The following is a 144,179-nucleotide window of genomic DNA, read 5'->3' on the forward strand; positions in this document are numbered from 1 at the left end:
AAACCGCTAACTAAGATCATGCAACAGTTTCTTGACACAGGGGTTGTACTGACAGACTGGAAAATTGCAAATGTAACACCAATCCACAAAAAGGGAAACAAAACCGAACCAGGTAACTACAGACCAATAAGCCTGACTTCTATTATATGCAAACTTATGGAAACTATAATAAGATCCAAAATGGAAAATTACCTATATGGTAACAGAATCCTGGGAGACAGTCAACATGGTTTTAGGAAAGTGAGATTGTGTCTAACTAACTTGCTTGATTTTTTTGAGGATGCAACATTGAAGCATGTGACATGGTTTATTTAGATTTCCAGAAAGCTTTTGACAAAGTCCCGCATAAAAGATTAATTCTCAGACTGAACGCAGTAGGGATTCAAGGAAATGCATGTACATGGATTACGGAGTGGTTAACATGTAGAAAACAGAAAGTACTGATTAGAGGAGAAACCTCAGAATGGAGTGAGGTAACAAGTGGAGTACCACAGGGATCAATATTAGGTCCTCTGCTATTCCTAATCTACATTCATGATTTAGATTCTGGTATAGTAAGCAAACTTGTTACATTCGTAGACAACACAAAAATAGGAGGAGTGGCAAACACTGTTGCAGCAGCAAAGGTCATTCAAAATAATCTAGACAAGATTCAGAACTGGGCAGACACATGGCAAATGACATTTAATAGAGAAAAGTGTAAGGTATTGCACGCAGGAAATAAAGATGTGCATTATAAATATCATATGGGAGATACTGAAATTAAGAAGGAATCTATGAAAAAGACCTAGGAGTTTTTGTTGACTCAGAAATGTCTTCATCTAGACAATGTGGGGAAGCTACAAAAAAGGCCAACAAGATGCTCAGATTCATTGTGAAAAGTGTTGAATTTAAATCAAGGGAAGTCATGTTAAAACTGTACAATGCACTAGTAAGGCCTCATCTTGAATATTGTGTTCAGTTCTGGTCACCTCTCTACAAAAAGGATATTGCTACTCTAGAAAGAGTGCAAAGAAGAGCGACCAGAATTATTCTGGGTTTAAAAGGCATGTCATATGCAGACAGGCTAAAAGAATTGAATCTATTCAGTCTTGAACAAAGAAGACTATGCGGCAACCTAATTCAAGCATTCAAAATATTAAAACGTATTGACAATGTCGACCCAAGGGACTTTTTCGACCTGAAAAAAGAAACAAGGACCAGGGGTCACAAATGGAGATTAGACAAAGGGGCTAAAATAATGAAATCTGTTCAGTCTTGAATAAAGAAGACTACAAAATTCTGCTTGATGAGATTCTGGGATCAATAAGCTACTAACAACCAAACGAGCAAGATGGGCTAAATGGCCTCCTCTTGTTTGTAAACTTTATTGTGTTCTTATGTTCTTATGGAAACAATTGCAAGATTTATTTCAGGACTGTCAGCCTTAAGAACTTTAAGAAAAGGCATGGCATTCACCCCAAGCAGCTGTTAGTCCAATAGCTTGAATGGATAGATAAACACACCTGAAAGTGGTTTGCGTGTAAAAAGATCCAGCTCATTTCAACCCTTCTGGCTACGATCCAGCTGCCCTGGCTTGAGTGTTTGCTTTGTATGAATTCAGATCCTGTGCTGGTTCAGAGTGAGCTGGGGCGGTTCTTCTGGTCAGTGTTTGCTTTGTATGAATTCGGATCTGTGCTGATTCAGAGTGAGCTGGGGCGGTTCTTCTGGTCAGTGTTTGCTTGTATGAATTCGGATCCTGTGCTGGTTCAGAGTGAGCTGGGGCGGTTCTTCTGGTCAGTGTTTGCTTTGTATGAATTCGGATCTGTGCTGGTTCAGAGTGAGCTGGGGCGGTTCTTCTGGTCAGTGTTTGCTTTGTATGGATCTCTGCCTTGTCAAATATTATTGGGGGTTTTTATTTCGGGGTTGCATGGAAGCAGCAGACTTGTGGGTGTTCTGTATGGACAGGAGGAGGGTATTTAAGGGTGAGATGCTCTGTGGGTATTCTTTAAGCTCTGTTGGAATATTCCAGTTCATACTTTGCACATTAAATATACATTAAGAAAATGTTCTGACTATACACTATACTAAGATAAACAAATATTCTAGCTATGGTTGTAATATTAGACTGTCTGCAGCAGCCAGATAGATTGCATTTCTACCAAGCTGGCTCCCTGTTATTAATCCAGGAGCACTTATATGGTATGTACAAGAAAAAAGAACATAAATTATCAAACACATTGAAAACCAGGGGGAATAAGAAAAACAAAGAAAAAAGTAAAAAGAAAACAACTTTAGAAAGAAAATAAGAGACAAAAGCTGATAATAGATGTGTTTCAGACAAAGATGATGACTGCAGAGATTCACCTTTTCTGGTCTTTCCTTGCGTTACAATACCCATCCTCTCTGGAAGATGTCTTGTTTAGATCCCTCTCCTCCTCCACTCACCCAAGGAGACCTCGTAGAGCCCCTCCACCCTATTAGAGCTCACCACCTCCTTTCCTCCACTGCAGTCCCCCACTCACACACAGCCTCCCCTTTCATCCAGTCAGCTGACCCGAGCCTGGATCCTCACAATGAAGCAATATTTTCTTCTTTTTTCATCTCCAGGAAAGGCGAGAGAAGAGGAAAAGGCGCGCAGTGACAGTCAAGTGCATTCTGTCAGCTGTAAGTGAAACCCGGTATCTTGTAATCTGTCAGTCTCCGCTCCGGGAAGCCTGTGTTCCTGTGTCAAGTCTTGTTCCTGGCTGTCACTGGCTCCCCGAGACACACCAGCTCCGCTCCCCCTCCCTCTCGCTCCTGTCTTCTCCCACTGTCTCTTCTTGTTTCTCTGACTTCTCCACAGTCTCCAATCAGGTTGTTTTCAATGATTCCTCCCTTTCTCTTTTCTCAGTAGATTTATTTCACTATCCATCCCCACTCTCTCTCTCTCTCTCTCTCTCTCTCTCTCTCTCTCTCTCTCTCTCTCTCTCTCTCTCTCTCTCTCTCTCTCTCTCTCTCTCTCTATATATATATATATATATTAAAATGATTGGTAACACTTTGAGAGTCCTAATCACTGTATATTTACACTGCAGTTACTTAGTAAATAATTGTGTACTTATAATTACAATGTTATTAGTCAGTTACCATGTACTTAATGTGTAATTTTATACAGCATGACCTTCACCCAAACCATATCCTTAGCCCTAACCCTAACTGTAAATCTAGCTCTAACCCAACCCTAACCCTAATCCTAACCCTAACTGTAAATCTAGCCTTAACCATAACTCTAAATGTAAATCTAGCTCTAACCCTAACTGTAAATCTAGCCCTAACCCTAACCCTAACCTTTTTTTGATACAATTGAGCACTTACATAGATCAAGCAAAAACATGCACACATTAAGTACAGTACATTGTAACTATGCATGATAACATTGTGATTATGTGTAAGTACACCTGCATTTACTAAGTAATTACAATGTAAATACACAGTAATTAGAGACACATTGCATGATGCTCCCGGAGTGTTTGAGAGGGTTTATATTGCATGATGCTCCCGGAGTGTTTGCGAGGGTTTGTATTGCATGATGCTCCCGGAGTGTTTGAGAGGGTTTGTATTGCAGGATGCTCCCGGAGTGTTTGAGAGGGTTTGTATTGCAGGATGCTCCCGGAGTGTTTGAGAGGGTTTGTATTGCAGGATGCTCCCGGAGTGTTTGAGAGGGTTTGTATTGCAGGATGCTCCCGGAGTGTTTGAGAGGGTTTGTATTGCAGGATGCTCCCGGAGTGTTTGAGCGGGTTTGTATTGCAGTATGCTCCCGGAGTGTTTGAGAGGGTTTGTATTGCAGGATGCTCCCGGAGTGTTTGCGAGGGTTTGTATTGCAGGATGCTCCCGGAGTGTTTGAGAGGGTTTGTATTGCAGGATGCTCCCGGAGTGTTTGAGAGGGTTTGTATTGCAGGATGCTCCCGGAGTGTTTGAGAGGGTTTGTATTGCAGGATGCTCCCGGAGTGTTTGAGAGGGTTTGTATTGCAGGATGCTCCCGGAGTGTTTGAGAGGGTTTGTATTGCAGGATGCTCCCGGAGTGTTTGCGAGGGTTTGTATTGCAGGATGCTCCCGGAGTGTTTGAGAGGGTTTGTATTGCAGGATGCTCCCGGAGTGTTTGAGAGGGTTTGTATTGCAGGATGCTCCCGGAGTGTTTGAGAGGGTTTGTATTGCAGGATGCTCCCGGAGTGTTTGAGAGGGTTTGTATTGCAGGATGCTCCCGGAGTGTTTGCGAGGGTTTGTATTGCAGGATGCTCCCGGAGTGTTTGAGAGGGTTTGTATTGCAGGATGCTCCCGGAGTGTTTGAGAGGGTTTGTATTGCAGGATGCTCCCGGAGTGTTTGAGAGGGTTTGTATTGCAGGATGCTCCCGGAGTGTTTGAGAGGGTTTGTATTGCAGGATGCTCCCGGAGTGTTTGAGAGGGTTTGTATTGCAGGATGCTCCCGGAGTGTTTGAGAGGGTTTGTATTGCAGGATGCTCCCGGAGTGTTTGAGAGGGTTTGTATTGCAGGATGCTCCCGGAGTGTTTGAGAGGGTTTGTATTGCAGGATGCTCCCGGAGTGTTTGAGAGGGTTTGTATTGCAGGATGCTCCCGGAGTGTTTGAGAGGGTTTGTATTGCAGGATGCTCCCGGAGTGTTTGAGAGGGTTTGTATTGCAGGATGCTCCCGGAGTGTTTGAGAGGGTTTGTATTGCAGGATGCTCCCGGAGTGTTTGAGAGGGTTTGTATTGCAGGATGCTCCCGGAGTGTTTGAGAGGGTTTGTATTGCAGGATGCTCCCGGAGTGTTTGAGAGGGTTTGTATTGCAGGATGCTCCCGGAGTGTTTGAGAGGGTTTGTATTGCAGGATGCTCCCGGAGTGTTTGAGAGGGTTTGTATTGCAGGATGCTCCCGGAGTGTTTGAGAGGGTTTGTATTGCAGGATGCTCCCGGAGTGTTTGAGAGGGTTTGTATTGCAGGATGCTCCCGGAGTGTTTGAGAGGGTTTGTATTGCAGGATGCTCCCGGAGTGTTTGAGAGGGTTTGTATTGCAGGATGCTCCCGGAGTGTTTGCGAGGGTTTGTATTGCAGGATGCTCCCGGAGTGTTTGAGAGGGTTTGTATTGCAGGATGCTCCCGGAGTGTTTGAGAGGGTTTGTATTGCAGGATGCTCCCGGAGTGTTTGAGAGGGTTTGTATTGCAGGATGCTCCCGGAGTGTTTGCGAGGGTTTGTATTGCAGGATGCTCCCGGAGTGTTTGAGAGGGTTTGTATTGCAGGATGCTCCCGGAGTGTTTGAGAGGGTTTGTATTGCAGGATGCTCCCGGAGTGTTTGAGAGGGTTTGTATTGCAGGATGCTCCCGGAGTGTTTGCGAGGGTTTGTATTGCAGGATGCTCCCGGAGTGTTTGAGAGGGTTTGTATTGCAGGATGCTCCCGGAGTGTTTGCGAGGGTTTGTATTGCAGGATGCTCCCGGAGTGTTTGAGAGGGTTTGTATTGCAGGATGCTCCCGGAGTGTTTGAGAGGGTTTGTATTGCAGGATGCTCCCGGAGTGTTTGAGAGGGTTTGTATTGCAGGATGCTCCCGGAGTGTTTGAGAGGGTTTGTATTGCAGGATGCTCCCGGAGTGTTTGAGAGGGTTTGTATTGCAGGATGCTCCCGGAGTGTTTGAGAGGGTTTGTATTGCAGGATGCTCCCGGAGTGTTTGCGAGGGTTTGTATTGCAGGATGCTCCCGGAGTGTTTGAGAGGGTTTGTATTGCAGGATGTTCCCGGAGTGTTTGCGAGGGTTTGTATTGCAGGATGCTCCCGGAGTGTTTACAAGGGTTTGTATTGCAGGAAGCTCCCGGAGTGTTTGCGAGGGTTTGTATTGCAGGATGCTCCCGGAGTGTTTGAGAGGGTTTGTATTGCAGGATGCTCCCGGAGTGTTTGAGAGGGTTTGTATTGCAGGATGCTCCCGGAGTGTTTGAGAGGGTTTGTATTGCAGGATGCTCCCGGAGTGTTTGAGAGGGTTTGTATTGCAGGATGCTCCCGGAGTGTTTGCGAGTGTTTGTATTGCAGGATGCTCCCGGAGTGTTTGAGAGGGTTTGTATTGTAGGATGCTCCCGGGGTGTTACAGAGGGTTTGTATTGTAGGATGCTCCCGGAGTGTTTGAGAGGGTTTGCATTGTAATAGAATCAGCTCTGATTCTGTGCTGTTTGCACATACACACCAACACACACACACACACACACACACACACACACACACACACACACTCACACACATACACATGCACACTCACACTACACGCACACACGCACACACGCACACACACGCACACACGCACACACGTGCATATGCACTGCGATACGATACAAACAACATATGCAATGACGCACACACATTAGATAAATCAGTCTGCATTTCATCACATTTAGTGTTACAAAGCTTTGTTAAAAATAAAATCCTCACAGACGTATTTTACATTCTTTCTTCCTGCCCTGTAGTACAAATGTACAACTGACACTGTGTTCTAAGTTGTCAGTTCTAATTGTGTTTCTGATCTGTTTGGAAACTTGTATATACACAGATCAGACTGACAGAGCTGGGGAGCCTTGTATACACACAGATCAGACTGACAGAGTTGGGGAGCCTTGTATACACACAGATCAGACTGACAGAGCTGGGGAGCCTTGTATACACACAGATCAGACTGACAGAGCTGGGGAGCCTTGTATATACACAGATCAGACTGACAGAGCTTGGGAGCCTTGTATATACACAGATCAGACTGACAGAGCTTGGGAGCCTTGTATATACACAGATCAGACTGACAGAGCTTGGGAGCCTTGTATATACACAGATCAGACTGACAGAGCTGGGGAGCCTTGTATACACACAGATCAGACTGACAGAGCTGGGGAGCCTTGTATACACACAGATCAGACTGACAGAGCTGGGGAGCCTTGTATATACACAGATCAGACTGACAGAGCTGGGGAGCCTTGTATATACACAGATCAGACTGACAGAGCTGGGGAGCCTTGTATATACACAGATCAGACTGACAGAGCTGGGGAGCCTTGTATATACACAGATCAGACTGACAGAGCTGGGGAGCCTTGTATATACACAGATCAGACTGACAGAGCTGGGGAGCCTTGTATATACACAGATCAGACTGACAGAGCTGGGGAGCCTTGTATATACACAGATCAGACTGACAGAGCTGGGGAGCCTTGTATATACACAGATCAGACTGACAGAGCTGGGGAGACTTGTATATACACAGATCAGACTGACAGAGCTGGGGAGCCTTGTATATACACAGATCAGACTGACAGAGCTGGGGAGCCTTGTATATACACAGATCAGACTGACAGAGCTGGGGAGCCTTGTATATACACAGATCAGACTGACAGAGCTGGGGAGCCTTGTATATACACAGATCAGACTGACAGAGCTGGGGAGCCTTGTATGTACACAGATCAGACTGACAGAGCTGGGGAGCCTTGTATATACACAGATCAGACAGTATAGAAACGGGTTACAAAACCATACCTGGAAACCTCTGCTCAGAATGGTTTACGCTGTTACTTAATATTAAAAACTGAGTCTGGTTAGCCAAAAGGAAATAAATATTAGTACTGTCAAAATGCGGGCCAAAAACAATGAAGTATTGCATCTAATAACAGTCTCTGTGAGCTAACCCTAACCCTGGCATCCCTGCTCCACGGTCAGACAGCATCGCTGCGCGAGGAAGCCAACGTTTTCCAACAAGACAGAAATGCGGAAATGGCAGATAAAGTTTAGACCCATTGCTCAGTCAATCTGTAATGGTTTCCTCACTTAAACTCTAGGTCCCAAGACGTACATTTAAAATTGAAAAGATTTCTCTGGTCTGCGCACAGGACATTAACTTCCACTCCCCCAAATACAAAGCCTGGGCTTTGTCCAGGAAACTCTTTTCCATTTATGTACTGAGCTGAGTATTCTGTCTCCAGAGAGAACAGAGACTGGTTTTAGCTGGTAGCCGTACTGATGCTATTAACACGATGGCTGTGCTACATGTAAACACATGGGAAATCTTTAATGCATGTACCCATCTACTAATAATCGCCTTGCTTGTCATGTGTTAAAACAACAATACGCCTTCTTCTATTGGTCCACTGAGTTATGTAAAGGCACATCTGACTGCTCCAAAAACATAGCATCTCTTTTAGCATTGCAGACAGGCAGTTTGCCTGAATATAGTGACTCTAAATGGAAGCTTCATCTTTGGTCAATGGTTTTGGGATGGGGGATGGGGAAAGTTGCACAGTACTGATTTGTCTTTTTTATTTCTTTAATGATGAATAAATATTTACAAACTCTCAGCAAGATCTTCGTCAGGCTGCTAATTTCAAAACAATCTCCTTCGTTTTACTGTGATTCATTCTCCTTAGAGAGGTTTACAATGAGAATTGTGCACCATAACTTTATAACAGTACGGAAAATACTTGACACACTCACTGATTCAGGGGAAAGAAGTTACCGGTGCACACGCCTAGTCGTCAGTTTTGTCGTTTTTGTAGAAATTTCAGCTGACTATGTTGAAGACACAATATAAACCCTGTGTTGACAAAAACACTCCTGATTTTAATGGCTGAATTTGCTGAGCTTCAGGCAGAGGCCCAAATGGGTAGGAAATCGATGTTTAGGGTTTTACACTAGTTCTGGTATTTATAGAAGGAACATGCCAACATCAACAGAAGAGAGAGAGATGAAGTGAGAGAGAGAGAGAAAGAGAGAGAGAGAGAGAGAGAGAGAGAGAGAGAGAGAGAGAGAGAGAGAGAGAGAGAGAGAGAGTTGGGGAAAGGTTAGGGTCAGAGCAAGAGAGAGAGAGTTGGGGAAAGGTTAGGGTCACAGCGAGAGCGAGAGAGAGAGAGAGTTGGGGAAAGGTTAGGGTCAGAGCGAGAGAGAGAGAGAGTTGGGGAAAGGTTAGGGTCAGAGAGCGAGAGAGAGAGAGTTGGGGAAAGGTTAGGGTCACAGCGAGAGCGAGAGAGAGAGAGAGAGTTGGGGAAAGGTTAGGGTCAGAGCGAGAGAGAGAGAGAGTTGGGGAAAGGTTAGGGTCAGAGCGAGAGAGAGAGAGAGTTGGGGAAAGGTTAGGGTCAGAGCGAGAGAGAGAGAGAGTTGGGGAAAGGTTAGGGTCAGAGCGAGAGAGAGAGAGAGTTGGGGAAAGGTTAGGGTCACAGCGAGAGAGAGAGAGAGTTGGGGAAAGGTTAGAGTCAGAGTGAGAGAGAGAGAGAGTTGGGGAAAGGTTAGGGTCACAGCGAGAGAGAGAGAGAGTTGGGGAAAGGTTAGCGTCAGAGCGAGAGAGAGAGAGAGTTGGGGAAAGGTTAGGGTCACAGCGAGAGAGAGAGAGAGAGTTGGGGAAAGGTTAGGGTCAGCGCGAGAGAGAGAGTTGGGGAAAGGTTAGGGTCAGAGCGAGAGAGAGAGAGAGTTGGGGAAAGGTTAGGGTCAGAGCGAGAGAGAACCAGGCTGTTGCTGCTACTACATAACAACACAACCTCTTTAAATAGCAGCATGTGAGCTAGTGGGCCAACAGGAGAGCAATGCAGGGCTCACAGCTATTTACACAGGTAGCTCTTATTGCACACAGCCCATTGTTTTTATTTCAGCAGCAGGGGGCAGCATTAACTAGAACAAAAGTGAGTCAACGAAAGGCAAACTTACAATACAGTCAGCTCCAGGCAGCTTCTCTTGATAATCTACTGCAAATTCTTCTGTAAACTTTCAGCAACTTGGATAAATGTCACTTTAGGAAAACAAAGAACAGAACATTTGCTTCCTTTTAAAAGCCCTGTCTTTATCAGTGGATGTTTACTGTGTTTCTGGGTGGCCCTGTGTATGGTACAATTCACTTTTAAATAAGCATATCTTATTCACATATATCGTGCAATCATTTGTTATATCAAGATATAACTTTAAGACAATGTTGTTGTTGTTTTATTAGAATTACTGTCTATCATGTATAGGGTACCATAGATCAGCTGCATCTGACAAACTGCAAAACCTAACCCCAACCCTATCCCCAAACCCAACCATCACCCCAAACCCAACCCAAACCCTCACTCTAACCCCAACCCTATCCCCAACCCCAACCCCAACCCCAACACTAACCCCAACCCAAACCCCAACCCCAACCCTAAACCCCAACCCCAAACCCAACCCCAACCCCAACCCCCACCCCCAACCAAAACCCAACCCCTAACCCTAAACCCAACCCCAACCCCAACCCCAAACCCTAACCCTAACCCCAACCCCAACCCAAACCCTAACCCTAACCCCAACCCCAACCCCAAACCCCAACCCCAACCCCTACCCTAACCCCAACCCTACCCCTAACCCCAATCCTAGCCCAACCCCAACCCCTTTGCAAGTCTTTGCAAGCCTCATACCTTCACAGGAATGGAAACCAACACGTCAGTGCCTGGTTAAACTGAGTGACAGTTGGTTACTGAGTCACTCCCAAGGTATTTAGCAGAGACGGACGACACATCTAATTATAGTTTAAGAGTATCTGGGATCATTTGATTACATAGCCAGCTTTTATGCATTTCAGCACCACAAAGTCTGTGCTGAATCTGGCGAGGTGCCCATCAGTTAAGGTGCCGTGGATTTCATTGCCCACTTGCTGACAATCATGTGTCCTGTTGTACAGAGCAATGCCACACACACTCTGCACCCCTCTCTCTACACTGCATCAGTAAGCCAGCTTGGAAAGGCCTGTGGTGCACATCCTGGGTTGCATCATGTTTTCTCTGGTTACAGCATTAATGTCTAGTTACTGTGCATCAATAGTAGATTTTTTTTTCTCCTTTTATAGGGATGCTTTTGTGTTGGTAATGTTTTCCCATATGAAATATAAATGTCTCTGAAATGCAAAGCAAATCTAACGATTCTACTTCATTTTGTTTGTATACCTGCCATATATGAACTATGAGGTCTTCTCTGCAGTTGTCACCAAGCAGAAGAATGTGGCCTCAGAACTGCAAAATGAAGTCTGCAGCGTTACTCTCCAGTGAATTTAAATGTTCATGTATAATCCAGTATCATTTTCTAACCTTAGCTATGCTGGTTGTTTTAGGTCAAGGGACCTAAAATAATGTAAACTGCCCTAATACATGAATTAAATTGGTTTAGTTCCGTACATTAGTTAAAGTACGGCTACAACAAAATTAGATTAAATTTATAGAACTAACAGGTTTAAACGCACAATTCATTAACTGGTTGATGTAAACCGAAGCTCGTCGCGCCCCCTTGTGGTAATGTATTATATATTTTAAAGTGCTTGCTCCGAGTTTATGAGAAGTTTTGGATTCTCACAAGTTGTCAAGCAGGATGTGTACCCGCCTTCCTCTGCCTGCCTGCCTGTTCAAACAACAATCATGAAATCCCATCTCAAACACACAGACCCCCCCCCCCCAGCTCTCTCTCTCTCTCTCTCTCTCTCTCTCTCTCTCTCTCTCTCTCTCTCTCTCTCTCTCTCTCTCTCCCCTTCTTCATCTTGTTTTAAAAAAAAATTCCCACGTACTCTCCTGTAAACAGAAAAACATAACTTCATTCCGCTACAGCAAGAGTGGGAGACCAAGTCAGCACCGAGCAGCATGGCGGAGATTCGGGCAAAGCTCGTCAATTCTGACCAGACAACTTAATGTAACTGAGCAGGGCTACAGGAGCCTCGGATAACACGTGTAGATTGTTTTAGTTGTTTTATAGAGATTAATATAAAAAATCAGAAACAACAACATACACACACGCCTAGCTGCCGGCTATACCTTCACCTTTTACAAAGCGGAGATGCGTTGCTACGCTGCCTTCAGCTGCCTGCTTGTGAGTGTGATTCTACAAAACGTTACACCCAAGAACCACAGCCAGCCCTGGCAATGCGAGCGCCCGAAGTCGGTAAGTTTACCTGACTGACTGTCAAACTTTTCAGGGCTCTGCGCAGTGCACAGGCTGTACAATACAGGAGTAGAGATAGCGGCACGGGCAGTGTTCGGATTAGTTATGGGGTGTTGCTAGTTATCCATGCTATTTATTTATTTATTTATTTTTCTCGTATGTTAACCGATGACATGTTAAACTTTGCTGTAGTCAGTGTGAGTGACATGCTCATACTTTCTCTTGACAAATTTCTGTATAGTCCAGCTTTCTTTCAGTTCTTCAGAAATAAAAAAAAAGCACCTTTTAAATGTGTCTTCAGTCAGTCGGTTGGAATAGATTGTGTACAGATATGGTCAAAAGTTTCGCATCCCTTTGACTTTTTAGGATTGAGACATAATTAAAACAAACAAACAAACAAACAAACAAACAAACAAACAAATAACTATATGAGCATAATTTTAATATTTTATTTAATATTGTGTAATCAAAGAAACTACACAATTATATCGCAAAAGCCTACCGGAATTGACAGTATTTCATGTTAGCGTTTAAAAAGGCACATTTTTCTATTGTTATGAATATGGAAAACAGAAAAGGCGGTATGTAAAGTCAACATAACATTATTGAGCAGGTTTAATTAAACTATGAAGCACAATTAGTTCATCTAATAGGGTGATGCTAAACTTTTGGCGATAGCTCTTTCTATGTATGCATGTATGTATATATGTATCTATCTATATCCATATCTATCTGTCTATCTATCTATCGATCTCTCTTTCTTTATATATAAAGTAGGCCTACAGTTATGGCCAACATATTAATATTATTAATGCGCACGGCTTTCCACATTCCCTGTCCTCGCTGTTCTGTTACTGTACACACACAGCACTAGATCCGTGCAACGCTTATATGCCAGCGAATTACCGCATGTGCAATTATTTCAATAATGGGGGTTTACATTTATTTTATTCCAAATATTTGTATTTTGTGCAGGCTGTCATCTTTCTTTCTTTCTTTCTTTCTTTCTTTCTTTTTTTCTTTCTTTCTTTCTTTCTTGCTTTCCCCCGCACACGGTTATAAAAAGCCCACGAGGCAGTGTTAGTGTTAGGTATATGATAACGATTACAATCTTGTATTTCTTTATAAGCTATCAGCTTTGTGGGTGCTGGTGAATGTTAATAAACTCCTGTCCCTGCTTGTTATGTGTCTATTATTATTATTATTATTATTTGTATTATTATTATTATTATTATTATTATTATTATTATTATTATTATTATTATTATTAGGTTAAAATGTCCATACTGCTTGATTCACACACACACGCAAGGGGCATCACCAATCGCACACCTTGTGAATGCACCTGGTTCAGATTGTGTACCTTTGACCCGGGTGTGCGGGCTGCGGTAACTGTAATGCGCGTTTAATTTACTGTTACACAAGATTGTAGTTAATTCATGGTTTAGGAGTAACCCATGTTTTCTTTGTATCCAGTGGCACCGCTATCAGCAGGTTAGATGTTTTTATTATAACTGTTCATTCTCCAAATAAATGAAGCCTAACTGCAGAGATTAATTTCCAATGATTTATCTTATATTTACGTAACACATTACACACATTGCGATCTCTCTCTATCTATATATACAACCCGTGTAAAAGTATTTTCTATACTGTGCGCTTTCGTTACATTTTACTTTAAACATGAGACTGCGAGGTTCAATATTGCACGTCCTGGGCGTGCTGTGATCGCTGTTTGAATTCCTAATCATCTGTCAGTTAAAAGAGTTAAGTCTGCTTTTTTTGTTGGTTTTTTTAAAATTAAGTAATTCAATTATTTATTAAAAACACATTCATAGATTTAAATAGAAATTGTGCTTCTTTTAATTCTTATAAAATAACTTCATTAAAAGTTATGATCACTCGAATTTTGTTTATTTTAAACATATTGTTTTCCTAAAATATTATGAAGTATCAATATGTCAGAATAAGTTTCAAGCAGAATATTAAACAACTGACTTCTGTGTGTAACTAAATTGCTTTTGGGCGGTACGGTAGGTTCCATTTGACTGGCAAAAATTGTATACAGACTAATAATAATAATAATAATAATAATAATAATAATAAATAATATGTAATAATATATTATTACCTTATATATGTCGTTGGAAATTATATTTTTGGTTACCATGTAACCCCCCCGCCCGGTCCCCCACACCCCCCATTAAGCTCTGCAGAAATGGAAGAAAGTGAATGCAAGAGAAAGATGTAACAATCAGAGAAAACATTAGCAGAGTATAGAAGGCTGGTCTGGGTAATAGGGATAGCTGTGCAGACACAATATAGGGTTTTGTCTATGAGAAGGGGTGCTGGTGATTGTCACTATTATTTTAGACCAGTAAGGAAAATGACACGATGATATTGCATTTGAATACAATGTATTATTATTATTATTATTATTATTATTATTATTATTATTATTATTATTATTATTATTAGTTGTAGTAGTAGTAGTATTAGAAGTAGTAGTAGTATTACAAAAATTATAATTATAATTAATATAACCCTAATCTCATTTTAATTTTGACCATTTTAAGTTACCAGGTATTATACACTAATGTGTTTGAGAGAGAACTAGAACAGGGTTTCCCAGAAAAAAAGGTGTCAGTAGTTTGAGCTAAAGCCCTTTTTTCTGTTCCTTGAATATCCTCTTCCCTTCCAGTTCCTCAGCCTGTACAAACCAACTCAATCAAACCCTCGCCCTCTAAATTGCTGCTTTTGTTTTCCGACTCAACAGCCAAGTCACATGAACTCGTTTCTGTGGACGATCAAGAGAGACCCCCCGTCCTACCTGTTCGGGACGATCCACGTCCCCTACACCCGCGTCTGGGACTTCATCCCTGAGAACTCCAAGAAGGCCTTTCAGCTGAGCAGCAACGTGTTCTTCGAGCTGGATCTCACTGACCCCTACACCATCACGGCTCTCACCAGCTGCCAGCTGCTGCCCCGGGGAGAGAGCCTGCAGAAGCTGCTGCCCCGGGAGCTATATCGTCGGCTCAAGAGCCACCTGGACTACGTCAAGCACATGATGCCTCACTGGATGACCCCCGACCAGCGGGGCAAGGGGCTGTACGCCGATTACCTCTTCAATGCCATCGCCGGCAACTGGGAGCGCAAGCGGCCTGTCTGGGTCATGCTGATGGTCAACTCCTTGACCGAGGCAGACATCCGCTCCAGGGGGGTCCCCGTGCTGGACCTGTACCTGGCTCAGGAGGCGGAGAGGCTGGGGAAGAGGACAGGGGCCGTGGAGAGGGTGGAGGAGCAGTGCCACCCGCTCAACGGGCTCAACTTCTCACAGGTAAGGGAGGCGTCGCCCTGGAAGAGACAAGGGAGAGAATGAATGGGTGAACAGGGAAGTGTTCGGCGTGACTACTTAGAGCCTGAACACATCCCAGCAGGGATGAAACTAACACTCCTGTTAAACCATTCCAGGTTTTACTCCGAGCTTGACGGAAATATTGCATAGCAGTTTCACCCATTCCAGGTATAAATATGTACTTCATTAGCCCAATGTTATAGGTAACAAGCACAGGTGTGTCTTTATTAAAGTCTAGGTCCAAGGGCATGATGTACTTATGTTGGGCTGTGTTCCTCCTGTGGCTCTATAGTGCTTGGTAAGCACAGTGAACTGGTACCTGGCTGTGGCACTACAGTGGCAGTGCTGGGTTGCAATATTAAGCGTTTGATTTGAAGATGCAGCGGTGGTTCAGCATGTGCTTAGTCTAAAGAGAGAAGCACATGGGCAGCCTTGAAGAGCAAGCTGCTTAGAGACAAAGCACCAGTCTGGAGGGCTGCCTGCCGGCCGACCGGCAGCACAGAGGGAACTGTTCAGTCATCTCTGCTGCTGGGTTGCAGTTTCTGGAGGCTCATAGAAACTGTAGAGCATGTGAGGTCACTGCTTCTGCTGCTGAGTATAATAAATCAACAGAAAGAGAGACAGGGTGCGTCACACTGCAGCCTTTAGGAATCCACAGAGGCACAGTTAGTAACTTCATTAGCAGATGATATAATACTAGTTGGAAACAAACGTTCTTTAGAAGTGTCAGGTCAACCTCTGTAGATTTCAAGCGCCCTTAATTACAGCATAGTGTTCAGTTGAGCCCCAGTTTTCTAATTTGCCTGAAACCCGCTGCTATTGAAAGCTATTCTATTGTCCTCCTGAGCGGCCCATTCTCCTAGTGGAGCCTGGATCCCAACGAATCTGAATTTCGTGTTCTTTACTTTTTATAATGCTCTTTGTGGCAGCACCTGCCTCTGCAGCATGTTCATTATTGTACCAATAAACACATTACTGCTGGTCTGATTAAAATCTATTTCCAAAAGTCAGTTGTTAAGTGCTGGGGTAGTTAATTCATATCAGCAACAAACCATAAGTCAACCCAGAAACCCAGCAAGCCTCCACCATGCCGTCCAGACCTCCTCTTCTCGGCTTACCGGTGAGGCACATGTCAGCAGGCTGCTAACTGACAGGGCTGCCTGGCGTTCTATTTTAGCACAAGCTCCATCAGCTCCTCCGATAGGTTTGTGTCTGTGTGTGTTGGAATGGGTGGCTCAGATCTCTCGGACACACAAGCATAGCCACATGCACAGCAATGGTCAAGTTTTGCACTTACACACCGCTTTGTAGTTTTCCATATACTGGCAAAAATGGAAAAATGTGACATTTCAAAATCTAACACGAAATACTGTACTACTATGATGGCTTTTTAAATGATGTCTCAATCCTAAAATTATAGGTGATGCGAAACTGTTAGAAACATAAGAAACATAAAACACATAAGAGAGGTTACAAACGAGAGGAGGCCATTTGGCCCATCTTGCTTGTTTGGTTGTCAGCAGCTTATTGATCCCAGAATCTCATCAAGCAGCTTCTTGAAGGATCCCAGGGTGTCAGCTTCAACAGCATTACTGGGGAGTTGGTTCCAGACCTTCACAATTCTCTGTGTAAAAAAGTGCCTCCTATTTTCTGTTCTGAATGCCCCTTTGTCTAAACTCCATTTGTGATTGAAAAAGTCCTCTGGGTCGACATTGTCAATACCTTTTAGAATTTTGTAGTCTTCTTTATTCAAGACTGAATAGATTCGATTCTTTTAGCCTGTCTGCATATGACATGCAGACAGGTCTTATTAATGCATTGTACGGTTTTAACATTACTTCCCTTGATTTAAATTCAACACTTTTCACTATATATCTGAGCATCTTGTTGACCTTTTTTTTTTATAGCTTTCCCACATTGTCTAGATGAAGACATTTCTGAGTCAGCATAAACTCCTAGGTCTTTTTCATAGATTCCTTCTTCAATTTCAGTATCTTCCATATGATATTTATAATATTTATTTCCTGCATGCAGTACCTAACAAACTTCTGTATTAAATGTCAATTTTCATGTGTCTGCCCAGTTCTGAATCTTGTCTAGATCATTTTGAATGACCTTTGCTGCTGCAACAGTGTTTGCCACTCCTCCTATTTTTGTGTCATCTGCAAATTTAACAAGTTTGCTTACTATACCAGAATCTAAGTCATTAATGTAGATTAGGAATAGCAGAGGACCTAATACTGATCCCTATGGTACACCACTGGTCACCTCGCTCCATTTCAAGATTTCTCCTCTAATCAGTACTTTCTGTTTTCTACATGTTAACCACTCCCTAATCCATGTACATGCATTTCCTTGAATCCATACTGCATTCAGTTTGAGAATTAATCTTTTATGTGGGAATTTGTCAAAAGCTTTCTGGAAATCTAAATAAACCATGTCGTATGCTTTGCAATTATCATATTGATGCAAATTATCAAATATCATTGTTGATGCATCCTCAAAAAAATCAAGTAGGTTAGTTAGACATAATCTCCCTTTCTTAAAACCAAGTTGACTGTCTCTGAGGATACTGTTACCATATGGGTAATTTTCCATTTTGGCTCTTATTATAGTTTCCAGAAGATTACATATAATAGAAGTCAGGCTTATTGGTCTTTAATTACCGGGTTCGGTTTTGTTTCCCTTTTTGTGGATCGGTATTACGTTTGCAATTGATCATAGCTGTACATACGCACACATGCATGCTGATGTGTGCAAACCCCAGCACTCAAATGTACATCCCCCGCAGGCACAAACATACTTGACATGCTGCTGTGTACATGCAAACAGATACTAACATGCATACCTTGCACGGCTGTAATTGAATCTGTCAGTCACAGGCTCCCTGCTGCTCAGGTCAGCGTCGTGCTAATTTGAGAGGTTCTCCTCGCTAAGCTGGCTCTCTCTTCAGCAACACTGTCAAGACAGGCTTGTCACATTCCTACAATCGTTAGAGGATACGACAAGCTGGTTCTGTCGTAAAGCATTCCTGCATCCAGAAACAGTGCTCAAGTAAAACCTCTAATAAAGTTGCATCACTGTTGCTTTACTGCGTACTCCTTGAAAACGATCTGAGCATGTTTTACCATAGCTTTCCCTGACAGTTTTACCACTGTCTTTATTGTTTCAGATGCAAGGTAATATTTTATTGTACCTGGTGGCAGGGGCACCCCGTAAGGAGATTTCTTCTATCTGTCTGGTGTGCAGTACTAGTGTACGCATAATGGACTTGATACTCACAGATATTTACACTGATGTTAGTCATCCACCATAATCAAGTGAGACATTCGATCGAGGGACTTTATAGGTAGTTTATTATTCTTCTTTAGAATTGTTTTAGGTGTTCTCTACTTCTCTGTCTATATATACTTATTCCTCTTACAGGACTCTATGTTAACTTCCTCCCCATCTTTCCACACACAGCATCCCCAGTAGCCTGGGCTGTGTGTCTAATCTGCAGTCTGCAAGTCCTCAGGTTTTGTTGCGTTCTCTGTGTTGAATTTCTCTGGCTCCGAGTTCTCCACCACTGGCTTGTGTATATTGGGCTTGGCTGGCACTGCTGTCCAGTGCAGAGCTCTTCATTCTGCCGTCACTGGCACTGAGCTGTTAGCACAGAGTTCTCTTTATTGAAATGCTGAGTGGGTTTCCTGTACGGTACTGGCTAACTTGCAGTGCAATACCTTCATGCTTCAAATTTAATTCACAGTTTTTTTGGATGCTGGTATCACGTTGCTCAGGAATTTGCTATATCTATATCTATATCTATATCTATATCTATCTATCTATCTATCTATATCTATCTATCTATCTATATATCTATATATCTATATATATCTCTATCTATCTATCTATCTATCTATCTATCTATCTATCTATCTCTATCTAATCTATCTATATATATATATATATATTGAAATTGCTGGCTCAGACATCCTAACTGTACTCTGTTTTCAGTGTACTTTCTTATAGAACCCCAGTTCTGTTACCCCTGTTACCCCAGTTACATTTATTTTCCTCTAATATATATATGTTTGTATCGAATTGCTGTCTATAGCATCCCAAGCATCCCAAGGTGGTGTTTTTGGGATTGAATTTGCTGGCTTGTGTGATCAAGTGAATGAATTCTCCAGAGAGAGAGAGAGAGAGAGAGAGAGAGAGAGAGAGAGAGAGAGAGGTATTTTGTCAAGTTTTTTATTGTATTTTGTATGCCTAGATATCCCTTTAAATTCCTTTTCAAATGGAACACTCATTATCATCTTCTCTGACAGTGAGGTGTCACAAAAACATTGAGTGGGGGTCAATATTTTGCACATGTTTTTTTTTTTTAATTTTTAAACGTGTCTTTTAGAAATAATGGAAATCATTATAAAGTCTCTGCTCATAGTCCATTTTACAAAAGCAAAGCAGCACACAACTCTGCTTGGGAGACACCCTGGACCGGATGGCTTGGGGGTCCTGTGTCAGGTGCATTGACATGAGATTCAAGGGGAAACTTTCAACACACAGTCTACCCACCGTACAGTTCCATCACCTTCTCATTGCACAGTCTACCCACACTATAGTCCCATCACCTTCTCATTGCACAGTCTCATCACCTTCTCATTGCACAGTCTACCCACCTCATCACCTTCTCATTGCACAGTCTACAGTCTCATCACCTTCTCATTGCACAGTCTACCCACACTATAGTCCCATCACCTTCTCATTGCACAGTCTACAGTCTCATCACCTTCTCATTGCACAGTCTACCCACACTATAGTCCCATCACCTTCTCATTGCACAGTCTACAGTCTCATCACCTTCTCATTGCACAGTCTACCCACACTAGTCCCATCACCTTCTCTACAGTCTACAGTCTCATCACCTTCTCATTGCACAGTCTACAGTCTCATCACCTTCTCATTGCACAGTCTACCTTCTCATTGCACAGTCTACTCATCACCTTCTCATTGCACAGTACCCATCACCTTCTCATTGCACAGTCTACAGTCTCATCACCTTCTCATTGCACAGTCTACAGTCTCATCACCTTCTCATTGCACAGTCTACAGTCTCATCACCTTCTCATTGCACAGTCACTATAGTCCCATCACCTTCTCATTGCACAGTCTCTCACCTTCCCACACTACTAGTCCCATCACCTTCTCATTGCACAGTCTACAGTCTCATCACCTTCTATTGCACAGTCTACCTACAATACAGTCCCATCACCTTCTCATTGCACAGTCTACAGTCTCATCACCTTCTCATTGCACATCACCTTCTTCATTGCACAGTCTACAGTCTCATCACCTTCTCATTGCACAGTCTACAGTCTATCACCTTCTCATTGCACAGTACCTCATCACCTTCTCATTGCACAGTCTACAGTCTCATCACCTTCTCATTGCACAGTCTACAGTCTCATCACCTTCTCATTGCACAGTCTCTACAGTCCCATCACCTTCTCATTGCACAGTCTACAGTCTCATCACCTTCTCATTGCACAGTCTACCCACATTATAGTCCCATCACCTTCTCATTGCACAGTCTACAGTCTCATCACCTTCTCATTGCACTGTCTACCTACAATACAGTCCCATCACCTTCTCATTGCACAGTCTACAGTCTCATCACCTTCTCATTGCACTGTCTACCTACAATACAGTCCCATCACCTTCTCATTGCACAGTCTACTCACTCTACAGACCCGTCAACTTCTCATTGCACAAAATTAAATAAAAAAGAGATGCACAAACACCAATAACAATGAACAGCAGATTCTGAGTGAGGTTTCATCAGTGTGGTTGTTATTCTGAGTGAGGTTTCATCAGTGTGGTTGTTATTCTGAGTGAGGTTTCATCAGTGTGGTTGTTATTCTGAGTGAGGTTTCATCAGTGTGGTTGTTATTCTGAGTGAGGTTTCATCAGTGGAGGAGTTATTCTGAGTGAGGTTTCATCAGTGCGGGAGTTATCACACCTTTCTTTACAGTTAGAAACACATAAAACAGCGGTAAAGCTTTACCCCAATACTAGTTCTCAATGGCACTGTGACTGTGCCAGAGACTGTTAGCAGGCAGGTTCCATTGCTCTAACTCAAGAGCCAGTCTGCTGTTTGGCTTTGGACTGACTGACACTCTTCTGCTCATTTCAGATTTGCAGGGAAGATTTACTGTGTGACTGCAGTTTTAAAACTTGCATTTTTGGGATTAGTGGACTTTAATTTAAAAAATATTTTCTAGTCGAATGGTTTATTTTTAGAATCATACAATTTCCTTTGTTAATAACACAATATATTAAAAAAGAATAGACCACATTTAGACTGTACTGCAATTGAAACAAGGCATACTTTTTAAGAGACTGCACTCCATCTGGGGTCCATTATATGTACATATGGAACTTTATAATGTTACAGTACCTGTTGCAGTTTGCCAAAGTATTTTGCGTTGTTTCATTTATTTTATTTCATTAGTTGTCCCCAGTTCTGCATACCTGTCAACCCCTATAGCTAAACCCTAAGACGGGAGAATGTAGTACATTTATTTTTGTTAAAAATTATGTTTGACTTATTTCTTTCTGCCCTGTTAGCTGCGTATCACTTGACTTTATTCTAGACTGTCCCCAGCCAGACATTCATTACAAAGAGCTCCAGCAGTAGTAGTTGATGTTGGCAGACGTGTTGGCTAGTTCGATCAGATTCAAGGCGCTTCTTATATAATGGAAAAATAAGACTTTGAGCTGAGATCCAGTGCGTTCCAAGAGCTGTAGCCATGATCATATGGCCTCATGGGGGGAAAACATTTAGAATCAGGAGGCTCCATGATGAAGGTGAATGAAAATTAAAGAGGGGGGAGAACAGGGTGTTGAAAGAACAGCCTGTATGGGGAATTTCATGCTACGCTCTTGTTAGCGATATTAATTATGACTAATATTATTCCAATGATTATTATTAATAATAATAATAATAATAATAATAATAATAATAATAATAATAATAATAATAATAATAATAATAATCCTTTCAAATCTCTTTCTGTGATTTGCACACATTTTGATTTATTAAGATAGACCGTTGCAAAAGTTTCAACATGAAAACTGTGATGCTTGCATTGGTCGTTGAAATTACAACTTTTCCATTCCAAGGCTGGATTGTGAAGATGGGAATTTGGCTGGTTTCTGGTCTCTAACCAGCATTGCCAGCCAGCCAGCTCATTTGGAGTAACAGGTCCTTAACTCTGCCACAAACAGCAGATCTAACTGTTACTACCTTGGCCAGCTCAATAATGGGTACAAGTAAAAATAGGAGGCTAATTTTATGGTGTTTTACAACCTACTGTGGACTTAATTCTATGCAAAATATTTAAATCTGGCTATGGTAGCGTTTGTTTTAAATCGAAGCCCTTCTCCCTTCTCTAATGTTTTTAAATCCAGACAGAAAAACCTGCTAGTTCGCAAACTACAAAACACGAAAAACTTCTGTTTCAACCGCCATAAAATTTCAATCCTGAAATAACAGCATATCATCTGTTTGGTGTGTGCTTGTGATGCTATTGCATCAATCACGTCCTTCATATACAAAAAATAAACTTTGTCCAGCAGAACCACAACCTTCTCAACCAATTCCTCCCACCATCTCAAATTACAAACACAAAAATAAATCCAGATTTCATAATCGCCCAAGAGCACCCGTACTCTACAGTAACTTTTATATTCTACCACCAACAGGCAGCGTTATTCACAAATATTCATTTCAACAGGATGAGTCCCATAAGTTTCACATCTCGCATGCCTGTAGCAAGTACACGGAGTGGTTCATAGCAAATACAACATTATTAGAATAAGCAACGCTGGTCTCCTTAATTGAATGAAGAACATTCTTAGATCTGTTTTGTATTTTTATTTTTTTGTACAAGCGGTACTGTAGCTTTAGAAAGTGTCTACTTTCGTCTTCTTCCTGGCATACCACCGCTGCAGGTATTCGCTCTGCCAGAAGACTGTGTACAATTCAGATAATGGGAAGGATTGATTTTGAATGAGTTTCTACACAGCTTGGGGTTCTGGATCTCCAAGCTGCTATTGATTTTAAAAAACCAAAACACTTGCTTTCAGTGAATTTGCATAACAACACAAAGTGTATTGGGAAATGGTACAAGTTGGATTGTAATTATGCATTTTGATCATCAGCAATGACTTTCTGTGTCTAAGAAGTTTTTGTAAAACATCCATTCATGATGGTCTACTAAGAATGAAAGACACCAGGGGAACAGTAGCAGTAAACGAGGGATGCATTTCGACAGGTGGAAAGTTACAATGCGTACAGGCTGTAGACTGCAATACACTGCGAAACCTATTTAGAACAGTCCTCCTCTAGGAATAATTTGCCTGTGAGATATTAAATATGAAATAATTTGCACTGTTAGTCATTGTTACAGGCTTGGCCACAAAATGTGGTTATAATAATGCAAAAAAACCCAAACAAAATAATAAAAGTTTCCAAAGGAAATAAAAATAAGTTTCCATTATTTTTCTCACTGGCCCCTTTATACAGAAGCTCTCAGGTTATTCTATTTTAACAAAATTGTTACCATCTGGAGTTAGTACCTCCTCACTGCTGTATGAGGTTCACAAGTGTGTCTCCTGGATATTCGTACTAGAGAGAAATGTATTTTAATATCTGAGTCTGTAATGTTTCCCCTTGGAAAAAACATACCTGTCAGTAAGTAGGTCTCAAATGTGTAGTACTGAAAGAAACCCCTATGAGTTGAGTTGAGTTTATTCCCTTTCTGCCCACAGGCCCAGCACAGGTAGACGTTTTCTTGGTCATTTCAACTGGATAATTAAATTGCCCCTAACCCTTTCAACACCTCATTTCCTGTTATTAACTAACCAGGTGCTTCCCCCGATGACTGACTGGCTACAGCACCAATGAGGTGGAATGCTCACATGACTTTCTTTAACCTATGAAAATACATGTTCGCTATAATATGTTCTCCTTGAAAAACGGAACATTTGATGTAGCGAATGGAAGGGATCAAAAGGTAATATGGTAAAAGGTACTCAGTGTGACAAAGAGTATCACATCTAAGTGCTTTGCCATAATGACCCTCCTTTCAAACAGTCATAAAAAGCCACAGCGGAATATACAAGAAGCCCCCGCACTTCACAAGAAGCCCCCACTCTTCACAAGAAGCCCTCACACTTCACAAGAAGCCTCCACACTTCACAAGAAGCCCTCACACTTCACAAGAAGCCTCCGCACTTCACAAGAAGCCCCCGCACTTCACAAGAAGCCCCCACACTTCACAAGAAGCCCTCACACTTCACAAGAAGCCCCCACACTTCACAAGAAGCCCCCACACTTCACAAGAAGCCCCCACACTTCACAAGAAGCCCCCACACTTCACAAGAAGCCCCCAGACTTCACAGGAAGCCTCCACACTTCACAAGAAGTCCCCACACTTCACAAGAAGCCCTCACACTTCACGAGAAGCCCCCACACTTCACAAGAAGCCTCCACACTTCACGAGAAGCCCCCACACTTCACGAGAAGCCCCCACACTTCACAAGAAGCCTCCACACTTCACAAGAAGCCCCCGCACTTCACTTGATAAACACCAGCATGTCATGGGAATAGTTGCACTTTCTTTTTGATCAATATCTGTAGGTCTTGAGATTGAGATCTATAGTACACCTAGAATGTTAATATTTCAACTTGTTTATACTATGCATTTACTATGATAACCACATTTTGCTTGTTTATTTTAGCATGCAAGCTATGCTTTACTGCACTTTGCTATGCTTTCTTCATGATATACAGTTAATGCGGTTCATTTCTGGATCATACTGGCACGGCTCCTATTCTTGTTTCTGCGTGTATTGTAAGTGCAGTAGGATTAGTGGGCTTTGTTAAACTCATTTCTTTCTGAGTGTTTTGTCTAGGGGGTGGAATTTTATTAGTACAGGTGTAGTGTACCTGTTGGTTCCTTTCATTTCACAGCTGAGACGTTTTGTTTTCGGTTGGCGAGCTGGCACAGTTGGTTTTAAATCTCTTTGTTTATGACGCGAATGGGTTGAGTCCACCACTTGTATGATATTCTTAATGCCATATCAATGCCAATCAGTTTATTTTAGCTGTGACGCACAACGGAGTTCTTAAACTCCTGCTGAATATTGTTTTGGTTCATTTGTAGACGTGTTAATTTGCAGACTCACACGCAAACTGTACTGCAGAATCAGGTTTCATGAGATTCTAGCTGTAATCTGAGGACACCGTTGAAAATGTGGAGATTGGATTTAGGAAAGAGGGAAGGAGACATTACTTCTTATAGAGCGTGATGAGGGAATGGAAAAGGTTTCCTAGTCATGTGTGTTGAGGCAGGATCACCTGGGTCTTTTAAGACCAAATCTGACAACGCTTTGAGATTAATATAGCAACTAGGAACTAGACAACCTAACCCTAAACCTAACCTTAACCCTACCCTCTCTCCTACCCCTGACCCTAACCGTACCCCAACACCTACCCCTACCCCTGCCCCTAACCTGAACCCTCCCTATCACATTTATAACTGAATAGTGCTCCGCATGCATTAACTCCATTGCAAGCCAAGTACTTTTTATCTACATTTCTTTAATGAAAAAAAAAAAGTTTAACTTACTTGCCATATTTTGAAGCAATGTAAGCTTGTTTTGATTGGCTTTTTACAGTTTCTGTTTTCTGTAGGTGCTTGCTACTTAGGGTGGCACTTTGCAAATAGTTTCAATGTTCATAGACTTGTATTATTGATTTCTCTCGGCAAGAGATGGAACAGGACAAATTACAACCCAGTAAAGCCCGTTTCTTGCCTATGATAAGAAGGACTAAGCCTTTTCTTTTGTCCTGTACTCCTCATTCAGTGAAGTGCAGCTTTTCCTTCAGTGTTTTGATTGCAAGCCCATTCCCGGATTACGAGAGATGCTGGTGTAGATTTAGAAAGGGTTGAAAACTGATCTCAAAACAACAGCTCAGTCTTGAATGAGGAGATTAAATTGTAAAGACCCACACAATGTGGCAGGCCCAGTCATAATAATTGTTTAATTTTGTTAAAGCTCTTTCTAATCTCCCAGGGATAAACCGATTTCCTTGTTGAATATCCGATCCTGTGCTCTGTGTTTTTAGGAATTAGCTTTTCCCCAGCTAAATCCTCCCCCTGTTTATTTACAAAATTCCAGGGACGGACAGCCAGTTTGGGTGCCAGCCTTTAGGACAGCATCCCAGAATCCCTGGGAGTGCCTGGGAAATTGTATAAGGACAGTGTGTGTACGTGCTTCCTCTGAAAAGCTGTCTCGAAGTGGGTGAGGCGGCACAGTGGGGTCAATGCACTGAAAATCATACCTTCGCCTCTTTGACCTTGGTGGGATTGGTTTGGTGGTCTCAGACTAGGATTACATTGACTAACATTGAAACTAAACTGAAACACATTTCAACTGAAACACATCTCAGACAAACTTGTCTGATCCTTTCACTTAACGAGTTTACTCAACCATGTCTTGACCTTCAGGGTTCACTTGCTGAGGTAAAATATTTGAGTTTCACCAGCACTGAGGAGTAGATTAAAAGGTTTGTGACTCAGTCGAATGCCTCTAGCAAATGATACTGTGCTTGAAGTTTATTGGACTGGCACTTTGATTGTACAGTGCTGTGCTACAGCATGGTTTAATACTTCTTAAGTAACCAGGTAACACCTACCAGAAAGAGAGATCTGTCTTCGGCCTGACCCCTTACCCTTCATGTTTACAATCTCCTGCAGGAGAGACAAAGACAAACTTCACAGCTTGACAGCCTAAAGGTCATGAAACCCAAGAGATGGTGCAATCCCAGTGGGGAAGAAAATATGGCTTTGGTTGGAAATCACAGAGGTTTTGTTTTTTTCTGTTTCCTTGAGGTAGTCTGTTTCACCTGCAGATTAAATATAATCAAACATGGGAGCGGTTTGGAAGCAAAACAAGTTAAACAAAGCAAGCAGCAATCCTGCAACAAGCTGAGAAATATTTCTCTTCTGCCTGGAGAGGAAAGCTAGTGTTTTTGTACATCATATTTAATACACTTTGTCAGATCTTTGAATAAATTCTAAATATATATAGAAATAATTCTTTCAAATTCTCCCTGCTTTTGTGAATGAAATCAATGTACATTTAAAAAACAGGACACACAGTCACACTTTTAAAATTAAAGTTGAAATTGGGTATCTGGGTCCTCCTTTTTAGAAACAGTCCGATCAATTCAGAAGTTCTTACCTTCTCCCTGCCTCCCTCTGCGGCCCCGTGTCAGGTCAGGAAGGGATTTCCTTTTCCCTGCCTCCCACTGCGGCCCCGTGTTGGGTCAGGAAGGGATTGCCTTCTCCCTGCCTCCCACTGCGGCCCCGTGTTGGGTCAGGAAGGGATTGCCTTCTCCCTGCCTCCCTCTGCGGCCCCGTGTCGGGTCAGGAAGGGATTTCCTTCTCCCTGCCTCCCTCTGCGGCCCTGTGTCGGGTCAGGAAGGGATTTCAAAAGCAGTGCACACCCGTTAACAGGCAGTTGTTTGATGGCCTGCCTTTCATTTGCACTTTGACCCTGTGATGTTTATACTAGTTATGCTATTAGCCCTTGAACTCCTGTGTTCAACAGGTGGTCATATATGTTTTGGTACAGTAGTAAAGTCTAACTGAATGCATGGTTATCTAGCCATGTGTTAAATTGGCCATTCTCCTGTTTGGAAGGCTCTTACTAATCTTACTTAATTAAGCCTCTTGATTAATGGTGGCTTGTCTAGTTTTGCTTCCTTTTTGTCATTTTAATCAATTGCATATTTCAGTACGGTAGTATTTTCCTTGATTCGTTATTCCTTTATGGAGAATACCTCCAAAGTTGAATATCTTAACTAAAATGGTTTCTCGTATTAGTGGTAATAGCGTGCCTGTAAACTGAGAGAATGCTGCTTTCTCTCTTAAATTGAGAGCCTGTCTGTGCTGGGCTTGAAGACACCTCCCTCCAGGCTGTTGGTGGTCTGCATATCCTGGTACCAAGCAGTGATGATGAGAACAGTAACAGAGAGGCAGACTGGTTGCGATTAGCATACCGGGGTGCCGATCCAACATTCCTGCTACAGCACCTCCTCACCGCACACACACACACCCACATGGCCCTTGGTAAGAGAGTGTGAAACTAGGCCTTTTTGAAAACAGAGCACTTTCGGATATGAAAATTTAGCTTGGCTCAGTCAGCCTTTATGTAAGCAGAAGGTTTAATTGGTTTCTGCTGCCTTGGGTGGGACTTTGCCAGTCACTGAGCCCTGGTGTTGGGAGAGCTTTGCACGGAACTCTAGCTTAGACCACCCCCTAACCTTCTCCCCCACCCTGCCCACGCAGGGTCCGGAGAACCGCAACTGTGTTCGAAGCAATGATTCACATGTGAAGTTTTCAGGGATAAATACAGTTTCATCTGGCTGTTTTTACTTTATCACTGTGATTTTTTTAGTAATCCAATGAAAAGAAAGTTCATTTAGGTAAAAAAAAAAAAAAAAATGACCGAAGCTGTTTTTGGTTGAATGAAAAACTGAGAGCACGGTGAACTGGGGGTCCAATACCTGTTAGCAAAGGGGTCTTTGAGGGAATGAGACAACAAGGATCTATCCTATTAAATAAAACCAGACACATCATTTGTAAGACAGGAAATTCTTGGTTGTTCACCCATTGGCTATGCCTCTGTCATTGTTTATGTAAATTCCTGTATTGTTCACCCATTGGCTCCAGTACATGTGCAATTCAATAACACGCTATCAAACTCCAGTGCATGAACAATTCAATAACACGCTATCAAACTCCCGTACATGTACAATTCAATAACACGCTATCAAACTCCCGTACATGTACAATTCAATAACACGCTATCAAACTCCCGTACATGTACAATTCAATAACACGCTATCAAACTCCCGTACATGTACAATTCAATAACACTCTATCAAACTCCTGTGCATGAACAATTCAATAACACGCTATCAAACTCCTGTACATGTACAATTCAATAACACTCTATCAAACTCCTGTGCATGAACAATTCAATAACACGCTATCAAACTCCCGTACATGTACAATTCAATAACACGCTATCAAACTCCCGTACATGAACAATTCAATAAAACGCTATCAAACTCCCGTACATGTACAATTCAATAACACGCTATCAAACTATAATTGTAACCATAATGAAATGAAAGGTTAAATTGTACAAAGATAATTCACCAGCAATTCAAATCAGCAAGCAACTACTGTACTGAATGTAAACCACTGCATAATACTTGAACTCAAACAGATTAGAAGTGATCAGAGGCTTTGTGATCTAGTAACAACCCATCTCTCCTAATACACCCTGGAACCATGGACGTTCAATCATTCTCTGTAAAATAATTGCATTTTTAAAGAATTAATAATTCCTATTTCTTACAAAGGCACGTCCGGATCTGTAATACATTCCAGATGCGCTGATGTCTGGTTTAAGGGAGTGAAAGCCAAGCTCAGCAGGGGAATGAGATATTAAAACACACAACACAGGAGCCAGGGCTCCAGTGACTAACACATGGGGCGCAGCATAGAGCAACAGAATGTACTGTCCGCTAATGGAACTGGTGTTAGGACTGCATATATATTATCATGTAGGAGCCTAAGCAGATACAACAGGCGAACGATTCAAAGAGGTTAAGGTAAACTGAAGTGCTGAAATGCGACTACTGGAGCCTGACTCTCAGTGTGGCCGTTATTTCCAATGGTGGCAGATCTCGATTCCGCACCATTGAAAACCATTGAAAACCATTGAAAAGCATTCCAACAAGTGGCTGTTGTGCACCAGGGTTAAGAAAACCAACGTCGCTCACAGTGCCTGTGATTCTCTTTAATGTATTTTGTCTGTAAAAGCAATCCTTCTGCAACTCTGCTGCCCTGAAAACATCTGCAGCTGCAAAATGAAGCGTTATAGCTGTAAACAGCTGTTTCAGTGCAGGGTCTTTTTCAGTGATTCTGGTTCAATTTGAGATCTTTAAAAAATGTAACAAGTTGTTTGGTTCATTTTCTGAAACGGCATACAGCTGATCTCCTAACTAGGGAGCTATGATTAACCTGAACTGACTGAGAACCTTTGATGAGCATGCTTCGTTTTCAATGGCAAGGTTTTTTCATTGAGTAAAAACAACACAGACTTGCAATGCAACCAGGGATGAAAATAGGACTCCCATTGCATAGCAGTTTCACCCATTCCAGTTTTTATTAAATAAAACATTGTACTTGATTAGCTGCTGTGCATAGGTAACAAGCTCAGGTATGTTTTGTTAAACTCCTAGTTCAAACTGCTATGCAATGGCAGTCTTATCTTCATTCCTGCATGCTGTGTAACCCAGACAGACAGAAGAACGGATCGGTATTTTATAGTGAAACTGGAAAAAAAGGCCGCCCCTTTAAGATCAGAAGAGAAATAAAGTCTATCACTCACACATGAAGCTCTCCCTTCAGTAATAAACAGATGTACCAGTCACAGTCTCGACTTCATTTTCTCTTGTTGGAAAGTGACACTTATCAGGAGCCCAGGATGCCCACTGTCTTTCTCGCTACACAGGGCTGTTTCTGAAATGCCTTGAGTAACAGACCTTGAATTAACAGAAAAACAATGAAAAACTACCATCTCTGCATGGAATCAAAAGAAAGCATCCTTATTATTATTATTATTAGTATTATTATTATCATCATTATTATTATTATTATTATTATTATTATTATTATTATTATTATTATTATTATTATTATTATTATTATTAGTAGTAGTATTATTATTATCATCATTATTATTTTTAATATTATTAGTAGTAGTAGTAGTAGCAGTATTGTGGTTTAAAGAAAAAGAGACAAAAAATAAGAATATAAAACAAATTGAACTCTTTCTGCATCTCCCCCTTCATGTCACCATCTCCCTCTGTCGAGAAAATAAAATACAAAAACAAACAACAATTTGAAATCAAATACAACTTTGGACTGTAGATGTACAAACTATACTGGGGGTCATCCTCACTTTAAACTAGCCTTTGAACTTGTGACTCGAGGCGAATAGCCCCAGACACCCTGGTCTGTGTGCACGAGACCTTCCCCTGCCAGTGCAGGGAGAGTCAGTGCAGGGAGAGTCAGTGCACTGCGGTACGGTCGGGTCTCGTTCCTGCAGGGGGTAACGCTGGCTGCAGCCCCGCAGTGCAGGGGAGGGTCAGTGCACAGCAGTACAGTCGGGTCTCGTTCCTGCAGGGGGTAACGCTGGCTGCAGCCCCGCAGTGCAGGGAGAGTCAGTGCACAGCGGTACAGTCGGGTCTCGTTCCTGCAGGGGGTAACGCTGGCTGCAGCCCCGCAGTGCAGGGAGAGTCAGTGCACAGCAGTACAGTCGGGTCTCGTTCCTGCAGGGGGTAACGCTGGCTGCAGCCCCGCAGTGCAGGGAGAGTCAGTGCACAGCGGTACAGTCGGGTCTCGTTCCTGCAGGGGGTAACGCTGGCTGCAGCCCCGCAGTGCAGGGAGAGTCAGTGCACAGCGGTACAGTCGGGTCTCGTTCCTGCAGGGGGTAACGCTGGCTGCAGCCCCGCAGTGCAGGGAGAGTCAGTGCACAGCAGTACAGTCGGGTCTCGTTCCTGCAGGGGGTAACGCTGGCTGCAGCCCCGCAGTGCAGGGAGAGTCAGTGCACAGCGGTACAGTCGGGTCTCGTTCCTGCAGGGGGAAAACATAATTATTGAATAACATTAAAATGTGTTGGAACTGGAAGTTGCAATCCTAATTTTTTAATAATTTAGGTGTCTGTAATAACTGAGCATTTACATTGTAGTTACTTAGTAAATACATGTGTACTTAAATACTTACATATAATTACAATGCTATTATGCAGATTTAGAACATACTTAATGTGTAAATCTTTTTGCACGATATATGTAAGTACATCATTGGTGTCAGGATTAGCGATAGGGTTAGGGTTAAGGTAAGGGTTAGAGTAAGGGTTAGGATTAGCGATAGGGTTAGGGTTAGCGAATTAAAACTTCTTATCTGATGCAAGATAACCCTTACGGTTACTCTAGATACAGCACAGAAATACAACCTCAAAGCTGAGATCACGGCTGTATCGTTTTTGTGCATCACCTTTGAGTGCAGCCTCCTGTATGCTGTGAATGTGGGGGGGGGGGGGTTTACCTTTCCCCTCCTCATAGTGGTGATTACTGAAAGTCATAACATATGACATATACCAAGGGCAATTTGCATTGCGCACACAGTCTGACTCAGCTAACTGTCTTGTTTGAGAAGTGGGCAGGTTTCCATAAGTCTGTGTGCCAGGGTGATTGGTTTTGTACCTGTGTCCATTGCAATGGTTATTAATATGAAGAGATAAAGTACAGGGCGCTGCTCCTCTAGATGAATGAACAGGTATGAGGCATGTTTGTGGGGGTTGGGTTTCTGGTAACGGTTGCAATGGGAGGCCATTATTTGTGTACTTATCCCAGCAATGTGTGTGCACCAGCGGTCTGTTTGGACCCATCAGTCTCATTTTGTTATTGGGATGGATGAGTTCAATGGAGACATGGTCTTGTATGGAGTTATGAAACCCTCATACTCATTTTTTAATTTGTAACCATTTATACTTCAGGCCACATATTTCTGGTACCGACTCATTTTGGGAAGGGGGCTGTTTTTTCAGCCCAGGGCTCAGCATGAGTCAAGAACGATTTTAAAGCAATTAAAGCAATTACTGGATCAGTTGGGGGATTCTCTCTAATCCCATGTCATCTCCAATATGATGCTAAACACTCTTCAGCCCGTTCAGGGTAGCGATCCACACTGAGTCGCTGTGTCTGTGCCTGTGTTCTCTCTCTGTCGGGACACAGAGACTCTCTCATTGTGAGGGAGCGAAGGAGGGAGGGAGGGCAAAGCCTTTTGACGATGACCCAAATAGCCGAGGCCAATTATGTGTAATTATCAGGTCTTTCTGTTTTGACACTCGAAAGCCTCGTCTGATGAGCGCCTGGAATCAAAGCCGCCGTGTGGGAATGAGTGAGGCTCCCTCCAGGTGCCTCTGTGAAGAGGGGCTGGCTCGGAGCTCAGGGCTCGGACTGGGGGCTTGCGGGGGGGTGGGGTGATGGGGGGATTCCATCACCGGCTGACAGGTGGTTTCTGTTGTTTATTCAAATATTTGGGTGATGAGTTTTGGCAAACTAGATTCCAGTCCACGTTATTAAAACAACTGCAGATGTTTGCTCTGGCATCCGAAACTAGATCTTTCAGTATCAAGCAGCAGATAGTTCATAACAGAACATTTAATGTTAACAATAACAATAGAGCAGCTTTACCGCCCAAGCACCTGGCAGGCGATTTCAATTGGCATCTACTCCACAAACACTGTATCAGACCACTGCTTTCAGTGATATGAGCTGTATAATAAACACGAGAGAATGACTCACGCTTTCCCCGTGGTTATGCTGGGTGTTTGCCAGAGGTTGCCATGTTTTTAACTTTACCATAACTCTCTGTGCTTTACAATGCTTACCTGTTATGTGTATTTGGATTGTATATTCTAGATCTTTTACTGAATCTTCCAGTTGTTGACGGTTCCCTTTACAGGATAATAAAGTTGCAAAAAGGGTTTAAAACTTTGGCCCTCAGGCCTCTTAGCTAAATGTGAAGTTACTGCACGTGGTCTGTGCTGCCTCCCTGAATAATCGCTAACAACCTGGTGCTGTTAGGCTAGGCTGCTCATTTTAAATGACTTGTTTACACAGACATTAAGCCTCGGAACCCGGTCGATTGCTGTTTCGTGTCATTTTTCATTAGCAGCTCTTTTCGAGGTGAGGAAAGGCTTGTTCCTTCCTTGCACTATGCCGTCATGTACAGTTTGCTACCACATGTTTGCAGAACTGCAGTCAGCAGCTACATCAAAATAATTAAATAAATAAATAAACATGACATTAGCAGACAAGGTCTATGCGCTTGTGTGTTTGTGTGTGCTTCTTTCTCTTTTGGTCTAAACATTGCAGCCAATAAAAACTGATTAAGTGCAATTGCTTTAGTGAAGGACTGGATTTTGGCTGATAAGTAGTGTAACTGCTAAACACTTTTTGAATTCATACATGAATAATAAAAATAGACATAAATAAATACCTAATAATAAGTAATAAACTTGTGCATATCAAATCTGCGCGTGTGAGTTACTGCTGTACAGTTAGGAGAGCGGCTTAATTCCATGTCTCTCTGTTGTCGTAGATCAGTAGAGGACAGTGATCCTGACACACACTGACGCAGAGAAATGTTTGCAGAGAGAATGATGTGACAGAGAGGAGCTGCTAATATTGATGTGACAGAGAGGAGCTGTTAATATTGATGTGACAGAGAGGAGCTGCTAATATTGATGTGACAGAGAGGAGCTGCTAATGTTGATGTGACAGAGAGGAGCTGCTAATATTGATGTGACAGAGAGGAGCTGCTAATGTTGATGTGACAGAGAGGAGCTGCTAATATTGATGTGACAGAGAGGAGCTGCTAATATTGATGATACAGGAGCATCTCCTACTGCCTTCTATTTGTAACAAGCACTCCAGCAGCCACACCAGCCTCATTCTCTCTCTCAGTGGCTGCCAGACTGTGAGTAATACTAACTCAGCACTCACTCACGCCCTGCAAAAATACCTTCATACACTGAGATGCTGTAAAGCATTAGAAATTAAGTGGACACCCCCCATTCTCTCTCTCTGTGCACTTTCACTGTCCTGCCTTTCAGAATCACTCTGAGACCAGTCGCCCAACTTTTTTTGGATGAGAGTGTATCCTTTAACACAAGAGCACCCAGTTGAGCTTTCTGCCAGAAAAAGAGATTTCAAGAGGGGCACCTCATTTCCACAACTGATAAGGAATTGTTCCCTCCAAGAATAATATAATCATCACCTGGACCGTTAAGGTCTATTGAAAACCGTGCAGCTTGGCTTGGATGCAGCTGGCAACAAACACTCGTAAATCCATAACACATTGAGGATGCTGACAACTTAGAAGAAAAACTGAAAGGAAAAAAAAGAAAATCAGAAAGTACAGAGTCCCAGGGCTCACTCCTCAGTTCTGTGTTCGTGTTGAAAATGACGAGGCACCGTAGCAACACCTGCTTGCAAAGATTTATTTTGAAATGGCTCCCAGTGAAATCTAAAGGATAATGAAAGGATGCAGCAGGTAGCCTGTGCAATTGAATCCGTGCTGTCCTGGCCTGGTTGAATCAGCACAGGGGAAGTTCTGTCTCAGTATCAATTGAATCCATGCTGTCCTGGCCTTGATGAATCAGCACAGGGAAGTTTTGTCTCAGAATAAATTGGTTTTTATAAGCAAACAGCTCCTAGTGTTCTTCAGACCACACCAGGTCAGGGGGCAGAATTCAAAAGCTTTCTGGAAAGAATATGCAGCTACTGTACTGCATCTTCTTGTATCACAATGAGTTGAGGTTACTTGCACGGCATGCTTTTGTTCCCTGATTGTGTTAAAAAAAAAGATATCACAAACAGCAAAGAATGTGTTCTGACTCTATCGGGTGAGCTGAGGAGAAAGTGCACACTTGGCAGAAACAATCACTCACGTCCCCTTCGCTTTGATGTAACAGCCTTAAATTCTTTAATTTGATACAATATATATTATAAGTTAATCTTGATAAGTAAACAGATCTGACCTGTTGGTGGTTTGTGTTCAGTTTTACCATGAGATTAGAAATGCCCATGGTAAATAATTTGATACTGGCACCAAAAGAGTGGAAAATAAATAAATACATATTTTATTTATTTTGCATCTAATATTAGCCTAGAATCATGCCCTGCTAACCTATACACCTGCTGCAATCACATAGAAACATGTTGTACATTCATATATACCCAGCACTACAATTAGAGGCCAGAGTCCCTGAAGAGACTGGCCACATAGCAATCGTTAGTGTTACTGGATCGACCACAAATCACTCAAGCCAAGAATTCTACCCCTACCACAGAGCGTACAGACAGAAATCTGTTTCTGTGACACAAACACAACTGTTCAACCAAACCACCAATGCAAACATATTCTTCCCAAACCTCAATCAACATAGAAGTGATTGTGATGTTTTGCAGTGCAGCATTAATACAGTTAGCCTTTAATATTTGATTTAAAGTAGCACAAAATGTGTTCAGGAGCTGAATGTTTATCGATGGAAAGAACAGCGATACTTAAACATGGGGATTCTTCACATGCATTTATAAATGTAACAAACGGAGAAGGGTAATCAAACAATACAAACACAATGCAAGCAAGCCATCGAAAATGCAACCCCACAAAACTCAAATATTTTAGTTATTTTAGTTGCAGGCACGTGCATATTGCAATATGTCACAATCAATGAATGAGTTTAGTGTTGAGAACCCTTGTAATGCTTTTTAAAGTGTTCATCAGACACCTGTTGCACAGACTGCCCTGCTCTCTGACTTGCACAAGACAGAAGATCCTGCTATGTGCATCACTGACCTATGAGGGGGGTGGACATGTGACATTAAGAATGACAGTCACACCTCTAAGGGGAAAACCCTCCTTACTCCTCACTCCTGCATCTGTTTTTAACTCATCCAAACTGTTGGTTGCTGTCCGATACAAACTGAGGAGAGTGGCTCTCTACCCGTGAGGGTTTTTTTTTTTAATACATATACTTTACGTACATTAACAATATTCTCCCAGTGTTCCAGTTGAGATGCAGTATCTTGGGCTCCTTTTCACCCAGAATCCATGAGATCTCTGCAAAAACTAAGCAAGGGAGTGGCCTTGTAGGTAGGGCAGAATAAATCTGCAGCTGCAAATATTTTCCAACAAAAGAAACAGCCCTTTTGGGAATTTCTCAGCGTATTTGATCCAGCAAGAGAAGAGAGCCAAAGTGCTGTGAAACTGCAGTTTCTCCTGTGTTGCTGTAGGGATTATTGAGGGATTATTGAGGGATTATGGATGTGTTGATAGCAGGAAATCTTACATGGGGATCAGGACCTTCGCACGCAGATGTTGCCCCTGGGTGTAGCTAAAGCCTTGCCTAAGTCTTAGGAACCATGAGCACCGTGAAATTGACCATTTTGTGTGATTTGCCACGAAATTGCCTGTTTTTATATGATTACCAGTGTTGTTGTTTTTTATAACTCTGAATGCACTTTGCCAGTGGCAATGAAAAAAATCCTTGACAGCACAGTATAGTTTGCTTTAGCAGTCCAGAACCTTGCAATCTACTGGTTCGTTTAGTTAGCCAATAAGAGGTCTTATACAGAATTGTAGGAGTTTTAATCTTGACAGTTTTGTGGTGCCGTTTATCTGTTGTTGCTTTTATTAGCTCATGTGAAATCCAGTCTTATAGGAAATGGAATTGTAGTAAAAATTGGAATGGATTTAAAGCATGTGTTGTTTAATAGTTAATCTCTAACTGATTAAAAGCCCCAATTTGCATTGCCAGGAAACTAATCTTACGCACTCAGGATACAGTTGTACTTGCGGGGCAGGATTGAAGATGATAGGATTTTATATGCAGTGACGCGATGCCCCACGCAGCCCATTCCAGACGATTGCCATGCTGAGGCGCTAGAGAGACTGCACTGGTGGATCCTGGGAGCCAGCATCAGCACCGCTGTGTGTGCTGATTGCCCAGGGAGGCCTCAAACAGGCTGATCCCTGGAGAACAGCATTACACTTCAGCCATCAACACTGGGCCAATTGGAAATCCCTGTTACCTGGCAGAGGAAAAGTGTTGAAAGCTCGTATATTACAATGAAGCTACGTCTTGGCTGGTCCCCACCAATACTATCCCATTTTATCTTGGAGAAAGCAGAGTCCAATATCAGCATGAAGTAAATATCAGCGACTCTCCTGTAATGACAATTAGCCAGCAAGACAGCAAGGGATCTGAGTGGTGTTACATTGGCAATCCTGTGTAACCTATCCTTAACCTTACCTGGAAACCCATGGGGTCATATCCATAATCACCTCAATGTACCCAAACAGCTTGGGATCTAAACAAAATAAACATATATATATATATATATATATATATATATATATATATATATATATATATATATATATATATATATATATATATATATATATATATATATATATATATATGTGTGTGTGTGTGTGTGTGTTTCAACTCTCAAGACTCACCTGATCTCTCTTGCTTTCCATGCCCTTTAAGCCTGATATCTGTTAATAGCTGTTATGTCGTTGCTACTTTTTTAATGCATCCACAATGTTTTAGAATTTGCTTTTCATATCCTAGCCTTGTATTTAATGTATTATGCATTGTTCCTCACAATCTTGTAAAGTGCTTCGTGATGGTGGTCTGCTATGAAAGGCTCTATATAAAATAAAGGTTTATATGTACAACATTATTCTGAAGATTAATAAATTCAGAGATTGTTTTGTAAGGCCTTACCGCGTTGACAGCTCAGAGCAGAAACTCACACAGGAAATCATTTGGAACAGAAAGCCACCAAACGCCATCCCCAATCGCCAAATACATCCGTCTGTTTGGATCCAGGTCCAGGGGGGCGGGATATTAGTATCATATCACTGTCTGAGCGGGACATCCAAGCAGCCAATCAGCACGCAGGAAATTGATGGTGACAGCGTTCAGCACAGAGAGGCCGGTGAACCCACTTGTAAGGCTCCCCTGCGCTGTTTGATTCGGGGCTAAGGTTCCCCGCTCTCGATCGCTTGAAGAGATTGATTATAACAAACAAATCAGTGCGAGAGGCCCAGGCTGTGCTTCGTTCCAGCTCCCCTGGCAACGAGCCACTGCTGGGGGAGTAATGAGCTTGAATAGAGCCATTCCATGGCATGTGCTGTAACGAGGCTTCCCTCACTAACTGGAAACACATGGACGCCTCGGCCAGGCTGCACCTCACACTCAAGCTGTCTCTTCAGCTCTCTGTCTAGAAGGACCAGAAATCAAGAAAGAGAAGAAAAGGAAAGCGTGCTCCAGAAAGCTGCAGAAAGCTCCAGGAAGATCAAAACTCGCTGTGACCGTTAAGCGATACGTGTTCAGCTTGTTGCTTGTTACCTTGCACATGCATTAAACAGAGGAGCCCAGGAAAGCCATTGCCAACTCCATTACAATGTACATTACAATAAAATGCAGTACAATACACATTTAAACTTTGCGCCCTTCATCTCATGCAAACCAAAGCTCTGTACATAGGCAGTGTTGCTTCTGCTAAGCGATGCTAAACCATCTCGTTTGGTAATTGGGGTTTTCTGCCTTAGAGCCCAAATCACCACAGGAGGCTCCCTGGTTCAGAGGGGCTGCCTGACTCATTAGCAGTCTCAGCCAGCTCAGCCCTGACTGCCTCTTTTCACAAACCCGGGGGCATTGGACCTGCCAGCACCTTGCATTGCTGATACCAATCTGGGCACTGTGGAGCGACATAACTGTAAATCATTTCCGTCTCCAAATAACTGCATTTTTAAAAGCTTACCACTTATGAACTAACATGTTGGTCCAGACTCCCAGCACACAGCAGGTGCTCATGCGCTTGGTGGATTGGCCCAGTCAGTGCTGTTAAATGATTATTGATAGCAAAGTCTGTATGGCTTTTTACATTATTTAGTTTTATTATTTTTTCAGAAATAAGGGGTTTAGAAAAAGAAAGGATCCCCTCCACTTGATGTCTAATTGCCCCCTGGTCCTGCTTTCTATTTTGCAGTTACAGTATGGGCTAGGGGTGACTTTAGTTTAATAATAGACTATCCTTTTTCTTTAAAATCCCAGATACTTGTTCTTTAAACTCATCATCCACTATTATACGAGCGGTGAAAAATATCTCACTACAGATACGTTTAGGGACTTCTTGCAGACCCTCCAGCCGGTTCATTCTTCAAACACAGATGCTGCCAGAGTCAAGGAGCATTATTTTCCTCTTTGTGTCCCACAGACCCAGGCAAATATTGATCCACTCTGTGCAGAGCTATGGAGTGTTCACGAGGGCTGCCCTGCTTGGAGAGTGCTGGGGGCTGCGCTCACAAATGTCCTGTTTCCCAGCAGCGTCTTGTTTGCTGACGACTGTGAGCGCTCGTTGCCCGTTATTCATTTTGCTAAGGGGAGGATCAGGGGTTATAGGGGTCCTGCTTGAACAGATTTCTAATTAAGAGCCAGCACAGCTGTGCGGGTTGTTTGACCAGCTTGAAATTTTGGGAAATAGGGTGGATTTGGCCCATGCTGTGCTGGACAGAGAAGCTCTGGCTTCGACGAGGCCCTCTTGTTGCGATTGGGATTGAAATATCCCAGCAGTAATACTTGCATTCTCTCTGCACTTGGATTTGTCTATTGAAGATATAGCAGGTCCCTGTTTGGGTGTTAATCCCCAGATTTCCTGTGCTCTGGGGAACTAAGGGATGCCTCTGCCTAGTGTGCAGTTTTCCAAAGCTGATGGCTTTGAGAGCTGGTGCTGTCAGAGGGCTGCCCCATCTATGTGATTATTAAATCCAGTACAGGTCAATGAAATCACAGCTGATTTAATTATTAAACAAAGCTTCAGTACCTCAATCCGGGAGCTGGGCTTCCCTGGGAATGAGAAGTTCAATCTCAGTGGATCTTTCCAGCTTTAATATCTTGTATTCATGAACCATTTCCTGAAATGTTTCTGTGCAAATAATTAAATTCCCAGTATACACAGATGCATCCCATTCTTATTTATGTGTGTCTTCCTATTTAGCCTGAATTTAAACCTTTGTTTAATGGTAAATGCAGATTTGATACAACCCTTAGTGCAGTAATTGTAATGGCACCTGCCCTAAAAAAAGGTGCTTATGTGAATAGTTGATATAATAAATACAGCGACAGAGGATTTAGAAACCCTAACCTTGTAGATAATTGTAACAGTCTCTCTGAGGAGCTACGCGTGTTGTCTGAGTAGCCAGGCCTGCTATCAAACAGACGAACACTGTTGTGGCCCTCAAAGAGGTGGCTGGAGCAGATGTTTGGGGAGAGTCCTGCAGCCCCCGTGGTTAACGAAGGGCCTGAGCAGTGTGGTTTGAGGACCCCCGCACTGCAGGACACCGGGATTCCGTGTGGTCCTCCTGGAACCCCACAGCCACAGCAGCCCTGGCGAATAAATCAGCCCTTGACTAGCAAGCAACTGGAGTCTGTGAAACAGGAGAGCACACCCTGCTATCTGCCCCCCCCCCCCTCCACTACTGCAGGGGTATTAGATAACCTCAGCAGGTCCAGGACTCTGTTCCAACCATGTCCCTAATTATTGAATTAAACCAATGCTTCAAAATTGAACCCCTGGATCATCTAAATCTGCCCCACAGTATATTTAGAATTCAATGTTGCTTTCGTTGAATGTGTGTGTCGGTTATTCTATTCTTCGATAGTTTAAAGCTCTGTAATCTAAACTTCAGCTTGTTTACTTTCACCAAAGTTAGACTTAGCCGCTTGCTGCTTTTGCATTCTAAAGTCAAACACTGCATTTCCACATAATTTAAATCAATGAAACAAACCATTGCGAAGATGAAGGATATCGTGGGTTTGTGGGTTTTTGGTTAGCGGTATTGAGATCCTCCAATGTTCACATCATTCAAATATTTTGTGATGTTTTTGTGTCTTTAACGATGTTAACATTAGACAGGAAATACCAAAAGCTCTCATATTCTTTAACGTTTTATAAACCATGTGGGGCATTCCTCCTTGTTGTTGTTTATCTTTAGTTTTGGGACTTTTGCATCACACATCATTTCTTTCAAAGTTGAATGTGGATGTTCTGCACAATGTCTGTCAGTTTGTTGATGACAGTCTATTTTAAATGTCATCTATCTATATCTGTGAGTAATGCATTCAAAGCCTGGAAGGCTGGATCGGAAGGTCTGCTTGATTTCACTGTGAGACGGGTCTCCAGCTGTGCCCCAGATGTTGCTGCAGTTCTCCAGAGCCATGCACCCTCGTGGCCTGGGGCTGGAACACAGGGACACTGGGTTATTTGCAGCCCATCCATAAACCTGTGACACGTTCCTCTCACTTTCATCGTCTTCCTGAGCGCCGTAGTGCAGCCCAGCAGGGAGTGAGGGATTACATGAGGTCAAAGGGCATTGCCTTCACCCCCCCAATGTATTGACCTCCAAGTAGAAGAATGTCAAAGAACAAATGAGGCAGCAAGAGAGACCATTCCTGATAAGCCCATCATCACTACCCATTGTTCTTTTGTGTGCTAATAGGACAGAAAAGAGCTGGTTTATCTGTTAGACAACAAAGTTAAACTTTCTGAATCATAAATCATATAGAGACTTTTCTTATTATCTGCTATATTTTTCTGAATACTGCACCTCTGTATTATAAACCTTGACTGTCAGAGTACTGAATTCTTGAATGAGCTGGATCTCTTCTTCACCCAATAAATCTGTTTGAACACATTTTTTTTTTTTGTTTTTATAAAAATCTAAACTCCACGAGCTGTGTGTCCTCAAGGTTCAAGTCTGGTTCAGGGCAGTGATTGGTGTGTTTCAGTGGTTTCAAGGACAGCTCTTGCCTATGAAAATCCTACTTAAAGTTCTGCCACAGCTTCAGAATTTGAGCTACCAAATGTAGCCACCATGCAAGTACTTTTATGAGTCCAAACCTTTCAAAACCAAGGACAATTCTACACTTCTATAATTACAATAAGAACGAACATGTTCTTGGTCTGACCAGCTACCATGTATACTGATCACAGGAGTCTGATCCTTTGACAACTGTAACTTACTTACAAGACAAGGTTATTGAAGGGCTTTAAATGAAATTTAGGATATTTCTCTCTGCACATTGATCACTAGTCTTTCAATCAACAGGATCTGCAGCGCTGCTGTTACAGTCATCTCCACTGAAAGACTGGTCTGTCCTTTCAACTGCTCGGAAAATAGCAAAAACAAAACAAACTTTACAAAATCCATCCTGACACTAATATTGACACAAACAACTAAGGTTCCTCCTTCTCCCCTCCTCCTCCCTCCTTCTACCCTCCTCCTCCCCTCTTCCTCCTTTCCTCCTCCTCATCTCAGCTTGTGAAGGTTACAGTGCAGTTTGCTGTTCTCATGAAAACTCCTAGCCCCTGGCAGCATTATAAAGCCCAGGCCTGCGCAGCCCCCGGCAGCTTTCCCTGCCCTCTCCTCTTATTGCACTTGGCATCACTTGAAAGGAACTGGCAGGATGCTGCCCCTGGTGAACGCACACACACACACACACACACACACACACACACACACACACACACACACACACACACACACACACACACAGTCACTCACCCTGGGCAAGCAGGGTTGGCCAGGTCACAAACTGGGTGTAACAACACAAGCAGCTCCATACTGCAGTGGTTTAGTGTACAAAATAACAACTTCTCTCAGGTGAAATGTTCTTTGGTACAGTTTAAATTTTCTAACAAATGGGGGATTTTCTATACATGCTGTATATATAAAATACAAAGCTCCCCTTCCCTTCACCCGTAAGTGCAGTCCCCAGGGGAAGGTTGGAAGCTTTAATGAATTACTCGGCCATCAGCCCGGCACGTCCTCTCACTGCACACTCACACATTGCTCTGGTAACCTGTCCCCCAGGAACCACTAACACAGCCACAGGCATTCCTCTGCTTTATGGGGGAATGGAAGGTAGTGGGGCTTAATTGTTAGAGCTGAGTGACTAGGAGATGGTTTGGTCAGGCTGTCACAGTTGAGATAAGTGAACCTGTTAAGTGTAGGCTGTCAGTGTGTTCAATTGTACCCCCCCCCCCACTCGAGTGATCTGAGAGACTGTCAGTGTGTTCAGTTGTACCCCCCCACCCCCACCCCCACGTTGGCTGGAGGAAGGAGTTTTCAGAAATCATTTTCCAGAGGCAATAATGAGCCTCCCAGGTTCACAAGTTCAGCCTTAAAAGGGGATAATGAACAGAAAGGGGCAGCTGGGACTGTGGGTGACAGATTGCCTGAACTGGGAATCAGCTCTTTACTTGTACAAGTCGCAAAGGTCACCGTTCAGAACAACATTCCAGGAGAACCTGCTCTTTCTCACTGCTGACGTACAATCCACCTAGAGAGAACCCCTGCCAGCCCTCTCTGTACATTCATTACACTCACCTAGAGTGAGCCCCTGCCAGCCCTCTCTGTACATTCATTACCCTCTCCTAGAGTGAGCCCCCTGGCTGCCCTCTCTGTACATTCATTACACTCTCCTAGAGTGAACCCCTGCCTGCCCTCTCTGCACCTCCTGAACCCCTGTACATTCATTACACTCTCCTAGAGTGAGCCCCCTGCCTGCCCTCTCTGTACATTCATTACACTCTCCTAGACCCCTGCCTGCCCTCTCTGTACATTCATTACACTCTCCTAGAGTGAACCCGCTGCCTGCCCTCTCTGTACATTCATTACACTCTCCTAGAGTGAGCCCCTGCCAGCCCTCTCTATACATTCATTACACTCTACTAGAGTGAACCCCTGCCTGCCCTCTCTGTACATTCATTACACTTCCACCCGCTGCCTGCCCTCTCTTACATTCATTACACTCTCCTAGAGTGAGCCCCTGCCAGCCCTCTCTATACATTCATTACACTCTACTAGAGTGAACCCCTGCCTGCCCTCTCTGTACATTCATTACACTCTCCTAGAGTGAACCCCTGCCAGCCCTCTCTGTACATTCATTACACTCTCCTAGAGTGAACCCCTGCCTGCCCTCTCTGTACATTCATTACACTCTCCTAGAGTGAACCCCTGCCTGCCCTCTCTGTACATTCATTACACTCTCCTAGAGTGAACCCGCTGAGCCCTCTCTGTACATTCATTACACTCTCCTAGAGTGAGCCCCTGCCAGCCCTCTCTATACATTCATTACACTCTACTAGAGTGAACCCCTGCCTGCCCTCTCTGTACATTCATTACACTCTCCTAGAGTGAACCCGCTGCCTGCCCTCTCTGTACATTCATTACACTCTCCTAGAGTGAGCCCCTGCCTGCCCTCTCTGTACACAATACATCTCACTTTGTGGGGACTGCCTGCCCTCTCTTTCATTCATTACCTCTCCTAGAGTGAACCCACTACAATTAAAGTAATCCTGTGTACGATTGCGAATACCTCTCGTGAGAAAACTTGTGATCAAAGCAGATAAAGTGTGCGTGCGTGCGTGTGTGTGTGTGTGTGTGTCTGTGTGTTTGTGTGTCCATGTGTGGACAATCTGCTATCTCAATGGGCTTCTGTCTGCCTGCCCAAGGGAGGCCCATTAAAGAAACATTTTTCTGTAATTATCTCTTTACAGAACTAATTTGGTGCCTACAGCAGCTACTGTTAGCAAGGTATGAGTTCCATTTTATTTCAGAAGATTTCTGCTTTGAAATTACCCCTGCGTTTAACCTTCCCCCCTAGAATTTGACCCTCAGATTTTCTGTAGCAATTTACCAGAGCTGGCAGGGTTGTAACTCCCTGTCAGCGTTGATTCATTTATATAAACCCTTCAGACTGTTGAAATAGCATTTCTTATCTTAAGCGCTTTCCTTATGAGCATCTGTCAAGACAATGAAGCCAGTACACCCTGACATTTTTCAGTCCTTTTTTTTTAAAACAATTTTAGAAAGAAAGTTCAGAGATAAAATGTATCCGTGTTGACGCATCTGAGCTCTGGCAAAACCCTCACTTACAGACAAAAAACAGGTTATCAAATCTATCTACTTCGAATGGTCTTTTAGAAAGAAAAAAACGCACCAAATGAACACACTTGAAGAGTACTATACTATGCAAGATAACTTGTTTAGTATTTATTGTAGAATTGTAATATGCAATGTTTTTCCTTTTAGAAAAAAATGAGCTTTGACAATCCTTGACAAAACTCTTTGATCATCAAATTTGAGAGACGAACAGGTTTGCAACTCTTTAAATACCTATAGAGAGCCAAATACTAATTTATCAGAACAGGTTACATAAACGAGGGCATGTTAACATCAAATGATTTGCTGGAGTAAACAAATACATGCAGTCAATGCTTTCTTCAGAGGTATCTGTGTGAAGCACAGGGGACTCCATGGGAGAACTGTGATGAAACTGTATCCCCACCCCAGACGGGGGGGGGGGGGGGGGGGGGGGGGTCTGTCAGGAAGATTAATTAGAATTGCTAGGTGCTCAGTAAGAGCTGGGTTGGGAACGGAGACAAACTGGTTATCCCTACAATTCCTCCACTCAGCTGTTCTGTCAGGACGTGCACTGATGGATACTCTCCCCATACTTTTTCTCAAAAAAGGCTTCAGGTTTTTTTAAATTGTGCCTTTAAATCTCCTGCAGTCGAGCCTTCAAAGGGGGCAGCAGATTTTTTTAGTCTCAGGAAAGCTGGTCTTGATGAAGTGCTGCATTCTCAGAATTTTAACTGTGAACTGATTTCTTTTTTACCGTTTTGTTTTTATTTTATTTTTGTAGTGATGAAGACCATCGTGTTTTTTCCAGTTCCAAAATGTTACTTTTTATTTTGGTTAGGGAGTTTTGTCCCCCATTCCAGGCTTTTGGGGATGTTGCCTTAAGCCCTTTAATAGTCTCCATTACTCTGACTGTGTGTTAAGTAAGTAGACCTTAGCTTGAGTTCCCTCTGCATGAACAGAATTTCTAGCAGAAGAGTTAAGAGGCCTTGTGTTTCATTAGATGCCGGTTTCATGATGACATCTCCTAAGAATAAAGATAACTCTCCTGTAATTACTTCTGCCTGGATGGACTGGCCCATTGTCTCACACATGTCTAGTGCCACCATGGACGACACTCCTAGAGAACACTAGCCAATAATGTTGGTGTACACAACAGGGCCAGTATAGCTCTCTCTTGGTAGCAGCAGCAGCTCTTGGGTCTGGTTGCCCATCGATTTGATGTTTCCAGCTTCTGGAATCATGTTGGTTTCACAGTCTCTTTATGTGTTTCACTTTTGTTTTTGCAAGAGATCATCCCACCCACAAAAACCCAGCTTACTCTTCAGTTTTATTAATGTTCGTATCTTTCTCTCTGCAATGAGTCAGTCTTCTACTGCAGTTCGGAGATCTGTTGTTCCAAGTGTGTCCTCGCCAATTATGAGGAATCTGGGTGTAACCAAGCTCTGAGGCAGCTCCCTTTCACAAGCTGCACTATAAATCCAAGCAGAGCTAGAAGCTGCAAAATGTACGTTTCTGAACTCTGATACTTCAAATAAAGGGCTGTGCCTGCTGCCAGGTGGTGAGCAGAACCACAGCAGCTCAATTCATCAGTCCCTGAGATTATAGATCCTTGGGGGGAGTTCAGTCAAACCCATTCTGACATTGGGATCTGGGTCGAGTTCTCTGCAAAAACAGGCATGTAAAAACACAGGGTGAAAAATATGAATAAATGCAAATTGACATGGCAAGTATAAAAAGCCTTCACATTCAAGGGGAAGTACTGTCCTGTGAACTATACACAAGTTTTTTGAAAACTGAGCGGATGTGCTATACGCAATGTGCAATGTTAAGTGTTTTACATGGGTCATGATGCTCTCTTGGGGGACAGTGAGGTTGCCCCCCCCCCCCCCCTTCAGTTCCATGCAGTATTGCTGTTTGTTCTTGATGACAGTAAGGATGCCAGTCCCCCCCTCCCTTCAGTTCCATGCAGTAATGCTGTTTGTTCTTGATGACAGTAAGGTTGCCAGTCCCCCCCTCCCTTCAGTTCCATGCAGTATTGCTGTTTGTTCTTGATGACAGTAAGGTTGCCAGTCCCCCCCTCCCTTCAGTTCCATGCAGTAATGCTGTTTGTTCTTGATGACAGTAAGGTTGCCAGTCCCCCCCTCCCTTCAGTTCCATGCAGTAATGCTGTTTGTTCTTGATGACAGTAAGGTTGCCAGTCCCCCCCTCCCTTCAGTTCCATGCAGTAATAATGTTTGTTCTTGATGACAGTAAGGTTGCCAGTCCCCCCCTCCCTTCAGTTCCATGCAGTAATGCTGTTTGTTCTTGATGACAGTGAGGTTGCCAGTCCCCCCCTCCCTTCAGTTCCATGCAGTAATGCTGTTTGTTCTTGATGACAGTGAGGTTGCCAGTCCCCCCCTCCCTTCAGTTCCATGCAGTAATGCTGTTTGTTCTTGATGACAGTGAGGTTGCCAGTCCCCCCCTCCCTTCAGTTCCATGCAGTAATGCTGTTTGTTCTTGATGACAGTGAGGTTGCCAGTCCCCCCCTCCCTTCAGTTCCATGCAGTAATGCTGTTTGTTCTTGATGACATTGAGGTTGCCAGTCCCCCCCTCCCTTCAGTTCCATGCAGTAATGCTGTTTGTTCTTGATGACAGTGAGGTTGCCAGTCCCCCCCTCCCTTCAGTTCCATGCAGTAATGCTGTTTGTTCTTGATGACAGTGAGGCTGCCAGTCCCTCCCTCCCTTCAGTTCCATGCAGTAACGCTGTTTATTTGTGATTGGCTTGCAGGTGCTGTTTGCTCTGAACCAGACACTGTTGCAGCACGAGAGCCTTCGGGCAGGCAGTCTGCAGGTCCCTTACACCACAGAGGACCTCATCAAACACTACAACTGCGGGGACCTGAGGGCCATCATCTTCAACCACGACACCTCGCAGGTGAGCAGCACAGTGGATCCCAGACATAAAAAAGGAACGTGACAAACATTTCACTCCAACTTTAAACAAATGCCTGGAAAATGCAAACTGCAGCCTCCATTAGAAGGAGAGATTGACTAATAAGTCAGCCCTCCACATCACCATACTAAGATTTTGGGTGAAGATGGTAATCCATGTTTAAATCACTCCATACTTTTTTGAAAGCACAGCACTGTTTTACAAGGGATCACATTTCAACGCAGTTTCATATTCTGTCTCCGCTTGATAAGGCACACATGGTCGTTTAGGAGTGGTTAGCACCATCCAGATGCTTGGCAATAGAAAAGAGTTACAGTGTTGTTATTGTTGTTGTCATTATATATTAAGTACAGGGGCACACACAGATGAGAGCTGGGTTGTAAAGCAAGACCCTATATATATGTCATGTAGACTAGTATGGACTGGCCTTGTTGATGACTGGACAGCAGCCTCACAAGCATGACATGAGCATGAGCAGCGACCAGCGTGTCTCCAGACCACATGACAGAGTGCACTGCCCCAGCACTGGACTGCTCTGCACGATGCTGGCCTTCACAGAGTAACAGAGTAACTCCTGCAGCACTGGATCCGGGTGCACCCTGTATTTGCTAAGCTGGTGAAGGCTGGGGATTATCAGCCGTTGATCTTGCTGTCTCATTTTACATTGACAGAGAGGGGAAGGATCAAATCAAGCACTGGCTCCAGGTGGCATGGTATGCACAGTGCTGTATATGTGATCCATTCGATGTTATCAAAAAAAAAAAGAGATACTTACAAATTAGATGGGCCTGTCTCTAGCAAAGGGTTTGCTTATAAATGTATATTGAATCTCATTTAGGAATCTGCCTTTCATTCATTGAAATCTCATTTTGGAATCTGCCTTTCATTCATTGAAATCTCATTTAGGAATCTGCCTTTCATTCATTGAAATCTCATTTAGGAATCTGCCTTTCATTCATTGAAATCTCATTTAGGAATCTGCCTTTCATTCATTGAAATTTCATTTAGGAATCTGCCTTTCATTCATTGAAATTTCATTTAGGAATCTGCCTTTCATTCATTGAAATTTCATTTAGGAATCTGCCTTTCATTCATTGAAATCTCATTTAGGAATCTGCCTTTCATTCATTGAAATCTCATTTAGGAATCTGCCTTTCATTCATTGAAATCTCATTTAGGAATCTGCCTTTCATTCATTGAAATCTCATTTAGGAATCTGCCTTTCATTCATTGAAATCTCATTTAGGAATCTGCCTTTCATTCATTGAAATCTCATTTAGGAATCTTAATTACACTGTGCTGCTGAGCAGAGCTTGTGCTAAGGAAAGTCATTCTGAGAATTCCAATGTTTAAGGTTTAAACATTTATTTTCCTTTCGTTGTACTTGTTATATAAACAGAAGCCTCTGTGAACGCCCATGGAGCGCTCTGTTTATTTCACTCACGCGTGGAATAACTGCAGCGCTCCAACACGGTTTTGTAGAGTAGCTTCTGTGTATGTGTTTAGGAATGTGCCATGCATACAATATGGGAAGATTTGAATTAGTTTTTTTATTATTGTGGTCTACTCAAGTTTAAGTTACAGAACATATTATGGTAAGAACAATTTAAAGTTTAAACTTTACAAAGCAGATGGAGAGACAGGGAGGGAGAGTGCAGGATTGTTCGGTTTCTCTGATATCACTGCCTGCCTTTACAGGACGTCCTGTGGAGAAGTCTGGGCAGAAACTTGCAAATACAAAATTCATCTCGGTTTAAATGACTGCTTTTATACAGGGCGCTTTTAATTCTGGGTGGTTATAGGCTGTTTGCTCTCCTTGCATCCAGATAGCATTACGTTTGGTTGTAAATTATTGTCAATTCTTTATGTGTTTGAAATCTCGTTAAAACCTCCCTCTGGAAATACTCAAAAAATATGATGACAGGGGAATCGCTGGTTTACATTTGAAGCCAGTTCTTTCCAGCCCATGATATAAAAATGTTAAGCTCTGATTAGCTTTATTAAAATTGTTACTGGTTCCCCTTTTATTGGGCTCAGCATATTTTGCTTCCTTACTGTTTTCTGCTTCCAACAATTCAGGATTTGAAGATATTTAAATAAACACTGCAGAGAACGCCTCACTTTTGGTCACATGGTCTGATTGGAGTTAGATCATTGGAGTGAATTTAAACTTGCAGAAAGTCATCAGGCACTAGAAAACAACAATACATAATACATTCTGCGAGAGAAAAAATCTAGGCTGTTTAATAATGAACCGGATTGCCATTGAGTCACTATGCAATGGCAATGCGCATCAAAAAAATATAAATTGATAGGGACTTGTCAGCTACTTAATGTTAGTTTGTAGTTTATCGATTTTCTAAACGTTTATTACCAGTAAACTAAACTGTTTAAAGGTGGAAGCCTTTAGTGAGCAAGTAGCCTGAGAGACGTTAGCCAGCAACAAACTCCCTGTCCCCAGTGGTGCTGCTTTCCGAGAACAAGGAGAACATGTCAGGGGACCGTTCTACTAACTATTGTTGTTAAAATATTGTTAAAGAGGAGACAATGATCTATTCGAACATTCGAGATGTTTAGTAAGTAAGAGGTCTGAGTTAGGAAAAGTGGGCAATACAATCCCTAGCCCTAGTCATGCTGTAAATAATGTGTTGTTGCCGGTCCTGTGTAGGTTTATATATATATCATGCACATGTGCATACCAGTATGTAAATTAAATATCAGAAAAGTACAAATCTGGATAAAAGAAGAATGGGAGAAAAAACAGAAAGAACAAAACAGTACTGTATTTTCTTGTCATCGAAGCAACTGTTTTAAAATAGAAATGTAAAAGGACATCATTTAGTTCATTTAGTTCAGCTAATGTGCTCTCAGCAGATAGTGTATCTTCATGGATTCTCTCTCCCCTCTCATCCCTTGTTTTCATAGCCCGATGAATCATAACGCTGCCTCCCATGTAACTCAGTAGATAATGCTAATTGGGGCTGGGCTACGGGGGGAGAGCAGATGTAATGAGAGGACATCTGGAAGCTCTTCACATGATCTGAGCAATGTGTCAGAACCAGAAGAGGGGGATATGGCACCCCCTCCCTCCTAGTGGACCCGTTCATCATCATCACTCACCTACAGCTAGTCACACGCATATCCCTCAGGATACCCAAATCGAGAAACTGTTTTTATATCATCAGTTCAATTCGGTCTTCTTCAGTGTAACGGCACTTGCAATAAGTGAGAACCGTGATTCACTTTCTGCATGCAGGCGCAGAGCTGCTTGTGTGTAGCTTAGCACAACAGCTACACAAAGCTGGGGGCTTCTGACTGGTGAGCGCTCCCAGCTACTGCAATGGAAAGGGAATATGTGGGGAATGGGTGGGCAAGAAGAATCCTTCGCCTGTTTATATATGCTTAATTCAATGGGTTACTTTCATTGTCAAGAGATTAGGAATCAATGTAATTACTTTGTCCACGATCAGGGCCCCATGTTTCAGTATCTAAAATTACTAGTATCTAAATAAACATCAAGCAGTTATTACCAGTAATTACAATTGCTATAAGATGTTACAAAGTTACATATCATTTGGGTAACACTTTACATGAAGGGTCTCTAAATACTGTGTATTGACATTGTAGTTGCTTAGTAAATACATGCGTACTTACAGGTAATTACAATGTTATTATGCATCATTACAATGTACTTAATCTGTACATCTTTGTGCACGATATAACCTTAATCCTATCCCTAACCCTAAACCTAACCCTAACCCTAACCCTAACCCTACCCCTAACCCTAACCCTAACCTTAATCCTTTTACAATCGTGTTCTTGCATATATCGTGCAAAAAGAGATGCAACAACCGTCACTGAAGATGCCGCCCCCCCCCCCCCCCCCCCCCACATCGTGCAAGCACTAAATGAATCACAGTAACCGTGAGCGATTTTAAACAAAGGGAGATCTGCACTTCAAACCATGTGTGTGAGGTTCTACAGGCAGGTGCTCCCCTCTATGAAGATGTTTGGGAGCTTCTCCTCGTGGACTGGAGGGAGTGACAGGAGTTAACAGCTCTCTAATGGAGCTCCAGTGTTCCTGCATCTCTCTCTCAGGCTGGAACCAGAGGGGCCCCCGCTGTTACCCCTATAAATCAACAGGAAAGCTGTCTGCTCAGTCGGAAAAATGTGGAGTTCATCACGAAATTCCGAGGCAGTTGTGGAACTGATTAACAGATGCCTTAGAAGACTGGATTTTATCTCACCGTGATAAAAACAAATGTTATGGCAAGAAATCTCAAACCTGCTTGAAAAACTGTTCAAACTACGCTTTGCACCTGCTCCTGAATGCAATGTCAATGCGTAGCTCCCAGCACAGTGTGCAGCATTGAAGATTTCCGTGATCCCTCATCACTCGAACGCTGTTCCTGTAGCTTCTCTGCACCTCATTTCAACTGCAATTTAGAGGGCTTACGTTTCTGAATGATCACAATTTGCACATTTTCATCAGTAAGGCTGTATTTTCTTTCACGGTTATCATGGATATCATGATTTCTGTGACATTTTTTGCATAATAACTGTAATGACAACGCTTTCCTGTTTTCATAAATATTATGTTTAATCATGAAATATCTATTTTTAGACCATGATGTGCCATGAAAAATAAACCAAACCAGTTCATCAGTAACCATCGGCAGAATATTTAATGCATTTTTTACCAAGGGTTCATGCGGTAACACTGCCAGTAACACTGTCTGTTTCTCCTCCAGCTCCCTCACTTCATCAACAGCTCCCTCCCTGACCACGAGCGCATCACAGCCCAGCAGATCGACAGCTACTTCCGACAGGAGCTGATCTACAAGAGGAACGAGCGCATGGGCCGTCGCATCACTGAGCTGCTGGAGGGCAACCCCGGGCAGGCCTTCTTCTTCGCCTTCGGGGCAGGTAGAGAGGAATTTCCATGGTTACGACACAGGGGCCTTGTCCCAGAGAGTACCCCAGTGAAATGGTCACTTCTCTTATCAGCAGGAAATTCTTTAGATAAACTCCCCTTGTGGTATAGAAGTACAGTAATCCGTCGCGTATCGCCCATCACAGATCCACCCTCACTGATTATCCGCCCTGATCAAGCTCTTCAGCAATGTTAGTTTATGATTGAACAGAGGAGATTGGTTCAGAGATTGTAGATCCTACCAAAGATTTTGTACACTGTGTTGTATGAACTCCGTGTGTTACCATTGCTGGTCGTGTCATGTGAGTAGTTCAGTGTGTTGATATGTAAATAAATCATGTTCGCCTACTGGGGGACATATCAACTTCAGTAGTATTTCTTATTGGGTGAAGCATGTATCTTATAATGTGACTTGCTGTAGCAATGGAATCCAGTGAATCCTGTCACTCGCTGTACACAAGCACAAAAAAGCATTCCCTCAGCAAAGGGCAGAGGGAGCTGTTGAGCACGTGGGATTCTGCCTTCACTAATAATCACTTTGTATGGAGGGAATGTGAGCTCTGGTAAGCAGAGGACCAGCTTTCTCCTAAAGCTCCAACAGCAGCCCTCCGGGTCCCAGGGCAGCTGTAAAGGTTAATGGCACAGTGAACAGAATAAAAGAAATTTAAAAAAAGAAGCGTTGAGTTTTTCTGCTCCTCGTTCCTCCTTCCACGCTGCGCTCACGCTGTGCACAGTTCACACGAAAGGGAGGCGGTGTTTTCTCTGGCAGAGGAGACAGCCATAAAGCTCGGAGAGCCGTGGAATCTGAGGCTGTGGTCAAGGTGAAGTGCCTTTTCCAGCAGGAGTATTTACCCAGCCAGGCTCGACTCTGAGACCACATCTTGCATCCAGCAGGGTGTCCCGTTTGTACCCTGCTTCGGGGAGCTAGACTGATTTATATCCCTGGACAGTGCACAAGTGATGCCTCTTTTGAAGTGGCACGGAACTTCAAAAAGCACTAGGATGTTGTTGCTGTTGTTAGTAAACTCTGTTGAGATTTGAGAAGCTTCTATTAAGTCTCCTTAGTTTTTTAGAAGCTCTGAAATGTTTCTGTGGTATTGAGCTGTATTTCTTTTTGATCTCAAGTAGCAGTCCCAATTCTCTTTCCACACCTGGTTTACATCTTTGCTTTCCTGTTCCTAGCTATTGAAATATGTCGGCCCTCGATGCACTGACGTTATTAGGAGCGTTCCTGATGCAGTAGACACTCATCACTCTGTTAATAAAATACCAGCTTGTTTCATTATGTGCGCTGCGTGCTGACTCTGGCGATCCGTTCTCGTTTGATAGGCTCTCTCAGCCCCCAGTGATACCTGCTTCTTTTGTTTAGACAACTCCCTTAACATTACACAGCTGCTTGGAAAGTCATGTGCAATTTAAAAAGCTGAAATATGATTCATGGTGATCGCAGTATTCCTTCCTGTGTGTATTTTTCACTCTTACTGCCTCTCAAGAGTTATTTGTATAATGCTTCTTGAACTGGATCCAGCTGCATAACGTGTGTATTCCTCAATTCAGCTGGTTTTTTTTTAGCAGTGTTTGATTACACAAGTGGACAGAGCATTGTAAGCTATTATGTGTAGATGTTTTAATGATGTTTAATTGTTTCGATTCGCTAATTTTACAAAGATTATTTTAATATAATGCTGTGTAAGCCGTGGTACATATTATTTTAAGATAAAACGCAACTGTGGTTGTACTACAATAAGCTCTTCTCTAGACCCATTTCTGTTCCAGGAATTGCAGTGTTTTAGGGATCTATTGTACTTCATGTACAGTACATAAACTTCTGCATTCCGTCTGAAAGGCTGTCATGCCCCTGGGAATACTGTGTGATATTTCGCTTTGTCTTTAAATGGCATGTAAGAACTGCATTGGGAGGGGTTGTAGAATTGCATGTGAGAGAAAGCCACATAGACGGTCATGGGATATTATTTGCAGTTGCAGTGTAGGGACCCTAAATAGTCTGCATACGAGAGCACTGTTAGATACAATAATGATACCAAACACTAAAAATGATGTCCAGCTCTCAGCAGCTTCACCCCCCCAATTGCTTACTCTGTGGGGGGGGGGGCTTTTGGCCCAGTGTTCCAGACATAACACGGCTGGTTAGAAACACACTTACCATGGAATATTTCATTTTTATGTGCATATAATTTTACCACATGAGATAGCAGAGGGAAAGATAAATCAAATTCCGCATTAAAAAAAATAGAGCGATTTCTACAACTTTGTGAAGTGCCGGCCTTCCTACTGTTGTTTGTGCCAGCGAGGCACTGCCTGGAAAGTGTGGAGCAGAAGCAGCGGCGAGGCAGCAGCTCCACACTGTCTACCAGGAGAACAGCGGAACCTGTTTCATGTACAGACCGGGCTGTTGACTTGAAGTGACACGATCATGGCTGGAGCTCAACCAGCAGCCTCGAGATGACTCTCGATAGCCACTTGGCTCCTTGCGCCACCCTGTCAATATGTTTACTTCAGGAGCAGCCAGGGAGGGTTAGTTTTGAAAATACACAGACAGACTTTCATGAGAAGTGTCGACGAATAGGAGCTGTGTTGCATTTTGCAGGCGTGGCGAAACATTTGAACTGTGAAAGAGCGGGCGACTAGATTGTAACTTCACCTTTTTAACAGAAGAAATGTGTTCTTATTTAGTGATGCTAAACTGCACTTCCAATGTCGCAATTACAGTGATTTTTAAATTCCATTTCCATTCGATAATGTGCTGAAAATGTGTGGAGCGTAACATGTGGGTTTAAGTCGTCTGTGTAGATCAGCATTATTGCAGAGAGGAAACTTCACATTTAATGAATTTGGAGTTTGCATGTAATGAATTAAAGACAGCTGAAACGCAGCCAGTCCCCTCTCCCGACTCAGAGGAGCAGCATGTGCAAATCATTGCAGTTCAAGCAGGCTAGTGTTTGTTGGTTTGACGGCTGTGGGTGAACATTTTGAAAGCAACAGTTGCCAACTTATTACAAAAAAAAGTGGAACTAAACAAGTGCTAATTACTGTCAGTGGCTGGCGGGGCCCTGGCACTATAACGATGCCTGTCTGTGCCACTGCCTCATCATAATGGCATGGAATTACAATTATATTGGTTTTGATACGTTGTTTATCTCACCAGAAATGAAGTTGATTAATTTCAGTTTTATTGTACATAACAAAGTACTAGCACTGCGAACTTGGAAGCAGTATTTAAATGCCTGTTTCTATGCAATCTGCATTTTGTTTTCAATGGAATGAAGAAGATTGGGTTGTGATATAAAATCACTCCCCCACTCTTAAAATATATCTTCCTTTCTTCACTCAAATTCCTTTCAGATTGAATCTTATCAGTTCAAATCCTTTTGGTTTCAGCTAATCTTTTAAATTCCTTAAAGTGGAAAATGATGATTGGCTCCTGAAATTTTGTTTTCAAGAGAGTGCTAAACAGAGATTCCAGAAAATGAATAAGGGATTACAGCAGTGAAGTACGCTGCACTGACACATGCCTGCTGTACCTCCACTTCTGCTTCAGTACAATAAAACCAAAGAGTGTGACTGATGCAGACACCGGTGCTATTGTTACCAACCTGGATTTTAACTTTTTTCCACGCTTCACTCAACATGTTTTTTTCATCTTTTTAAAGTATAAGAGCACCATCTCATAATCAAGCTTCCTTTTGTATTGCTGTCTTTACACAGGCCTCAGCACAGGTACACCCTATCAGTGCAGTACACATTCAAATCACACCTTTTATAAATCACACACCTTGGTGCTTTCTGTTGCTAGGACTTGTGTGATGCATCAAAACACTTCACCATTTCAGTGGATTTTTTGTTGTATCCTATCCCATCTTCTCTGTGTAGTTGAAGCTTGTTAGAATGTTGTTTTGTAATGCTCAGAGATTGAATGAACAGTTTATAGCTGAAGTTCAGTCACAGTGCAGTCTAGTGACACTTCACTGCCAGGGTTTGAAGTAGCTGAGCATATTCGCTGCTCATCGTTTTGGAGAGCTTGTGGAATGGCCCCTTGAACTGTTTGTCTGAATGTGCTTCTGGAGCTTTCCTGTTGGTTACAGGACTTCTGCTGGACATTCTGTCTAATCAACGGACATTCTGCCTTAGTGGATTGATGAAAGAGCACTGACCTGTAACTCTAGTGAAGGAGTCAGCTATGGGATATCTGTGAAAGTGCACTGACCTGTAACTCTAGTGAAGGAGTCAGCTATGGGATATCTGTGAAAGTGCACTGACCTGTAACTCTAGTGAAGGAGTCAGCTATGGGATATCTGTGAAAGTGCACTGACCTGTAACTCTAGTGAAGGAGTCAGCTATGGGATATCTGTGAAAGTGCATTGACCTGTAACTCTAGTGAAGGAGTCAGCTATGGGATATCTGTGAAAGTGCACTGACCTGTAACTCTAGTGAAGGAGTCAGCTATGGGATATCTGTGCTTCAGTACACTGCAGGTTGATCTGGATGTCAGGACGCAATGCCTCCGATTCCAGGCTGCTGTCCCTCCCAACATTCTTCTGAAGCTCTAATTCTAAAGAGCGGACTCCAGAACATGTTTGATGTATCAATCATGGGTATGTTGATGTTCTATCTGAAAGTGCTGCTGGTTTACTGACTGCCTGATTTGTATGTCTTTCTCTGAAAAGTACAATGTGCAATATTACAGTATGCACTGAAGTCCCGTCAATGCTTTGTAATTAAAATTAATTCTAGTTTTTCTACCACAGATGAACCAATGTTACTCTTTCTGCTACGCTGCTAATTGTTTTCGATAACACTTTACAGTAAGGGGGTGATGTAAGTATAGGTGCAGTGCAAATAACTGCGGATGCAAAATTCAAATTGCATTACGGCCAGGCAGTTATTTTGCACTGCGCCTTATGTAAGTTTAAGAGCAATGCAAATTACTCAACACGCACAAATAATGATCCGCAATTATGATAATGAGAGGCTCAATGAGCGCATCAGTCCATTTAGCGGACGCACTTGCACAGTTAGGAGTACAGAGAGCAGCAGGCGCTGTGTGACATGAAAAATACAAAAAAACAATGTCAAAGGAAGGGCAGCAAAACGCTCTTGGTGCACGGAAAAGAAAAGAAAAGTTTTCTGTGAAGGAGCTGAGAGTCCTTACAGCTGAGGCCACTCAGCATGAAACGCAGTTGTTTGGAAAAGCCTCAGCCAATAGTCAGTTATGCTAGTATCCTTAGGAAATGATATGTATTGACCTGGAAATGATATGTGCAGGGATAGTGGTCCCTAGATTGATGCTGGGGTCTAGCTCATCCCTTAATTCAGCTATGAGGTCTAGGATGACCTGCGTAGTGAGACGATAATGCTTTAGCATCGCATCCCCCTCATCCTAAACAAAGTGACCCTGGGATTGCATATGTGGGGTCCTCCGAACATGCTCCTGTCTCTCCTCAGCAACAGCCAAGTGTCGCTGCATCAGGAAGTGCACCACAGCAGCCATCCTGAAGCCAATGAAGGGTCTCTGCAAGTGTGTGCTTTTATACAGCCCTTAATTACTCGCTTCTACGATGGTTTGCAAAGAGGTGTAAAGTTTTTGGAAGATCAGCAATTGCCTAAGTGCAAGGCAAATGTTTGCGCACGCTTAGTATCTAGATCCCGCCCAATTCCATGCTCTTTTCTTCAGTTGAATGAATTTCAATATCATTTTAATGGATTAATGATGGCAAAGTGCAAATCTGATAGCGGGGCGGGTGCAGGTGAACACCATTATTTATATACACCGGTAAAATCAGACTTTAACGCTGCTGAACACAATTTACAGCAGCATTATGGCAGCATAAAGGGGCAAGAACCTCACACACTGATTTATTGACCTTTCTATAAAAAGAGACATTCGAATTGATCCATCGCATGTGTAACTTATGGAGGGCATGTTCAGATCTCAGCTTCCATGTTGTGCTGTAAGCCGCGTTTTTCCCATGGAACCAATGTTAAAACCGGTTTCCAATACCTTTCAACTCTATTGAAAATAGCTGTATTGACAAAAAACAAATGATTATTTTCTATGGGGGGGACTTGACATGACTGTTGAAACCATGTGTTAAAATGCTGCTTATCACCTATACACCTTCATTGGATACAACAGACTAGAATCTCTGCTGTTTGACTGCTAACCTAGATCTCTCATTCTTGGACAAACATAACTACAGCATATGGGACAGATCTTTCATGCTGGGGCTTACCAGCCAAAGCCAAACAGATTATTTCCCAACCAGATTAGACTGTCAGTCTTAGTTATTGAAGGCAACACCTTGGCTTAAAATTCAGTCTGTATCTGTCAATCACAGACAAACTGAAATCTAACAAAACCCTCGGCCTGGATCTTTCTGAGAGTGTTGTATGCTGACTAAGACCCTTGACCTTGACCTTGGAATTCACGGTTTTTAACTTACTATCAGCAATAAAAGTAACAACTATATATATATATATATATATATATATATATATATATATATATATATATATATATATATATATAAAAAATCATATTAAAAGATCAGCAACAGCCGCGCAGAAAACAGAGGCCTTAATCAAGTAGCTATTTCAATCTTAGTTGAACCAAGCCTGCTGTCCTGAGCGCCCTCCCCCCCCTTCCCCGCAGAGTCTAGCCCTGTTGGCAGGGAGCCACAGGGACCCCCACTGTGCCCGCTTGCCCACATCGGCCCTGCCACAACCTGAGAATCCACAGTGGGGCCGCAGGAGGTGTTCCTGGAGGTGCAAGTGCTGACTGAATGGAGCCGCTTGTATTGGGACTTTTCCACAGCAAACAGCCTATTATTCTTGCAAGGCTTGGCACGGGAAACCATGCAGGGACAATTTTACTATTTTGTATTTTATATGCAATTATCAGTGTGATGCATTACCTGCCAAAAAACACCAGGTTCCAAAGAATGTTAGGTTTCATACTGCGCTGGTGTTTGTAATGCTCACTGAGGGACCTGAGCACTGCAGAACTGATAATGGAGTGTTTACATGCTCAATAAGGTGCATGAGAGAAGGGAATAGAGTGTTTTACTAACGTTTTATTGTGCTCCAGAGTTGAGGTGGAAATACTTCAGTACGGGGTTATGGGAGGGCACATGGCTGTGTGCTGAACATGAGGGAACATGCTTTTAAAGTAGCATCACTCCTCCTCTGTTTGTAACGGTTCATTTATCTTATTTACTGATATTTGGAGGCATGAGATCCTCATTATCTCATACCATTTATAAAGATGGGAACCGCAGCAATACTCAGGTCCTCAGTGGTATGTAATGATGCGTGATCAATCATGGTCAGTTTTCTATTTATGCTTTGTCAATTAGTAGACAGCTTCAAAGAAATGCTCTGTTTTCGGGCCAGTTACCAAAAACAATTTCGCTGAGTTAGCTTGGGCAATGATAAAGTGTTTAACTCTAGCCACATGATGTGATGGACAGGAGTAAAAGCGTTCTGTCTGTGGAGTGATAGTCATCAGTATCATGTCAATGGCACCATTGATAGTGAGCCAGGGGTTCAGATGGAATTCTACACAGACCGCAGGCTCCTACACTCACCCTTAATCAAACACATCCATTCACCTGCTTTCCTTCCTAAAGGAGCACTTTATTTTTTCTCTTGTATATATACAGTTGTGGTCTAAAGTTTACATACCCCAGTGGAAATTTATAATTTCTAGAAATTTCTAGAATTTTAGTAAAAATCTTTTGTAGCAAAAGTTTTGCTTTTGTGGATGAGGAAGCATTTTTTTTTCTTTGATGCTATGATAGTATTGTATACAAGTGCTAGAAATGTCAATATGATAATGCAGAACCTAATTCTAGACACCTTTCTGGAAGGTAGAGCCATTCTTACAGTAGAATTCACTATTGACACAAACAACTTGGATCTTAACCCATGCAAATGTATTTCAGATGAACCTGGTACTGTCCTGAAGATCTAGGAGCCAGAAAATGAATTTCTGAAATACTGGAGATCCAAACATACAGTAATAGGGGGAAAACTGTCTGTGTTTAATTCTCTGTCTGTAAGTTCCCTGTGCAGAAAGCACTGGGATCCCAGTAAACAAGGATAGGAACCACACTTAAATACGAGCAGGTTCTGCCAGCCTTGTTTTTGCATACATCCCTGACCTCATCTTTTTCCGTGTGCGTGCGTGTGTGTGTGTGTGTGTGTGTGTGTGTGTGTGTGTGTGTGTGTGTGTGTTGCGTCTGTGGTATCATGGGGGGCACATGCGGCGAACATTTGTATAGATTATGGTCAATGTGTCTGATGTAATGCCTGACAGTCGTTGTGAAAAGATCCAAGAGAGGCAGCCAGGCAGCCGCACAATCCTTCCAGAGCAGTATTGTTAATTCCATCGGGGCAAAGCTAGGAATCGGGGAGGTGAGCCACTGATCAGTCCAGTGTGGATGATGGATTGGTGCTCCCCTACCCCACCCCACCCCCTAGTCTGTGACTGCCTGTGGCATGTTTGTTGGGTGTATAATTACTTATTTCCATTTTTCTCTGAATAAAAAGCAATGCAGTCACCCAGAGATATGTGCATGGAAGTTGCTTTGTGTGCTCAGTTTGAGTTTGTATAATAATCTCGCAATCCATCTTCCTGACTCTGTCTCCAAATATACACATGCGTGTTTACTGTATCCTGCACAGTAGTATGATAAGTAAAACAAACCATGTACTGTTGATGGTAGAGCATTTAGAGAATCTGCATAAATCATGGTTTTGAGATGACGGCTGTAGTGGGTTGCAGGAATAAACAGATTTTAATCAGGTTTCTGTAATCCTATCTAAAAGCCTTCACCCCAACACATATGCTGTGTTCCCACATAGCTGGGTTTAATAGAACAAGTTATGTCATTGTTTGTCTGGGTTTCTAATAGATTTGTATTTTGTGTGACATGATACTGGCATGTGGAACATGCTCATGAAAGAGGAACAGTATGGGAAATGAATATATTTCTATGAGTCATCAGCTCCAGTATTCAGTGAGTTCATTCTGCATTCAAATCTCAGTCTGGATTTAGGTGGATGGGTTTTCACTTTCACTGAATAATATTCACAAGCGTGTATGTTGAATCAATTTTTAATGGATGGATGAGCAACAAAAAAGAGAATTGCCTCTCTTAATATCCACTGACATTTTCTTCCAAATACACATGCTTGAAAGCAAAGTCCCATCACAGTTTTCAATCAATCAGTCACCCTTTCTGCTGCAGTCACAGGCATACCACCCTGGGTTCCAAGCAACCTGCCCTTTGCCAAGCGCAGACTGAACCTCTTAAAATATTTACTGTTTCCTTCTGCCTCAGCTGCTCTGTGTCTCTGGAACTCTCTCCCCCAGTCAGACAGTCTCTGTGCTTTGCAGCCCCTCATTGAAGCCCTCCATCCATCTTCTTCCCTCCACAGAAAAGGTTTTTAATCTTCCTGGGTCGACAGTAGCACTTCTGTGGAGTGTCTGGAACATAAGAGGAATCGGTAACACATTTCAAAGAAAATTTCTGGTACAACAGGCTGGAGAATCAGCTAAAACAAATCAAAGATTAACAGCCAAGGACTTAAAGAAAACATCTGTACTGTACAAAGGCACCTGACCACAGAAGAATTGTGTGCACGTAGACCTTGCTGCAAACCAGCTTTGTACTCAGACAATTCATAAACAAACTGTTTAAAATTTGACAAGGAATATGAACATGAATCTGAAGCATTCTTCAACAAAATAATCAGGTGCAATGAGGCTGAAATAGAACTTTTCCTCAAAATGGGCCACATGTTACCTAAACGCACTGTGGTTAATCAGGCTCGTAGTTAAACCTGGAATGGCTGAAACTGCTATGCAGTAGGAGTCTTATTTCCATCCCTGCAGCAGTCTTGCCTATAATTAGCAGAGCTGTCCATTCATGTTCCGTTCACGGCAGTTTGTTTTTGTTTCCGAGCAGGCTGGGTAGGTTGAGTGGCTGCCCCAACGTACACACCAACCCCACACATACATGAAGACAATTGAAACAATACAAGAAAGCGGCACTACAAGGTACTGTCACCAGGTGGCACTGAAAGCTATACAAAATTTCTATTTGGCTGAAAGGTTAGACAGGAGAGATTAGCATTTATTTATTTATTCATTTATTTATTCATCGTTTTACTCTCCTGTCCTGCTGAAGCCACACATCTTCTTGCACTTCTTGTGTTTTTCAGAGGTTTATCGCATAGTTAGCAATGAAAGCTCAATAGAAATGGCCCGGTAATTATGGAAAGGAATTGGTGTTGACCTGGGCTGTTTGTATGCTTGCCGCGGTGCCCTGCTGTGCGGAGCGTCAGTTTTTCTGTTTTACAGCCACACTAACACAGAAACTACTGTTTATTTGCGGCTCACAGCTTAGCAACCATATGCTACCACCCTACATGAACTCACTGCAGCTGTCTGTCTACCGAAAAGCAAGCATGGCTGGGCAGACTGGTGGCAGTGCATCCAGTGCTTGGAAAGGGTGAGGGGTACAGCTGAGAGCCTCAAGGCAGCATCCGCAGACCAGGCAGAGAGCAGAACTGTGCACTGATCGCTTTAGAGGAACATACTGGGCACTGCCCACTCTCTGTCTGTCTGGGATCGGACAGCATACCATGCTGCACATAAGAGTTGGATATGGAAAATAATCGCAGGGTAGGGTGAGATGCCAATGGGGGCTGCTGGCTCAGCAGTTAGCATGCTTGCCTCAGGTCTGGTGAGTTACGAGTGAATGCACTTCAATTAACAAAAACGTGTCTTCAATCAGGAGAGAAGTAAAGTCTCCACTGATCCTGCTCAGCGTGGGGGCGTGGTCTCTTTGAAGGGGAGCTTGCATGAACATTGCTCTAACCTGTGAGCTACAGCTTCACTTTACCCAGCTAGCAATAGGGACAGAGCCTCTTTGTGATGGAGAATTCACAGTCAAAAGACTTTCCTGTAGGAGTATATTAAATATGCTGTGGACAACGGAACACCAGGCCAAGCTTGGCGGACCGGTCGGACGTGAGGTGCTGCATCAAACAGACGCATGCAGTGCTGGCAGCAGCTGACTGTAGCTGACAGCTCCCTCTGCACTCAGCAGCACAGTCCTGCCAGATGAGCCAGCTCCACCTCTCAGAGACCTCCAATAACAACAGGGATTAATGCGCCTGTCCCTCTTAATGAAGATTAACAGCCAGTATAAATGAACACGTGACTCTTCTGATATCCAGCCTCTTTGGGTTTTTTTCCATTATCCCCAGCCCTGGCTGCTCCATCGGTTCACATGTGGCAGCTGTTTCTGCACACCCGGGATGCTGGCCCGTTAGCTGTCACACAGCATCTCGATGAGCCCGGCTTTGGAGAGAATCGGACTGAGCCGAAATGGAAAATTAATCCATTCTTTTTGTTTTTACTTTTCAACGAGTATTTGAACTGCTGGGCAATGCCTTCAGCTCCATCATACAGCCGGCTGCATTAAAACTTTCTTAATAAACGATGAGGGCTAGATCAGCACACCTGGCTGGCTAAATAGGCTGTATCTGAGGATGTCCCAGACTCACATCAAATATCATTAAGAGTGTATCTGAGGATGTCCCAGACTCACACCAAATATCATTAAGAATGTATCTGAGGATGTCCCAGACTCACATCAAATATCATTAAGAATGTATCTGAGGATGTCCCAGACTCACATCAAATATCATTAAGAATGTATCTGAGGATGTCCCAGACTCACATCAAATATCATTAAGAATGTATCTGAGGATGTCCCATACTCACATCAAATATCATTAAGAATGTATCTGAGGATGTCCCACTCACATCAAATATCATTAAGAATGTATCTGAGGATGTCCCAGACTCACATCAAATATCATTAAGAATGTATCTGAGGATGTCCCATACTCACATCAAATATCATTAAGAATGTATCTGAGGATGTCCCATACTCACATCAAATATCATTAAGAATGTATCTGAGGATGTCCCAGACTCACATCAAATATCATTAAGAATGTATCTGAGGATGTCCCAGACTCACATCAAATATCATTAAGAATGTATCTGAGGATGTGACTCACATCAAATATCATTAAGAATGTATCTGAGGATGTCCCAGACTCACATCAAATATCATTAAGAATGTATCTGAGGATGTCCCAGACTCACATCAAATATCATTAAGAATGTATCTGAGGATGTCCCAGACTCACATCAAATATCATTAAGAATGTATCTGAGGATGTCCCAGACTCACATCAAATATCATTAAGAATGTATCTGAGGATGTCCCAGACTCACATCAAATATCATTAAGAATGTATCTGAGGATGTCCCAGACTCACATCAAATATCATTAAGAATGTATCTGAGGATGTCCCAGACTCACATCAAATATCATTAAGAATGTATCTGAGGATGTCCCAGACTCACATCAAATATCATTAAGAATGTATCTGAGGATGTCCCAGACTCACATCAAATATCATTAAGAATGTATCTGAGGATGTCCCAGACTCACACCAAATATCATTAAGAATGTATCTGAGGATGTCCCAGACTCACATCAAATATAGGATGTCCCAGACTCACATCAAATATCATTAAGAATGTACAGTTTATTGTGTACTTTGTATTGTATGATATATATATATATATATATATATATATCTATATATATATATATATATATTATATATATACACTTCTATCGGTAATAAGAGACAAATGCATGTAAAATGACTGCTGTCTAATATGTTTATGCACCTATGTGTTGATGCATCAATAAACAAAAAGTAACAATAAATAAATGGTGAGTGCTTTTGCAAAGGCACGCTTGAAAATGTCAGCCTGTAGATGTGTACTTTAAACTCTGAGCTTTTTGTTTTGTTATTTTATTTTTTATTTTAAAGACAACAGTACCACTTCCTTCCTCTGTTGAGAGGTCCTGAGTTGTTGTTCCATAGGGCTCTAATGCCATACAGATGGGATGTCTGGTACTTTGGGAGAACCACGTAAACAAATCCCATGCCTCATACAATCCTTCCTGCCTGGATGCCTTGCTAATGGAATGTGCCCCTCAGGCAAAGCCATGTGCAAGTGGCGCCATCCTGGGTGCATGGCCAGACAAGGTACTGCAATTGCCAAATAATTGGGACAGTTACTGTGCTGGTACAGTAGCTATCGACAACAATTGTTTTAAAACCAGCACATTAACACTGCATTGAATGTAATCTGATTTAATGTTCCCTAGCTGAGTTTGTGCAATATGAATTTGCCATGCAGTTACAGGGAGGGTTGTGCTTTCGTTGAATGACAGTGTCTGTCTGTCTGTGTCATTTGTTTGAAAGGAAGTTTTAGTTTAGGGCTGCTGGGAGCATAAACAGTTAGGTCAGCAAGCCCAGTATTCGTGGCTGTGGTCACATTGCCTTCAGTTCTGAGGGTTAGTACACAACTCAGTGCTAGTGTTGTGTTGGGTACAAACTCTGGTGTGGAATCCTAATAGGACAAGACAGTTTGGGTCTGCTGTGTGGGCACCCTTTTTATTTTTTGAGAGGTCAAGGCACCTGTTCATTTATCTCTCAATCTGTTTCTTAGTTAAAATGCTAAATTATACAGTGCAAATGTGTTACTTTTAGTTAAATTCAAATACAGGTAAAAATTACTGCTTTACTATTATTTACAAAGTAATCTCCTTGCACTGATATAGCTGCCAGAGCCCCATATTCTTCAGGTAAGTGCTTATGCCAGTGTAGGACTATTGCATTTGCAGCCCTGCTGTTTCCACTGTAGCACACCATTACTGTCCTGCTATTACATCCTGGCCTGTTGCCCTTCCAGAATGGACCCTGTCTCACTGTGTGGCTTCCAGTGGGCCATTTCATCTGGTCATGAATACAAACTATTAGGGCATGGAAAAGAAAACAGCGCAGATCTGCAATGTCCTAGGATGAAACCTGATTCTTGAATGGCTGCAAAATGAGCCGTCTGATGTCTGTTTAGTTGGGAAGATTTGTCACTTGTTAAGCGGAACTGGAAATTTGCACATGTGGAGTGCATTACCCATGTTTACCACTGAGGATTAGCCGTTCCTGATGGCACTGGGGCTGGAGGCGTGCTGTGCCAAGGCCCCCCTGCTCCGAAAGGCTGCTCCAGTGCCAGGACCTGGATGGTGGCTTTCAGGGTGCAGACATGACACAATGCTATTGGGACAAGCTCAATTTGCCTGAAAGCTTCCCTGTTTAGTGAGCATTTACAGCAAAATATTTAATGGAACATTTTAACTTTTCTCATTAATAGAGATGTGAAACCTTAAATGCAGCAACAGAATACATCACAGATCATATTACCCCAGTTAATTTCCGAGTTAGCAGAATGACACATTGCTTTTCCTTTCTCTTTCTGTGCATGCTGGGATTCCATCGAGGGTTTTAAAACTGCCCACTGTTCTTACCGGGTAAAGAAAGCTGTTACAGTGTATCCAAAAGCAGGTGCACTGAGGACCAGTGGTTTCTGTGTACTTAGCTGGCCAGCACCAAGAGGTACTATCACGGGGCGGGGCTATTGCCCCTGATAGTGTTTATTGACAGAGTTAGTAAACATATACACATGGAGAGAGGGGTTCCGCCTCTTCAAGGCCCAACATTTACTTGATCGATAGACACGATAAACAGGAGGGGGGCCACCGTCTTTGAGGTGACCCGACATACGAGAGGGGCACCGTCTCTGAGGTTACCCAACATACGAAGAGGCTCGCAAACCAGAAAGGAAAACATGAGTTGATGTTGTTAACACAAAAGAGGTTTCGGCTCTTCCTGACCCAACATATACAGTAGGGGGGGGTTCCGTCACTGAGGAGACCCGCCAAAAGGAGGGGGGCCACCGTCTTTGAGCTGACCCGACATACCAAGATTGGCACCGTCTCTGAGGTTACCCGACATACGAAGAGGCTCGCGAACCGGAAAGAAAACATAAAGTTAGTATTTGTTAAAACATATAATGCGTGGTGTTCCGCCTCTTCAAAACCCAACATAATAGAAGGGGGGTTCCGTCGCTGAGGAGACCCGACAAACAGGAGAGGGGCCACCGTCTTTGAGGAGACCCGACAAACACGAGGGATGCCGTCGCTTGGGGACCCTCACATAGAGGCATCAGACCTGAAAGAAGAATTCCAAAAGAAACATACATGCTGATGGAAGGGTTTGGCCGGGGGTCCCCTCTGACTCATGGAGAACCCTCTTCTATGAGGTAAATGAAGCGGAGCTTAACAAAGGGTTAGAGAAGGTGGAATCACTAACCCCCCCCAGAGGAGACTGATGCAAAGGAGGTTGAGATGCTAGAGGAGGAGGAGGAAACGAAAAAACACAAGACAGCTAGGAAGAGGTGACTAATGTTTAAATAAGGTAGAAAAAATTGATGACAGGAGATGATAGGTTGTTGGAGCCTAGCTCTGCCCCTTGAACCCCACATATAGGTTAACATCTGTTCTGTACAGCTGTCCCAATGGGAAATAGTAGATTGATTTTGTAAATTGTCAGAAACTCTAAAGTTGATTGAAGGTGTGCTCCAGGCAAGGTATGCTGTGTATATACTGTGTACGGGACATTAGGAGCTAGCCAAGCATACAGGCGCACTGCAAAAATCTCGTTACTAGCTGGAGTTTGAAGGGATGCTGAGTGTTAGAAAGTTTGTTTTGTTGGAGTTTTAATGATCCTGCTGTCGTGGTAAGACTTGATTTTTAAAAAATATTTATTTACTGTTGCAAAGCCTGTTCTTTTCTAATATTCTGAATGCATGTGCCTTTTAATTTTTTTATTTGAGGTGTTTCCAGGAGGTCTTGGCCCCGTAGAGTAAAGTTTCGCATGCAAGTCCGTGATCAGAGTTGAGTGAAAGCATTAACTTGTTAAGACCTTTCAAAAGTGTGCAGAATGTTCTCTTGCACATAAACTACAGCATCAATTAAAGTGCAGTGAGGACAAGATGGATGGGAAAAGGATGAGACCAAGCACAGCCAAGAGCAGACAGAGAAGTGTTTCAAATCACAGCCTCTTTGAAGCTGAACAAAACCCTTTTGTGGAATCAAAGGCTGAAATTGCAATATTCGAGTTATCGCTCTCTTCCCAGACTCCAGTGTATGTTTTTCTGTTTTGTTTTGCTCTAGGCATAAAAGGGCAAAATAACCCTAACCCTAACCCTTTTCTGTTACAATTGAGTATATATATCTCATGCAACAAGATGTACACATCAAGCACATTGTAACGCTCCCTTTTGATGACCAGATTCAAAACCGTGGGGTGGATCAGTGAAAATGCTAAAAATGATAAAAGCAATATGTGGGAACAAAAGTATCACCCTGAATATATCTGGAATCTGCAGCTTTCTGAACAACACTGACAACGGTACAAGGAAAACAAAGAGCACAGAGTGCGATGAGAGTGAATCCGTGAGCGGAACTGGGCTGCAGCCCGTCCAGTGTCAATACCTGGAGGAGTCTTCCTGTTCCCACTGTCTCTCAATGATGGCATTCGCACTCCATCCTGCAATTCTGTGTGATGCAGTGGAGGGGATGTGGCTTTTGAATTACCAGTTTCCAGGCTGGTAAATCCTCACCTCTGTGTGATTCCTGCTCATCTGTAAACTTTATAAAAAAATATATATATTTACAAACTGTGTGGTTCTGTGCTGCCATTCTGACCCCAGAGAAGAACACGGCTTGTGTGCCTGTAAATACTGAAATAGCATGCTCCAGTCAGCAGTGTAAACAAGCCTGCTCCCACAAGCCTTTGAAAGCTGGCCAAAATCATCTGTTGTGAATGATGTTTGTGGTCTCGGGGGTAACAAAGGATGTGGGCTGTTTCAGCTGGGGCTTTCTAGATGTACCGTGCATGTGGATTCTTGAGTTCCAACAAGTGAGTAATTGCATAGGTTATAAAACAGAGAAGGAATCCATTTAAAGCAAATGCTAGGACTTTTGAGTTACTTTTGAATTACATCTTGTACTGAATCTCCCCCTAGCAGCTGGGGGGGGGCAATAATACTGACATCCACATAAGACACGTACTACAGATCTTGAAATGACGTTTGTCTTTGAACTGCATGGTTTGCATGGGGCGCCACTATAAGAGAATGACATCTCAGCCTATTGAATTACATGGAAATGCAAAACTGGACATGAACCGCAAACCATATGGTTCAAAGACAGATGTCTTCCCATTCAACTGAAGAGCCAGCTCTGTGCTCGAGAGGCAACTACAGGTCCTGTGCTGATGTCAGTATAACTAACTCATCAGCTGCTAGGAGGAGATGCATTACAATCTGTGCACAGTGAAGCTCAGCCCTGGTGGAACTGCTCACTAAATCAACCTCTATGCTGTTATACCCAGGATGGTAATGGCTGCACAGCTGGAACATCCTTGCCCACAGTAAACCCAGACGGATGCATGAGGAATACAGGAGGCTTGCTCCTCTCAGGCCACCTGTTTCTGAAGAAGACTCTTTTGTGTTTTGTTTCAGGTCACTTCCTGGGAAATTACACTGTGCTGGACATCCTGAGGCAGGAGGGCTATGAGGTGGTGCACACGCCCTCTGGACAGCCAATCACAGAGTGAGTCTTTACTAATGGCCAACGGCAGTTATCTGCTAGATTTATTGCACCCTCCCAAACAGACTCATACCTGGAACATGAGTGACGAGTTATACTAAGTCAATGTGTCCAATGAGAGGCATCCGGTCGAAATGCTTGTCACTGGGGGGCAGGGAGGGCAGTAGATAGACCTAGCTGGCGAGATGTTATTGAAAGTACAGTGTGAGTTTAACCATTGGGTAATCCGAAAGCAAAGTCATAGTCTCTAAGTCTGAAATAAATAAAATAAACAGCAATCAGAAAGCAGGAGGGGGGGCAGTGAAAACAAGCAATGCTGGGATGTTGGGCGCCCCAGACTACTTGATCTCCGTTGATGAAAAGGACTGACTTCCCACTGTGTGATGCTGTTTGCCCGTGTTCTTATCTCCTTGGCAACTGCGAGAGACAATGACACTCCAGTCTGCTGCCTTGAGTGAGTGAGTGAGTGAGGGAGGGAGAGAGGGAGGGAGGGATGGAGGGAGAGAGGGAAGGAGTGAGAGGGAGTGATTAAGGGAGTGAGTGAAAAGAGTGAGTGAAGAAGAGTGAGTGAGTAAGGGAGCAAGTGAGTGAGTGAGGGAGTGTTTTTTTAAATGCTGAGCCCTGCAGTATATGGAAGATGCTCAGCTGTATAGAAAGCCTTTAGTTGCTGAATGCAGCCCCCCTGTAAGAGTCTGTCTGAGCATACAGTATATTGTCTGTTTTCAACCAGGTAGTCTGTAAATCTGAAAAAAAACATGCTTTTCATTTTAGATGAGGATCCTAATGACCCCATGGCTCCATTATTAGATGAAATAACTTTGAAACGCTAACATCCTGGCCCAGAAATAGAGGCAGAGTTTCAAAGGTAAAAGGTTCACTTTGTTTACTGCCGACCCAGTCAGCCCCCAGCTGTTCTGTCTTAAAAGTGCAGCTAGAATAATAAAGCCCCCCCTCCCATCATTGACCCTGCTCTGAAGACTCATGCAGGGTAAGCACTCCCAGGTGTGGATCGGTCCTGCAGCCAGGAGGAATTACAGCTTCAACAGGCACAATTATAATAGCAAAAAAGAAAACAATTCATTCAAACACAACCAGTTCTGGTTTAGGGATCTGGGATTGTAGCCTGACAGCTGTGTCATCCGGTCAGAATTGGAATATTGGAATACTGGAATTGGAATATTGGAATACTGGAATATTGCGCTTTTCCCAGAGAAAAGACACAAACTAACTATGTGTGGAAACATTATGGCAGTTACAGCAACCACAGTTTACAAATGACAGTCCTGGTGTATACAAGATTAACGAGTTTCAGTGTCTTTGCTACACCTACCGCCACCACAGTCTCTCGTGGGGACTTTAGCAAAAGGATGCAATGAAATACAGGGACATTTTTACCAAGGTTTACTTACTTTGTGGGTGTAACCTCAGCACTACATCATTATCACATTTTTATTGAACTTCAAAAACAGTTCTTATTTTGGAAAACTACTTATTGTATACATATACAGCATATCCAGTATATACACCCTTTCTACCTCTGCTATACAATACTTATCTACAATGAAGAATCACTGCACTACAGCATCGTATGTTCACTGTTTACTACAAAAAAAGGCTGGTCAGATCAGAAATCCATAAAATTTCAGCAAAACTAAACAGACTCCAATGATATTTCAAATATTTTACCAGGATTAGCCTTTCGAGATGACAACATCTGGTTTACGAAGGTGTTCTGTTTGTTTAGCTGTGATGAAAAAGTTGAAACATCAAAATATCTGGCTAGCGGTGAAGCATTCTCCAGTCCACAGGAGGGGCTGGCAATAACTGACATCAAAGTGCGACTGTGCTGAGACGTCTGTAAAACTTGGGGTCCGGTATGTGATGTCCCTTCAGAAGTATCACAGCCCTCTGGGCACAGAGTTCACTGTGCAGCCTGTCTGAACCCCAGTACTGGAGGTGAACCCCAAGACGACTGCCCTGGTAAAGGCAGCGACTGACACAGTAACAGAACAGAGCCTTGAACAAAGAACAGGAAGCCTGGTACTTATAGACCCAGAACGATTTCTTTACCTTTCCTTTCCTTTGGAATACAGCACCTGTTACACCATCTAACAACCCATATACTGTAGGAATGATGGGGTCTGTCTATAGCAACAGTCTCAACAGTGCACCGTAATACTGCTGTCCTTTGTTTGCTGTACTGTTTGCCCCCTTAATCGGTAAGTTATTTACCGTGCTACCGTCACTAGAGCCATGCACAGCAGCTTTTACTGCAGAGCTATTCCTCTAGTGGGTTGCATATGAGAGTTTGACCTGTGTGTATCTAAGATGACAGAGAGCGGGGAAGGATAACTCTGTGGAGCCCACAGCTCCCCTGCCCTCCAGGCACTTCCTGTATCGGTTTCATCCAGGCAGGGGGGCGGATGCTGGGTCCGGGCTCAGAGACATCATGCAGGGGGGTTAGCGGATGATGTCTGAAGGGTTATGGGCTGGTTTATTTAATATGGGTATGGCTTACTCGTATGGTCAGTCGTTTATTTTAAATAGATTTCGCCAGCAAAACACAATGGAGATTCAACATCTCACTTCAGTGCCTCTCCCAACGATGACATAGCAAAACAGCAAGCTGCTTACTCACAATTGCAAGACCACGTACATACTTCAAACTGCAGACATGCAAAGAAAGAGAAGCCAGCACAATTGAAAGCAGGTGCACGGTTGCTATTTATTTCATGTTTTGTAGAACTTCGGCTGCAAGAACAAAGGACATACACATTGACAGAATATAGTCACTAACTGTTTCAGGAGGGCCACATTTCTGCTGCGAGGAGTCAACAGTGGGCCCCTGAGGGCCACCCTGGTACAATACAGCATGAGGAGTCCCTAACCGGACCTGCCCACTAAAATAAGTTATTGGCATCATAAAGCACCTTTTGGATACAGTTTTTGGCACAGGGGTTTGCTAGCGCGCCGTCTCAATATTCAGCTCACGCAAGCACTGAATTCTTCCCGATGCTGGCTTATGCATCAGGCAGGCAGAAGATGAATGTCTCCAGTGCTGTGGTATCAGTTCACTACAGGGAGTCTACCTCTGTGCTGTACATGCCCTGTGGATACGAGGGTTTCCAGTACTTTAGTGCCCTTCTAATTCTAGATTCCAGTCTGTATCTGCTCTTCCAGCACTGACAGTTAAACAGTGCATTGCATTTCCTGACTGCTTCATGGTATTAGGTTCTTCTTATGCAGTTCCTGCTGTGCTCAGTAGACAGACAGCTTCTGTGTTCCCTGTTCCCAGTCTCTTATATTATACAAGCTGGAAGAGTACTAGTGCTCTGTCTTCTGTTCTCTGGCTAGACTGAGGTGTGGATATATTTCACTGCCGGTCTCTTAACACATGTTCTGAAGAAACACACCAGAATATACAAATGCAATATTTATTATTTTAAAGAGAACAGAACATTCCCCTCCTGTTCTTTTTAAATAGAAGGATTAAGAGGAGAAAGCGATCTCGCAGAGTGATTTGTGTGTGTGTATAAGGTGTCATTGATGAAAAACTGCAGTTTAAGTGAAGGTGACACACAGAACCTTGCAAGGGAGACTGAAAACCTCAATCCAACCGAACTGTACCCCCTTTCGAATCCGTTTCTTCAGGGATATCAGAAAACCTGGAGCCAGACAATTAGAAAGGAGCGGCGTGTTTAAAGTAAAGGGCTCTGGAAAGTAGCTGACCCTTCAGTCCTCTGTTTCAGTTGTGGAGCGTTTAGTCTCAGCCCCAGAGGCAAATAACTGTCTTTAAGAAACTGCAGAGAGAAAGACAATAACCCTTCCTTTCACTACAGAAAATCTATTATAGGGACTTTTTTATTTCTTTTCTTCGAAGGTGTGGGGGGGGGGGGGGTGGGGGGGGGGGGGGTTGCCATGTGTTTATGACCCAGTTATAAAGAAAGGTATTTTGGAATCTGATCAGTGCAGTGGTTGTAAAACAGGTTTACATTTTTGTATTTTCTTTTATAAACATAAATATAATGTTGATAGTTAAAATCAGTAAATTCATAATTAGTAACACAGTTATCTTTTTTTTAAATTTATTTTTGTTAAAGTCAGGATTTTCAATCAGACTCTTGTTGCTGTAATAGTAAAGCACTTGAAGATGCTTACATGTTGTAATGTTTATAGGCATCACTTGGCTCATTGCTGGCATTAAAATAAGCAGGACTGTATTAGAACAGCACAGTTGTGAGAATCGTATCTACAGTCTTCCACTAACGCTGTAGTTCAATCTAGAAATAAAGGTGTTTTGAAAAGACCTATTTATCTTATTGCTGGCATTTACAATAACAATACGAACTATGAAACATATGAATTTAGTAACAGTCCAGCAATGACATGTGACAGTAATCCTATTCACAGTGCTCAGCAAATGAAGTTTAGAGTTTAACTGGCTTTACAATAACCAGGATAACATGTGAAACACTTTGATAAAAAAAAAAGTCACGTTGACTGACTTGTTGCTTCACAGGTTCACTGCTGGGTGACACCCGATTGTAATTTATATAGCGCCCCTTTTAATGTAAACGCATAATGTAATGGATCCTCCCAATTGTTTCTTTGCTAATTCTGCCTTGTTAGTTGCACAATTTAACAAAGAGGTGTGTCTCCAGACAGAATGTCTTTATGAAACAAACGGTGTGTAGTGCAGTGATTACCTCCCTTACACAGTGAAGCGATCGATTTCCTTTAGGAATGCATAGATGGAAAGATAGCTTTGAGTTTTTTTGTTTTCTTCGTTGGTGCGTCAGAGGCACGTGAGCGAGGTGACATGATGAATTAAGTCAATCTGGCTGGGTGTAGTGCAAAAAACAAAACAACGCAGAAAACTGGAGATGCGACGAGATAAAGACAACACAGCACAGTTCCATTCCCAAAATGCCCAGTTCCGTTCCCAATACCTAATTCCGTGATTCCGCGATCGCGGAAAACCAGTAGCCTGGCTATAATACCTACACAGAATATCACAGGTCTAAGGCAGCATCTTGTTTCTGGTGGGAGCCGAGTATGGGTTTATAATTTCTGAAATGTTCTTATTACATATTCTCAGATACTGTGTTGTGTAACCGTGTTCAGAAGGAGCTGTGTTAAGGAGCTCTCATCCAAGTTCAGGTGCTGCTCTTCAGTTCAGATTGCCTGCCGTAGATGTTTGTTTAATATCAGACAGATGTCAAGTGCGCCTCTGTTGCAAAAGCATCTCATTATCTGTGATCCCTTACGCTGACTTACATTTTTCTTCCTGAAGTTTGGTTCACTTCTGTTTCACCTGTGTACACAGCCTCATTTGCATTTTGATTATTGGGTTCTGTAACAGGGACAACGTTCAATCACTGGCTTCTCGGACGCCTACGTGCAGCAAAGAGACAAACCTCTGTTCATGATACACTGCCAGCTTCGTTCTGTACGTTCTTCGTTCTGTACTAGGGACGGGTATCCCCCACAAAGATTCCAGCCTTAATAGAGAAAAGCAGCAACATCTTAACAGCCAAGTGTGAGTGGGGTGTTGGAGAGGACAGAAAGGAACGCCTGGCAGTCAGGCAGTAACTAAACACCTAACTCACACACTCAGAGCAAAATACAAAGCAGAGCCTAACATTGTATAGCACTGTCAGCTGTATTTAAGATAGTCACGCAGCTTGGCACCACCTGGTCAGTGCATTCCTAACTGAACTACGAATCTCTTGCAGCGCGGCTCAAAACAGGAAGATAAGTCCAAGATGCTGTTCATTAATCATATTAACAATATATATATATCACAATGATAGTACATTAATCAAATTCTCAGCACATGTTTCTAATTATGTGCCCTTCAGTCAATGTGTGCATTATTGTACCACGGTGCATTTCCTATCTATGTCTTTATATGCTTTTTCAATGTTTTGACAGGGCAAAAAGATTTACACAGTAAGTACATTGTAGCGATACATAATAACATCGTAATGATGTGTAAGTACACATGGATTTACTAACTACTATGTAAATACACAGTAAATAGAGACACTTAATATAAAGTGTTACCCAATTTGCTTACAGGCATTCTTTTGGTTTTTACATGGATTTGGTGCTCTACAGCAGGGTTTCCCAGTCCTGGTCCTGGAGACCCCTGTGTCTGCTGGCTTCCATTCCAGCTGAGCTCTCAATTACTTAATCAAACCTTTAATTTAACTAATAATGTGCTTAATTAGACCTCCAACTGTTTAAAAGCTGAAAACAATTAAAAGGATGAATTAAGTTAATGAATAGTTCAAATAAGGGTTGAATTGAAAATGAAAACCAGCAGACACAGAGGTCTCCCGAGACCAGCACTGGGAAACCCTGGTCTAAAGAATTGAGCGTCTAAAGATATAGGGAGTTTGCACTAAAGACAGTAATGTTCTTGGTGTGAATGCTTTAAGAATCCTACGTTTTTCATGAGGCACTGAAGTTGTCAGCTGCTCCCTTAATCCAAAGCTCTTTATTTCTGTGGTCTATGCTTTTGGTATTCCACAAACAGACACAAATTACATCAGTTTTTTCTGGCTTGCATGTGTTTATAAGCTTTGTAAACACTTGCATTAGTGGTATTCAACTGGAGCTCAAAACAAAGGACTCCCAGAATCATGAATTATGCAGCTGAACTTCCCAAAAATTCTGCATCCTGCTGCGCCTCCCTCAGCCACATCAACTAAGCGACCAGTCTGTAGCTCCAAACATGGAGCCCTTCTCAGTGACTCCGTCCACAGCCCTTACACCAGCTTGCATCCTGCCAGGTCTCAAAGGGCTGTTTTCCAGCAATTTGAAGAAATATACAGAAGAAAATGGTTTTCCTGTTGCATTATCTCTAAGTTTATGTCCGTGGAAACAAGCCAGACCGAGAGATCCAAGGACAGTGCCCTTGGCAGGCAGGGTTCTTTCTGCAAACCCAGAAAGAGAGAGGAATACAACAGTACAACTTGCAGGCGAGGTGGGAGAGCTGCAAGACCGCCTGTCCGTTTCACAGCTTCATGAAGACAGAACTAAACTGGCTTGCTCAAAAGCAACAAGGCAGATTTGTTATTAGTGTTTGAATGTTTAATTTCGGTTACTTCACTTTAACGTTTTCTTTTACCAATGCTAGAATTTTTTTATGGAAAATGACCATGTTTTCATATTTGAAATTGGTTAGTGGATTAACAAACCCCTACTCACCCAATCCTTTGAACTGTTTCTCTGTATTGATATGAGTCAGGGACCTGTCTTCATGACTTTTCTATTGATCACTGAATTCAACTATATATATATATATATATATATATATATATATATATATATATATATATATATATATATATATATATATATATATATATATATATATATATATATATATATATATATATATATACATACACACACACACACACACACACACACACACACACACACACACACACACACACACACACACACACACACACACACACACACACACACACACACACACAGTGGCTTGAAAAAGTATTCAGACCCCTGACCAATTCTCTCATATTACTGAATTACAAATGGTACACTGAAATTTCGTTCTGTTCGATATTTTATTTTAAAACACTTAAACTCAAAATCAATTATTGTAAGGTGACATTGGTTTTATGTTGGAAAATATTTTTAAGAAAAATAAAAAACTGAAATATCTTGCTTGCATAAGTATTCAACCCCCACATATTAATATTTGGTAGAGCCACCTTTCACTGCAATAACAGCTTTAAGTCTTTTGGGGTAAGTATGCACCAGCTTTGCACACAGTGTCAGAGTGATTTTGGCCCATTCTTCTTGGCAGATTTGCTCCAGGTTGTTCAGGTTGGTTGGATGACGCTTGTGGACCGCAATTTTCAAATAGTGCCACAGATTCTCAATGGGATTGAGATCAAGACTTTGACTGGGCCACTGTAGGACATTCACCTTTTTGTTCTTGAGCCACTCCAATGTTGCTCTGGCCTTGTGCTTGGGATCATTGTCCTGCTGAAAGGTGAATTTCCTCCCAAGCTTCAGTTGTTTCAGTGGACTGAAGTAGATTCTCTTATAGTATTTTCCTGTATTTTGCTCCATCCATTCTTCCTTCAATTGTAACAAGATGCCCAGTCCCTGCTGATGAGAAGCAACCCCACAGCATGATGCTTTGCAAGGTTTGCGCCACACATAGCGCTTTGAGTTTTGGCCAAAAAGCTCTATCTTGGTCTCATCTGACCACAAAACCTTTTCCCACATCGCAGCTGGGTCACTCTCATGCTTTCTGGCAAACTCCAGACGTGCTTTCAGATGGTACTTTTTGAGTAACGTCTTCTTTCTTGCCACCCACCCATACAGGCCAGTGTTATGCAGAGCTCTTGATATGGTTGACTGGTGCACCATTACTCCACTTCCAGCCACTGAACTCTGTAGCTCCTTCAAAGTGATTGTTGGCCTCTCTGTGGCTTCTCTCACAAGTTTCCTTATTGTTTGTGTGCTGAGTTTTGAGGGACGGCCTTTTCCTTGGCAGTGCCTGGGTGTTGTGATGCAGCTGCCACTTCCTGATTATTGATCCAACTGTGCTCACTGGGATAGCCAAACACTTGGATATTATTTTGTACCCTTTCCCTAATCTATGCATTTGTATTACTTTATCTCTAACTTCTGTAGAATGCTCTTTGGTCTTCATTTTCCTTCATATTCACAGCCTTACCAATGATCCTTCAACAGTGGGGTTTTTATCTAGAAAATGTGACAGGAACTTTAATGGTTCACATGTGGAGGCCAATGGTAAGGTAATTGTGTCCTCATTAGGGCAATTTCTTTCACTGGTGCAAACTGGGAGCTTTCACAGCACAGGGGTTGAATACTTATGCAAACAAGATATTTCAGTTTTTGATTTTTCTTTAAAATATTTCCCAACATAAAACCAATGTCACCTTACAATAATTGATTCTGAGTTTCAGTGTTTAACAATAAAATATCAAACAGAACGAAATTTTAATGTACCATTTGTAATTCGGTAATATGAGAAAATTGATTAGGGGTCTGAATACTTTTGCAAGCCACTAGATATCTCCACAGACCATCTCCAACAGTTCAACTGCTGTCTCACAAAGTCACGTGAATGTACTGTATGGTCCAGAAGAACTGAACAGCAGCCTAGCTGTAGTTTTGAAAATGTTCTGGTTTTCATTCCACCTGAGTTCTCAATTACTTCATGGAACCAAGTCTTTTCTTAATGGGTCACCACTGCTTTTCCATTTCTTTAGCCCTTGATGATTTAAAGATACCCAGAAAGCTTGCAGGATTGCGGCTATGCAGGACCAGAGTTGACCACCCCTGCTCTATAGTATTAATAGATTGAATAAGTCAATCCATTTCTTCTGCATGTGTGTTTGTCCCACTGTATCCCAGTATAAGGCTCCAGCACTTTCAGGGTTAAATTAGTGTGCAAGGGGAAAAAATTGGCAAAGCAACACCAACAGCCCATTCCTCTCATATCTTCAGAATAATTGCATGGCTGTGTGATTATTGGCAGAGGCTGAGCGTTTGGCTGTTTGAAACAATCAGCCAGTCCTGAGACCACCAGCAGCAACATGTTGTCATGCTTTCACACTGGGGCGTATTGAAGGAGAGGGCTGTGCGCACTTCCTGAAGCAAGCTGAAGGAATTACAGCTGAACACAAAAGCACTGCAATCACCCAAGATAATAGCCAGCAGGGGGCAGCACAGCAAACAAGGAAACAGATAAAGATAGAGGATCTTATATTCCCAACTATAACCTGTAGGTTAAGGGGGTTGGGTTTATTGTTAAACGTTTGCAGCTGATATAGGAGATGTCCAAAGAAGGCTCTTCCATGCCAGGTCTTATTCCAACCCTGTTCTAAATTGTTTAATCAAACCAATTAAACCTCCATTCAGACCCTGAAATAGTTAATTATATCACTGTATCTGTTAAACCTGGCATGGAACCTGAACTGTGTAAGAACGTTGGGAGTTGTATTGTATGGCTACACTTGCTTCAGCTCTTTCTTTTCCTTTTGTTCCTGTGATGCAGGAAGCCCTACCCGTCTGCAGGCAGCCCCTCAGAGACAGAGCTGCCCCCACTGAGGCACCCCTTGGGGACGGGCTTCCCTGATGCAGCCCTCCCTGAAGAGGAGCCCCTGACACCCCACCTGCTGCTCCCAGACAGCCTGAGCCAGCTGGAGGAGTTCGGGAGGCAGAAGAAGCGCCCCAGAAAACAGCAGCGGCAGCAGGGCAGGCAACGGCAGTTCAACGACCTGTGGGTGCGCATGGAGGACAGGTCAGTGCCAGCCTCTCTCTTAATGACTACACACCAGACCTGGGTCCATTGTAATTACACAGCCTCTCTCTTAATGACTACACACCTGACTATCTCATGCACTTATACGCAATAATACAGAATGTTATTTTTCCTGCATTGTGTATAATTGTGTAATACAGCTATATGAGTGATGCAATAATATTGTATTGAGCTTATTTACCGCAGTTTAAAAAATGACATGTATGGAATGTGCTATGCCCCGTTTGCTTGTCTGCACAAATGCAGTTCGGTTTTTCGTTTTTATACTTTATTTCAGTTTTACCTTTTACATTTTTCAGCACAATACAGCTACCAAACATCCGAACCACCAAGGGCTCCGTCACAGTGGAGCCCCCTTTAACATCGCAGGAGCAGCAAAGACAAATGGAAGCCCAAAATCGGCAGATGGGACCCCACGTGTTGGGCGTCTACCCTGGGCACCCCCGCGTCGCTGCTGTGGGGGACCCCCCTCCCCCTCATCCCCTGCCCCCACTGTGATCCCCCCCCAGGCTGCTGTGGTCTGCCTGCTCGCTGTGCTCCTGCCCCGGCTGCTGCAGCCTTCCTGACCAGCAGACAGAACCTCAACCTCGCAACTGAGAGCAACTCAAAAAGACTCAGAAACTCACTGTACTTGGCTACTCTGTCAAGCAGGGACTTTCTTGTAAAAATGTATTTGTTCATACAAGATAATGTATATTTATTCACCCTTAAAAAGAAAAGTTTATTTTGTTGTGTTTGTGTTTTGATGAAAAAAAAAGAAAGCAGACCTTGTACCGACACTAAAGTTAGTAATTTCTAATGAAGCAGCAGAGTGCTCTACAGGCTGGAGGTTCTGCTTCATAGCCTGGCTCAAAAGATACATTATTAGCAATTAGTGTTTCAATCAGTGGTTCTGTGCAAATGATTAAAAAGAAACAACATCTATTTGGTATTCATCTGGTTGTTCTTCATCTCTCTGTGATTCTATTAGAGCACATCAATTCCTATGGTGCAAATGGCCCCCTGCAATACCATAACATCTCAATTTCATTTATACAGCGTCCTTCATGTGCACGCATCCCAGAGAATTACCAAGAGGCCATCATTTGCTGATCTCAAAGTAGGAGCAGGAACCATGAACAGCCTTGTATGAGAGGAGTAGTGTTGTGAAATACAATGTGCTGCTTCACAGAAAGTCAGTGCAGTGACCTTAAAACTGGGTAAATACGACAAATAGACTCAGTGTGTGGAATCAAACGTTTTTTGAAGACAAGAACGTGGAAATCTGGATGCCAAAATAACATCAGTACTGTGACATCATTAATAGAAAATAATGACATAAGAAACAGCGTTGATCACCAATTCATTAAGGTGTCACAAACAAAATTAAATCAAAAGCAGCAAATCCATACATTTCAATGTATTACCCTTTGAATAGTTATACAGCAGTTGAACATATGATTATTAGAACAGCCCATTGTGCCCTCTAGTGGTACAGAGAAGGATTGCATACATTTACATATGACAGAGCAGGGAGTATTAAAGCCGTATACCTCGAATGTTTGAAAATATTTGCAAACTCTTTAAGTAAAATGGGCATCCTATTTTAATAGCAGTTGTTTCTTAAAGCAGTGATAACCAAGACTTTAAAAAACAATTTCATTATTTTAAAAAATACATACTGCTATTCCTAATGAAAATATGCAAGCAAAAACAAAGGGGGGCAATGTTAATGTTGCTTGAGAAATGGTTAGGACATGGATTTATCAAAGCTTTATTCCAATGCATTCCAAATTCAAAGTTCAAACGACACAGCCTGTTTCTGATGTTGCCGTGTTGTATTTGTTCAGTCTGAGAGCCGTGCAAATGCACAGAATTCCACGTCAGTTGCAGTTTGTGCAAAAGTACTGCCAACAGTCAACCAATTGAAAGTAGTTTGAGCAACTAGGGGCAGAAAATGGTCAAGTCGCTTCAGTGGAAGTAATTACACTTTCTTCCACTTGAATTGCTGAGTGTAAGACATGCATGCAGAGCCACAGAAAGCCAGGGTACTGTTTTCACATCTCTTTGAGAAGTGCACTTTGTGATTAGAGCATGCATTCTCACTGAAACAATGACTTGGAATGGATTCTGGTCTGCGTGAAGTCCAATATTTAAAGAAACAAATAAAACCTATTGCCTTACAAACAAGGCCATGTAAACCTCGCTGCCAATGATATGGAAGGTGATGATAGCCATTTCTGTTGTGAAAAAAAAAATTAAAAGGGCAAGGAGGTTCTAAAGATATAACCTCTGTTAACCTGCCCTAAACAAAGGCAAGGACTCCCCTAAACCTAGACTCTGATACAAAGTGTCATCACATTACAAGGACGAGGGATTCTCGAGATATAGCTAAACAAAATGTCATTGTGCCAGCCCCTCAGTGGAAACCTTGTCCTGCTCCTAGGTCCTTTCCTCTCATGAGAAATAGCCTAGAGCAGACACAAAGTGGTCTCGGCAATGCAAGGTGGCTGCTGGCAGTGTTATCCCAAGCTGCTCTTGTATTGCTGAGTGACCTGTTAGTAACCAGATGCTCATTGGACTGCTCCAATGGAACCCTTGAATCTCCTCACAACTCAACTCTCTTTGTCAATGTCTCTCTGTCAATTATCTCCTCGCAGCCAGGTACCTCTGTTGATTCTGAGCTAATGGTGCCTGTAAATATGAGCACACACCAGCCATAGCCTGGGCCAAAGTTGCTGCTTGGTGGAGAAGCACTGAAGTGTTCTGAAGCCCTGGCCATTACAGAGACAATAGCGTATACTGGCTAGAGGTGGTGCGATGGTGAGCCATGTCAGCGCTTTCAGCAATTAATCTCCAGCGGGGTTTAAACCACTCTTGAGGCAACAGAAGAGAGAAGCTGATATCAGCCCTTCTGCACCCTCATGTATCGCCCCACACCCTGTCTCAGTCTAAGTGCAGACAGCGTGCTACTTGGGCTCTGCATTAAAGAGCCACTGAATATGCAGAGAACCCACATTAGTATTTTCACTTCATGTTTAAAAGGCAATCAGTGGGTCCCTTTGTGGCTTACCAAAGTTTTATAGGACAAAGTGACACGGTCTGGGGGGGGGGGGTCTCCTTTTCTGCTATTTTTCACAATCAGTAAACCTCTCAGCACTCCTATGCCCAGCAAAGGGAGTTGAAATTTCAGATGGGGTTCCAATACCTGCACCAGAGAGTGAACAAATACATTCAGATGCAAATGGACTTTACCAGGGTCAGGGTGAAAACAAGGTCAGGGAAACCATGTGAATGAAACAGGGTCCAGCTTTATTTTAAGGGTCACTTTATAACAAGTTTACTGGCATTTACTCAGTTTCTTGTGTTAGGTTAGTTAACACAATAAAGCATCACTGAAAGCAGCCTTGTTAACGATAGGTATGATGTGTTTGTGAAGCTTGTTAATCACTCATTTAAAAGTGGATCAAACCCTGTGTGTCATTGGTTTTGCCTGCTGTAATGTAGTTTAAGCCAAGCCCAATGCCTATCCCTGTCCCTACTGCTGCTGTGTGGTGGGCAGGTGTCACTACAACCTTTGATCACATAAAACAAAACAGATCAACACCATCGTAGGACATAAAAAGAGTCTGTGTCCTTCCAGTGCTGAGGGGCAGCGTGGGAACCTGCACTGAGCTGCCTCTTTTTATTAGACAGTTTCATGTGTGTTTATGAGATTAGAAATGATGCATCAAATCAAGGTTAGCTTGGTTAATGGATAGAAAGAAGCAATAGTACCAGGTCCTGTTGAAATCCATTGTGTTAATTAAAAGGCATCTAGGCATCTGCAAATCATAAACCATCCCACCCAGTCCAACAATAGATCTCAGGAGCATCGCTGCAAGATCTCCAGTAGGGTTACAGCTGGGTCTGATGGACACTGTGCTGTTACTGTCCGTGTTACAATGGAACCTGTTCTCATTGGACACCAGTGAAGCATCTCGTTTCCCCCGATAGATAATGAATGAAAGAAAGTGTGAAAAGGATATGAAAAAGTGACCTGAAAGAACCACTTTCTTAATAGTTCAAATGTGTTGTGTTTCAATCAAAAAGTTTTGCTTTTATGTAGGCTCCCTAAATAGACCGTAAGGTTTGTTTTCCTATATAAAACCTTACAACATAGACTACAGTTTGTGATTAAATCCCTTTTCTAAAAGTTCATTTTACACCCACAAAAAACCACCACACCAGACAGTCTCTCCACCCTCACCCGTCGCCCCCACAGACCCCACCTGGCAGGAAAACTGGATTCAGTTCCAATTCTAGACACCTGTTTTCTGTAGAACAGTCTACTTTATGCATAGCTGTCTCGCCACACTGTCATATAAGCCAAATGCAGAGGGAGTTAGACTCTCCAGCCAAATGCTGCAGGCTTCTGTGTGGACTGCGAGATGGACAAATTGAAAGAGGCCGGAAACCCACAAGAGAGAGCTGTTACAGCTACAGTTTCCTCTTCTGGAATATCCCGCTCAGGCTCCGCCATGAGCCGTTTAGACTGGGTGGGCCTGCCCAGCTCACAGTCTGTCTTTCAAATATCGACGACAGGACCTGATTTACAAAGCATCTACCATACACAAAACATGATTACCGTGAACAGTTCTGTCCCAGTCCTAGTTACTATTCCGAGGACTCAAGGGTTTCAATTAAGGCATTACAACTACATATTCTGTTTTAAAGTCTACAAATAACAGAGACGCGGGCAATCTCCTTGCCTGTAGCTCTTGTCTCACAGTCCCGGTCTCTCTCTCCTCATTCGGTCTTCATGCTCCCCTCCGCCCCTCGTCGCTTTTCTTGTCCCCTCTCACATTTCCCCCCCCCTCCGTTTTCTCCCACCACCCTCCCCCCCTTCCGTCTCACCTTCTCCTCCCCTCTCTTTTCCCTTTTTCCCTCCCTCGCTCCCTTTTCCCTCCTTCTCTCCTCTTCCTCTTCCTCGTCTCACTATCACCAATTGCTCTCTTTTCTCTGTCTCTCACTCCCTCTCTCTCTCTCTCTCTCGCTTTCTCTCTCCCTCCTTCTCTCTCTCTCTCGCTCTCTCACTTGCTCTCTCTCTCTTGCTCTTGCTCTCTCTCTCTCTCTCTCTCTCTCTCTCTCTCTCTCAGCTCAAAGTCCCATGGAGGAGGGGTGTGGGCATCTCATCTCATGGGCAGGACAGCTAAACAGTAGAGTACAGCAAATTGCACCTAGATGTCTATTCTGAAATATATAAAAGCTGCATTTGGTTTCAGTAATGATGAGAAGACTGATCAGCTCAGATAGACTGATGAGCCTTGGACACACAAAAAGCAGTAAGTTAGTTCTGTTCAGTGTTAAAACATGTACGAGTTAGGGCGGCTAATCATATTCTATCCACTAGATGGCGACAACAGAACATACAAGTAGACAACAGAACAAGAGCGGGCCACTGCAACCTGGACTGCAAATACACAAGAACATGCGCAAAGAAAGCAACACAGCGATTGCGTCGCGGGGCCGCAATAAAGAGGCTTTCTGGCCGGTATTTGTGTTTTTTATATTCAGTTTTTTTTTTTTTTTTTACACAGGTCTACTGCATGATGAGTGTAAAATAATGTTATTCATCATATTGCTTAAACCTTTTTAAACGTATTCATAATCGTAACAGCATTAAAAATATTAAATATTATATTCGAAAATAATAAAACTACAACCCTAAATAAGATATGCCTGCGTAGAGCAACGCACAGCTCTCTCATTAAACAGGGTGCTTTTTATATTACCAGTATTATACTGGGAGCCAACGTGCCCATCTAATTACATTTGCAGCCGTCCAGTTCCTGCATCCCCAAGTCCAACCAATAATAAAAGCGCACCGTCCTTGAATTATAATAGCGCTGTGTTCATGAGAGCAACCGAACAAAAACAAAAAAACAATGACATTCAACCAATGATCCTGAGGGTTCTATCTGAATCCATTTCGAAAGCGTCATTGTGAATCAATTTACATAATCGTTTGGTACAACTTCAATTAAAATATCGCAACCCCGGGAAAGGTTTCCGCGCAAATTTGCACTATAAAAAGCACATGTTAGAATTAAAACACTGCCACCATAATTAGCGTTAAAAGGACATTAAAAATAAATTAGAAATCAACTTCGTACTGAAGCAATAATAATAATAATAATAATAATAATAATAATAATAATAATAATAATAATAATAATAATAATAATAATAAAAGTGTGTTGTTTATTTGCGTTTGTTTTTTCACTTCATGGGAAAGTTCGCCGCACACGCTACTTTTATTTCTCACAAATCGCCGGGAATAAAGGCACACTCTTAAACAACCAACAGCTATGTGAATCCCAGCCCCACACAGTCCTTGCTCGGGTGTTTGGGTGAAGTGCAAACACACATCTAGATGGCGAGAGATATTAAGCAATTAATTTTAAGAGATGTACCGATAGAAAATAGATATAAACATATGCCAAAACATCTCTAAACGGCTCGTAGCATTAATACACTGGGTTCAAATCAAATATCTGCACAATACGATTGCTAAATTACAGACTTAGATTTAAGTACTTTTAAATTATTTGTTGTAAAAGGTTACATTAATGAATTGCCTCCTAGAAGCAAATACACGATTTGACTTTAAATATGATAATTAAAATGATTACCGGCATAAATAAATACATAAACTCTTTTAAAATATATTTCATATTTTAAAAGCATGAATTGTGCATGCAAAATATATGAAAGAGTATCCAGTCCCTTAATAAAATAAACCAGAGTGGCTATAAAATTCAAATGTCACTAAATTGAATTGGATTTCCCATTACGTGCCATCAGAAGGAGAACGCCGTGTTCGCATTTGATAGTTCTTCATTTTCTCCTTCTTGAATTCTGAACAATGTTCTTGGCTATTTTGACAAAATAGCCGCATTTAACAAAACACTCTGCGACATGCGTTTTAACCTCTTGTAAAAGCAATTATGAAAGCAATAATAGACAAATTCCTAAATTGAACGTTTGGAAATTATTGAATTAAACAGAACGCTCTGAAGCTCAGAGACCTCAGGTGGAACCACGTCCCTCCAGGGACTCAGGCTGCGTTCTGTCCCTGTCAGACATCAAGACAATCCGGATTGAAACGAAGACGCACTACCTAACATAAATAACTCGCAATACTTCTGGAAAATAAAATGTAGACTTTGCTTGCTTTTGAAGGGTGAGTTTTGTTTATTGTTTCATAGAACTCGCACGTCTAGCTAAGGTATATGTTTTTAACTTGCGACAAACTGGAAAGCGTTATAGAATAAAAACGTTCTTCTCTGTCGAGTTAAAAAAGAGAGTTGAGCACATTTTCAATAGCCTGTATTTAAAGAAATGATAAAGTAAAAGAGGCGATTCCAAACAATACAGCAAACATTAAAACATGAATAAAACTACTACACTACAAATAACGCTAATAACAACACAAAAAACAATAGCGATTATTATTATTATTATTATTATATGTGCAACAAAAACAATAAGTTAAAGCACGATAACCCTTTTTTCTGTCTCAGTAACCAAGCTGAGTTGTCTTGAGACTTCATGGTAACAGGAAACAGTTGCCTGGTTTAAAAACCAACAGCTTTTCCACCCCTTTAGCCCCCAGGACAACGTTTGCTTTTGCTAGAATACCATTTTGCCACGGCTTTGGGGGGTCTTGCTTGACAGAGGGGGGGTCCTGACACTGATACGGTTCAAAGTGGGCTGACCCGGCCGGTGCCTGTGCAGCTTTCAGAGAGAGGGGCCTGCATAGAAATAGAAAGATTACAGTGAGAATCAATTTCTGGTAAACTCATTAGGAATGCGTCATCACCTTAAATGATTCCCTCTCCCCCAGCCCTTGTCGTAATTACTTGCACAAGTCGCTGATGCCCTTTGGTTCACAGCGTTTCATAAATGAAGGTTAAGTTTGCTTAACCGCTCAGGATTTGCAGTCCATGGTAAAGCATAAAATGTGCAAGCCCCTGGGTGCTCCTCTTCGGCGAGGAGAGCTGTTGACTCAGGGACGCCAAGGTTAAATGGTGGCTCCCAAGCCCAAGGTATAGTTTATAAGTCTCAAGGCGCTCAAGAACAGGATCCCAGATTCACGTGGAAAGGTTCAAGACGCACACAAGGTTGTCTTAACAAGCTGAAGGATAAAATAACCAGTCTCAATTCTCCCGTGTATTTCAGGAGAGGTGTTTTATAAAAGATATGCATTTGATAAAAAGACCCTTGAGAAGACAATGATTCAGTCTTTGCATGATATTTACATTCAACATTAATAAACAAAATCTTGTTTTAAAATTACATATTTTGCCTTCGTTTAACGCGTTTGTTTACAGTATATTATTATTATTATTATTATTATTATTATTATTATAATATTATTATTAGATAGTAGTAGATCATCAGATATTAACCCTTTGCTGCCCAGTGTCCAATATATTTGACATTGAGGAAATATGCATTAGGTATGGGAATACAGTATACACAGGGCAGTAAAGACTTAAAACAGATTCATTAGGAGATTCTTCAATTTCAATCTATTTTATACACCTTTTAGTAGTTTTGTAAATACGTGTAAAATGTAATCCTGTTGGCACGATACAGTGTTTACTAAAGACACCGCTAATCTAAAACAACCGCTCTATTGCGGATCCCGTTCTCACCCAGGACAGCTTTGTAACGTCTCGGCGCATATTATATTCCTGACAAGCACGTCCAACAAAGGAGATGCATTCCCTGTGGTAAGTGCAAGCCTGAGGCAAAAGCGCACTTAACCCGCCCGACCGCGCACATTGATTTTCAAAGGTTGGGCACTACTAGAGCCTAGGATACAGAGGATTTAGAGAAGTAGGGAGCTGCAGCTCCAAAACACTTGACGTAATGAAATATGGTAATCCCGGTTACATGTAAAACGAGAGCAAACCAAAGCGAGATCGGCTCATAACTAGAGCTCTTCAGCGTGCGTGTTTGAGCTCTTGCATATCGGATGAAAAACAGAAACGCGCAGAATCAATTTGGACAGCATAATACAAGTTACATAAAGGTGGAAAAATTCAATGGGCTAATCGCTGCTTTTATTTGATTTTATTTGTATATAGCAGAAATACCTCAACACATCTCCCATGTAGCTTAATGCTGTTATTACAATGCAGATAATCTAATGCGCAATTACTTAATTACGGGGGGGGTTAGTGGGAGGGGGAGGGCCCCACCCTCGGGCTAACCCCCCTTGGAGTTGAATAAGTGTGTGTGTGTGTGTGTGTGTGTGTGTGTGTGTGTGGTGTGTGTGTGTGTGCGTACCAACAAAGCACAGGTTATTTATTTGTTTTTATTGTTAGGCAACAGCATTTCTTTAATAACTTCCATTATTTTTTAACCACATGGAGAGTGTTTTTTATTTATTCCGTTTTCTTCAGATTGTGCTTTTAATTATTTTTACTAAGAAAAAAATTGTTTCATATGTCTTGTGTTTTACAGAACACACACACACACACACACACACACACACACACACACACACACACACACACACACACACATATATATATAGATATATATATATATTATATATTCCATATATATATATCGTTAGCAAACGAGTTTGTGGAAAAAAAAAAAATGATCCTGTAGCATCCATTCTCTTTAAATGGAAAGGCATCACATCGACAAAGAGATGTTTAAAAAGTGTTACAAGTGTTCAATACAAAGGCAGGGTTTTACCCATATGCAAAATAAATATTGGAATTATTGGAATATCTGAAATAATACCCTAATAATACAAATGCATCCCTATATGATTACATTCCAGATATAAATATTGATATCTCAGTCAAACGAAAATAAATGGGATAATTACAAACACATTTTCCTGATTCACCAAAGGGCCTGTCCCAATGCATGAGGATAGGGGTGAAAAGGCTCTTGATTTGCCCATCATGGGGTCATTTCTAAGTCCTCCTGGGAGGTCCTGTTGCCATGGATGTAGCTGGCTACAATTAAAAGGGCTTTTGGTATCTTAGATGTGGCATCACTATTGAGACTTGCGGCAAGGCTGGAAAAAAAAAACCTATATGATATTGCACCGTAATGTTAGAACCCTAGAACCATATGGAATCATTGTGGAACCTTAAAAAAAAAAGAATTCCAGAGAACATGTGGTAGGGTTCTATATGCCCAGGAGTCCTCTTTCATATAAGACCACATTTACACTAATTGCATTTCTTATGGCAGCATTCCCACCTATAAGATATTTATTATTACTAAAGGAAATGTATTACATATGTGTACTCTGAAGTTGCTGTCAATGGTAGACTATATATTTTCTTCAGTATGGGTATATGGTAACTTTGCATTTTGTAAGACTTTATAATAAAGAATTCCATACTTTTCTTACATATAATTTCCTTATTATATTTGCCAATTAAATCAAATGCACCAGTATCCAACTATAATACATTAAGAAATATGTTAAACCATGTCTATGAGTGAGTCTTTTTTAAATATGTAGAGCTGCATATTACTGATTACAACCACTGAAAAAGAGTAATGAGATGGTGAATAAAGAGAGGGTTTGCTCCAGTCTTTAATGAATTCTTAGTTTTTGAACAAGGTAAAACACCTGTTCATTGTACAAAACTAGAAGGAAACAGCTGAGTAATACAGATCTGCATGCAGCTGAGTAATACAGATCTGCATGCAGCTCAGTAATACAGATCTGCATGCAGCTGAGTAATACAGATCTGCATGCAGCTGAGTAATACATATCTGCATGCAGCTCAGTAATACAGATCTGCATGCAGCTCAGTAATACAGATCTGCAAGCAGAAGAAGCAGAAAAAGAAGAAGAAGAAGAATATGCTTCATTCATGTTAAACACTCCTTTGCTGTCTGATGGTTTGTTTCTGCACACTTCATTAGATAATGACACCTGGGAACAGAGGTAAAACAGGATTAACCCTTTCAAGTGTTTTTTTTGTTTTGTTTTGTTTACACAAAACAGCAACACCAGTAAAATAAAATGCCTGCTACCATTTACAAAAATATACAAATAGAATAGAGTTAAGCATGCTGCATGCAATGCAATCCTATCTCCAAAGTTATTTGTATTTCCACAGAATGTCAAAAACAGAAAATTCACAGCAGCAGAGGTTATATATTTGAACTTCAAACAATGGAGGGAGGCACAAACCCATTGATACAATAGCATCAATGCACAGCTGGGTAACGTTTAAGACAACTTGCTGATTTGTGTCTCAATATGAGCCACAGAATGAGGACATGTCACAGATAGGCATCACTACAAGTCTGTGTTGACAAAGATGGGGAAAAAATTGAATGTGGAAATGTATAAGAGGAGATTAGGGGATAAATTCAAGGAGAGGCCTCTATTTTGTTCTTTGACCTGCTGTATTTACAAGATGACCAAACACACAGGCGTCCTGTATGGAACCTTGGCCAATTTAGAATCCCGGAAGAGAAGGAGCAGGGCAGCTGAGGTGTACTGAGGTCAGAGAGGAGAGGGGCGGGGGGAATAAGATCCAATATGAATGATCTTGAAAACACACTTTGGATTATTAGCCTACAACTACCATTGTTTTGCAATGAAAAAAAGATAACGAGGTACGAGGACCTGCTCCAGTCCTTTTTTTATAAAGTGTTTGGCGTTTAAGTATTAAACCATTAAAATAAAGCTATGCCAGTAAAGACCAGCGATAAAAGATCACTCGAAGTACAGTTTTGCAATCAGACCAGGGAAAGGTGCACCCAAAGACTGTAAAGTTTTTAGACGTCTGTGGTGATTGCAGGCCATGGCGTTAATCATAATGGTACCATAATTTAAACAGCCCATCAAGCATCCCATTAAACCTCCTGTTAGGGACGAGTGAAAACAGGGGCCATATAACCCATTGCCATGGCTTTAACTAGCCTGGCAGCTCCATTATGTCATGTGAGTTTATCACCTGCTTCAGGTGTATCCAGGTAACTTCAAGGACAGTTTGCTGCTAAAATGCCAGAGTCAAGGTAATTGCACTCTCCTGCATCATAAACCTTATTTACACACAGCGCTCTGACCTAGGTTCATGATGAAGGAAATGCAAGTAAATACACGTCTGCCTTTAATTGTTTACCAGCATTATTATGTTTACAAGTTAACAGCTCCCTCCGAACAGCCCTTTTTATTGTTATTGAAGCCGAATTTAGGGACCAAGTAGTTTTTTGCACTATACATTTTTATATTTACAGTATGGTATATATATATAGTACTGTCCCAGATTCATGTTCAGCAGTATATATTTCAAGGTGTATGCATACAATAAAACTCAGAAACCTTTAACATATTTTGAGGAAATAGCTAGTTGAACAGAATGAGACTAGTTAACTACACTTTTGCTCTTTTGCACCAAGACAATATTTTAACTAAAAAAGAAAAAGGAAACTAGCAAGAAATCAATTAGGCTCAGTTAAGCATTTCAGTTTTTCTATAATATATATTCTCTACTGGTAGTTCCTGTGGATATATACTCTGGCTATGGTAATAGCATGCACTGTAATCGCCCTTCTACTAGGCTGTATGATGATCATGATGTAAACATGCATTGCCACTGCTAGTCCAGACCTTCCTGTTAAGACCATTTAAATTCCAAATAAATAAAATGTGCATTTCCTTCATCATGACTGTGTGGCAGCAATCCTTTTTGACAGCTTGCTGTTTTCTGCCAAGTCTTGCCAATAACTGGGCCCTCTCTATCTCCCTCTCTCTCTCTCTCTCTCTCTCTCTCTCTCTCTCTCTCTCTCTCTCTCTCTCTCTCTCTCTCTCTCTCTCTCTCTCTCTCTCACTCGTCATCTCACATAAATTGTGGTTGACTCTTCTATTTGGTAAAAACTCCTTAAAGTTATAGAGTGTCGAGAGAAATCAGAACCATACAGGAATGCAATGGAAACGTGGATGTGCAATCCGACTTGAACGTTGTCTTAGGGGAGAATCTTATAGCTCCACAGTGAGGTGTCTTCATGTAAACAGGAACACATGGTAAGGTATTACACCTCTAAGCTGCAGCACTATACACACATACACTAGGGCAGTTTTGCCCAAGGGTTGCAATATAAATCACAGAGCCGCCTTTCAACATTATTGTTAATACACAATGCACATAAACATAACAAACATGCACGTAGGGGGGAACAAATGTTTGCTGGTGGGAACAAATATTCCCGAGGGAAGTAATATTAGTTTACACCAGGTGACAAATAGAGAAAACCCCCCTGGTGCAGATCTCTGTAGTGACTGGGTGGAAGGTGTCTTGCCGATACACGAAGAAGGGACAGGACTCTTACTTTAATTACCATCATATTGTTAAGCTGGCAGTAACATCCACTGCTCATGTGTTTCCATCTATAAACCAACAACAAACAAGAAACACAAATAACCACCTCTGACACCATTAGCTTGAATTAGCTTGAATTTTCCATCTGATTCATTTATTCACAATTATACCTCAGAAACTCAGTTAAACTCTGATTCAAGAGAATAGAGTTGATTTCATTTCTGAATGATGGATTTTATTTTCCTTGTAGAGGGTGCTGTATCAAATAGAAGAATGAGATTGCTTTTTTAACACTGACCTTTTACATTGCTTGTGGACCTATGTACATTTTTTTTGTTGTTGTTCTTGCTTTTGCAAGGGAATAAATACAAATTAAAAAAACAGTTAGAACTCAGTGATGGTTTTGCTTGTTAGTGTCCTTAGCCATCTGATTCACTTTCCCACATTGGAATCCTTTCTCATCAGTCTTCAATTGTAAACAGGAAACAAGCAGCTACAGTGAACAATTCATTCTCAATTGCAAAAGCATGTTAACTAATATACCCCATCTACCAACCCCTGAGATCAAATACAATTCTACTGCACTACACAAGATCCTGTGTGTCTTATTAAACTCAAAGTTAAACCATGAATGGGACAAACTGCTGTGCACTGGGAGTCTTATTACATCCCTGTAGGTGTCATGGATGTAAAGCAAATTTACTAAAGGAAGTCATGGATGTAAAGCAAATTTACTAAAGGAAGTCATGGATGTAAAACGAATTTACTAAAGGAAGTCATGGATGTAAAACGAATTTACTAAAGGAAGTCATGGATGTAAAACGAATTTACTAAAGTAAATCCTCAATGTAAAAGGTTGGAGCTGAGTTGGAATCGCCCTTCAGGGATTACAAGATCAGATGGGTTACAGAGACTGATGGGCACTGTTGATGCTGAGGGGCACTCCTGCATGCTCTGAGGGGCACTTTGCTAGAGATATCATACAGTACCTAGTTATACATATGCTACACACTCTTCAAAACACAACATGCTGCTGTTTTCAGCAGTATTTACAAATCACCATAATGGGAACATTTATGTTGAATTATCCTAATTGTATATATATATATATATATATATATATATATATATATATATATATATATAATAGATATATATAAACGTATATATAATATATAATATTAATAATACATCACCCGAGCCCATATTCCGCTTTATTTTGCACATTAAAACATACAGCAGCCCACTCCAGAATGTAAGAATGTAATATATTATATCTAGTCATGTACTCCCTATGTACTCCCTTGGTGAGATGGTGTGGTTACCTGCAATAATGTATCACTTATTATTCTTTCAGCAATCTCATGCAGTCCATACCAGATATATAATGGCGAATAAAGTCGACTTTGAGAGTTTGGAGGCATAGCTGGGCTTGTTTGTCTTTACCAATGTCCTACCAGGTTTGTGGTTTCAATGGGGTTTTTTTTTTTTTGTCGACGTGTAAAATGAGTTTTTTTGTTTTTTTCGGGCAATGCCACCCTGTGAAATGTATGTATTGATGCCTGTAATCGCTTTCTCCTCCTCCTGTTTTCAGAATCATGGAAGCGTGTCAAAGTGCTCGTTTTACAGCAGGGAGTTAACTGTCTTAAACCCAATGTTGTTGCTTAATTAAAGCTGCCAGCTCACTTGCGGATATCAGGACCGTGTGGGCGAAAGGTTAAATGTGGGCTGGTTACTGTACTGGAGCGAGGCGGGGCCCTGGCTAAAGTAAACAGCACACCGCCGCCCCCAATAATAATAATAAAAACTCCACAGTGTACAATTGGAAATCGCAGCCTGGATTAGTCAATATTAATAATAAACACACACACACAGAAAGAGGCGTGGGGTGTGTTAAAGGGCTAGAACGTATTCCGCCGGGAGCGATTCTGTAACGGACCAAACTCTGTACTGAAGATAAGATCATTTGTAACATTACATTATCCAAGAGTGGCGATTCATTGCGCAGGAGATACAGCGACCCAGGCTGTGGGAGTTACATAGCCTTTCTCAGAATGTACCGTCGGTAAGATAAACGAATCTTTTTGACTTGAACAAGAACAATAATTTCCGATTCCATATACAGCACACATATAAACAGTCGATACCATTGAACCATATTGTTTATATTTTTATTCCGGGAAAATATTTAATAGCCAGTGTTTTAAAGGTTCCCGCATGCATGCAAATTCATGAGACCCACATCCCTCTGACTAACTGATATATAACAGCAGCCCTGTCAAAATTCACAGAAGAAAAATGTCATTACAATGAAACATGTTCCAGTCAGCACTGCTGCTGAGGTTTGACATTTTTCTGTAACAGTGTAGATTATCTAACAAAAAAACAAAAAACAAAACCTAAACGTTGAGCGGTGGATCAATGCACTGTATACAATGATGCATGTGTTAAAAAATCACTCAAAACTAAGACATGAAAATAAATGCGGGGGGGGGGGGATTTACAGGCACAAGACAATTTCTTCACTTCGCACTTCTGCGGTGTATTTCTCCTCTTCACCCCTAGGGGGGAGCATTGTTATTTAAATTGCTTTCCCATTCCCTCTGCATTGATGTTCCAGTTTAGCGTTCCGAAAATTGAAATCGCTTGAAATTGATAAGGATTTATATGTCACAGCTACTTGTTCAGCGACTAATTGATACTACTGAGACTAACATTCTCGGTGAAATGTTAAAGAAAGACGTTGTTTGTGCTACTAACTTTATTAAATGAGTATAGGGGGTTTACTTAATCTACATAGAACCAGGGTTCTATGCACTTGATTCAATGTGAAACCAAATGGTTCCGAATGCAGCCTTCAGGGGTCCCATAATTCGATATATGGAACCCCGTAATTAAGGATTCCAAATATGAAGCATCCAATTTGGAACTCGTAATTAAGGTATTGGCTCGAGTGTTTTTAGTTGGACTCCCCCCCCCCCCCCCCCCCCCCCCACACACACACACGAATATAACTTAGTATCTACTTTTTTTCAGTTAATCCATTCATCGGCATGGATTGAAGCGGTTACATTATGTGTACGGGTTTAGAAAAGACAAGAAAGCCAGTCTCCCGATGCACAGAAAGGTCTCCTGTAAACACCCCGTTAGTTTGGCTAGCAATTTGCATTCCTTTGTGGAGAAACCTGTAATCCCTCCTCTAACATGCCAAGAAGAAACAACAGAGTTATTGTCCTAGTCAACAAATCGTTTAGGTCTTTCCAACCCCATTACCGTGTAATAGACTGGGATCCTCTTAAAACATCACTTTATCTTATCACACGAACCGCTGCTTTTCTAAATACTGCGCTAGGGACCCCGGAGTCCTTGTCATTGTCCCGCCGAGTCTATTCATCGCTAATTCACTTCTTCATGTTAAATGTACCTTGTTTGAGATGCGTGGGTGGGATATGGGCAGCCTTCTTGCGGCCCTCTCCTGCTTCCTTTAATTGTCATCTTCGGGTCTCTATAGGCTGCATGCAAACAGGACAAACTTGCAACAATAGAGCCGGGTGAAAAGAAACAGCGTGGCTTTACATGTGGCATTCCAAAAACACCTACAAAGAAACAGCGTGGCTTTACATGTTGCATTCCAAAAACACCTACAAAGAAACAGCGTGGCTTTACATGTTGCATTCCAAAAACACCTACAAAGAAACAGCGTGGCTTTACATGTGGCATTCCAAAAACACCTACAAAGAAACAGCGTGGCTTTACATGTTGCATTCCAAAAACACCTACAAAGAAACAGCGTGGCTTTACATGTTGCATTCCAAAAACACCCACAAAGAAACAACGTGATTTTACATGTTGCATTCCAAAAACACCTACAAAGAAACAGCGTGGCTTTACATGTGGCATTCCAAAAACACCTACAAAGAAACAGCGTGGCTTTACATGTTGCATTCCAAAAACACCCACAGAAACAACGTGATTTTACATGTTGCATTCCAAAAACACCTACAAAGAAACAGTCTGGCTTTACATGTGGCATTCCAAAAACACCTACAAAGAAATAGTGTGGTTTTACATGTTGCATTCCAAAAACACCTACAAAGAAACAACGTGGTTTTACATGTTGCCTTCCAAAAACACCTACAAAGAAACAGCGTGGTTTTACATGTGGCATTCCAAAAACACCCACAAAGAAACAGCGTGGCTTTACATGTAATTTTCCAAAAACACCCACAAAGAAACAGCGTGGTTTTACATGTAACATTCCAAAAATACCTACAAAGAAACAGCATGGTTTTACATGTTGCGTTCCAAAAACACCTACAAAGAAACAGTGTGGCTTTACATGTTGCATTCCAAAAACACCTACAAAGAAACAGCGTGGTTTTACATGTTGCATTCCAAAAACACCTACAAAGAAACAGCGTGGTTTTACATGTTGCATTCCAAAAACACCTACAAAGAAACAGCGTGGTTTTACATGTTGCATTCCAAAAACACCTACAAAGAAACAGCGTGGTTTTACATGTGGCATTCCAAAAACACCTACAAAGAAACAGCGTGGCTTTACATGTTGCATTCCAAAAACACCTACAAAGAAACAGCGTGGCTTTACATGTCGCGTTCCAAAAACACCTACAAAGAAACAGCGTGGTTTTACATGTGGCATTCCAAAAACACCTACAAAGAAACAGCGTGGCTTTACATGTAATGTTCCAAAAACACCTACAAAGAAACAGCGTGGTTTTACATGTGGCATTCCAAAAACACCTACAAAGAAACAGCGTGGTTTTACATGTGGCATTCCAAAAACACCTACAAAGAAACAGCGTGGTTTTACATGTTGCATTCCAAAAACACCTACAAAGAAACAACGTGGTTTTACATGTTGCATTCCAAAAACACCTACAAAGAAACAGCGTGGTTTTACATGTTGCATTCCAAAAACACCTACAAAGAAACAGCGTGGTTTTACATGTAACATTCCAAAAATACCTACAAAGAAACAACGTGGCTTTACATGTTGCGTTCCAAAAACACCTACAAAGAAACAGTGTGGTTTTACATGTGGCATTCCAAAAACACCTACAAAGAAACAGCGTGGTTTTACATGTTGCATTCCAAAAACACCTACAAAGAAACAGCGTGGCTTTACATGTTGCATTCCAAAAACACCTACAAAGAAACAGCGTGGTTTTACATGTTGCATTCCAAAAACACCTACAAAGAAACAGCGTGGTTTTACATGTTGCATTCCAAAAACACCTACAAAGAAACAGTGTGGTTTTACATGTGGCATTCCAAAAACACCTACAAAGAAACAGCGTGGCTTTACATGTAATGTTCCAAAAACACCTACAAAGAAACAGCGTGGTTTTACATGTGGCATTCCAAAAACACCTACAAAGAAACAGCGTGGCTTTACATGTAATGTTCCAAAAACACCTACAAAGAAACAGTGTGGTTTTACATGTGGCATTCCAAAAACACCTACAAAGAAACAGCGTGGTTTTACATGTGGCATTCCAAAAACACCTACAAAGAAACAGCGTGGTTTTACATGTCGCGTTCCAAAAACACCTACAAAGAAACAGCGTGGTTTTACATGTGGCATTCCAAAAACACCTACAAAGAAACAGCGTGGCTTTACATGTAATGTTCCAAAAACACCTACAAAGAAACAGCGTGGTTTTACATGTGGCATTCCAAAAACACCTACAAAGAAACAGCGTGGCTTTACATGTAATGTTCCAAAAACACCTACAAAGAAACAGCGTGGTTTTACATGTGGCATTCCAAAAACACCTACAAAGAAACAGCGTGGCTTTACATGTAATGTTCCAAAAACACCCACAAAGAAACAGCGTGGTTTTACATGTGGCATTCCAAAAACACCTACAAAGAAACAGCGTGGCTTTACATGTTGCATTCCAAAAACACCTACAAAGAAACAGCGTGGTTTTACATGTGGCATTCCAAAAACACCTACAAAGAAACAGCGTGGCTTTACATGTAATTTTCCAAAAACACCCACAAAGAAACAGCGTGGTTTTACATGTGGCATTCCAAAAACACCTACAAAGAAACAGCGTGGCTTTACATGTTGCATTCCAAAAACACCTACAAAGAAACAGCGTGGTTTTACATGTGGCATTCCAAAAACACCTACAAAGAAACAGCGTGGCTTTACATGTAATGTTCCAAAAACACCCACAAAGAAACAGCGTGGTTTTACATGTAACATTCCAAAAACACCTACAAAGAAACAGCGTGGTTTTACATGTTGCATTCCAAAAACACCTACAAAGAAACAGCGTGGTTTTACATGTTGCATTCCAAAAACACCTACAAAGAAACAGCGTGGCTTTACATGTGGCATTCCAAAAACACCCACAAAGAAACAGCGTGGTTTTACATGTGGCATTCCAAAAACACCTACAAAGAAACAGCGTGGCTTTACATGTTGCATTCCAAAAACACCCACAAAGAAACAGCGTGGTTTTACATGTGGCATTCCAAAAACACCTACAAAGAAACAGCGTGGTTTTACATGTGGCATTCCAAAAACACCTACAAAGAAACAGCGTGGTTTTACATGTGGCATTCCAAAAACACCTACAAAGAAACAGCGTGGCTTTACATGTTGCATTCCAAAAACACCCACAAAGAAACAGCGTGGTTTTACATGTGGCATTCCAAAAACACCTACAAAGAAACAGCGTGGTTTTACATGTGGCATTCCAAAAACACCTACAAAGAAACAGCGTGGTTTTACATGTGGCATTCCAAAAACACCTACAAAGAAACAGCGTGGTTTTACATGTGGCATTCCAAAAACACCTACAAAGAAACAGCGTGGTTTTACATGTTGCATTCCAAAAACACCTACAAAGAAACAGCGTGGTTTTACATGTTGCATTCCAAAAACACCTACAAAGAAACAGCGTGGCTTTACATGTTGCATTCCAAAAACACCCACAAAGAAACAGCGTGGTTTTACATGTTGCATTCCAAAAACACCCACAAAGAAACAGCGTGGTTTTACATGTTGCATTCCAAAAACACCCACAAAGAAACAGCGTGGCTTTACATGTTGCATTCCAAAAACACCCACAAAGAAACAGCGTGGCTTTACATGTTGCGTTCCAAAAACACCCACAAAGAAACAACGTGGCTTTACATGTTGCGTTCCAAAAACACCTACAAAGAAACAGCGTGGTTTTACATGTTGCATTCCAAAAACACCTACAAAGAAACAGCGTGGCTTTACATGTTGCGTTCCAAAAACACCTACAAAGAAACCCAGAAGCATTTTCGCAAGAGCATTTCAGAAACCAAGGCCTAAGCTGACTCAACACTGACACGTACGCTATGTGTTCTGTATGGGGGAAAAAAGCATGTGATAAAAATACACTGAAACAATAAAATAATAAATTGTATGGACAATGAATGAATGAATGTGAAATTTGGTATTGTATTATTATTATTATTATTATTATTATTATTATTATTATTATTATTATTATTATTATTATTAATAATAATAATAATAATAATAATAAAAATAATAATAATAATAATAATCAACTTTAGCGTATTAACATAATATTGAGAAGAAGAAGAAGAAGAAGAAGAAGAAGAAGAAGAAGAAGAAGAAGAAGAAGAAGAAGAAGAATCCCATTTGGGATATTCCCTAATAACATAGAATACAGCAGTGGAGTGCACAATCAGAGATGCAGTGTTGCATTGCCAATAAACAGCGCCTGGATTAGTACCCACTAGCAGGTCTCCGCCGCATCAATTAGCAGCATCAGACACCGCAAACTGGGCTTTCCACCCCTCTGCACCGCGACTGGCTAAATCAATGACAGTGGAGGTGTTCTTCGATTTACTCTCCCTCTTCTCCCCTTTCTTACAGAGCGCCACCCTAAGCAATTATTCACCCTTCCCTGATCCTCTTTTCTGAGCTTTTTATCCAGTATCTTGCCTCTCATTGAAGGAGGGAGGCACGGCCGAGCCACAGGAAGGTGCAGGGGGTCAGTCCATCTGTCAGCTCTTGATCACCCACCCACACCCCCACCCCGTCCCACCCCCTCTGGATCTGTAAAAGGTAATCTTCCGGGATCCCACACCACGGCTGGTTACAAACAAGCCCAAAAGCCTTTGATGCCTGTGTTTGGACACAGGCAATTATCTCTAATTATTGTTTTTCTTTTCAGTTTGCCCAACTTAGGGGGCTCTGAATAGAGGCGAATGGGGTTAGCTCAGTGGAGTGAACTCACTTCCAAGAGAGTTGTTCCCCGCTTAACCCCCTTTTCGAGGACATAACGGGGAAAAAAAGAATCTTAACAAATCCTAAAGAGACAATCTAGCGTTCGGGTCCCTGGAGAAGAGTTTCCAAAGACACACTGAACATTTGTCCAAATAAACCGCAGTTGAAGGGATAAAATCATTTGGACTGGATGATTAACAGGGAATGGAAAATGATTTTCAGATGGGAGGAAGCAGAAAGTACAAATTAAAACTCAGGTTTTCCCAGTACTCATAAATAAAACCTTAAAACGTCCCTCGTGGTCTGTGCTTGTAGAGGAATTGGAAGAATTAAATGTTTTAGGCGTAAAACCTTGCGAAAAAAAATAATATTACAACAACAAAGAATACAAACAGTGTGAAGTGATGTCTTTTTGTAAGGAAGAGTCCTAGGCCATACAAAAAAAAAATTCGAAACTTCATCTTCAAAACTCGGAAAATCGTATATAAACTCGAAATATTGCTTTGAAACTCGAAATTTCCACTTGAAAAACTCGAAATGTATCCATTCTACATATGAGCTAGGTCTAGGGAAAAGCCGGAGGAGGAGGAACTCGGAACTCTTGCGGACAGCATTGCTGCCTGAAGCCTCAAATTCAATACTGTCGGGTTTTAATAAATAATAAAAAACTGAGCTTTGTATACATTCCTTTCACACGTATATTATAGAATCACAGCTTGGAGTAAGCATGTTTTACACAGAATTAATCAATAATGAATCTACGCTTCTCGTTAGGCAGTATAGTTTTGATGAAGGTTGCTATCATTAAGGAGCGTCTTGCCCCACCACAATTGATCGTTCTTATAGTGCATAGACAAATGTCTTCGAAAAATTAAATAAAGGCTTGGCGCAATGCAAATGAGGTTCATCACATATGGATCCGATTGATTATCTAATGAGGTTCATCACATATCGATCCGATTGATTATCTAATGCGGTTCATCACATATCGATCCGATTGATTATCTACGATTATTGATGTTACTGAACCCTCAGATAATGTATTACTATCCTTGTATTGCAATACTAATATGTCATTGTAGATATAACCCTAACGTGTTGCATCCTAGTTCACATTGTATTTTAGTAGTATTATCTGCACTTACTGTAAACTATACTGTATTTAAAGATGGATCTTGTAACAGCTGTAAAGTTGCCTTCGATAAAGGCGTCTGCCAAATAAATAAAACAGATAATAACAATATAGGCCTATATATAATTTATTTCCCCCTGAAGTGCTGCAGAGCAGTAAGACACTATAGTGTACATTAATACATCGTTTATTTAATGTATTTCTAGAAAACAGTATCCAATATATATTTTTTTAAATCACGATTTCTAAATGAATTGGTTTTCAAGCCCGCATGACATCATGATGTGCTATACATTCCCAATAAATTATCGGGTTTGGACGTGTATCTCAAGTGGATATATCATTTCCATTGTATCAGTTACACCGCCACGTTTATGCCATGCTGCAAAGCATATGCTCTGTTTATTCTTATTGCTTATTCATTGCTTTTTTTTCTTTCTAACCTTTTAAGAACTAAACATGCCTTTAAAAAAAGAAAAAAAGTTCCAAAATATTTTGTTTGTTCTCGACTCTGTGGAGTTTTGTTTGACTGGAGTTAGAAATAGTAAATAAAAATATAGTGACAGTCAATAAGAAGTCTCCACAAGTATAGGGATGCAAACATGTGTGTGTGTGTGTGTGTGTGTGTGTGTGTGTGTGTGTGTGTGTGTGTGTGTGTGTGTGTGTGTGTGTGTCTGTCTGTGTGTGTGTCTGTCTGTGTGTGTGTCTGTCTGTCTGTCTGTCTGTGTCTGTGCGCCACGACCTGACCCTTCAGCGCGGGGGACCCAGTACCAGCTCCGAGGGAGGCATCCAGCATTGCCCGCTAATAATGGAAGATTCGGCACAAACGTGTGGGGTCTCGGACCTAAACATCTAATTGAGTCGGTCGACAATTACTACATTACAGAAAGCAGACAAAAAAAAAAAAAAAACTTCAGAGGTAGCCCTCGAGACCACACACAAACACTGAAAAGGGCTTTTTTGTAAAGAAAATAAAAGAGGCGACGTTATTAAGATGTGTTAAAGCACACGAGGCCGGATATTTTGCAGTGAAAATGCAATCTGTTTGACTCACAGAACCGACGTGGGCTGTTTTGTTTTGTTTTGTTTGTTAGTTATTATATAGGCTACAATAGCTCTTTTTTGAGCGCATGGAGACGAGAGTCAGGAGTTACATATTTACCTGTACAATAATGTGTTCTCTCTGTATACTTAGACTACATAAAAGTAAATAAACAAAATAAGTATTTTTTAAGATGATGTAAAAAACATTAATATGTGAATTCTCTCATGCGCCACATGTGTAACAAATGCACGTATGTATTTGACATGGAAACAAAAATAATAACATATTCAAATCGCTGACTGAAACAAACAAAAAAAAAAAACACACGACATAATTAGCCTATACAAACCCATGCCTCATTTCACAAAACTGTACTTAAGAAATGTGTTAAAGATAAGTAGGGAACGATAGAAAGAAAGAAAGAAAGAAAGAAAGAAAGAAAGAAAGAAAGAAAGAAAGAAAGAAAGAAAGAAAGAAAGAAAGGATGGCTTGATTAAAGACGCAGGGTGTGATTTGCTCAGGTGCTCTGTGTGTTTATTTGAGTAGGGTGCACATCTGGTTCTGGGTTCGAGGACCCCGTTTCAAGTTGCTTTAGTATCGGGTTCATTCTGTCAGTGGTGACATGATCTCACACAGAACGCTTCTTAAACATCGCTGCAGTGCCGCACTGATTATAACCAGAATATTATAATGATCGTTATGCGTCTCGTTGCTGTAAATATACGTCGTCTAGTAATATAATACTATATGAACACGTGGGAGAGTCACATTTTTTGAATTGTGAAATAGAGTTCAGGTTTGTTCAGGTGCTTGATGGGTTTGTTTAGATAGCTGACCGGCTAACCCTTCGTAAACACGGATAGATGAGCTAATTACCTTCTTTACCAACCCGGCTCAGTTTAGACTCTATTACAACATAATCACAATTACATGCCCTTTGATGACTCTCTTATTATATATCTCTCTATATATAAGACAGCAAACCTTTACATGCATTATTATTATTATTATTATTATTATTATTATTATTATTATTATTATTATTATTATTATTATTATTATTATTATTATTATTAAGTCTAAAAACAATTTTAAATTATATTAAATACTAACCTAACCCTGACCCTAACCCTTATCCTTTATAGGCCCGGAACATGTTTAATCACGTCTCAAAAGGACTATGTGGACATCTACTCTGGTAACCCTATAACATCTTCAATAACACTGAATACAGGATTAACAAAACAATGAATAAACTACTTGCAGTGTGGATTATTGTCTCTTCTGTTAGCTTGTGCAAGAACAAACTGTTAGATGCACCATTAAAACTAATACAGCATCATACTCTGCTACCTACTGTATTACAATTGTATGCAATGCTAAGTATACTAATGAGCAGTGGGCTGTGTGGCTCATTGCTATATCTGCTTATTGCTTCAGGATGTCACTTTTGGGTATCTGCAAGGTACAATAAAGAGTAAAGGGTTATATTCTTAACAGCTGTTTAGATCCACTTTTAAAATGTGATTATGCATGGCCTTGATCAAACCCCTTTTAATCAGCACTAATGTACATGTGGAAATAATGCTTGTTCTAACGAAAACAACATTCTCTATTATAAATTGAACAGGCATTAAGTGAACAAAACTATCCTATGCATATGAGCTTCATTATTACAGCAGGAAAACAGATGATGTAATTAATAGCAGCTTTTTCATTAATTAGGCAAATAGGAAGACAGTTGTATATGTGAGTCACGGCTTTGGAATATAAAAGACAACCACAGAGCATTAAAAATCCACACTGACCAGATTCTGGGAAGAAAAAAAAAGACGTGCACATGAGTGTTGTGGATTATGATACTGTGAGATATGTGCATGGGTTGAATTGCGTATCATGCATAATGCAGCTTCTTGGATTGAAACTTAATTTGACCTGATGCAGATTAATAATTAATACAGTACTTCTAAGAGAAAACACCACACACACTGTACTGAACAAGCTTGGCATTGTCACATTATTATAACCAGACTCAGCACACAGTCCAATAAATTGATCCAAACACCCCTAAACAGATGTCAAGTCCTCTTTTCTTTTGTCACTATTTAAATACACATATTTTTTTGCTACGCCCCAGTCCCAGAATCCACCAAAAAAATAAAAAGGGGGGGGGGGGTGACTTCTGGTAGCACTTTAGATCACAGGGCTCAAAAAACTCTCACACAGTAATAACGCCATACCGCAATTACACTCATCTGCTTGCTCTAAAAACATGTCATCAAAACCCGCCTTTATGATACGTTACACTACCGTCACTGCACCTTGTATGTCACTGCATTCACACAATCAGTCTGCAGTCATTTTAACTGGAGTTTAGCTACCTTCAAAGTTTTGAGCCAAAAATAATAACAAATTGGCCTAAATGGTGGACAGGACCGCACAACTTATTGCACATTGTGGAGACAGGCACTGTATGTCTTGTCCAGGGAAGCAGAATGGACAGGACCACACTGCTTATTGCACATTGAGGAGACAGATACTGTATGTCTTGTCCAGGGTAGCAGAAGGGAGTTTCCAGAGGCAGTGATGCTGATGCTGACATGAGAATGTTCCTGTCGGCTCCCAAAATATTATAGCTAGAAGAAAGTCTTCAGGTCCCAGGTCTTGTGCCCGTGTGTGCAGCTATTCTGCAGCCCTGTCTTGTCCAGGTTACTGCTTGCCACCATTATCATTTAAAAAACACCCAGGGGATGTACATGTTAATGCCCTGCAATGAGGGGCAAGAGTATTTTCCCATTGTACTTGCAATCTCTATTTTTGTTGGCCAGTATACTGTATGTAAACACATGTGGTTCACCCCCAACTGCAATGAAGAAAAGAGGCTTGCAGGGGGGTTCTTTAAAGAACTATAGGTTTCCTCTGGGCTTTTTCTGGAGCCCTTAATACAGAAGGGGTTCATCCAGAGGCAACAAAACAAAATACATTTCCCTGCTTCGCCACCTTTTAAAGCACATTGGAAGTTAATGTCTGCTTACTATTTAAATACACTTAAGTTCAGACACAAGCAAATACACACATGACAAAAAAACAATCTCTTAACCTACATGTGTAGCAGTGTGTACTTAAACCCACAGCCACTTCTGTGAAGTCTGCTTATTTCATAACAGGCACAATGATACAATCTTCACAGCGACTGGAGCTCAGTGTCAACTGCTCATCAACCCCTTCCATTGCGTACGTGGGGGGATTCTCTCGAGCAACTCGTTTCGCATCAAGTCTTGAAGGTGCAGCAGGACCTAGCTGTCAGACCCTTTGACAACACGTGAAATTCATTTCAAACATGATGAGGAGCACTCGATTAGATTGATGCGCTCTAATTGCACATAGCACCATGTGTATTGTATTACACCAAAGGCTAGCTTTTATTCGTCAGGCAGGCGCAGTGCCACTAAATTGTCTCCACAGTCTCCCCGATGACTATAGCAGTGAATTATTCTCATTGTTTTGTTCTTTGCACATGTGCTGTCCCTCATGGAAAGCATGCCGCGTAGCAATGAAGTCGACAAATTCCATTCTACTTTTCCCCAGCTGCTGCTCAAAAACGTTTGGTAACGATTAAAGTGGCTTTTCACTGCAGTGCATTGTGGGTCTAATTACACAGCCACTGCACTGTGAGAAAACATCTTCATGCATTTACAGAGCAATAAACACAACCAACATGCTTAAGGAATGCTGTAGTTCTACATGTAGCTAGTCAATAACCCTAAACCTGTAGGTGTAATTGCAATGCATTCGCAATGAATTTACCACACAAGGCTTGCAAGGCAGATGTATGCTGAAGTAAGTATTATTTTGAAATTCTCCAATCTTGAAATGCAGGTATGCTTTCAACTTCAAACACGTGGCCTCTTCTGCTTTGTACATGTGGCCCCATAGTACTGAAATAAATTAAAAGTACACTGCAGTTTTATCTCCTTCAGTTTGCGTAATAACGAAGCCAGACAACTCAGCACTTGTGCTTTGGTTCTATCCCCACACAGCCTCTATGGACAGGCTGCAACCCAAGGATGGCTGAGAAAGGAACGGTGCTTTCTGACCTTTGCAGCCATAAGCCTGGTTTATGGAGGTCGGAACAAGCCTGAAGAAATACTGCAACTCAATTGTTTTCCTTGCGCGGCTCTTTGATGTGTTTAATCACAGGGGTGGTAAAGTCAGCGCCAGTCCCTGCAAAAAGAAGGCAGCTGCCCTGGCTGTTTGCTGGTGTTGTTGATGGTATTGTTTATTTGCTTAGATAGCTCGCTGCAAAGCTGACAGCTTACTTAATTCCCGGGCTAAGGAGCAGCAACACAGAAAGTGTTACAGGGCTATAGGTTACAGATGGGGAGTACATATTCCAATGAACTTGTCAGACAGCGTGGCAGCCATTACATATACACGTCGTAAACTTATGCATCAACTTCCACTCTCATTTACTTGTTCTTTTTTCTGTTTTTAAACTGCGTCATTAAAGCATCCCTTATCGAGATATGCTGGAGTTCTGAAAGGGGAGTCGGGATAAATAAAGAAGCAGTGAGGAAAGCATTAATGATGGAGAGGTCTCAGCATCTACTGGGACCAAGTGCTCAATGAGAGCAAGAGCCTCAGAATTTACTAGAAATCATGCAAATCAAAACAATACTAATAATACAAACAACTGCAAAGCACATAGAACTACATGACATTGGGTCAGATTTTCAAAGCATTTCTTTGTGTCTTTAATTAATTCCTATTTTTGGAAAGATGAAAATTGAAAAGTCCACAAAACTAAGAAACAATCAACTGGAGAGTGCCTAAGAGACTTCCAATTACATTGCTTTGATGTTTTATATATATAAGTTTAGTAACGCTAATAGTTTTTTGTCTCCTTTCAAATATTATTATCCTTATTATCCTTATTATCCTGGTCAGAGACACGCAAGGAGCCCCAGGTCACAGGGAAGAAACCCAGCGCAGCAAAGCTACTTCAATTATGGCTGATTTATCTGGATTTGTTTTGTTGCACAATCCACGCCGATTTCTGGATGCTGATCACCCAGTCACAAAAACAAAAATTGCACAACCCTTTAAAAATGTAGTGTAATGCAACGGATAATGTGCCCAATCACTGCGCGTAGCCTACTTATTTGTTATTAATTAATGTAAGTATGACTTATTGTTGCCTTGAATTTAATAGTAACTAATTTGCTTGTTCACATGTGATTATATCTAAATTCCAGACACTGACTATAAAGTATTACCTTCCACTCTAATTCCCACGGTACTCGTTGTTACCAGATAAACCATTTCCACTCCTTGGTCTCAGTTTACTTTTATTTTGAATCGTATGTTTACCTCTGTGTCAATAATTGACTGGGAACGTGACCGGTTATAGCGCGTTCTGGAACCTTACCATGGAAATTCCATCCGCGTCACAGTTATACAATTTCCGCTCTGGAACTTATTTTAAACATGCATATAACTACACGGCTCGCAAACATACATACCATGCTTTATAATCTTACACAACTTAACAAGGATCAAAGCAAAATGACATTCATTTGCTATCCATTTTTCTTCAACACACACACACAAAAAAACACATACATTCAAACAGATTTAATCAAGAGAGGTCGATAACCATCCAACTCCGTTAATTCACAACAAATGATCTAATCCAGATGTTGCACGATTAGTGTAAACATTGTGCCCTGAAGGATCATAGGAATAAATAAGCATGAAACGGTTTAAGGTTTCAAATAGCGCCTAGCCAGGCTGGGACCTCTGCAGTCCCCATCTTTAAAAGAGGAAAATGTAAATATGGTAATATTTAGCACGTGTTTTAGAATAGATCAGCTTTCCTGTGGCCCACACACGTCTTCGCCTTCCAGGCACAGCATGCTGAGTATTCAATATTTGTTTGCGCATTTAAGCTTTAGAGTCGAATGCACATTTTACGTATTAAATCTGATCGAAGAGAGCACTGACTCCTGACATTATAATCTGGTAATATCTAACCCCCCCCCCCCCCCCCAAAAAAACACAAAACAAAACAAAACAGAGCAAGGCAGCATATGGATATGTTTAAGAGGACCACCAAGGGAGGTAATGAAAAAAATACATAGCACGTTTTCGAATGTCTCAGATAAAGTGTAAACTGTTAATTACACGAACTGTCGCTGATCTGCAGTAATCTTGAAGCCTCGCTCGGGATTATTTCATGATGCGCAATATGAATAAGAAAATCATGCGTTTTTGTGCGCCTTTGCAAAGCTGCTAAAAAGGCTAAAGGCATGTTCGTCTTTCTGATGGAAGATGATTCGGCTCCCGTGTGATAGAAGCAGACAGTCTGGATGGAGGTATAACCCATGCTGGTATCTTTGCACATTTCATCAAACAAGTATTTATAGTCCTCTAATACATGTGAGTATTTGTAGCCAATTTGTTGTGATCTAATAAATAAGACTGCTCTATGTATCAACAGAACACATGGCAATAATTTAAATCAGCTAATAGACTTCAGATGCTCGTGCACCGCCTGTATACATTTTCACATGCCGTTTTAAATGATGTATAGCGATGCCGTTTTAAATGATGTATAGCGATGCCGTTTTAAATGATGTATAGCGAGATAGATACATGGATCAGAGGAGGTGTACTATCTCATGGGGTGTAGCACTTTTTCATGCTACACTGGTTTTGGATAGCCCACACATGCTTTCCTATCTATAGCAATATTGACATTATTTGATACCAACTGATACCTTTACCTGGCCCTCATCACAGGTAAAGCAGGGCCTCATGGAAGTTGATGAACCATGGTAATACTAATTGGACATGAGCGGTAAGCTTCTGCGACGCTAGGACAGTCCTCTGCACAAACATTCTGGGCCATATTTCCAAAGGGTTTACTCCAGTCGTTAATTAACTCCTATTTTTTCAAAGAGTGAAAACGCCTGATCATTTTTACAAAACTAAAACCAAACAGTTACGTTCTCTCCATGTTCTCTTCAGCACTCTCAATGTGTTTGTTTGTTTCCATGCCAGTTATATTCTCTCCATGTTCTCTTCAGCACTCTCAATGTGTTTGTTTTTCATGCCAGTTATGTTCTCTCCATGTTCTCTTCAGCACTCTCAATGTGTTTGTTTCCATGCCAGTTATATTCTCTTCATGTTCTCTTCAGCACTCTTAATGTGTTTGTTTGTTTCCATGCCAGTTATGTTCTCTTCATGTTCTCTTCAGCACTCTCAATGTGTTTGTTTTTCATGCCAGTGATATTCTTTCCATGTTCTCTTCAGCACTCTCAATGTGTTTGTTTTTCATGCCAGTGATATTCTCTCCATGTTCTCTTCAGCACTCTCAATGTGTTTGTTTGTTTTTCATGCCAGTGATATTCTCTCCATGTTCTCTTCAGCACTATCAATGTGTTTGTTTCCATGCCAGTTATGTTCTCTTCATGTTCTCTTCAGCACTCTCAATGTGTTTGTTTTTCATGCCAGTGATATTCTTTCCATGTTCTCTTCAGCACTCTCAATGTGTTTGTTTTTCATGCCAGTGATATTCTCTCCATGTTCTCTTCAGCACTCTCAATGTGTTTGTTTCCATGCCAGTTATATTCTCTTCATGTTCTCTTCAGCACTCTCAATGTGTTTGTTTTTCATGCCAGTTATGTTCTCTCCATGTTCTCTTCAGCACTCTCAATGTGTTTGTTTTTCATGCCAGTTATGTTCTCTCCATGTTCTCTTCAGCACTCTCAATGTGTTTGTTTTTCATGCCAGTTATATTCTCTTCATGTTCTCTTCAGCACTCTCAATGTGTTTGTTTTTCATGCCAGTTATGTTCTCTCCATGTTCTCTTCAGCACTCTCAATGTGTTTGTTTTTCATGCCAGTTATATTCTCTCCATGTTCTCTTCAGCACTCTCAATGTGTTTGTTTCCATGCCAGTTATGTTCTCTTCATGTTCTCTTCAGCACTCTCAATGTGTTTGTTTTCATGCCAGTGATATTCTCTCCATGTTCTCTTCAGCACTCTCAATGTGTTTGTTTGTTTTTCATGCCAGTGATATTCTCTCCATGTTCTCTTCAGCACTCTCAATGTGTTTGTTTTTCATGCCAGTTATGTTCTCTTCATGTTCTCTTCAGCACTCTCAATGTGTTTGTTTTTCATGCCAGTGATATTCTCTTCATGTTCTCTTCAGCACTCTCAATGTGTTTGTTTTTCATGCCAGTTATGTTCTCTTCATGTTCTCTTCAGCACTCTCATTGTGTTTGTTTTTCATGCCAGTTATGTTCTCTTCATGTTCTCTTCAGCACTCTCAATGTGTTTGTTTTTCATGCCAGTGATATTCTCTCCATGTTCTCTTCAGCACTCTCAATGTGTTTGTTTGTTTCCATGCCAGTTATATTCTCTCCATGTTCTCTTCAGCACTCTCAATGTGTTTGTTTTTCATGCCAGTTATGTTCTCTCCATGTTCTCTTCAGCACTCTCAATGTGTTTGTTTGTTTTTCATGCCAGTGATATTCTCTCCATGTTCTCTTCAGCACTCTCAATGTGTTTGTTTGTTTCCATGCCAGTTATGTTCTCTTCATGTTCTCTTCAGCACTCTCAATGTGTTTGTTTTTCATGCCAGTTATGTTCTCTCCATGTTCTCTTCAGCACTCTCAATGTGTTTGTTTGTTTCCATGCCAGTTATGTTCTCTCCATGTTCTCTTCAGCACTCTCAATGTGTTTGTTTGTTTTTCATGCCAGTGATATTCTCTCCATGTTCTCTTCAGCACTCTCAATGTGTTTGTTTGTTTTCATGCAACACTAGCATGATTTTCATTCTCCTTTCAGAAAATATGAGTTCATTAAAGACTGCAGGACACGCTTGGAAAAACACTTATTGTCAAAATGTCAGTTGTTAATATAGAGTCCCTTTTTCTTTGAACTATATTGACTTTGAATTGTCCTGGTACCTGTTTGTTGTCCTCGAGGGCAGATGAAATCTGACGTAACACTTTTCCAACATGACGTCATTCAAATCGTCGGCTTCCTACACACAGAAGGGCGTATATTATTTCCAGTCCAAATCCCCTGGTCTCGTTTATTTATCTTGTTATCACCCGAGGAAGCGGGTAACAGCCTTCAGAAAATGTGTATAAATGTTTTACTTGGCCGAGCAGCACTGTTATGATTACCAGAGCTTAGTGTATGGGCTTTAACTGTACTGTGCATCCTCTTCAATACAGCGTGGATAACATTTACTAACACAATGCATATCAGCACGGAAATGCCAATTCAAATAACTCTTTGGAAATGTAAAACACCTAATAAATTCTTGTTTTATTTATTGCATGAATGAACTAGTTTTTTCCAAAAAAAAAAAAACTAAAATATGCTCTATTATTATTAATACAGTAAATGATCCGAGTAATTTTAACTCCTGAGAAGTATTATCTGTATATCTGTCATTTTACACTACATCGGTTAATGTACTGCTGGTCCTACACTTAATGGCAGTCACTTTTCAGAAGCGCGTGTTGCTTATCTCAGCTGTTCCATTTTTTTTAATATATAGCCTATACAGAATATTGTGTGTTTTTTTTTTTTTTTTTAATCGGCTGGCTGTCTGATTGACAGAGAGCAGAACTGAATGGACACGGTGTTTCCCGTTTGCACGGCTTACTGGACGGGTGGTGCTATTTGAAACCAAGACTAACTTCCCGCTTTCTCTGCGGGAGCTCAAGCCCCTTGTTTGATCTGTTCCTTTACCCCGGTAAGGATGAGCTCGTTTGAAGCGACGCAGCTCTAAAGACCAGGCTGTGTTTGTAATCTTTCCACGGGTTTTAGGGTTCACCGTTTCCGCTCCCCCTCCCCCTCCCCCCCATAACAGCCCACGCGTTTCAGAATCCCCCCCCCCCCCCCCCCCCCCCCCCCTTAACCCCCCCCTCCCCCCCCCCCCCCCCCCCCCCCCCCCCCCCCCCCCCCCCCCCCCCCCTTCCCCCCCCCCCCCCCTTACCCGATTTCATGTCAGACCTGAAGATACTATTTTTTATGGCTGTCAACTTGTCTGTACTTCTCTAGAAATTACATAATGAAAACCATATTTTTGTGGGGTCTTTAATGTTTAATTTTTTGTTATAAAGAAATTTCATACGTGAAACTTTTTTTTCTATAGACTCATTGGCGCCTAAGGGAGGCATACAAGTTCCGCTAATTGCGAAGAAAGTTCTTCTTGCTTAATCGTATGGATATGATATATATATATATATTATATATATATATATATATATATATATATATATATATATATATATATATATATACATACACATACAGTACCAGTCAAAAGTTTGAGTACACTTGCTGGAAACTAGTTTTTTTTTTTTTTTTTTTTTTTTTTTTTTTCATAAATGACAATGTTTTGCGTCGTATACGTTTCTGTAAATACTTGAAAATGAAAACACATGTTACAATATACAAAACAAAACATAAGGAGTATTGAAGCAATGTTCAAGAAAATTGAAAATTGTCTCTAAATCTTGGATTCCTCAAAATAGCCACCCTTTGACTTAATAATAGCCTCACAAACACGAGGCATTCCGTTAACAAGTTTCAACAGGAAATCACCCGACATGTCTTCCCAGCTCCCAGCACTTGTGGATAGCTTTGCTTTGACTCTTCTATCCAGTTCGTCCCATACAAGTTCTGTGGGATTGAGGTCTGGAGACTGGGCAGGCCAGGTCATTAGATTGAGTTCACTTTCCTTCTTCGCCAGATAGTTCTTGACCATCTTTGAGGTGTGTTTTGGGTCATTATCTTGCTGAAGAATGAAGGATTGCCCAGCTAGCCATAATCCTGATGGAATGGCATGCCTCTGAAGTATGCTATGATAGCCATGCTGGTTGAGCCTGCCATGGACTTGGTAAAGATCACCAACTCTGTCACCAGCAAAGCAACCCCAGACCATGACACTGCCTCCTCCATGCTTGACAGTGGGAACCACACATGCAGAACTCATGCGCTCCCCTCTCTCCAACTTCCACTCCCCAAACATCCAGTTTCTGTGTTTTTTGGCCCAGGCACGTCTCTTCCTCTTATTCTGCACTCTTAACAATGGTTTCTTTGCAGCAATTCTTCCAGTTAGGCCAGCTTCACGCAATCTCCTCTGAACAGTTGATGTTGAAACATCTGTACTTCTAGTAGCATTTAGCTGAGCTTGTATTTCAGGGGCAGTTAATCGCCGGTTTCGCAGACTTGTGACTCGAATGAACTTGTTCTCTGATTCTGAGGTCACCCTTGGCCTGCCTGACCTTGTTTGGTCATCATGAGTGCCAGTTTCTTCAAATCAACACTTGCAAAGTTCTTGCGATTTACTTAAAGTAATTACAGACTGTGTTTCTTTGCTTAACTGAGCCTATTTTGCCATTTTCTGCTCCCTTACATTCAGGAATGACAAACTTGTGCCTATGCTATCTATATTTATAGCAATCATGGACCCTCACCTGTTAACAATAATTGGTGACAAAAGGTAAACTAGGTAACATGCTAGTTAACTCAGAAAATATCTAACAAAGACACTTTTATACTTAGGCCAGTGTTCTAACACCGTGTTATACATATTTCAGACTAGACATTTAACTGACTTGGGCTTCAGACTGAAATCCCCTTGCTTTGGGTGACCATTTCATTGAAATTGAAAAGATTTACATTTTCATTTAAAAATTAAATTTTTGAATGTAATTCACTTATGATTATCAGCTTATATAAGTACATGTATCATACAATGAAATATTAAGTGTTTATAGACAAGTTTATACAGTTAAAAGCATAGATAATCATGAAATACCTGGTTTCAAGCAGGTGTACTCAAACTTATGACTGGTAATATATATATATATATATATATATATATATATATATATATATATATATATATATATATACGGATAAAACTTTTTTATGTGCTATCATATCGGATAAAACTTTTTTTATATATAAATATAGCCTATTTTTTAAAAAAACAGATAGAGTTCTGTGTGACACTGTTTATTTATTTGTTGTTTTCATGGCACTACATCTTTTACGTAACAGTTCATTCCGAAAACCAAAAAATGTGCATTGTCATTAAGTAGGCCCAGATTACTGTTAAGAAGAAGAAGAAGAAGAAGAAGAAGAAGAAGAAGAAGAAGAAGAAGAAGAAGAAGAAGAAGAAGAAGAAGAATGGGTTTATAGGCTCCAAACTCAAGGGCGAAATATTTATTTTTAAAAGAAAACAAAATACATCAAGCTATCTTTAAATGCATCAATTTTAAACCTATATGGTTTTAAACTAATGATATTATTTCAATAAAAAAGAACATTATACTTTTTACTCCTTGTGTAGCCATGAAAAATTTCTTCAGAGACAGTAACAAACTCTATAAAAAATACTACATGAAGCCTCTGAGCTGTAGTCTACATGATATGCGGCAGGGTATGTCTGTGTGTGTTGCCAATTAGCTGTGCTGTAAATACAGACCTCCATCCATCACTAGTGTCTGGGTGGTTATAACAAGGATCTAATTTGTTTCAGATGCCACATTTTGAGCTATTCACCGGCCCCACAGTCCCGCTGAGAAGACCAAAGGCCCACTAAGGATGAGTGGCAGGGGAAACTACGGGTGCCTTATCTGGTTTTTGGGTGTGTTGGTTCATAGTGATATAAATAAAGTCACCGCTAACCTTTTTGTGTGCTTGTTCCATCTATCTCTTCAACCCAGCGTACAAGCAGCTTCTGAGGGGGTTCTGGAAACGCAAGGCCAAAGTTAAGACGGCTTTGACAAAGTACTGGAAATCTTTTTCGAGTCTTCACTCCCTTCTCTTTTTTTTTTTGTTTTACAAGAACATTTCTAAGCCCTCAGCTCCCCTGGAATTTTGTGAATGCCCAAACGAAGCCAAAATAAACTCCTAAAAAAGGTTAGAGGAGGTGACAGTCTATTCAACCCTATTCTGTAACGCAGACAATGTGATATGTGAGCCTAGACAAATCTTTAAAAAAAATCGCAAACTCGAAACGAACCTTTAACGGATACTTCCATTGGCTCTGCCAGAATACCTAAGCTGTAATAATTTACGTCAGAGCCGTTCTGTGATTTATTTCACCTGTAGTCTATGAAGAGATACTCGACTCCAACCACAGGACAGCGGACTTTGAAAAAAAAAAAAAGTCCAACCTGCAAAATATACTCACCTTTCACTCTTCTTGTTTTCTTAGACTCTTAATAGTGACGCGACACTCATATGATACAGCATAGGTACAAGGCCCGTAAACTTTGAAATAAAACACGTAGTCCAATATGAAACATCATGTCACCTTTCCTCTTATGATTGTTTTGTTAAAGAATGCGCATGAATTTTGAGAAGATCATTTCTAATAATAATCATAAAGTTTTACATTATTAATAAAGACATGATAAATAAAGGCGCAAGAGAGAACTCAGCTTTTGTGCCAATTTAAACAAATGCGCTTTTATTTTATTATTTTTGGAGTACTTATTTATTTATTTATTTAAATGTATTTATTTATTTGTATATATTTTTTGTATTTCCGGTTCTCTCTTGAGTGAGGCACTCTTGATTACTGCTTTTACTGCACAACACGGTCCATTTGTAGTAATGTTTCATTGAAACCCAGTAGTCCTAGCGTATTTATAACTGCAGCACGTCCCTAGCGGGTAATTAAATATCCAACGATCGGGTTAAACACCGTGCTTAGCCGGATAACATCGTCAGGGTGTCGTTATTGACTACCGCTTCCCATAAGAGCGCTCATCATTCAGGCTTTGTTAACAGAAAACAGGTATTGATCCAGACTTTGCTGAGGACGCATTTCAACACAGCAGGGCTGAGTGTTTCAACCGTGAAAAAGGAGGCAGAACAGAAATTATTATTATTATTATTATTATTATTATTATTATTATTATAATAATAATATCGAAATAATAAGACTAAATTATTAGTAATACGGTGTAACTTATTGAATAACATGGTCCGACATTTAATTCTAAGTAAAAAAGTCCATTCCCGTGGTAATTTTTAAAATCCTTTCGTAGCCTCAACCAACTAGGGAAGACTATGTCTAAATACAGATGACTTAATACAATTTGGATTAATTTTACAATAATGTGCATTTAAACGTTTTTATTTAAACGTTATCACCCATAAGCTACAGTCTGAAAAAAACACAAATAATAATAATAATAATAATAATAATAATAATAAATAATAATAATAATAATAATAATAATAATAATAATAATAATAATGTGGCTGTCTTGTTCAGAAGGGAGTATCTTTTTTTAATAGCTCATATTATCATACACATAAACTTATGCCATTGATAACTCATATCACCAGGTGCTAAAGTGCCCTTCAAATATATATTTAAAAAATACACATACAGTTTAAGGGAGTTTAAAAAATACTCTAAACTAGTGCTAACTGGGGTCACTGAAAACCCATTACTGCATGAGATTTATATTCTGTACCATAGACAGAATTCCAATAAAACTACACAGATGCAGTGCACCTGAAGCACCACTAGAGTGCGAAGTGCGAAGAATCTCCTGAACCTGCTTGGGGTACTGCAATATGTTTTCCAGTAATATGGGACACTTGGTTTATAGCATTATGATACAGGGTAACAGTAAGCGTGGAGCAGCAGCAGCTGCTGGCCTGTCATTGCCCATGGCACTAGAGCTGTTAACATGCATCCAGTTGGTTAAAATTGGGTCAGAACATTCAGAAAGGGTTGTTTTGTAGGTTTCTAATGAATTTAAATGGCAGTGGTATTCAGGTTCGGCACTGTTCAGATTGATTTATTATCTGGGAACGTGTTCTCCGGTGCAGGCCTGCATTAGCTTCTATAAGATAAAGCTGATCAGAAACAAATGAGGTTTCACTAGAAGTGCAGAGCTCTAGTTTAGCTGATCAGAGCCAACTCAGCTATGTCAAGACACCTGTGACACCTGGGTGCAAATAAAATGGGTTCGGCAAAGTTTAAGAGCATAGAATTAAGAGCGTAGGGTTAAGAGCATAGGATTAAGAGCATAGGGTTAAGAGCATAGGATTAAGAGCATAGGATTAAGAGCATAGGGTTAAGAGAATAGGGCTGTAACCAAATTACAGTGCATGTTTCTGGATTTCTAGATCATGATCAAGGGTCATTTTATGTTTTTAAAAAAACAAGACAAATGTCCATGCAATCTATTGCTTCGTGTGCTATCCATGGGTGGTACACTCCACATACCCATGGGTGGTACACTCCACATCAATTTACAGGCTTAGCGTCAGCACGGCCTCTTATACAAGGCTGCAGTACTGTGTCTAAGCTGCACTAAATCCTTTCAAATCCCCCCTCATTATAGCCAGAAGCTCATTACAAAAAGCTAAATGGCTGGCTCCCATGAGATGGAGTTAGTCCCCAGGCACAGATCAGTGCAAGTCAGTGTTCACACAAAGATATCTCTCAGTTACAAATCAACTCATTATCACCAATTACATCGATAGAAACCAACATTGTAATAAACATATGTGAAGTACCTATTATTATTATTATTATTATTATTATTATTATTATTATTATTATTATTATTATTATTATTATTATTATTATTTGTATAGAGTGAACAATGGTGTTTATTCTCTGCATTCTTGCACACATTGACTGTGTGCCCTCTATCAGAAAGCAAACTTTGTTGATGGTTCAGTTTGTTTACATACATTCCCAAAAGGCATTTTTAGCTGTACAGTAGGGTCACAAACACCCTGCCCTTTGAAACATGTTTGCAGTAGTTTTGTTTGCCTACTACAAGTTTGGAGGAGTCTTCATTATTAGATATGCAATACAATGGGTGTCACACAGCATTAAGTCATCTACAGAGAAAGGGCATGAACGTTGAGGCTGTGGGACTCTGTTGCATTGCATTTGGTATTCTGGCAATAATAGTTTACATACATTTTTGCAGTTAGTAAAGTATTATTCATTTTCATGATGATATTATTATTGTGAATTTCAAGGTATTGTAGCCAGTCCAGTCAGAAATAATGTTTGCAATGACTGGGGGTCACGGTGCAATGACTCAAGACTACATCTGAGTTTGACCTCATTGTACAGACATGGGAGTTCAGACACATTGAGTCAGTAGAGGTCGTATTAAAAGTGCTCAATCAGCAAACTAAGGGATTAAAGTGTACTTCATTGCAAAACTGCGATCAAGATCACGTGCAAACGACTTTATAAAACACAGCCGGGCGGTCTGTCACAAGTGAAATACCTTAACACAGAAAGGGAAATGCTGGCAGCATAAGAAAGTAGTAAACAGACAAACAAACAGCACTGTGATCCAGTTTACAGGCTGCGTTCCGGGAGTAATGGATAGAGAGACATACTCTTGTGATGATGGGAAGGTGCATCAATTGAAATGGAGTGATGCCACATACGAATCCAGTCCAACAAATGCAGAATCAAAGCAAGCCATGCATGTCCAGAAACACATCAGAGACGGTGGTAGAAGCATACTTAATGCTTTTGTTTTACAGCAATTTATCAGGGGAAATAACTGCAAATGAAAATCTCGTCAAACACCAAGGTAGCTGGACTGCTTTGATCCTATTTACACAAGAACATTACAGTACATGTATGATGTTTCAAAGCCAAGTCATCCCTAATACCTTCAAGCATAACATATTAACAAAAAGAAAAAAATGAAATGTGCACGCTAGCTCCAGGGATGAGTTAAAAGTTTTCTATCCACGTAAAACACTCCCAAACACACCAAGAAGTAAACACGAAACACTGGTCCCTATTTACAAAAGTGAGGACTGTTTTAAGGGCTATTGTTTGAAGGGATGTTTTTATCTTAAATAGTTAGCTCTTTGAGAAATGAGAAAAAAGTCAATCTGTGTATGCAGTCCAGTTGGTGTACATAGTTACATTCCCATTTTTCTACATGCTCTTCTGTTGTGCAGCTATCAGTTAGAAACAAATCTTTCCACAGCAGAGGCCCAGCAGCAGAAACAGAGACCAGGATACAAGGGGGAGAGGAGAGTGGGACTGATGGACACCTTCTTGTTAACGCATTGGGAATGCGTCATCCAGGTTAGCCTGTATCAGCCAGGTGGCTGTATTAGATATATCAAAGAATTTCAGGCAGTGTTCTTAGATACAGACTGGGCCTTGCCTTTCTTGTTCAGCCCTCAGGCCGCCTGGTTATTTTTCAGTTCTGCTGATTATATTATTATGTTATGTGCTGCTTTTAACGGTTACCTTTTCCAAAGGGGATACAGTTTTATAAGTTGTATCAACTCAAGAGTTCTATTGCAGATAATACACGCAGCAGTACCAACATGTGGATCTGTCATACTCATCTGCAGATTAATAACTACACTTCTCTAGTAACTTAAGAATTTTTTTTTCTTTTTCCTTTTTTTTTTTTTTGTACCTTCTATGATTTTACTACAAATGACTTGGAAACGGTTGCCAGTTTACTTCACTGAAACAATAATGGCTCTGAGAGCCCAGGGTTCACTCCTGGAGTCAGTTTTCATTAACACTCAGGCTGGTGAGAGAGCAGCTCTGTATTGCAAGGAGCTGTCAGGAGGTGCACGGAGTGAGGACCCTGACTTCACTAGCGGGCTGGGATAGTAAAGAGAGTGGCAGCTGCTGACCTGTGCAAGCTGGAACATATACAGCTGTGGACAAAATTCTGCCAGAGTGACCAATTTGCCTGTTATTTTGATTTATTTCCCCCTCAATTTGGATGTGCATTTATGCGGCATCATGTTGTAGTTTATTTGATCACATGATGTTAAATAAAACATCTAAATTATGTTCATATAGTTTTCGCTTTTAAAAATGATATCTCAATCCTAAAATTCTAGGTGGTATAAAACTTTTGGCCACAGCTGTAAACAAAACAAAAAAAAGGTAACTTCAGAAATGACGGGGCAATTACTCGCAATATTCTTATCCTGAAGAGAATGGTAAATATTTTCTTTTCCAATCGTACCCTGGGGAGAGAGAGAGAGCCGGAAAAATAAAAGAACCAACATATCACGTTTTTTTTTTCTTGCATTAACTCAGACTTGTTTGTCTGATTCAGTTTGAGCGTGCGTTAGCATACTCCAGCAAAGAAGAAAGTGTAATTTAAGATATCTTTAAAGCAATCGCAAACTACTTCAATTGAACTCAAGCAGTAGTTAAATTTAGCATATCAAACTCAATCTAAGACACAGCACACCCAATTGGTATAGAAATGTATGAAAGATATCTTGGAATAATGTTTACCGAGACATCTTTAAGTGTGGCTAAATGCTTTTAAGCATCTTAAATTGAGTTACAGATAATCTGGATTGAATTGCTCCAGAATCATGATTGAATGCACGCTATGATTAATGCTTCATGTTTCAGTTCTAAGGTTTTCACGGCTACCACACTTGAGAGGGTTACAGATGTTGTAACTTCTCCAGTAATGCGTGTTTAAATATCCCCAATGAAAAAGTAAATACATGGCAGATTGATCTATTTCTTAAAATATTTACATGGTGCGGCAATTTGCCAAAATCTGAAACACAAGCCTTCAAAAAAATGTATATAGATGTTGGTATTCTATTTCACATATGTTTCACAGACTCTAGAAAGAGTAAAATGCGCAACTATAGTGCAGAAAAATGAGTTGATGAAATGTACAGCTAACTTTGTTTTTCTTTTTTTCTGTTTCAAACAATTTCCATATCTATAAATTGCATTTGTAACCTTTGTAAACTAAATGATTCTTTAAATAACCACGGAATTAGAGCTCTGTGAACTCAGAGCACATTAAAGTTATATCACACAATTTCCAAGGGTTCGTTTTACCTTCATTGATCGCACAGGTCACTGTACTGCGGAGCACATGGTTATAAAGGAAACCTTGCTTGCTTCCTCGAATCTGTCTGTCACTGACTGTCAGTTGATGCGCAGTGAATATGGTGAACGGGCGGGCTTCCCTGCTTGCGACAATGGTTTGCTTTCCATTGCAGTATTGATCACACTGTAGCTGCCAAACAATTAGCTATTTAATTATTTTTGGGGTTACATTTTACATTATCTCTAATTACTGTGTATACATATAGTAAATACATGTGTACTTACAGATAGTTACAATGTTATTATGCATAGTTACAATGTCCTACATGTGTAAATCTTTGTTGCAAAATATATATATATATATATATATATATATATATATATATATATATATATATAATCTATATATATATGTAAGTACACAATTGTATCAGAAAGGGGCTAGGGTAAGGGTTAGGTTTAGTGAGAGTTCAAGTTAAGCTTAGGGTTACAGCATGCAAAAAGATTTACACATTAAATACAATGTAACTATGTGTAATAACATTGTAATTATATATAAGTACACATGTATTTATGGCTATGCAAATACACAGTAATTAGAGACACCATGTACTGTTACCTTTTTGTTTAGTTTGTGTGTTTGTTTTAATCAGAACTGTGTGTGGCTAGCTATATGTTACTACTCTCCAGAAAGTTTGCTGAGAATCTCTTGCATGCTGTTGAGGGAGTCTCCTTTTTAATGGTCGGCACATTCAGGTCAAAGTACTGGATCTCGGATATTGGCTCAGTGTTAAAAATGCATTAAAAATACATGAAAACCATCTGTTCTATTAGAATTTAGCATGATGCTTCAGAGAAGTTTTACAGGTTGTCTATCAGCTGAAGGTATGAGAAATTCATAGATTGCTGCAAGTTGGTTTTTGATAGATTTAAAAATTAAAAATAATAATTCAGAAAAAATGCACTATTTACAAAAAAGTGCTCATATAGTTTACATTGCTTTAAGTGTTGCTCCAGTGGTTACCAGTGTCTACACTGTGATCAGAAGAAAGACAACACCCAAAGTGCCTTTTAGCTTTTTCTTCCATCCCTCTTTTAATGAAATCTTGAAAAAACGTTTCAATCAAAGCAGCTGACCTCTTTTTGTTCCCTTTAAAGAAAATCAGAAATAATAATAATAATAATAATAATAATAATAATAATAATAATAATAATAATAATAATAATAATAATAATAATAATAAATAAATGCCAGGAATCTGTTTAATTCCCTGGCAGAGCTGCGTGGAGGCTAAGCACCTCTGACACTAATGGAAACTGCATGTCCTAAGCGCTCTACCCTGCTGCCCATCAAAAAGTAATATCCTCAGATTGCTGCTTTTGTTTTGCTTTGAAATTATAAAGACTCTGTGTCTAATGCTATAAGCTAGCCTGGCTCACTAGCCCCCCCATCCTCTGCTTTCTGCTAGCATCGCCTGAGACAGAAACCCAATGCTTTAGAGGGCTGTATATAAAGAAAAATCCCCCTCTGTAAAAATATAGTAACTGAATACAACGGAAAACTGATATAATCTTTGCTAAACTATAAAAGTCACTCATCCAGAGAAACATCTGCACGGTCACATTTAAAACAAACTGTAAAGGAGTCGGATAACCTATAAAGAGTCGAGGGGCAAGTAGACACATTTTTTATTGTCAGCTCTGATTGAAGACACATTCATCTTTTATCAGCCTCTCTCCATCTCTTTCTCCCACTCTCCCTCTCTCTCTCCCTCCCTCTCTCTCTCCCTCTCTCTTTCTCTCTCTCTCTCTCTTTCTCTCTCTCTCCCTCCCTCTCTCTCTCCCTCTCTCTTTCTCTCTCTCTCTCTTTCTCTCTCTCTCACACACACAGTCTACTTTCCTTGCATTCTATGTCTCACTCTTTCTATCAACCCCTCTTCATTCTTTTGCTCTTATTTTCTCTATCTATCCTCCTTTTCCTTTTCCATACTCGGTTTTCTCACTCCTACTGCATTGTCTTATTTTTCTCAATCCATCCACCCTCCCCTTACTTCATTCTAGGTCTTCCATTTGCACTGTGTCATTGCCCCTTTACATGCCTTCCCCATTTCACCCTTCCCTTTCACATTTTTCATTTCTGCACCCTCTCTCTCAACTTCTATCCCTACTCCCTCCTGATCTGATGATCTGCTTCCACTCTCACTCCATTTCTATCTCTCTCGCTCTCATTCCCTCGCTCTCTGCACCCCCCCTTAACATACAGCATCTGGAAACCATTTCAAGATGGAACACTGAACTTTTTCAAGAGGAAACTTAACCTTATAGTTATAGTTCTGTAAATCATACGTGCAGTCAAAACAACAGATGGTGGCATGAGGAGGACAATTCATCCTGCAAAGTCTTGTCTGTGCATCCCCTTTACCTCAGGAGGGAAGCAACACCAACAAGTAGTACCCTAGTCTTGTGTGCTGCCTTCGAGCAAAGCTGAGAGAGGAGAAGAGCCTCAAAGTGCCTATGTATTAATTCATCTGCAGTCCGATTAAACGTGTACTGGCTGCAGTCTTCTCCAGTCTTATTCCCTGGTGCTATCTACACCGCTCCCCTATCATGGTGCAGTCACAGATTAAACCGAGTCCACAGAAGATAATACTGCACCCTGCACAGCCCCCACGGCCTCGCTTCAACAGCCTGGCCCAGCACACTTTCATCACAGACACCACTCTCTCCCCTGTCCCATGCATCGCTATTACAGATCTGTGAACTAGATACCTAGAGAAGAGGGAGGGGAGCTGCTTTTGTTACTGTGAAAGATGACTTCAAATCAGAGGCCGTAAAAAAAAAGACGATTTCTCTGCTAAAGAGAGTCCCAATTTCAATATCGCATAGGGGTGAGAGGAGAGAGAGAGAGAGAGAGAGAGAGAGAGAGAGAGAGAGAGAGAGAGAGAGAGAGAGAGAGAGAGAGAGAGAGAGAGGGAGAGAGGGAGAGAGAGAATGAGACAGAGAGAGAGAGAGGGAGAGAAAGAATGAGAGAGAGGCTTTTTTGTGCCTATTTTGTTACACTTCCCATCCTGATTATTATTTTACTTTATTATTATTATTATTATTATTATTATTATTATTATATTATTATTATTATTATTATTATTATTAACAAGTACACAAGGCAGCAGCACGTGAGTACCTTGGTATTCTTGTGTTTCAGTAAACAGCCAACATGTTGTTTAGCTATAGAGTGCTGCCTGTGTTCTCATTGAGGGCTGCTATTTGCACTAATAATGCATTAGGGAAATGTGCACCTTCAATTACAGAATTATACGGGAACAGGACACAAGTAGGCATATTAAAAGCCCTGTTCGCCTTTATTCTCTCCTGTTCATAATACCCTGTATCGTGCTCAACAATTCTGAACGTCATGTTTTTTTTTGTGTTTTTTTAGGGAACCAATTAAAGGCAAAAGAAAACGTGCAAAGACAATGCTGTACACTGAGGTTTTAGGATAATGTAGACAGCTGTAATTCTAACAGCCCCAACCCACCCACCCTCCACATACAAAAATACATTATTGTGTGTCAGTATTAATTAATTAGCTTGAATTATAGTTTCACTGGACATCGTTCTGTACCAGTGACAAGACACCATTTATTTGTCCAGCTAATGGACCCACTAATACACTGAATAAAACCTGAGTCTGAGTCACGCTGATCCAAAATAATGTTATCCAATGCCATCCACAATTAGTTGCCATGAAGATGGCTTTTAGCTAAATCATAAGGTTGAAGTGCCCATATCAACCCAGCCAAGGGCTCTAACAATTACATTATGTGGCTCTCTGCAGCCCAACACTATAAATCATTATCACAGGCTTCTCATCATTATCTCTAGTTCTCTACACTACAATGATGTTTTTACTGTTATTCACGCTCAAGCTGTGTTGAGATACAGAAAGAAAAATAGCAGAACAGTGCAGGGTAAACTAAACGCTTTAAGCATTACAAAAAGACAGAGGGGGAGTGGGAGATAGAGGGGGAGAGAGAGGAGAGAGAGGGAGAGGGAGAGGGAAAGAGAGAGAGAGAGGAGAAGAGAGAGGAGGAGAGAGAGAGGAGAGAGAGAGGGAAAGAGAGAGGAGAGAGAGAGGGAGAGAGAGAGGGGAGAGAGGGGGAGAGAAGAGGGAGAGAGAGGAGAGAGAGAGGAGAGAGGGAGAGGGGGGGGGGAGGGGAGGGGGAGAGGGAGGAGAGAGAGAGAGAGAGAGGGGAGAGAGAGAGGAGAGAGGGGGAGAGGCAGAGGGGGAGGGGGAGAGAGAAAGGGGGAGAGAGAGGGGGGAGTGAGAGACAGAGAGAGAGCGGTAGACTTTAAAACAGAATGTGTAGTTGTAATGCCTTAATTGAAACCCTTGTGTCCTCGGAATAGTAAGTAGGATTGGGACAGAACTGTTCATGGTAATCATGTTTTGTGTATGGTAAATGCTTTGTAAATCAGGCCCTAAATGGCAAACCAGCAAAAGGTGCCTGCTTATCTTAGGATGAGGTTACAGACTGGTTCTTTTGTGGGTCAAAGAGCCCCTTTGATCTCGGGCAGATGAACCTTTACAAATTTATAAATAGTTGTTTTTACTTTAAAAGTGGATTTTGAGCACAGGTGCGAACCAGGATCAAACCCAACTAAAACCAGTTCTCACACACACAGTTTCGGCTGCAGGGGTTGGCTGCTGTGCCCCCAGGAAAGGGGGCGGGTTCACTTTGTTCATTGGTTTGACAGAAGATTACCTGAAGAAGACTGAGTTATTATGTTTAAAGCAATAGCGAACCTTACAGCTAGAAAACACCAAACCTTGGGCATAAAGATTGTAGAGTCCTGCATCTGAGATGCCAAGAAGTGTTATTGTGATGGCTGCTTCAAATTCACAAAGAAGGGCTCCATCTATATACACCAGAATACAGTATTTTCACAAGGCTGGATAACACACTGTTTAGAAGGAAGTGTAATAATAAAACTATTGACAATACCTCTTAAGAAACTACACAGAATAATGATAATACAAATAATACCAATACTACTGCTGCAACTACTACTACATGTTTAATCGGCATACCTTCTCTGCTGGCAATACCAATTTATGTTTTGTATTACAGAAGAGTCAGATACTTTAATGTTATGAGCTGGTGATTTTATTTGCCAATTTTAAGCTATTGCATCTCCTGTTTTCTTTTCTGAGAACAGAAATTGGTATTGGAATGTGCTTTTAATTCTGGGAAATGATACACATGCTTTTTCTTGTGTTTAAAATATTTCAGAATTTATTGCACGCTGTCTTTGTGGTATTTACAGAGTGTAACTGTAGGAGATGTTTCTTGGGATCTGTAGGGGATGAGTAATGGGGTTGAGATACTGCTCAGCAACTGCAATACAATACCTTCAACGTGTCACATTTTCATAACAGTAAAACTATGTGCTTTTTTTATATTAATTTGGCACAAACCCTAAGAAAGTCATAGTCTGCCTGTGTGGTGCTGCAAATCTTTACAACCCCCATGATTTACAGCAATATGTTTGAAGGAGTTACAGTATAATCAAGGTATTTTCTAGTCTCTTTGCACTGTGCAAAATTCTTGTTTTCCAGAATAAAAGCGTAGGCTTACAGGAAAACAACACCCATTGACTTTTGGGACTCAGAAAATATTTGAAAAGTGTCACGGGATGGGTGTTCTTGAATGACTCTACATACTTTAATTGGTATGGTGAGTTTGTATCAGTACTTTATTTTCGTTTCTAGAAAACACATTTGCAGATACTACAGTTGTAGAAGGAAATAGCTCTGATGCATGTAGGATCCCTTGAGTGAGAATTTTCCAAGTCGCCTGCAGTTCAGGCTGCGCTATCTATCAGGCAGTGAGCAAAGGGATGACATAAATTGAGTATGCAAAGGTGGGAGTAACAAGTTGAAGCAGAGACTTCCAGTTTACACTGCCTGCATTCCAAAAGCAGGGGTTTTGTTTGGGTAAAGCGATGTGACACGCAGCTTTTCCTGTAGGAAGGCAAGACGGCAACGACAGGACCTGTCAGCTTGATGGTAAATACAGGCTCCTCAGGAAGACTGTAATAATCTAATCTAACTTCAAATAACCACTGCCTGTGCATTCCCCATGCCGTAAACTGCAGGAAAGTAAGTGCTATTACTTTTTTTCTGATGCCCCTGCAATCACAGGTTTGTGGTGAAATCTTTAAAATAAGAGTAACACCGGGGTCAGATTTAATTGAATCTAAAAATGGCAAATCTAAACACCACCACACTTTACCTGCAAGATTAAAAGCAATGAAAAGAGGCTTGTTAGAGCATGGTTGCACGTTTAAGAGAGGCTTGTTAGCGCACAATTGCACGTTTAAGAGAGGCTGTGTTAAGATCCCAACATGAAGTTAGTCCAGATGCAGCCATTTCCTCTTTTGTTTTATTTTCCATGTAAGTTCAAGATGAAATTCTACATCCATGTTTTTTGAAGTCTGACACTTGCTCCTCTAACCAGCAGTATATGTGCTTTGGGTATTTAGTAAAAGTATCAATGGTAACGTGATAATCCAGTGTAGGGTTCAGGTGGGATGCAGTTGCCTGCAACACAGGCAGTGAATGGGAATGAGGCTTCATCCAGTGTTTTTTTTTGTTTTCTCTTGTAATCAAAGTAAATATTGTACAGCTATGGCCAAAAGTTTTGCATCGCCTAGAATTTTAGGATTGAGACATCATCTTCCACTTGTGAAGCATGGCTTAGGGAGAGTGGGGACTGCATTCTCTCTGGTCCTTTGAATTCTCGTCCCTAGAAATCCTTAGAGATTGGGAGGGAGATGGGAGAGCAGTACCTGAACTCTCTCTCTCTCTCTCTCTCTCTCTCTCTCTCTTTCCCTCTCTCTATCTCGTGAAGCTGAGTGGTGGAGGCTCTTTTGTTGTGCTGAAGGACCATGCAATCATGCGTTTTTATTGCACGCCATCGCATACACTGACCCCACTCCCCTTCTCCCCCACACACACACACTCCAACATGAGAGCCCATTCAGTAAGAAACTACACTGGACCTGCACTCAATAAATTGGAGGGACAGGGAGAGAGAGAGTGTCACCGTGCTTTACATCTGTTCAGCACAGTGGTCACAAAAGGTGAGAACCAGTGAAGTAAACCTCTTATGATTTAATTGTAAGAGGCTTGAGCCGTGAGCTGGGAGCGGGGAGAGAGAGAGGCAGAGTAAAAAAGGGGCCTTTTCAAATCAGCTGGTCCCATTTACGAGACAAGGAGACCAAGCTGTTTAATAATGCACTGGTCAACAAAGTCACCCCGCAACACTCAACCAGCCTTCTCTCCCCCTTCCTTTGAGACAAAAAAGGGACCGAAAAACCACCATACCACTCGAGTGGCATGGCACTTTAATAGGAAAATGGAGGCCTGATATTTTTCTGCTTTTTATCCAAATGATTGCCCTCATTTAGATCTCTTGACGAGAAGGTGAAAATGAGTTTCAATGAGGCCGGCTGATGAGTAAGTCCTTCATAAATATTTATCACAAACAGTTGTTTTAAACCGACAGGGATTATTTCTTATTTATTTATTTGTTTTCCCTTTTCTTTTGATGGTCAGTGCCAAATCCTTCCACCTCTGTGCAAGTTATTTTTATTGTGTTGCTAAATGTTCTGATATAACCAAGTCCTGCTCTTGACCTGTGCTGTTTTTGGCGGGTTGTGTCTTCCGCTGGCACTGTCATCTGTGAAGTGGGCCAGGTTAACTAGCCCAGCGCTGAAGGGATGCCTGGGGATCAGGGCTGGAGAGAGAAAGAAGGGGGGCTGCTGAAGCTCAGCTAACATAACAAGGGTTTTGTTCAAATAATTCTACATATTTGTGCATGCAAGTGTGTGTCTGCAATAAAAATAGATAAACAGAACAGTGGAGGACATATTTTCAATTCATACACAAGCCCTCTGTGGCAGGCTGGCGAGTGGATAGAGGCCCAGACACAGACTGCAGTTCAAAAAAATAACTATTTTACTATAAATAAACACAAAAATGAAAGGGCACAAGGGCCAAAACAAAGCAATTTAAACACAAAGAAAGACAAAAAGCAAAACTTACAAAAATAACAATTTCCAGGCTGGGCAATGCCTTCACTGGATTCAAACTTTCCAAACAACCCAAAAAACACCAACCTGCTTCCTCAGCTCCCTTCTCCTAAATGAGAAGCAGAGGCCTCCTTTTATATCAGGTGGCTGGGCGTTGATTGATCGTTAATCAACCTAATCAACTAATCAACCCCAGCCACCTGAACATAATAAACCCAGGCAGGTAGGGGAAGTTAACCCCATCCCTGCCAATTTAAAGGGCAGAGCTTTGCTCTGCCACACCCTCCTTTTGCAACACTAACTGCGTGTTTTTTTTTTTAGATAAATAAAAAGAAAAAATATGACCCCTGATGTGCCTAGCGAGGCTACTAGGGGACTCATATATTATATATATATATATATATATATATATATATATATATATACGAATATATTCTGATAGAATATATATAATATATATAAGAATGCATATAAACGTATTATAATACGCCGGGCTTGTGGAATGTTGGCACAATTTTTTGCTGTATTTTTTGATTGAATCAGCCCCTTAGTGGCTGATGTAGCAATTGCAGGAGCCAAGCATACAACATTTGGTATTAATGTGCAGTTCTCACTTCAGCAGACCAAGGACCTTGATTACTTTTTGCTTTATGCCTGTGATTTGTAATGAATCTGTGCCATATGGTAAGGTCCTTCTTTTCAGTGCTGTACGCTAATTCAATGTCATGCTTTCCCTCCCCTCTCTCTCTCTCTCTCTCTCTCTCTCTCTCTCTCTCTCTCTCTCTCTCTCTCTCTCTCTCTCTCTCTCTCTCTCCTCTCATGAAACATTTAGACTTGAAACCTCCAGCCTGTCTAAACAAAGCTCTCTGCCAGGGATCCCTGACTGTGGGTAGGTAAGAGAAGGATTAGGCATTATTAAAATAAATGTTATTTCTGTTCTGTTGCACTGAAAATACTTGTGCAGGGTCACTGGTGGGGCCAGTGCCAGCACAGACATAACAGGGGAGGGGGGAGAGGGGAGAAGGAGGAGGGGTGCTCACTGGCAAACAGGACCACTTTCCAGACCTGGCGCAGATCTTGTAATACGCCTCATTGAAACAATACAGAGCATTTCCACTTGTAAATCTGAGCACTAAGCCCTCGTTACAGGGAGTCCATAGAATAACTCTAGTTTCTGACTACGCTGCCCTTTCCAAAATGTTTATATCTCCATAATATACCTTCAAAAAGTTTGTGAAGTAAAACTAATATCATTATTATAATGGTATATAATAATTTACCCTAGCAGAACCATTAGCTGACAATCCTGTGTGCAATGCAAGAGAGGGGAGTGCAATCTGCCACAGAGGGGCCTTGAGAGTTACACTGTCCTAATAGCAAGGCGCTGCACAGTCCTGAATGAGTAGCTGCTGGAAACACATCCAATCCAAGAGCTCAAATAGTAGAAAACCCTGGAATTCAGGCATTCATAAATCACACCCGCGTGTGTGTGTGTGTATATATATATATATATATATATATTATATATATATATATATATATATATATATATATATATATATATAAACATTGGGTCACGCTTTGTATTAACAGGAATTACAGAGCAATGCATGTGATGATTATGTGCATTTTCTCTGTTTCCCATTATTAATGGACAGTTGTTAAGGTCAGGGGAATACAACTAAATAATGCTCGGCACTAATATAACCACCCTAATTGCTCGTGGTGAGTATTGACCATTAACGTGCGATCAAACACACAGGCATGCAATAAACATCCCCGGATCACCTCCGCACAGCATGGCATTAGATAGGTGCAGGCAGAGACAAACACAGGCACACAGTGTAGTAAACCATACATTAACATATAACCAAATACTCCCAACAAACACGAAAATATATACTGTTCAGATTTGGTAATTTGGTAATTTGACCCAATCTGAAAAACAACTTCATCATAGGATAGTCAGCAGCATACTAAAATTCCAGACTAGTATTTCATAGGGTACAAGTCACAGCAGAATTTATGAGTAACTGTACTTTTGCCTCCAATGACCATTGAAGATAATAGCCCCTCTCCATTTTTTCAAGACACTGTTGGAATCTGTTCCAGTGTTTTATACTGCGACTGACAGGACCTTCACTGTATTTTGTAACATGTTCATTTACCTTTTACCCTGGGGCTCCCTGGTTGATTAACTAGGGCTAATTGATTTGTCCCATTCCATCATGAAGAGCTGAAGTGGAGCGAGCAGCTGGAGCTCCCCCAGCCCGTGTGGGGGGGTGGGGAGTCAGCCCCAGAACTGTCAGCCGCAGTTGTTTCCTGCAATCCCTGGAAGAAAGAAAGACCCTCTTTCTGGGAGCCCCATACGGCTCTCAGAATTCTTCTTGCTGTGTGGCACACTGGGGCAGTGCTGAAGGCAGGAAAATGGAAACAGCTGTGAGGGTTTCTGGTTGTAGCACAGCTAGTCCTGCCTGTGATCCCCGGCCCGCCAGGGTCTCTAATCCTCAGCATGAATGCCCATGTCTGTCACCTAGTGCCAAGACCACTCCTCCCCCATTCCTCTCCATGTGTCCTGGAAGAACAGACACAGTTGTATCCTTAGCTGCTAATCCTGTGGTAGCTGCCTCAAAATCAAACAATAATAGAGTGGCCCCGAGGCTGACTGCCAGTTAAATGCTTGCCCCCTTTTTTAATTTATTTAAGTCTTGTAGCTTTGCCACAGGTAAGATTTCTCAGTAGGTGGGTATTCTTGGTGACGAAATCACATTTTTTTTTCTGCTGATCTTGTATGTGCCTCTTCCCATTTTTTACGCATTTAATCCCTCTCCTAGCAAGAAAGCTTTATAACACCTTGTTATGGTTTTACAATTTTCATGTACATAGAGCCAACAAAATAATTCTTACCTAATGTGTAGTATCATAATAGGGCAGGTTTCACGTTTTCCTTCATAAGAGACACACATGTTATGGAAAACGTGCATTTGATTTCTGAATGGTATTGCTCTGATTGCTGTCTCCTTCCTCCACATCCCAGCAGAGAGGTCACATGAAGGATCAATAATTGACTGAATCATTGGAAAAACAGCAATTTGCTATTAAAAGTGAACAGCCAAAGCATAAGGATTCTGGGAGTTTGAGTTCTTATAAAGTGCTAAAATGCAGCACTGAAATGTCTGGAAGCAGCGATCTGTAAATGTAATGCATTAGCAGCTTTGAAAAGAAAATGTACAAGCAAAGGTCTGATAGTTACTGCTAGTTATGTTGTCTGTCTTCTAACGGATCTGCCTGGGTTTCTTCATGTTTATACACTGGTATTATACTGCAACCCCAAAGGCATTTAGACAAACTTACATTTAAAGATTGACAAATGTTAATTTCTGAGACAAACAAGTTCAAGCTGAGAAACTGAGAACCAATTCCAGTTTGTTTTTTAAACTAGACTTCTGTGGCCAAAGATCAAACACATAGCCCCCAATTGAAAGGAGAGTGTGCTAACCACTACAATGCTAGGTGCGTGTTTGTCTGAAACCCAGGGAAATATTTCAGAGAGAAACCCGAGCAGCAGTTGAAAAGCCTCTGAGGCAAGCTGTTGTTTTAGGACTCGGTTCCTTCTTCACATGTGGCGGGTTGTTTGTGTTCTTAGTCAAAGTCTCAGCACTCACACTCACTGACCTTTGCCAACATTACAATGACGGCAAACTGGTAAACAGGAACAGAAACAAGATTATCAAATGGAAGTAATCATCCAACCCAAGCCACAGAGAAGAGCAGACCATAATTACAACAGAGTGGAGCCTGCGCCATGAACACATAAACAGGGAAAAGCATTGACAGGCAAAGGCATGGGAAGGGTTTTCTTTTCAATAATTCGATAAGCTGGCTTTCTCTGCATGCTGAAAAATGTTTGTTTTTCTCTGGTGCAACACAGCATGACATCCCTACAATGATTGACGGGTCCCTAGCAGCCTGGGGGTAAGCCTAGGAGGCAGTGTGGTCTGACAGTCAGAGAGGAACTCAATCCAGGAGAGACTGGAATCCAATCCCTCGACTCAGAGCTCTGCCAACTGTAAAGTGCAAACTGTGGTGCTCAAACCAGAGCAGTGTGCCTTCCTGCCCAAACTCTCTGTTTACACTGAGAAGTTTCATTCATAAAAAAATTTGACAGCATGAAAGTAAGTTATGAGTTGTCATCTTCATCCTTCAAAGTCCCTCTTCAAATCAGGCATTCTAAAGCAAACAAATAATAATCAAAACCGGTTTGTCAGTTGGAAAAGGAAACAAAGTGATGTCATGCATGCTCCTATATATGGTCACCCACATCAAGACCTTCACTCTCATGCTAAGAGGCCTTGGTTTGAATTAAACCCATCTACATGAAAATGTAGTATGATATTAACACACTGACAGTATATTTGCAGTATAATATTTTAGTCATTGTTTTAGACCAGCAGCAGGATCTACCCTGCAATCAGATCTTCTTGAAACAGAATCTCAACATGAAGAAGTGCTGAGAGAGAATGCATATACAGTACATCTTCTATAAAAGCATTGAAATGAGTGCCTCTATAGTCTATGAAGTAACTGCTAGAGTAAGGTCATCATGAGTAAGTGTGAAAAATGTAAAGGAATGATGTTCAAGTCATATGAACTTCATAGGAATGCATTCCACTGGAGTTGAATAGGAAACCATATATTCAATCATACTATGCAGTGCTTCCCTTAAGAATCTGTGTTGTTTTAAGAATAAAAGCTCTCTCTCTCTCTCTCTCTCTCTCTCTCTCTCTCTCTCTCTCTCTCTCTCTCTCTCTCTCTCTCTCTCTCTCTCTCTCTCTCTCTCTTTCTTTTCTTTCTCGCCCCTCCCCCTTGCCTCTCTCTATCCCCAGGCCACCTCTTAATAGTTTAATTTCATGAAAAATGACGACCATTTCCTGTGACCTCTGCCACTGCTCATTAAAACATCCAACATGTTTTTGTCGACCCCCCCCTCCCCCCCCCCTCACAAGAAGTTTGCTCAGAACACAGAGTTAATATTGTTGACAGCAGAGGGCTCTTGACTGGAGGCAGGCACTGGGTGAATGCTCTGTGCTAACGGCCCTGCAGCTGGCCTTCTGCCCTGGGCCCTTTCTCAGAGCCTTTGATGGGAAAGCAGGAGCCAGTGACACAGAGCATGCCCCTTTCTGACCCAGACAAATTCAAGAAATGCCCAGTTATGTTTAGCTGTTTTTCAAACCAGAAGCTGCAGATTAATACATGCATCTGTGGTAAAACATTTCCGATAGGTCACTGAGGCCACTGTACCACTCTAGCAGGTCCCATTAAAGAGAGACTCAGTTCTGTTTGTTATGTTAATACTAGGAAACACTCCATTTCCGAACTAAAACAAAAAAGAAGTAGGACTTTTTAGTCTAGGATACTCCCTAGGAGGAGGTTGTGGCACGTAGGCAAGGAGAAAGCAGCTTTATTCTCTCGAACCGTCAGTCAGGCCCTCACCTTTCTCATCACAGCACCTGCCTGCATATCATACCTGCCCTTTGGTCAAACAGAGTGCTTTAGTTCCCCACTCCATCAATCTCTCAACTTTCAGGGGCACACCGAAAAAAGCCAAATATTTAGAGAAGGGCAGAGACTATAAATCTGTAAAATAAAGTAAAGTGATACCCGTGTTATCAGAGCTGGTCTCACTGGGACCCTAAAACATGTGGATCAAATGGTGGAAACAGAGGAAGTTAAGCTAAAGAAAGCAATCTTGTGAGTGAGAGAGTGAGAGAGTGAGAGGGCAGCCAAACACTTCCCTTTTGCCAGGGAATTCAGTGCAGATGGAGCTCCTAGTTACTGCCTGGCATCAAAAATGCAGCAAAGTCCACATATGAGATCTCAAGGATAACATTCTGACTGGAGTTACACTGTAGATAAACAGCAGTGAATACGTTCCAACGCATGCCCTTGTAACAAGGCACAGGCTCAGTGTGAAACAGCAACCAAACACTCTCCAGTTCACCGCGGTAAAGCTGCACTCCATTTTTTCATTTGACCCTGCTTCTCCCATGCTCTTACTACAGATTTTCCATTGTTTTCCACCAGGTCTTCTCTGGCGTATCTGTGGTTTGCCATTCTTTACTACACTTTGGTCTGTGGGAAAACCCATAAACACCATCGATCTGCAATGGCATAATGGCTGCAGCTGTGCTCTTATTGTGGTTGAATGTAGTTAGTTGGACCTCAACCTCGATGCTCTGGACTGCTGACAGTTGATGCACTAACTAGACACAGGGTCCCTTGGCGCAATCACTTTGGCAATCAGTGGGGTAACCCTTTTCCTTTCCCAGGAACAAGCCTTTCATCCTGGGCATGCTTGCAGAGAGAGGTTGCTGACAGGGCGAGGGGACCTTTTGCTCAGTGCAGGTTTCAAATTCAGCTGGAGGGCGGTCAGCATGCGTTATGAAGGAAACTATGGTTCCCGGTGAATTTCCCATGAATATCACATGCGCTGCTTGAGCCATATGTTGGAGAATGTGGTAGATTTCTTCACTGGTGGGCACAGCTGGCAGATGAATTGACAGGCCAGGGTCCTGAGGTCATCGGGCAGTAAATTGAGGGCAGATGAACTATAAGAAAATGAGGCTTATTTTTTAGAAAAGGGCTTGTTGATTATTCTGTGGGATAAGCTACAACTGATTTTATTCCTTTTCTTTTAAGTCGAGGCTGGAGGTGTGCAAATAACCAGATGGCTCAGTGGTCAGCATGGCTGGATCAGGGGCTCATGGGCTCCATCACTGACTTCTTCTTTGCGTTGGCTCAGTGTGGAGCGAAGTCTCCAGGGGGTTATGATTGATCTTCGCAAAAAGATTGCAGAGGCACTCTTGTGGTAGCAACAACATGAGCATTTAAAAACAGCATCTTCTGCTCTACAGTGCTGTCACCCTGCATCTTTATCAAGACGTCAGCACAATTCTTGGATGTCCAGTTGTGATGTTTTCATACATATCACTAGTTATCAATAGAACTTTTAATTTAAAAATAGGTTTTAAAATATTTTTGTAAAGGGGAACCCTTTTGAGAGATGCTGTGTCCCACACATCAGTTTGGGTTTCTGAATATGAAAACACGATGACAGAATTTATTACACTAATACAGCATTGCTGCTGCTTTTGGCTTCATTTAAACACCCAGACTCTGGGGACCAGCGATCAACACAGCCAATCCCAACAGAGACATGAGCAAGCCCGTTAAAATGGAAACCGCTCAGAGCTATTAGATTCTCAGTTTATTTTTCTTCTCGCTGGAGTCCTGCTTTTTAATGATACATGTGCAGAGCCAAAACTATATTTAAAGTAGATTCATTTTCCCAAGTTCTCTTGAGGTGGTGTCTGGTCAAATTAGATTATGAGTTGTATTTATTTAAAGAGCTAGTATCACATCTGTAAACATTCAGACAATGCCCTGTAAGTGTTATTCCTGCTGTTTTCCTATCTTACAGCTTCACTTGATTTACCTTGTAGTGATGTTTTGGATTTGTAGGACAGCTTCCTTTAGCTCCACTCTCTCAGGAAGCCTGCGATGCAGTCTTACACAGAGCTTACTTCACTATTCTGCTCTGTTTGGGAGCACCTCCAAAGCCTTGTCTCATCAATGCAAATCCCTAGAGTGCCATCTAATGATTAAAAACAGCATTTGGGAGCCACGGCACAGCGTAGCATCAAAACAAATCTCTACATTGAAAACGTATTAATTTCAATTAAACCAAATATTGGAAAGGCAGAGAGGTAACAAAACATTCGCAACTTTTTAAAACAGTACAAATGGGAAATGTTGAGCAGGAAAGGTAACAAAGATTTCAGTGGCCAAAGGAGGCTGCAATTATATTTCTACTGGTATGCATGTATTGCAACAGAGGAATATTTGACTCTTCAAAGTACTATAAAGTAATACATACTGTTAACAATAGTAAGAAAAGAGTTTCATTTTCAGCATATTTTCCTTGTATTCATGATCTGTGTTTTAAACCCCTATAGAATCATTGCAGTACGGTATACTATCATATTGCCAAGGGCCCTCCAAGGGCTTATATATTTATATAGTTCAGGGAACTTGTTGGCATTGCTGCAGTTTTCCAAAACATTCTTTTTTTTAGTAGAATAAATTAATACTAATAAAGGTTAGTTTCAAAATCCTTTAAGAACATAAGACTTTTCCACAGGAAAAGACTATTCGTGCCTTAAACTGTCAAGGCTTGACAAGGTCTGTAAGTGAGTGGTCCCCTTTGCCTTCAACTGTAAATTTGCTTCTGGCTGCTGCCTAACGCTCAGAGATATAGGCTGGCTTCTGTTTCATGTTAAACAAAAGCACAACTGACTTAAAACCATCTTGAGTGCCTTACCTCATGTGTCACACATTCCCCTGTTTGTTATTCTGCTGTTGTACAGTAACATTTGCTTGCTGCTGCTGAAAAGTGCATCCCTGCAAGTGAAATGTGATATCTCAGGGGAACTCTTCTGTATAAATATTTTTAAATACATAAACAAGCCCAGCTATGAAATCTGTGACCAGACCACTTTCAGATTTAATTAAGGGTTTTGCGCAGCCCTGTACTACAAATTATAAATGGGTCCTTTAGCACTCCCTGAGCAAAATCACTTAAGGTTTCCATAGGATTTCTGCTGCCAGTGTGTCCTCCTGTATTGACTGAACTTCATCCGAGACAGCTATCTGCTCTTACTTTGGATTTGATGATCCGTTCTGCTCTGTGCTGATTGTCACACAGTGCTCCAATGGAAGCTGGAGCTTGGGACAGTCACTCTGTGCCGCTTTCTCCAGATGATTTATTCAATCGTGTAATGGGATTCCATCCTCAATATGCCACATGGTTATTGTACCAAGGTTTTAATATGGTGCTATAGAAAATAAACCCAAAATGTACAAGAACTGGTTTTATCCAGATGACTGTGAAATATCATAGTGACTGAATCTAATCAATTTTACACCAAGGAGTACTGTACAGTTGACTTAACTAAAGGGATCGATTCAATTAAAAACAATAATTTAAAAAATACGGCATACCAGGATCATTTTAAACAATACGGCATACCAGGATCATTTTAAACAATATGGCATACCAGGATCATTTTAAACAATATGGCATACCAGGATCATTTTAAACAATACGGCATACCAGGATCATTTTAAAACGGGTGCTACTGGACTTGAAGTGATGCAATCGAAAATGAATTTTGTGAGCGGAAATATAAAGCATGTCAGGGTGATGGCATGTCAGACTAAACTTGCATAAAACAAACACAACTGCAGTAACAGACCAATGCTTTGTACTGGTGCTGTTCCAGTCATAGAAACACCAAACTCACAGTAGAAATGCTATTCTCGGGGTCCCTGAGTGGCTCGCATGGCTGCTTGGTGTGCAGAGTGAGTCATACAGTCAGGGGAGCGCAGGTTTGCGTCCTGGGTGTGTGAAGTCACCAGTCTTCGCTGGGGATACTGGAGGGAGCTTTTGCATTGGCTCTAGTGCTGTGTGGGTTAGGGAGGCAAAACCGGCAGGGATAGTTTCTCCTCATCACGCTAGAGCAGACCCTACTGGCCAGACACCTGGGGAGCTCAGAGTGGACACCTGCAGGGATGGCTTCTCCTCATCACGCTAGATCAGACCCTACTGTCCAGACACCTGGGGAGCTCAGAGTGGACACCTGCAGGGATGGCTTCTCCTCATCACGCTAGAGCAGGCCCTACTGGCCAGACACCTGGGGAGCTCAGAGTGGACACCTGCAGGGATGGTTTCTCCTCATCACCCTAGAGCAGACCCTACTGGCCAGACACCTGGGGAGCTCAGAGCGGACACCTGCAGGGATTTTGTCTTCCAGAGGCCGGTAGCTTGCTAACATCTAGAATTTCTGTATCTCTTCAACAGTTACACTGATCAGTCTGACCTGCAGTTTAACATCAGCCTGCTTTGTATTTGAACAATTTATTAGTTTCTTCATTGCTTTGGAAGTCAGACATCAATGCAGATTTATTTTATTAAATAAACATCAATTACTCATACGTTTTGATTAACAGTTACAATTACTTTTAACTAAATTAACAAACACACTTTATGGAGACAGTCCCCTAACATTAATAATAATAATAATAATAATAATAATAATAATAATAATAATAATAATAATAATAATAATAAAGTAATGCAGTTCTTTAAGGAGGCCTGTTTGTGTGTTGTGTGTGCTGTGGATGGGTTGCAGTGTTGTCGCTTGGATTTCTAAATTCATACCCAAAGACGAGTTCAGGAAAACAAAGGGGAGTCCAAGGTTGTTTTCTTTTTGTATGCTTTCCTCTGGTGGCTCTGCTCTTCCTGAAAATGAAAGCAACCTGAAGTCTGATCTTCCATTCGCCTCCTGTGTGGGCCCCACTCAGAACAACCGCCTCAGTGTTTCACAGCCGGCTTCCTGTGAAGTGTTTAGCCCTGCTCTTTATTGATGTGGAGTGAGTTCACCTCTCCCGACAGCCCCTGCTCAGCTGGCCACTGTTTTGCCAGATTGAATTTTACACCCAGGGCGGCCCCGGGTTTGAACCTCCACACAACCAGGCCCTTTGTTTCCTGCCTTTGCCTGGTGGCTCCGAGACCCGATGAGGCTCTTTAAAGCTGCCACTGCCGCCCCTCTCCCTCCCAAATATTTTGATTAGCGCCCGGCTGGAGGTCTTCATGGCTTCAACTGTCTTTTTTGTGCCTGTTTCTGTTCAGCAGTTTCTCTTACAGACAGCGACAATGAAAGAAAATGTCAGGTTGTCTTCAAGATGGTGGCCACCCTGGAAGTGTGAGGGTTAATAGGGACACCCTGCAGTGACCTCAGTGTTTTACACCCTGCTCTGTCACGCAGTATAAAGGGGACAGAAATCTGTAGTTCCAGCTGTCAGGTCTTGTGAAGACGCGTCAGGGAACGTTTGCTTCGCCATTATCTGGGAGGCATGGTGGGGGTGCCTAGGGTGAATTGAGTTCTTACACACTCTGAACACAATATTACATCTGCCACAGTTTCTCTTTATGGCTAAAAATGTGATAATGGTCAAGACTAACATTACTTGACATGTGTTGTAGCGTGCTGTATGAAAAGTCCAATGCAAGTAATAACTGTAAAATAATAATGATAATAATGCATTAAAAATGCATCGCCAATGGTTTTACCAGAGTTCCTCATATGAATTTATCTTTCAGAACTGAAATTTATCTTTATCTTTCCACAGCTCATAAAAACAACCAGACTTCATCTCAAGGGAAAGGCTGTGGAGAGACCTCAGAAAGTATTTTCAGAAAGATCTATTGTCCTCCTTGGGAAAACGAGAGCAGTCAGCTAGAGAACTCAAACGCTTGTTTATAAACAATAAACTGCTTTCCGCTTTTCAAGTTCCAGGGTGTGTTATTATTTTCCCTCAGCTGGCCTGTTTTCATAGATCCCTCTCAGTGAGGTCCTCAGCTGAGACACGGGTTCAAACATGGAGACACAGACAAGTTCCCAGTGCAGTATATGACATCATGGGGGACCGTTTATAAAAAGCAAATGAGAACATAGTATAAAAAGAAAACCAGACTGGGCAGTAAGCGTT

The 144,179-nt window shown here is 41.4% G+C and overlaps 1 protein-coding gene across 1 annotated transcript; it reads left to right on the forward strand.

Moving 5' to 3' along the window:
• Positions 1-11,479: 11,479 nt before the first annotated feature.
• Positions 11,480-82,299, forward strand: LOC121327055 (metalloprotease TIKI2-like). The gene is made up of 7 exons (XM_041270849.1): positions 11,480-11,896; positions 14,673-15,233; positions 48,729-48,875; positions 53,645-53,819; positions 71,375-71,465; positions 81,535-81,780; positions 82,101-82,299. Exons 1-7 carry the CDS (start codon positions 11,792-11,794, stop codon positions 82,297-82,299), a joined length of 1,524 nt encoding a protein of 507 aa, XP_041126783.1. The 5' UTR covers positions 11,480-11,791.
• Positions 82,300-144,179: the final 61,880 nt, after the last annotated feature.

This window comes from Polyodon spathula, chromosome 14 (genome assembly GCF_017654505.1).
Source record: "Polyodon spathula isolate WHYD16114869_AA chromosome 14, ASM1765450v1, whole genome shotgun sequence".
NCBI lineage: Eukaryota > Metazoa > Chordata > Actinopteri > Acipenseriformes > Polyodontidae > Polyodon > Polyodon spathula.

Coding starts and splice junctions, on each gene's coding strand:
- LOC121327055 (XM_041270849.1), top strand. CDS start 11,792: ATGCGTTGCTACGCTGCCTTCAGCTGCCTGCTTGTGAGTGTGATTCTA. Junction 11,897..14,672: donor AATGCGAGCGCCCGAAGTCG/GTAAGTTTACCT, acceptor CCGACTCAACAG/CCAAGTCACATGAACTCGTT. Junction 81,781..82,100: donor TGGGTGCGCATGGAGGACAG/GTCAGTGCCAGC, acceptor TACATTTTTCAG/CACAATACAGCTACCAAACA.